At 27.5% G+C, this 126,963-nt stretch overlaps 6 protein-coding genes across 7 annotated transcripts; 4 read left to right on the plus strand and 2 right to left on the minus strand.

Annotated features, from left to right (window-relative positions):
• Positions 1-3,215: 3,215 nt before the first annotated feature.
• On the minus strand, positions 3,216-9,862 carry LOC136087534 (uncharacterized). Of its 2 annotated transcripts, none has more exons than XM_065810515.1 (7): positions 5,284-9,862; positions 4,731-4,828; positions 4,496-4,626; positions 4,291-4,387; positions 4,006-4,074; positions 3,550-3,702; positions 3,216-3,405 (listed from the first exon to the last, which is right to left on the minus strand). In XM_065810515.1, exon 1 carries the CDS (start codon positions 7,783-7,785, stop codon positions 6,538-6,540), a length of 1,248 nt encoding a protein of 415 aa, XP_065666587.1. In that variant the 5' UTR covers positions 7,786-9,862; the 3' UTR covers positions 3,216-3,405; positions 3,550-3,702; positions 4,006-4,074; positions 4,291-4,387; positions 4,496-4,626; positions 4,731-4,828; positions 5,284-6,537. The 2 variants fall into 2 exon arrangements, with proteins under 2 accessions (XP_065666587.1, XP_065666588.1); XM_065810516.1 differs by having other exon boundaries at positions 4,291-4,424.
• A 5,860-nt stretch (positions 9,863-15,722) lies between these two features.
• On the minus strand, positions 15,723-65,716 carry LOC101239796 (uncharacterized). Its single transcript, XM_065810517.1, has 22 exons — positions 65,641-65,716; positions 65,115-65,177; positions 64,968-65,020; positions 59,734-59,849; positions 59,572-59,645; positions 57,280-57,331; positions 53,591-53,695; positions 49,217-49,325; positions 48,780-48,871; positions 46,724-46,825; positions 46,518-46,566; positions 45,074-45,182; positions 44,675-44,827; positions 43,989-44,061; positions 34,583-34,659; positions 27,334-27,462; positions 27,191-27,248; positions 25,953-26,149; positions 17,453-17,484; positions 16,353-16,469; positions 16,208-16,273; positions 15,723-16,093 (listed from the first exon to the last, which is right to left on the minus strand). The coding sequence occupies exons 1-22, from the start codon at positions 65,678-65,680 to the stop codon at positions 16,055-16,057; spliced, it is 1,905 nt and encodes a 634-aa protein (XP_065666589.1). The 5' UTR covers positions 65,681-65,716; the 3' UTR covers positions 15,723-16,054.
• A 13,968-nt stretch (positions 65,717-79,684) lies between these two features.
• LOC136086937 (uncharacterized) lies at positions 79,685-80,194 on the plus strand. Its single transcript, XM_065809438.1, has one exon. It carries the CDS (start codon positions 79,685-79,687, stop codon positions 80,192-80,194), a length of 510 nt encoding a protein of 169 aa, XP_065665510.1.
• Positions 80,195-104,210: 24,016 nt separating this feature from the next.
• On the plus strand, positions 104,211-113,160 carry LOC100197787 (apoptosis inhibitor 5). Its single transcript, XM_065810518.1, has 2 exons — positions 104,211-104,791; positions 111,876-113,160. Exons 1-2 carry the CDS (start codon positions 104,302-104,304, stop codon positions 113,000-113,002), a joined length of 1,617 nt encoding a protein of 538 aa, XP_065666590.1. The 5' UTR covers positions 104,211-104,301; the 3' UTR covers positions 113,003-113,160.
• Positions 113,161-115,261: 2,101 nt separating this feature from the next.
• LOC101239883 (mitochondrial import inner membrane translocase subunit Tim29) lies at positions 115,262-115,876 on the plus strand. The gene has a single exon (XM_065810520.1). The coding sequence runs from the start codon at positions 115,262-115,264 to the stop codon at positions 115,823-115,825; it is 564 nt and encodes a 187-aa protein (XP_065666592.1). The 3' UTR covers positions 115,826-115,876.
• Positions 115,877-116,050: 174 nt separating this feature from the next.
• LOC100211334 (uncharacterized) lies at positions 116,051-117,092 on the plus strand. Its single transcript, XM_065810519.1, has one exon. The coding sequence runs from the start codon at positions 116,052-116,054 to the stop codon at positions 116,970-116,972; it is 921 nt and encodes a 306-aa protein (XP_065666591.1). The 5' UTR covers position 116,051; the 3' UTR covers positions 116,973-117,092.
• The last annotated feature ends 9,871 nt before the right edge of the window (positions 117,093-126,963 follow it).

The raw sequence follows: 126,963 nt of genomic DNA on the forward strand, positions 1-126,963 counted from the left end.
TCTTCTACGAGTTTTCCGTTTCTTTATTCTGCTATCTTTCTTTATTTTCTAACGATATATTTTATTGTACTTGATTCAAATTAACGTAAAGATAACTTTTTATTTTACTTAGATTGTATAAAGATTGTCGTAAATAGAAAAAACATATATATATATATAGCGTAATATATGTCTTGTTACTTAATGAAGTTACGTTGTTTTTGCAGGTTGTTACTTAATGAAGTTGCGTTATTTTTTTAGGGGCTTGGAGATAAGACTAAACTTCATTTCTTCTTGCTCCAGCCATGTGTTTATATATTTTTATATATGTGTTTATATATAAAATATATAAAATTGTCAAAAGTAAAATAAATATAAGATAATTTACAAAAAGATACTGCATGTTTAGATTAAATGAAACAAGAAATAAAACTGTAATATTTATACTTATTATATTTTTATTTATTTTGTTTTTTTTCCTTGTAAATTTCTCTTTTATTTATTTACTTCTTTTAATCTTGTTTGTACTGCAGTTTATTTTTTAATTACACTGACAATTTTTTTTTCTCATACAACAATAAGTGTATCTATATAAGCTTTTTACGCTGATTTCGAATCTGAAAACAGTTTTGCTTCATCGAGTTCCAAAAAAAACTGCTCTTAAACATTTTTTCAGCCTTTAACTGTAGTATATTCTATGCCATAACTTTATTGATCTTTGTTTTCATACTTTGTTTTCATAATAAATATTATAGACATACTCGAAAGCGTTTGAATTCTTCTGATTTGTTTTGCTACATTTATGGATTATGGACTATAAAAAAAAGACTTGGTTTATTAGGAATCGTATGGAACCCGGTCAAAAAAATATTTTGCATGAACCACCGGTTTTTAAAAAAGCCATCATACTACCACCTTTACATATTTAGTTGGGTCTGTTGAAAATTTTCGTAAAAGCTTTAGATAAGATGAGTGATGCCATCACATATCTTCGTTCCATGTTTCTACAAATAAGTGATGCTAAATTAAAGGAAGGAATTTTTGTGGGCCCTCAGATAAAAAAAGTAATATGTGATCAACATTTTCAAGATCTACTAAGTGGAAAAGATCTTGAGGCATGGCTAGCTTTTAAATCCGCTGTTGCTAACTTTTTGGGAAATAATAAATTTAGAAATTACATAAAAGTGGTTAAACAGTGCATAGATGCCTTCCAGAACACGGGATGAAAGATATCTCTTAAATTTATCTTCAAGATCAGTGATGAGCATGGAAAGCGTTTCCATCAGGAAATTGCTTTGATGAAATCACGATACCAAAGACGATGGAGTAGTGTCATGCTAGCAGACTATTGCTGGTTCTCCAACGGGATGCTCCAGAAGTAAAATACTATCGGAATCAATATGCAAGAAACATAAACGTACTCAATAAACTTGATATTTGTTTTGAATCAAATTGTTTATGAGCAATTACAAAACTCGATTTATTTCGTTTTTTTAACAAAATGATATATTTTAAATAATAAAAGTCTTAGTAGAATTTTTTTAAATATTCTCATTGATAATAATATGACATATCAGTATACTAATTTATTAAAGTGGTCAATATTTCAATTCAAGTTTTCTTAAAATTTTGATGCGATACACGCAAATAGATAATAGCAAATAGATAAATAAATATTTAAAATTGGTATGTTAAAATTAAAAAGAAAAACATCCATTCATTAAAGAAAGAAAAAAAAAAATTTTTTTGTATGTCAGTGTTATCTTATATCTTTTTAAAAAATTTTTCATTTCTTCATTAATCTTTTTTTTTTCTTTTTACCATTAAATTTCCAAAAAATCACGCTTGGAAATTTCAAAAACGTCATTTTTAAAAATTTTCGAAAATCGTATGTTTCGAAAATCGTATGTATTTATCTAATATTTTTAAAATAATAAAAAGCACGAAACAGAAAATGTGCGGAACAGAAAATTTTAGTCCTTGGTGTAGGCGTTTTTAAAATAATACAGCGTCTGTATGATATTTTGCTGACTACGATATATTTCCGTTAAATAATCATGTCTTTGAAATATAGTAAGACGAAAAAAATGGTCAATTTTTCCATAACATAAAATAGTAGCACAAAAACTCAGATCAAAGATTCTTTTTTTTTTTTTTATATTTTCTTAAGATCTCCGAATTTGAATAAGATTTTAAATAAATACGTTAAAGTAAAATAAACATGATAGTTTAATAATATCACCTGTTCTGATCGTTTATTGGCAATTTTTCTTAATTCCCGCTAAAAAATGAGGCGTTGATTTGATGTTGATTCAATGTTTCTCGTCAACATTGATTCCATATTGATTTTTTGTCCAAAATGTTAGCCACTTATCAACGTTGATTTGGTGTTTACAAAAAACGTTGATCGAATGTTGCTTTTCAACGTTTAATCAACAGTCATTTTTTCCTGGTGATTCAACACTGATTTTTATAATAGCCGACGGTATTTTGATATCGCTTTTTGATGCATATATCAAAAAAATATATATCAACAGTTTACGAAATATATATATATATATATATATATATATATATATATATATATATATATATATATATATATATATATATATATATATATATATATATATATATATATATATATATATATTAAACAACTTTAAAATGTATTCTACAAAATAGAGTGCTCAATGTTCTTAAAAGAACTGAGCAATTGTAAATTAGTAGAAAATCACTTAAGAAATTTTTTTTTCATTTAACACTGTATTTCATCGATAAAAAGACTCATCAGAAATGCTCTCATCAATAAAAAACTCAGTATTTCTAATGAGTCTTTTTATTTATAAAACACAGTGTTAAATGAAAAAAAACTTTGTTAAGTGATTTTCTACTGATTTATAATTTATATATATATATATATATATATACATATATATATATATATATATATATATATATATATATATATATATATATATATATATATATATATATATATATATATATATATATATGTTATGTATGTATATATAATGTATATATATATGTTATGTATGTATATATGTTATGTATGTATATATATAAAATATTTGTATATAAAATTTATACATATTGCTCAAATCTTAATTTGTTTTGTAAAAAACAGGCTGTAAATAAAGGATTTAGCAAAAAAGTTATTGATAGAGCAATTCAAAGCTAACTCAAAAGAATAATGAAAGAAAGTAGGCACTACATTAAGTAAGAAAGTTTTTTTATTGAATTTAACACAAAATTTACATTTTCAAACAATTTATTTAGCGTTTGCAGCATTGTTCATTTTCAAAACTTTTCGATTGAGTCGTGTTCCTGATTGACTTAAAAATTTCGAAATGCCTGAATAACATTCGCAAATTTTTGCATCATGATGCTGTCGTGTAATCGCATCTAAATCAAAAATTCAAATCAAATTTGAAAAAAATCAAACTGCAGAAATTATAGCAAATAGTTACATAAATGACTGACTAGGATAAACAAAATATATTTCCTGTGAAATAAAAAATCTAAAAAAATGCATAAAACCATTCTTACCCACTATCATATGATACAGGGTGTATGTTTTAAAATTTATCTTCAATGAACCACCCGAGACATTAAAACAGGCCCCAGCGTCCTCGCTCATCAACAACTTTCCAAAAGCAAAAGCCAATTTATATTACCTTCACAACGACTAAGAGAACTTATCTATTATTAAAAAAATAAAAATTACTTAAGGGTCAGAACACATATTATGTTTATTCTATATGAATGAAATTATCTTAATTTCAATAACATGGATCTTAATTTCAATAAATTGACTCTTGAATCACTTTTCTCTTTTATCTATTTTTGCCATCTAACTCAACGCAAATCTTTTTTGAAAATCTTTTTAAAAAAATGTAGTAAAATAAACAATATTATTATTATTTATGTAAAATATTTTGTAAAAAATTAACCATGAAAAAATACCTAAATGGGAAAAATAAATAGAACTTTTATTTAATTTACCCTGGCAAGACAAATGTCTTTCTTTGCTATCCTCTTTATCCGAAACACAATTTTTAGAGCAATTTCTACCTAGGTATAGATAAATTATACATACAAAAATTAAATAAAATTTTTAAACATTATATAGTGATTTTTATTTAAACTTGTCAACAAACATGTATTTATAAAATATTTGTCAACAAAATTATATTCTATAACATATAGTTCTGATTTCTATTAATTTTTTTACTGCACACGCACACAGATTTTAATTAGAACAAAAGCAACATTAGGACTTTTTTTTACCAATATATTTGAAGACAACATCATTTTCCCTTGAGATAGATTAGTTTCTTTCGAGAAGTCATTGTTATTTTCAGCAACTGAAAAGCTTGCTATTTCACTGTGTAAATGGGGAGTTAATATTGATTTAAAAACATCTATAATTCAGTAAAAAAATAAGCATTTTATTTTAACAAACCATTATTTTACTTTTACAAAAATAGTTAACCTGCTATATTTGGAATCACGTTAGATGTTCTTTAGCTATTTGAACTATCAAAATAGTATCTTCCGTATAGTTCTTCATCACCAATCACAATATCTTAATCACTTTCACAAAATGTCATTGCTGTCTTTCTCCTTTAATATAAACTTTACTTTATAAACAAAAAAAGTGCATGATTTGTGTAATTCTTTATTGCAAAATTTTTTATTTGTTAAAAACTAATTTTAGTAAAATTTACTTTTGCTTTGTCCCTTTTTTCTCTTCGATGTCAGTTTCAATATTTGAAGTATCTGCTGCTTTCTCTAAGTGTGACTGAGCTTCTTCATAAACACAAATCTATGTACATAAAATCATTTATCAATATCTAATGAAGATGTAATTGAAATTTTTGCGGCAAAAGCAGGCCCTATGAGAATGGAGTGCAATGGTGCACGCATAAAAATTAATGAATTTTAATGAAAAACCCATGAAAATTAATGAATTTTTTAGTTTTTAAAAAACACTAAAAGTTTAAAAAAAAAACTAAAAACATAGTTAAAAAAACTTTTTTTAATCGTTGGAAATCTTCTTTAAACATTCTAAAGACATTCAGAACATATAATTTAAACAAATGCCCATTGGAATATTGGATTTAAAATAAGTGATATTAAATGAGACTATAGTCATATTGTAAAGCAGGCCTAAAATAAATTTGCACCAGCACATGATTATCCTCTTCAGTGCCCTGGTCAAAACATACAGTTCAATATCTAATTCAATTATTTTACATTTTTTTATAGTAATATGCAAACCTGTAGTGTATAAAATCCTAGCAGGGTATATCTTCCAATCAGAGGTTGATGCCTGCAAGGTTGTGACAGCTTTACGAATCGCAGCGGAACTTTTAAATGGCAGCCAGAAGCATTTCCCATCATTTTTCATCCAACTTTTAGCAATCACTTCCACTTCTTTAATTTTTCCATTTAAAGTTCAACAATGGCAAATGAAATTTCAATATTCTGGTGCAATTTAATTCTAAACAATCTTATATAAGTTACAAAATAAAATTAAAAATACATTAGAGATTAAAAACAATGAACTTTGTAAAACGCTTTTTAGATTTATTAATGTAAAACACCAGTGTAAATATTTTATTATTTCTATAAACATACCAGGTATTTGTTTCACACAAAAAATTTATAAATTAAAATGCATTAAACTCACTTTAAATTTGTTCAATGAACTACATATTTGACAAATTTACAACAAATTTTACAAAATGACACATGCACAGACATTCTTTAAAAATTGATGGTCTGCAAGTATAATCAAAGTTTGTGTTTTTAATTCAAGAAATCAGTGATCATAAGCAATATCACAATGTCTAAGCACAAAAAAAGCATAACCACCTTTTTAAACAGGTATCATCAAGCCTTTCTTCAAAAGTTCTTTTTTTTTCGGAAAAATTGTTTTTAGGTTGGCTAATGAATTTACATAACAAACGTCTAAATAAGATGTTTCAAAACAATCAGGAAAAAAATTTCGAACTGAATGAGGATTTAGAGCCTTGCATTTTACAAGATCTACCAAAACCTCTTCTACTAAAATAAACCCTTTGTCTTGAATAAAATAAACTCTGTCTCATAGATTTGATGTGATCTTTTTATTTACCACTTGGGCAGAAATTTCTTTACCATTCCTTTCTCTAAGAAAAATATCCAACTTTTTTCTCTCATCTAATTGATTCACTATTTGGGCAACAGTCTGATGTGATTTTTGCACCATTTTTTTAATTCAACCCAAAAAGTTTTCAAAAGGAAAAGCTGATAGATGATCAAGACTCTCCCCAAAGTTAACACAATCATCAGCTAAATGAATCATGCTATGAACATTGTATGTTACCAAGATCTCCCCATACAAAATTTGTACTTCTCTGACAAACTATATAAGCAGCTGTTTAGCAAATGCCACTAACAATTCATTTTTGGCCATTTTATTAGAAAGCAGTATGTGCATAGCAATTGAAAGAGAAATAAATAAGTCATAGTTTTATTTATTTTTCCTTTTTAAAACAACAGGTCCAGCATAAAGCAGAATAATCGAAACTCTGTTGCTTTCCACTTCTCAAGTTCATTTAAAGAGCGTGGTCTATGTTGAAAATTGGATGGTGTATAACTTCGTAAATTTATGAGTTCATTTGAAATACTGTCTTTAACAGATTGACTTATTCTAATACATCGGGGACCTTTACACCAGTTTATTAGAAGTTTTTTAACTACCCCAAGACATATAAGGTGCATATAGTCTAATGGGAATTCAGTTACCATTGGGAAATTTAACTGAACAAGTGGAGAAAGACTCTCAAGCTGGTGACCTTCTTTATAAAAATTATTTTTAAAAGCCATGTCAGTACAAAGTAAAGTAGTCGTTTCCAATAATCTTACGCCATGTTTTTGTGTGCCAACTGCCATACATCTTTCACAGCTATGATAGCCACTATGCCCTATAATGCATTTAACAAATGCTCTTGCAGACGCATCACAAACAAAAGCTTTAATAGTCACCAGCAGCTGTTTATACCCATTAGTTTGCAATTTTTTCATTTCAAGAATAAAATCTTCAAAGCACTCATCCAAATTGTTTGGTTTTCCCTGACCATGCCAAATTGCAACAGCATAGGATCCTTTTCTGTTAATATTAACTAGTATAGGCCAAATGGAAGTCTTTTTACTATTGCACATAGGTGCACCATCAATACTTACAATTAGATCAAGCTTTTCCTTATTTCCAACTGTTGATATGTAATAATCAATTGCACTTTTAACTCCAAGATATATATAATCGCCTCCACTGACATATAAAACATTAACTTTTTGAAGAGATTTTTGTAATGTCTGCCAGCATTTTGGTATAGATGGAGTAAATTTATTTAAGTGAAATAAAAGTGCATTTAAAGCATCATCTTTTATACAGTATTTTAATAACCACTCATATAAAAAATCTTTTGTTGAAGTTAGAGTATCAATACTACTGTATAAACTATTTTTAAATGCAATGTCGTCAACATCACAATAATTAGATTCAACTTTACTTAAACAAAATTTATTTTCTGGCGAAGTGATTGAAAACATCAATATATCACTGTGCACATCTTCAGAAACTTCAAAAATCTTTTGAATGTCTAAATCTAGATGAACGCAATTTCCTCTACCAACAATGTTGCACTCTTCAAGAAGATATTTTATTCTTTTTTCAGTATTTCGTTTTTCTTTCATAAATTCTCTCATATATAGGCTTCTGTCATATTTAGGCATTATTATCTTTATTTTATTACATCACAAAAGAAAAAAAAATAAAGGCATTATTATTCTTATACAGAAAAAATCAATTTAAATTGCATTTTGTACTATATGATTTAAGTTTGCAGTCAGAATTTATCAGGCAAATACTTGCAGCCATTAATAATTTGCTATGATAATAGTAATGTTATTATAATAAGCATTAATAAGCCAAATTGCTGCTAAGTTGTGACTTTTTCATGTTAAATTGTTAAAATATTTATATTAAGATGTTCTATTATCCTCAAATAGTTAAAAAACTACCCTAATTTCATTAGGATAATCTTTATTCAAGAACTGAAAAAATAATTACTTAATAAAATATATGTTTTTCAATAAGTTTATACTCATTTTATACCGTATAATACAATTAAAATTTGAACAAACGTTTTATAACCACCAAAAATAACAAAAAAATCCCAGCAGAAAATGCTCAGCAAATTACTGTTAGTAAACGGCTCAATAAATTTGTTTTTTGTCAACAGTAAATCAACGAACGCTCAGTGTTTGTAAATAAACGTTGATTTGCTGTTGATAACATTGCTGTTGCTACAACATCCATTTATGGTTGATCGCCGTTGATCGCTAATATCAACGCAAAATCAACGTTGATCAACATCAAATCAACGCTTCATTTTTTAGAGGGTTATAAGCTCTTTCTTGGTTGGAATTCTAATATTTTTTGTGAAAATCGATAGAAATGTTGTGTTTTGACAATTATTTTCAAATAATATGTAATAGAACAGATTAGAACTAAGATCTATAGTAGACTAAAGCACTTTTTCAAAATATTTTAAATAAAATTAAGTTAACGCTGTTGAGCTGAATTGATTTAACGATTCAAAAATGGTGTTCTTTAGGTTCACATTTACAGGCAATAAAAAAGTTTTGAAAATTAAAAAAACATAATAAAAACCTAGGCAAAAAATGTTATAGTAACTAAAGCTCTAGTTTGGACATAATACGCTGACAACCATGCTAATTCCAAATAAAAGAATTCGAATTTTTTTGTAAATCGCCTTAACTACACCGAGCAGGTGATTATTATTATTTTAGGAAAAACTAAACAAAAATAACCAAGTTTAAAAATATACTCAAACAGACGAGTAACTGAACTTTACCATATTGCGAGTAACTGTAAATCTAATGTGTATTAGCTATTCTATGGTTTACTTCATGAGAAATTGACTTTTCTATCAAAACTATCAGTTACTCGTTGGAAAATTTGTGCAGCTGTTTATAACAAGGTGCGTTTTTTTTATAAATCCAATTAACAAGGAACATTTAAAATTTGAATAAGTAAAATTAAAAGCTTTAATTTATAATAAATAGAAAAGTTATTTTAGCTCATATTAGGATTTCTTAAATCAGGTATGTTTAATTTTGAATAAATTCTTGTACAGGTTTTACAGAACTACATGCAGCTGATGGAAGTTTGGTATTTTTTATGGTATTAATCTAGGTTTCACAATTTAATCAGTTACAGAAAAACTATTAAAAACAATCCAAGCAGAAAATATTTCAGTTATTAAAAGCCAAGAAGTAGCTCAACTGACCATCAATACGCTTGAATGAGATCAGAAAGTCAAGCTGATTCATTTTATGAAACAACGAAATTTAAAGCTGAAAAATATCACTTCGTTAAACTACTTTCTTTCTAAAGAAAAAATAATGCAAAACTACAAAACTTTGGAGCTGTATGTTAACAAATTGGTTATTAAAAGCTGAAACACATCATTAATCAAGGTAAGCACATCAATCCATACAGTAATTAAGGATTTTACCAACCTAGTTTTGAAGCTTATTTGACAAAATGGTCATTTTTGCTTAAAGCAATAGAAGGAAACTGGTTTAAAAAAGAAATAAAGTAAAATGTACGGGGACGATTACCTTGACATTGATTATAAGCATCTGAAGTAGAAATAAGGATAACAATTTTCAGTTAACTCGAAACCATTTTGTTTTAAAAACAAACTTAAAGAGATTCAGTCACTTTCGGGAAACAAAAAAAAAATGATTTTGAAATTTTTTTTTTAATTTTATTTAGGTGTCTCAAGAAGTCCTTACGGTCTTATCGCAGAGCACCGCGGATGAGCATTTAATTGGAAGTTCACGCCTACTTCCTAACCGATGTCACAATCTTGCTCAGAGAAGGGTTTGAACCACGGATTCTTTGTTTCTGAAGCAAGTGCGCTACCATTGCGCCACGGCTGCTCTTTATTGCTTATTTTATTGTTATTTGAGAGTTTTTCAGTCAATCCTGCGACTTCCTGTACAGTTGAACGATCTTTTTTCACGGCACGACGGATAAAAAACAAAGATTTAATATTCTGGCAATTTTAAATACTCATAAAAAATTTACTCACAAATTAGACTTATGTAAAATTTATTTTATTTTATTTTTTTTATTTTAGGTGCTCCATGAAGTCCTAACGGTCTTGTCACAGAGCACCGCGGAAGTGCATTTAACCAGGAAGTTCACGCCTCCTTCCTTACCGTGACGCGAAAATAGTTCAAGAGTTCGTTTCGAACCTGGATCTCCTGCCTATAAAGCAAGCGTTCTAACCACAATTTGTGTCCAAACACGACGAACGCATATATATATATATATATATGCATATATATATGTATATATATATATATATATATATATATATATATATATATATACATATATATATATATATATATACATATATATATATATATATATATATATATATATATATATATATATATATATATATATATATATATATATATATATATATATATATACATATATATATATATATATATATACATATATATATATATATATATATATATATATATATATATATATATATATATATATATATGCGTTAGTGGTGTAGTAGTAGGGCGCTCGCTTTATAAGCAATAGGTTCCGAGTTCGATTCCCACCACGTCCTTGGTAGCACTGCGCCCAACATTTATTTGATAAATATCAAGAGCCTTTATCTTTTAAATAAGGCATGGCCGTCAACACATTATAAAGGTGGAAAAGCCAATTTAAGTAACGTAAGGAAAGTTATAAAATGGTTGGGTCTGACTACCAAATCAAATCCTGGTTTTTCAAAACTTAGGTTGAATAAGATTAAACTTTCCTCAATAGATAAATCCTGTCTTAGTGCTATAAAAATGTCTGTAAATTTTAAACACTAATAGAAAATTAACTTACATAGACTTCACGGTCTCATATTAAACTAATAAACTTTTCCAAAACATTCTTTTATGTATTTTATTATTATTATTATTTTTTAATTTTTCTCACGTTTTTAACGTGAAAATAGTAAAAAAGAGCGGAATCTAATTGAGTGTCAACTTATATAAGTACGAACTCACATGATAATAAATAAACTTATTGAGCCTATAATAGAGATTCGTGACAGTAAAAATAAAAAAATAAAAAAAATTATTTTCTGACTTTAAAATCTATATATATATTTAGTTCAAATAAAGTATAAGTCATACGCGCAGCGTGCATATAAGTCATACGTGCAGCGCCATACTCTATATGTATTATTGATGAATATGAGCCTAATGAATAACATAAATATTTATAATTATTGTACATAGGGGTTGCGTGTGATTGATTTTTAGCGATCAGCTTCAAATGGTGCAATTTAGTTACACTGAAACACCAGAAGATATAAGCGATCGAGTCACTATTTAAACACCATTTTGTCATATTATTATTACGTTCAAGGAATAATAAACTATACGGTTTAAAACGTAACTTTTTAACATGGTTTTATTAATGGACAGTCAATGTTTTCTGTACTATTATAAGCGCCAAGATATGGTTTAAAAAATTTCAATAGTTTATATATTAGGGTGTATCGAAAAACAATTTTTTTTTAATTTGAAATTGTAATTAAGCGAAAAAGTTGCATAATGCTATAAAAAATAATTATGCCGAATTTTTTTGTATATTTTTTATATCTTCAGCTCGCGCTAAGGTTTTATTTCTCTTACAAAAACACGTTTTCTGACCTTTTTTACAAAATAAAAACAACAAATTCAATACATATACTAGAGTTGTAATAAAGTTTAAACATTACACAATAACTAAGTTAGAAATGGTTACAATTTTTTAAGAAAATATTTTATTTTCTTCAGTTGCTGCTAGAGGGGTGAGTTTTAAAGAAAAACAAACTTTTATTCAAAATAAAGTAATTTTAATTATGTTGTAAATGCTTTCACTTGTCGTCACTGTTACGATAATGGAATAAAAGTAATTAAAATGTAATAAACCAAACATTCTATGCCAATTGTTACAGCCAATTGAATTTTTTAATGACATTAAAGTATGTAAAGTGTCACTAACTACGTCATTTATTACCATCAGCATTATTTACCACAAATTATGTCTATAATCAAAACATTTGATAAATATTCAGACAAATAGCAAAAAGCAAAGGTTATAATTTATTAGTTCTGATTTACATCTGTTTATAATTAAAAAAAAAATTGAAATCAAACAAAATTTTAATGGCAAAAATGTCTTCTGCTGCAGTGACAACAAGAAAAATGTCTACTTGTCCTAACTTCGGTTCACCAGTAAACTTAAGTGAAAATGTCTTTCCAACATACAAACATGTCATGCTAAGTTTCTTCTCAATGCAGAAAATGAGAGTGGAAAGTGGTGGAAAACAACCTTCTTTGAAAGATATGTTGGAAAATTTGAAAATTTGACAAAAAATAGAAAATTTGTGAAATTTGAAAATTTGGCACAAAATAGAAAATTTGTGAAGAAAAGCATCGATACCTGATGTGTCTCATAAACGCATAGTAAAAATGTCTCTTAATTACAATCAAAAGTATAGAAATATTATGAAGTCCGTTAACAAAACGAAACATACAGACAAGTTGAAGTCCAAAATAATAACATTTCAAAAGCAAGCAGAAAATACTTTAATCAACGTTGCAGCATGCAAATGACTTGATTTTTCTAAATGCATCTGTGAAAAAGTAAAGAAGGTACCAGAAAAAGAACATAATTTTCTCAGCGATCAGAGTTTTATGAGGATTATGTTTATGGAAGGACTCGATATAAAAAGTATTTTAAGATTACAGCAAAAAGAAGCAAGAAAAAACAGAGTAAATAGTCCCTTACTGTCTAACCCATCAACACAGTCTTGAGCTATTACAGGTATTGAAACTCAAGCAAATCATCAAGCCGCATTCAGAATTCGAGTTTTTATTCTATATCTCAAGATTTTGACTCTGATGACACTGTGATTTGGAATACTGACTCAGAATCAGATGCTAATTATTTAGACTCAGCTGAAAGCCGCAAGTGAAAATGGAACAGAAAATATAAAACTGAACAAATGAGATCACCGTTACTATCTTTGACACAAGTCTACGATAGAGTAGGTGTTTCAAGCAGAGGTGCTGCATTCATAGCATGTGCTGTGCTGGAAGACATGACCATAATTTCAAAAGAAGACCAATCTAAAGTAATTGATAAAAACAAAATTCAAAGAAAGCGAAAGAAAAATAGACTTAAAATGCAACATTTAGACCATGAAAATATTCAAATGTTAGAAGGTTTGTATTTTGATGGAAGAAAAGATACAACATTAGTTATTGATAAAAACAAGGAGAAAAATATACAAAAACTATCAAAGAAGAACATATCTAGGACATGTAGAGACTGCATCAGGGCATGGATACAGAATTAAGACAAGTAAAACCTTTTTAACTCAAAACAACATTGATACATCTAAATTAGTTGCCATGGGTTGTGACAGAACAGCTGTCAATACCGGATTTCTTAATTGTGTTATTGCTTTCTTCAAGCTAGAACTAAAAAGACCTGTCCACTGGTTTATCTATCAAATACATGCTAATAAACTGCCTCTACGGCATCTAATTCAAAAACTAGATGGACCTACATCAGGACTTAACGGATGGTCTGGACCAATCGGAAGAGAAATTAAATTGTGTGATACCTTGCCAATAGTCAACAACATTCCTGTCAGTGTCACATTGCCAAAAATAGCCCAAAAACCTCTTAGTTCTAACCAAAAATACTTACCTGATATTTACAAAGCAACATCTTCAGGTTATTGTCCAAACGCTTCGGCTAACCGAAATCCTGGAAAACATAACATTGCCGGGTGGGTGACCACTGCAAACAGAATATTGAGGTATTATGTTGGATGTAGCGAACCGTCACACAGGCTGAGAGAAATAATTGAGTTTGTTATTATAGTTTACTGCCAAATGTGGTTCAATATAAGATGTAATCCCTCATGCACGGAAGGTGCTAGGCATTTATGGCTAACCATCATCTTATCCAGGTATGTCAGTAGTGAAATAAAATAATCGATCCAGTTATACAAAGGAATGATTTTTTTGCGCATCCAAAAAACATGCTTCTTGCTATAATATCTGATACTCGCTCAAATGTGAGAAAATTGGCATTACAACAAATAGTGAAAGCAAGATTGATGAAAACAAACAAAGTTCGAAAGTTCTTTATACCAGAAGATCTAATTGATTGGAAAAAATGTGAACTAAATAACCCTCTGATTACCACTCACATTTCAGATGAAAATCCAATCGAAATGTTAACAAATGTTTAACTTCAAGATGTGTAGCATTTTCCATGCCATACTCAAGGAGTTGAGAGGTGCATCAAACTTGTAACCGAAGCTTCAAATCAAGTTTGCGGTTTGGCTAATAGAGACGGCTTCATTCGTGCAAAACTTGCATCAAAAAAGAAAAAAATGATTGTCTTTATTCAACACAAAAAGACAGTTTGAGATATATCCAAACGGATCAGATAGATGAACTTAATTACAGCTAAACTTTGAACATTTTTCAAAAACATTTTCCACATAACTTTAGTTGTACATTATGGACTGCAGAGCTTGTTTGCCAGAAACTCATGAAACAGTGTTTTTTAGTAAAAACTCAGCCTTCTAGCAGAAACTGAAGACATTAAAATATTTTCTTCAAAATTGTAACCATTTCTAACCTGATGATTGTGTAATGTTTAAACTCTAATACAACTCTAGTATACGCATAGAATTTGTTGTTTTTATTTTGTAAAAAAGGTCAGAAAACGTGTTTTTGTAAGGAAAAAAAAAACAAACCTTGCGCAAACTGACGACAAAAAATATAAAAAAGAAATTGGCAAAATTACTTTTTATAGCATTATGCAACTTTTCCGCTCTATTACAATTTCAAATTAAAAAAAAGTTGTTTTTCGATTCACCTTATTATTTATAGGCGTTTATCAACTAAACTGGGGTTCTAGTTAAGGTCTATTATAAGGTTTTTTTTAAATCAATTTTGCATGAACGCGGAGCGAATATTTGGCATTTGATTAATTATTTTCGAATAAATCATTGGTCATAATATATATTATAAATAAAAAACTTTCTTAGTTTGTTTTTTCTGAAATTTCTAACGACTATATAGTTTCTAAAAACGTGTTAAAAATATCAAAATATGGCGGTTTTATTGCAAATTTTATGTCGTCTTAAAATGCATGCGCTACAAAAGCAAGCAAATATATTATAATAAGTTTAGCTTATATAGCTTATATAGCTTATATAGTGCATTAGCAAAAAAGCATCAGAAAACAAAGGTTTTTTTGTAATTAAAAAAAAATAAAAAATAAATAGAAACACCCTTATTCTTTTCATAAAATTGAAAAAAATACTCTTGGATTAACAGTTTTCAATATGGTATTTTGATCACTGTTAATTTCAAACCTTTTTTCACCCTTCACTAAAACTCAAAAAAAAAAAATATTTAGACCTCATATACCAAACTGTGACTAGTATTAGTACCACTCTTTAAGTAATTGTATTACATATTTATTTATATTTATAAGTGTTAGTTAAGACGTTGCTGGAGTAGTATTAGATAGACAATAGAAAAAATTAGGCGACATTTTTTTCATAAAAGACACGAGTTATAACTAAAAAATAGCAAAAAAGAATGTTTTACTTCTAACAAGGTTCTTGTTTAAATATGAAAAAAACAACAAAAAATCAATTTTAAATATTGATAAACATGTGTATCATTTGTATATATAGTATATGTGCGTGCGTGTGTTTATTGTGTACTATTCACGGTACTGACTTATTTGATATATTTATACAAGTAGTATAAAATCAGCGTTTCAATTCTCACATGATAGAGAGAAATTTATCGACGTTTAATCATATCATTGTTTACACAATGCGCCATTTTTTTTACATCATGTTTTGTCGTTTTTGCATCCTTCTCTAATTAATATCTAAAGAATAAATAAAAAAAAGGAAAAAAATCAAAAGAAAAATAAACACATATAACTATATAATTGTTAATGTATACAAAATTTAAAGAACAAATGAAAAATGTAATGGAAAACCTGATCAAGAAGATTTTTGGCAATTTGTTTCATTTGCTCATTTAGCCCTTTTGATGACTTTAAATTCTAAAAAAAAAAAAAAACAACTAGTAAAAACTTTATAAAATAAGACGAAGAGAAAAACTAAAATATAAAAATAATTTACCTTTACTTCGTTAAGCGTCTCCTGAAACAAAGTTTTACAACACAAAGTGTATTTTTTGTGATCTTTAGACATATGACCGTACTTTTGAACAACACCTTCCACAAGTATTTTCAAACGCTAAAGTAAAAATTAGATATTAATAACTTTTTGGTCAACCCGTAAGTAACAATTTTTTAAATTTTAGACATTCTGAGAAATTATTTTGAAATTCACATTAGATTTGTTAGGAGGGAAAGAATATTCTAAAAAACCTAACCAGAAAAACTTTCTATATGATAAGATAGATTGATATGAATGTAATAAAAGAAAGACATGTACTATATAATATTAAAGAAAATATAAGAAATTCTAATTAAAACATAAGTTATAATACAGAGTTTAAAATAATTTTTTTTAAATGTCCGCAAAAGCTTTTGGTTCGCATAATAGAAAGCAAAAATTGGAAACAAAAAATAGAAAGTAAATTAAATATTAAAATATTAAGATGATAAACAAAATAATTCAAAGATGATAAACAAAATAATTCAAAGCAAAAAATAAAAAAATAAAAAGTTGGAAACAATAAGTATGTTCAATAGTAAATTACCAATAATAATAGTAAATTATTAAATGTTGCAATGTTTGTATTTAAAATGAAATGTTGTAATATTTGTATTTAAAATGAAATGTTGTAATGATTGTATTTAAAATGAAATGTTGTAATGTTTAAAATGAAATGTTGTAATGTTTGTATTTAAAATGAATTTATATATTAATATATATATATATATATATATATACATATATATATATATATATATATATATATATATATATATATATATATATATATATATATATATATATATATATATATATACATATATACATATATATATATATATATATATATATATATATATATATATATATATATATATATATATAGACCTAACATAAATTTGTGCTATACTTGTATGAACAAAAGGCTTTCTTTGTTTTTAAACTTTATTATTAAGCATTCTGAGACTACGATTCACTCTGATTTCTAGATTTGAAATGGTTTGTTCACAGAAGTATTTAATATAAAATTTAAACTGTCAAGAAAAATAACTTCATACCCTTTTATGGCGCTGAGATCGAGTTTCTTTACCTAAACCAAAATAAACCAAAAAACAGTAATCAAAGTCAAAAACAGTCTTCTGGTATAAAGTCTTTAAAACAGCAGCACATAAACTAGTCAAATCATAACAGTTAAAATGGCTGCTATGTTTAGTCATTGTAGTATAAGCAAGTATATAAAGAGATTAACAATTAAATATAAGAGAGTAACAATTAAACTAGTGGTCATGAAAATGACATAAGCTTACAATATTAAAAATCTAGAAACTGTAACTTTTAAAAAATGAAAAAAACTGTTTTAGCAAAGAGTATATAGCTTAAGAAATTTGAATTATAAGTAATTTTAGTGATCTTGTGATCCATTAGATTAGTGGTCTTTTCAAATTAAAAGACATTTCCATAAAACCCACAATAACATTCTAAAGTCACTTTATAGAAATATGTAACTGATGACAAAACCACTGATTCAATTATTTTTTTACAAAAATATTTTTAAGTTGATTTTATCAACAAAAAAAACAAAAGACAACGAAACTGTTTCAAATAAATTCTAACATTGCCATATAGTTATAATATAACTAACAAAGTAAAACAAAAACTATTTAAAAATATTTTGGTAGAACTTATAAAGATCTCTTGTTAAACAAACAAAAAAAAATGTTTTAATGACAAAAATCGTAATAAATATTTTACTTTAAGTTCAACAATAAAATTGTTTTTGACTGTATATAATGTTTAGTTGAAGTTGTTAATGTATTTGACTGTATATAATGTTGTATTTGTTGTTGTTGTTTATTGTTGTTATTATTACTTTCCTGTGGTGCTGGATCAGCAAAAATTTACACTGTGGTAACAAAGAGTAAAAGTTTAAAAAATATGTCCATAATATAATAAATGTAAAAAATACTTAAAAAAATAAATATATAAAAAATGTAGACAAAAGTTTGAATAACATCAATTTTTGCTCTCAAACACTACTTTTCTTCTCTTTTACTTTTAAACAGTTTCTTTTTCTATTTTTCATTTCAATTAGCACGAATCCTAAAAATTCCAACCTAGCTGACCTAAGAACACCACTTATATGGGGTGATAGTGCACACATCAAGGTACTCTGTGATGCAAATTTTGAAATCGTTTAACTTTGTCTGAGGAAATGAAATTTTGAATTTATAGTGCTACAATAAAAAAACGTGTAAAATTAGAACCACTTGATATAATTTGATAAAATTGGTGCAAAATTAACATATGGCCGTACCAAACTCTGGATAAAATTTCAGTCGGATTGGTTTACTGGTTAAGGATTTATGGCAGTTTTATTTTATATTTTATTAGTTTTTTGCTACTTATACCTTAAAAAGTGACCGATTACTGTGATATTCAGTCATTATTTTCAAAACCAAGGTTACATAAGTGTTCTACTGTGTAATACCATCAATTTTTGTTATAATTGTTTTAATTAATTGCTACAACTACCGTTTTCATTTTTCAGACCAAAATATTGATTTGCTATTTAAAGTGTGGTTCTACTTGGCTTCTGCATTGTGTAAAAATATCAGCATTTTTCAAGTTACAAACTACTGTCAAAATGCATAAAAATGTTTAAAATGGTTGAAAAGCTTTTATAAAGATACCTACATAAATTTTTTTTCATAAAAACAAAATAATTGACAAATAAAAAGTTTGGAGGGCCAGAGGGGCGGTCAGAGGAAAAACTTATGAAGGGGAGAATAGTCCTTTGAAGAGCATTAAAAATCTTTTATAGGAATGTGTCATCAAATAAAATCTCTTCTAAATTGTCAATAAAAATGACAAGTGTCATTAATTTAAACAACTAATTCCTTTAAATGAAAGAATTATGTAAGGATTATTTCCCAGTAATTTCAGTAATAATTTCTTTGATTTTAATTGTTTGTAAATAATGACATTTGTAGATATGTTATTGGATTGTTATCCAATATAAATTCAGGTTAAATTTTGTAAAAGGGATAGTTTGATTTAGTAAAGTTGGATTTAGTGAACTGCCACAATGCCAAATCATTATACTCCCTCCTTTGTTTAATTTCAATTCAATACAAGTGAAACCTGAAACAAGAGACATGATGTGTTATTGCCTAATCTGCCAAATTGTTCGCTCAAACCTGCAAGAAAAACATCCTCTTGAAGAGCAAATCATCATTGAGAAAAAACCAAATGTACATTGCAATACATGCTTCTGCCCTTTTCTTTAGACTTACCCCACCAATGCTCTCAAATAAAGTTCAGGGAAAACCTTTAATATTTAGCAGCATTAGATGCCAGAGCAACAAACAAATTGTATCTTGAGTTATTTACAATAAAGAACTATCCCCTGAAGGAACTATTTGGCTTGCTAAAGCATCTGGCGGGCCTCCACCTACAATTACCACAGGTGAATATTTATACTTAAATAATTTTTACATATATATTCAAAAAAAATCTTTGAATGTATATTTAATTTTTTAACAAGTTTCTAATCACTTAAAAAAAAATAACTTGAAAGTTTTAAACAAACTTTCTGAACAAAGCTTAATATAAAGATAAAATATATATGTTTTGGTTTCAGGTCAAAGTAGTGCCCAGCCAATACCAACCGCTCCAAAATTGACCTCTATAGCCCTTATAAATGCACAATTAAATACGGGACTATAAAGAACGAATTAAAGGATTTGGTCAGAAACATCAAGCAGCAAGATGATAGAGCCAATTTTTTATAAGAATTTCTTAAAAGCAGGTCAACATTTAAGTGATTTCTTTACCTGAAGTGACTTAAAAATTACCGAAGGAAAAGTCGATTCTGGTACAGTTCGAGTTGTTGCTCACTGCAATGATTTATCAAATTCTTGTTGCAGGATCAGAAGATTTGCCAGAAACTCACTCCAACATTGAACAAATCTGGTCACTGATTAATGCAAAAAGAGTTATATTGATTTTGGCATGCGATATGAAAGTTGCAAATACAATTTGTGGTCTTGAAACCCATTCAAGTATTCACCCTTGTACATGGTGTGACGTCAAATGTAAGGGTCTTGCCAAATCTAGAAACTTGAAAACACTGGGCTTAATCAAATCTAGCCTCAAGTCTTTTCAGGAATCTAGCGGGGTTGTTGCTTGTGCAAAGTTGTTTGGCAAGGTCATTCGAAAGTTATCATCAGTGGGCCTGCAATGTTCTCACTTTGGAAATAATCCCACAGATGGAATTGCATCTCCTTATAGGAGTTGTCAAGCATCTTTTCAAGATACATAAAACTGCTTGGGTAGAAGCTGTTAAGTGGCCAGTTGCCCTCCACATTCAACTGAGCCCGTACCATGGGGTCCAGTTTGAGGGAAATGAATGCGGGAAGCTTCTTAAAAGTGTGGATGTGCTCCAGCAACTTGCTGATACAAACTTGAGTGCCAACATTTTTTACTTAATAAAGCAATCGAAAGTTTCAATTTAGTTGTAAAGTTTGCTTTAGATTTATCCTTCAGCTAGATTTTGCTGAAATAATTGAAAATTTAAAAAAGTGATACTTAATGATAACTCGTGCAAATGTAACACCCAAAACTCACACCATCTTCTACCACATCAGAGATTTCACCAAAGGATCTCAAAGGATCCCCCTTAGGGCACTATAGTAAACGAACTGTCAAAACTGCTCATCAAGACTTTTATAAACATTAGTCAAGGTATAAACAAAACAATAATCATTCAGAGTAAAAAGAAAGATTGTTATGTTGCATAACTGATCTGATTCGATTTATTAGATTAGGCAGCAGAAAATCATAGCTTTTGGTTTATAATGAACATATTAACCATTTTGATCCTTGACTGCTGTTAGTATTTATGAATTTTAATATTTCATGTAAAAATATTTAAGAGTTTTGAATTTGGTCAACTTTAAATTGAGATTTCTCTAAAACCACAAATTCTTTTTATTTCTTTTATTTTTTTAATAAACATTCCTTATCTTTAATTGTGTTAAACTTTTTTTTAATAAACATTAATTCCTTATCTTTAATTGTGTTAAACTTTTTTTTAATAAACATTAATTCCTTATCTTTAATTGTGTTAAACTTTTGTTTAATAAACATTATTTCCTTATCTTTAATTGTGTTAAACTTTTGTTTAATAAACATTAATTCCTTATCTTTAATTGTGTTAAACTTTTGTTTAATAAACATTATTTCCTTATCTTTAATTGTGTTAAACTTTTGTTCACAAATCTTTTGATTTATCAGAATCCATACTAACCGATAAGAATAAAATAACCATAGAATCCGTGTAAAACAATTTAAATCAATTTGTTTTAATTAGTTTAATATACTATTTTAGCTTTGTATACTAAAAACAAATTCAATAATATCAATGTAGATAATATAAAGGATAGAGTTAACACCAGATTTATTGGTAGGTTGAATTTAGTTTTAATGGTTGTGGATGTGAGGACATTGTGGGTAAAGTAATTAGAGCAATAGGTGCAGTTAGCAGATATAAGCATAGGTTGAGACCATTCACCATATATTTGGAAAGATATTAGGCAAATAATAGGGAGATATCCCAAAAATATTGGAGAAATTCCAAAGGAGATATTTGCTTGGGGCAATTTTCAAAAATATTGGAGTTATCCCAAAAGAGATATTTGTTTGGGGCAATCAAGTCAGGTCAGATTATCCTGCTACTGGTAACATGTAACCCAGTTAAACCTGCTTCATGTCATGCTGCCTTGTAGGATACGCTTTTTTAGGCAACTCCGACTTAAAACACTCTGGCAGCCTTGGGGCTCTTGGTTGAGTAAAGGCTCGAGATGGAGTCTCATGGTAGTCAGCTTTCTTAAACTCTATGGTAGCTCTCAGGAGGCTGATTCCATCAACAGCTGAAAAATATCAGAATACTAACAGTACCATGTTGCACATGGATGGTGTCCCTGTTTGTACTTTTGGTATGCATTGTTGAGGCCACATTTGGAGCCCTTTGTTACGGCTTAGGGTTTATTAATAGTAATGAGGCAAGTACTTGGGCTATTAAATAGTTTACTGAGTACTACATGTGCTTAGAATCAAGTTCTTTAACCAATTTTAAAAAACTTAAGTATCAAAAACTTTACTCATTTTTTAAACTGTCGGAAAACTAGATTTGAATCCACTATTCTTTAATGTACTTTTGTTTAGCACCACTTCCCTTTATTACCTTTCTGATTGTTCTATATTGCTCTCCTTCATCTCAAGACTGCACTCTTTTCGATGTTATCTCAGATCAAATTGACCAAGCCCTCTCTTTATCCATCAGCCAATATCATTGTTGTTGGTGACTTTAATGCTCATCACACTGAACGGCTTGGCTCTAGTGTCAGTGACTCTGCAGGCGTTAAGGCCCACAACTTTTGCCTTTCTCAATCTCTAACTTAAATAGTCAACTTTCCAACTTGCTTTCCAAACAACCTGAATCATTTACCTCCTCTACTCGACTTATGTCTTGTTTCTGATCCTAGTCAGTGTTCAGTTTCTCCACATTTACCCTTAGGTGCTTCTGATAACGGTTTGATCTCTCTAAAATAATTATCTCATTCTTCTTCATCATCAGAAACCCATTCAGAATCATCATACCTCATACAACTACCTTAAAGCTGATTGGGACTCTTTTTGTGATTTTCTTCATAATGGCCCTAGGGTATAAATCTTTCTTCTTCCTGCTGACAAATGTTCTTATACAACGTCTTGGATTCAGGCTGGCATGGAATCTTTTATTCCCTCTCAACAATTCCAAGTTAAGCCTCACTCTTCTCCATAGTTTTCCTCACATTGTGCTGCTGCAATTTCTAATCAAAACCATTACTTCCATATCTATCAGCAAAACAGACATCTCCAGAAAACAGATATCTATTTACTATAGCTAGAAGCCATTGTAAAAAGGTTTTGTCTAACGCCAAAGCCTACTATTCTCAGGCCATGAAATCTCATATTTCATCTAAAAAAATAGGCTCTCGTGACTTATGGAGAATCTTTAATAGTATCAATAAGGGCAAATCTGTTATTCCACCTCTCTTGTATGGTTCAGACTTTGTCACATTTCCTAAAGACAAAGCTGAATTGTTTGCTATGAACTTTTCATCAATATCTCTTAATTCCACTAGTTGCGTTCTACCTGATATAGCCGACAAACAGGTTGATCCATTGCTTGACATTCGTATCACTTCAGCTTCTGTATCTAACGTAATTTCCTGCCTTGACTCTTCTACAGCTTGTAGCCCGAACAACATATCTGTTATAGTCTTGCAGAAGTGTTCTCTGGAGCCGTCGTCTTTACTTTAAAAACTATTTATCAAGTGCTTACCAGGATCTTATTTTCCAGCCTGCTGGGAAGCGGCGTCTGTTATCCCTATTTTCAAAAATTCTGCAGAGATCTTACTCGTCTAACTACCGTCCCATTAGTTTTCTACCTATCATAAGCAAGGTTTTTGAGTCTTTAATTGACAAACACTTAATCTCTCATATTGAATCTAATAATTTACTTTCTGATCATCAATATGGATTTCAATCTTCTTGTTCTACAGCTGATTTGCTAACAGTAATAACCTATAAGTTTTATCATGCATTAAATAAAGGTGGAGAAGTTAAGGCTATTGCTCTTGATATTTCTAAAACTTTTGATAAAGCTTAGCACGCTGGTCTTCTCCACAAGCTTTCTTCTTACGGTGTATCAGGTAAAATTATTAAGATTATTGACTCCTTCCTTACTAATCATAGTATAAAAGTTGTCCTCGATGGACAGCACTCTTCTTCATATCCTGTAACTTCAGGGGTTCTTCAAGGTTCTATCCTTGGCCCTATACTCTTTTTTAACAATTCTCCGGATATTCTCACATCTAAGGTGGCATTGTTCGCTTATGATACTACCATCTATTCTTGTCTTAACATGAAGCCAACACTCTCTGATTGCTTGGAGAGGCATTTGAGCTTGAAAATGATCTCAGTTCTGCTACAGCATGGGGCTCACAGTGACTGGAGAACTTTAATTTAGATAAAACCCAACTTTTTTCAGCTAATCGATATTGCAATATTATTTATTTATGAACAGTAATGTACTTGAGTCATCTACCCTTTATCTTATTGGATTAACTCTTACTTCTGATCTTTTTTGTTGCTTGTAGAAAAGAGAAAGAGAACCAACCTGTTGCTTCTCTTTATCTTTTCTACAAATACTATAATGGAAACTGCTCTAAAGAGCTAGCGTCTCTAGGTACAATCTACTAAAATTCATCAGGGTTAGGGTTAGGGTCTCTAGGGAGTAAAAGGGTAACCCTGACAAATAAAGAAACAAACTTTATTCAAAAACAATGTGATAATTTTTTTTAAACCAATAATTATGCAAGATGCATAATTAAATGGCATTTTTAGCCAACTACAAATGGTAAAAACCATCGCTATATAATTCAACATTTAACTATTTTAAAATGGCTTAACATTAAGTTTTTTGGCAATTTATTGTAAAACATTACTATATTGATGGAAACAACCCTATGAAATAATAATCATGAATTAAAATAATATCTTAAAACAAGATCATTCTCAGCCACTTTGATCAGCTTCACCAATTCCGCAGTAAAAATGTTATCATTTGTAGAATATGTTAATTTTTCTTTCCTAATAGAGATTTTGTTTGTTTTGATGTAAAAATGGTGCATCGTGTTACAAAATCTGAAATCTAAAACTGATTTATGTTTATGTTTTATATATAAAGAAATCTATTAAACTTTAAATCATTTAAACATAGTTTAAAGGTTGAACAATCTTCTTTTTCTAAGCCCATAATTTTATTTTTACTAGACTTTCTTCATGCTTTTCCAGATCGTTCCATTTAGCCATTATATTTTAGAGTTATTTATTGAATAATATAAAAATGAATAAAAGATGTTAGTACCTATGTTAATAGTGACATTTATATGTCACATGACACATTGTTATGATTTTTATTTTTATTATATTATAATAAAAACTTTTATATTAAAGCATACACAACAGAAGCAAAGAACCTTTTACTACATTAAAAGCACTTGGCATGATTATAATAAAAAAATCACCTGAATTTAAGATTTATTTTATTGTTGCTATTCAATTTTTCTTTTTATTTTGTTACAAAGACTCCAAAACATGTATCTTAACAAACAAGACCACTGCACAAGAAAACGAGTTGAGTCTACAATGGCTTTTGTTTAAACTTGTACCATTTACTTATTTACCAAGTTCATCGATGACTGAAATGCTACTTTGTTAAATTTGTTAAATTAAACTTTATAATCGTAAAATTGTAGCTTTATATAGCGAACAAATCATTAGTATTGATTAACATGGGCTTACAAGATTTCAAGTGTTTTTCTTTTTGGCTTCAGGGTTCATGTGCCTTTATGTAAGGTTTTATGGTGAATACAAATGACATGAGTTTTAACGTCAGACTATTTAATTTAAGATAACATAAGATGACATAAGATAAATAACATAAGATACCTTTTTCATTGCAAAAATTTGTTACAGTCTTTAAACTAGTAAATTGCTCATCTTTGTCAACTATTTTATCCGATGATGACGATAACTTTGTTGGAATAAAAGAACTCAAATTAATAGTATCATCAGGTACATATCGTTTCTGTACTTTAGTCAGTCTGCTATCGAGACGTATTGAACTAAATGTGTCTAAACAATACCTATAAAAAAAAAAAAAAAATAAAGCAATATTATTATCACAAAAATATTTACACAAAATTAATTAATCATTTTTTACCCCCAATGTGTGTCTGTGCGAATTTGCAAATGCATATTATTATATACAATTTATTAATTTAATAAAATAATTTAATAACCCTCTAAACATTCATTAGGCTAACCAATCATTAAATTATTATTGCAACCAACCAATAAAGTTTTACAAATGCTTAAAATAACTAGAAATCCCCAAATAACTATAATTTCATTTATAGATATTAAGTTGAAATAATGAATAATTTAAAACAAATTTTACTTGTGGAATTTTTATATTCAATGTGAACTAAAATACTTTATAATTTAAAAACACTTAAAAAAACAAAAACAAAAAACTCGGTTTTTAATTTCTATAAATCATCAACTTTTATTGGTTCCTTTATACCAATATATCTGTAGTAGAAAATATTCTTTCAATTTCATAAGTTTTATCTGTCAAAGAAGGCTGTTGGTTTCTTAAATATCTTTATAAGATAGTAAGCTGGAGAATGGAGGATGTCAAATATGTAGCACATAAACATAGCACTGTAAAATATTTTTATTTTATTATAAAAAAGTATAAAAAAAAGTTCATGATTTTATTACCAAAAAAATAAAAGAATAAAAAAATGTATAATAAAAATAGATTATTTTGTTTCCGAAAAAAATATTCATTTTAATACTTTAAGTCAATGGCAGAACCACAGATGCAATTAAAACAACTTTGTTAGAAGTATTTTTAAAATTGCACAATTGTAGCTAATGTTTATTTAATGTTAATTTATAAGTAAAAGAATGTTATTTCTATCATTATCTCAAAAAATCTCTTATCTCCATTTAAAGCAGTGAAAAACCTCTTATCTCCATTTAAAGCAGTTATATCTGTTTAAAGCAGTTATAGTTCCTCAATTTTTTGAAAAAATACAAATACACAAATGAATAAGTATAACTAAAAAAAAGAAAGTTGAATTATAAAGTTTAAAATTAAATTTAAAAGTAAAAAATACTCTATTCCATGTGCAATTAAATGTTTTGCTTCATCGAAAGGAAGTCCTTTTACATAGTCTAAAAAATAAAATAAAAAACACTGTTAAAGAAAGCAAATAAAAGAGTAAGAAACTTAAAGACTCAAATCTTAAATATGCAATACCTTCTGATTTTATATTTTTTAACAAACAATCTGAAATTACAGGTATAGACTGCAGTTTACATGATTTCTTTAAATTTCCATTTTCATCAAACATGTCTAGTAGTTCAACAACAGCATTTCTTTTTACTCCTATTAAAAAATAAATATTTTAACATCAGTGATGTCATAGAGCTGGAACGATTCGGAACGCTGTTCTGGTAATTTTTTTTTACTGTATATACTGCATATACTTTTTTTACTATATATATATATATATATATATATTTATATATATATATATATATTTATATATATATATATATATATATATATATATACACATATATATATATATATATATATGTACATATATATATATATGAATATATATATGTATATATACATGTATATATATATATATACATATATATATATATATATATATATATATATGTATATATATATATATATGTATATATATGTATATGTATATATATATGTATATATATGTATATATGTATATATATATGTGTATATATATATATATATATATATATATATATATATATATATATATATATATATATAATATATATATATATGTATATATATGTATATATATAAATGTTAAACAGTGGTGTGATGTAGAAAATAAGTGTCAGAACGGTCTAATAATTTATTTTGAAATTATTTTTAAATTGTATATTAATAAAACCTAATTTTGCTAGAGCAACTTATTAATATTTAAGTAAATACCTTGGATTTCATCAATTTCATCTATATGCAGATTCATCACAAGAAGTAATTTAATTCATTTAAGCAGAAGTACTTTAATTAATAGTAAAATTAAATACTTTGCAACTCTGGCTTCTAAAAAATCTATAAGAGCAAGACTTAAAGATACAGATTTTTATGAAAATGAGTCCATAAAAATATATATATAAATGAAATAAATACTTATTTCAACACATAAAAAAATTATAAAATATAAAATTACTTTAAGTGCTTGCTGCACTCAGAAGAAAGTTTTTTTTATTAGTATTTAAATATTTCTTTACTAATTTTTAATTATGCGTTTTGTTCACTACAACAAATAAATTGTTGTTTTTTGGCAGTAACTTATAATGAGTAGCCTGAACTCTCTCCTTGTTAAAGCGTTAAATGAAGAGTGCTTCTTTTTAGTCTTATTAAATTTGGTTAAGAAATAGAAAAAGTTTTAAACAACTAAACCAAGAGCTTCTATCTTTATAAAGCAAAGTATATGCCATAGAAGTTATTTGTAATTGTCATGTAAAAATATATTTGTTGAGGTACAAGAATGAACAACGTAGATATTGTTGTAATCATTTAAAGAAGCATGCAAAAAAAGTAAAAAATTATTATAATATTTAAATTCATATCTTTGGTAATAAATTCTAAATAATGCTATTTTTTAACAATGTTATCTTTATTTTTCATAGATTTTCTTAGGGATATAAGTTTTTGGTTTTCTATAGCATTTGGTTTAATTCCTGGTCAAAAAGTCTGCACTAGTAGCATAAAAACATTGAATTGAAAACAAAATTTATGTTGAAAGTTTTACATTAGAAAAAATCTCAATTTAGGTTTACATTACATCTCAATTTAGGTTTTAAAGTTTTACATTAGAAAAAATCTCAATTTAGGTTTACAAGTTTTGGATGCTTACCTTGCTTGTTTCAAAAAAATATCAAATTGCATATGGAAAACATAAAGTTGATAACATAAGAGCTGTTACACAAAAAGCTGTTCCCAATATATAATTTAAATGAAGTAAAACCACTTTAACCAAACATTTTAAAAAAGAAAACTTTTTGCACTCACTTTAGAGAGTTGGACAGTAGAAAAGCAATATTTGTCAACTTAAAAAGATCTGTAACAAAAGCAAGAGTATTAGAAAAAACAAAATGAAACACTATTGAAACCTTTTTAAAAATGGGTTAGATCTGTAAAGAAATAGTTAATTACAGAGGTTCTTGAATTCTATCAATGTGTTAAATATTCAAGAGTTTGTCCTTGAAAGAAAGAACTTGTGTCAGTTAAAGAAAATGACATAAAGTAACATTAAAAAATGACTTCTTTTAGTCAATATCAAAGAACTCCATATTTAATTTAAAAAAACATGGTTATCTTTAAGAATTTTAAGTGGTGCATACATGTGGGTGGTGTTTCTTGTTTGCATGCAGATTGTGTTTATCAGTACCATCAAAATGTATTTAAAGCTCAAACCTTTTGGTTAAATTTGCTAAAAGTTTACTACTAGTAAACTACTTTTTACCACTTCTACATTAATTTACTACATTAGTATACTCCTACGTTAATTCCGCTACATTAATTTACTACATAAGTGTACTTCTACATTAATTCCACTACATTAATTTACTACATTAGTTTACTTCTACATTAATTATTTACATTACCAGTTTATACACACCATTACATTAAATTGAATAAGAACATTTATGGAAATAAATATCTTAGGTTATAGATGCTTTGCATCAGGGATGAATTTTAAAAATGTTCTTGATCTGGCTCACTTTGATGGCTTATAATTTGAGAATGTAGCTCTTTAACCAATTGAACTTTTATAAAATGTTGATTCATCACAAATATTTCAACATCCAATTTAATTTGTAGCTATTTTTAATATTAATTTTTTAAGAAAAACATCTTTAAAATCGCAAAAATTTTAATTCAAAAATAAAATATCAACTTTAGCTCGCCATTATGGAAAAAGACTTATTAAATAGTTATTAAATATCAATCAAGGACTTTATTAAATATTGATCTGAAATTTTCAAATATGCTTTTCTTATATATATGTACACAGTCAAAAAGTTTTCTTAAAATCAGGGATGCTCCATAAGGGACAAAATATAAAACTTAGTTCATTTGGTATAGAATAAACCCACTTCAAACTAAACTAATTGCTCCTAACTGGGAAAAGATTAAATGGGTGTTAAATAAGTAGAGTACCCTAAAAAATAATGACCAAGCTGTTACTCCCATTCATTTAGTAGCAACAATTATAAATAAATATTTTGGTCCGATTTAGCTTTATTAACCTATGCAAAATCAGTCACAGATTGGTAACAAGCACAAAACATAAATCTAGCAAAAGATTTTTAAATAATTTTTAAACAAGAGGCATGAATTTTTAGTCAGGTCAGGTTATCCTGCTACTGGTAACATGTAACCCAGTACAATCTGCTTCATGTCCTGCTGCCTTGTAGGAAACGCCTTTTTAGGCAAAGGCTAGGAGATGCCAACTCCGACATAAAACACCCCCTGCCTTGGGGCTCTTGGTTGAGTAAAGGCTAGAGATGGTGTCTCGATAAAAATACTCATCTTGGGCAGATGTTAAATGCACCCGGCTACTGTCTTGTAGAAGGCCTCTTAGGCAAAGACTTAAAGGGTAAGCAGATTCTATCTGTTGACCAGCCTAGCACCCCTTCTTCATCTATTAGGCTGGCACAGATGTATTTTTAATTCATTGTTTCCAGTTTAGGATGTTGAATGCTGGATCTTCTTGACTCAATGCATGGGTTTTGCTTGTGTCTCTGTTTTTATGACTAGGCAACTCATTCTATTATCTCCTAATGAGGATACAGCTCTAAAACTCAGTTTTATGGTTCTGAGGCCGACTGGTAGTCAGGTTTCCCGAACTCTGTGGTAGCTCTCAGAGAGGCTGATTTCATCAACAGCTGAAAAATATCAAAGTATTAACAGTGCCATGTTGCGCACGGATGGTGTCCCTGTTTGTACTTTTAGTGTGCATTGCGGAGGCCACATTTGGAGCCCTTTGTTATGGCTTAGGGTTTATTAGTAGTAATGAGGCAAATTAATTAAACAGTGTTCTGAGTACTATCTATGCTTTGAGTCAAGTTCTTTAATCTAATTTAAAAATGAATAAAGTATCAAAAACTATAAAACACAAAAAACCATCATCATCACCAAGTTCTCTAAACTTGTCATTTACTAATATTTGTGGTCTTCGAAGTAACTTTTCTTCTGTTGAGTCTTATCTCTTGCAAAGTTTACCAGACCTACTTGCTCTTTGTGAGACTAATTTGAGTTCAGCTGTCTCATCTTGTGATCTTAGTGTTGATGGTTATCTTCCTTTAATTCGTAAAGACTCCAATAGTCACATGCTTGGCCTGTGGCTGTATTCTCATCTCTCCGTTAAGCTTAACGGAGCGTTAGTTTATTTTAAATTACATTAATAAAAAATTTATTTAAAATTATAATTTTTTAAACATAAATGTTTTATTTTGGTATAAGTTTTATTTTAATGAAGTTATATAAATTTTCGTCATTTCTTTACTTAGAAATATTGTAATGAAATTTCAGACAAAAGCTCCGTTAAGCTTAACGGAGAGATGAGAATACAGCCCCCAGGCATTTACATTCGTAAGAATTCACCCATTTGTCGTGAAACTAGGTTTGAATCCACAGACTATTCCTTCATGTGCTTTCGTTTAGCACCACTTCACTCTATTGCCTTTCTCTTTATTATATATTGCTCTCCTTCATCTCAAGACTGCACTCTTTTTGATATTATTTCTGATCATATTGACCAAGCCCTCTCTCTTTATTCATCAACTAATATAGTTGTTGTTGGTAACTTTAATGCTCACCACTCTGAATGGCTTGGCTCTAGTGTCAGCGATTCTGCAGGCATTAAAGCCTACAACTTTTGTCTTTCTCAATCCCTAACTTAAATAGTCAACTTTCCAACTCGCTTTCCTGTCAACCCGAATCATTTACCTTCTCTACTCGACTTATGTCTTGTTTCTGATCCTAGTCAGTGCTCAGTTTCTCCACATTCACCCTTAGGTGCTTCTGATCACAGTTTGATCTCTCTAAAACTAATATCTAATTCTTCTTCATCACCTGAATCCCCCTATTATCAAACCTCTTACAACTACAGTAAAGCTGACTGGGATTCTTTCCGTGATTTTCTTCGTGATGGCCCTTGGGTAGAAATTTTTTGTCTTTTTGTCGACAAATGTGCTTCTTACATAACTTCGTGGATTCAGGCTGGCATGGAATCTTTTGTTCCCTCTCGACGATTCCAGGTCAAGCCTCATTCTGCAATTGCCAATCGAAACCATTACTTCTATATTTATCAGCAAAACAATTCTCCAGAAAACAGATGTCTGTTTATTACTGCTTGAAACAATTGTAAAAAGGTTTTGTCTAACGCCAAAGCCCGCTATTCTCAGGTCATATAATCTCGTACCTCATCTCAAAAATTAGGCTCTGGAGAATCTTTAATAGTATTAATAATAAGGGCAAATCTTTAATTCCACCTCTCTTGTATCGTTCAGACTTTGTCACCTCACCTAAAGACAAAGCTGAATTGTTTGCTAAAAACTTTTCATCAATATCATCTCTTGATTCCACTAGTTGCGTTCTACCTGATATTGCCAACAAATAGGTTGATCCATTGCTTGACATTCGTATCACTCCAGCTTCTGTATTTAAAGTGATTTCCTGCCTAGACTCTTCTACAGCTTGTGGCCCGGACAACATACCTGTTATTGTCTTGCAGAAGTGTTCTCCGGAGCTGTCGTCTATACTCTCAAAACTATTCAACAAGTACTTATCAGAGTCTTGCTTTCCAGCCTGCTGGAAAGCGGCATCTGTTATCCCTATCTGAATCTAATAACTTACTTTCTGACCATCATTATGGATTTCGATCTTCTCGTTCTACAGCTAATTTGCTAACAGTAATAACTGATAGGTTTTATCGTGCATTAGATAAAGGTGGAGAGGTTAAGGCCATCGCCCTTCACATTTCAAAAGCTTTTGATAAAGTTTGGCATGCTGGTCTTCTCCATAAGCTTTCTTCTTATGATGTATCTGGCAACATCTTTAAGATTATTGAATCCTTCCTTTCCAATCGTAGTATAAAAGTCGTCCTCGATGGACAGCACTCTTCTTCTTATTCTGTAACTTCAGTGGTTCCTCAAGGTTCTATCCTTGGCCCTATACTCTTTTTAATTTACATTAACGATCTTCCAGATATTCTCACATCTAAGGTGGCATTGTTTGCTGATGATACTACCATTTATTCTTGTTGTGATAAGAAACCAACACTCTCTGATTGCTTGGAGGGGGCGTTTGAGCTTGAAAAGGATCCCACTTCTGCTACAGCATGGGGCTCACAGTGGCTGGTGAACTTCAATACAGATAAAACTCAATTTTTTTCAGCCAATCGTTATCGCTATAATTTAGATCTTCCTATATTTATGAACGGTGATGTACTCGATGAGTCATCTACTCTTCATCTTCTAGGATTAACTCTTACTTCCAATCTTTCTTGGAAACCATATATCAAATCAGTTGCAAAATTAACATCTGCTAAGGTTGCATCTCTTTATCAAGCTCGCCATATTCTTACTTCAGATTCTATTCTCTATCTCTATAAATCCAAAATCCAGACTTGTATGGAATACTGTTGCCATATCTGGGGCGGTTCTTCTAATGATGCCCTTTCTCTTTTAGACAGGGTGCAAAAACGCATTGTAAACATAGTTGGACCTGCTCTTGCAGCCAACCTCCAACCATTATCACATCGTTGTAATGTTGCTTCTCTTTCTCTTTTCTACAAATACTATAATGGTCACTGCTCTAAAGAGCTAGTGTCTCTTGTGCCATCTACTAAAATTCATTCTCGCGTTACTCGTCATTCAGTTAAGTCTCATCCTTTTTCTGTGACTGTTCCTAAATGCTCCAAAAACGCTTACTCGTCTAGTTTTTTTCCTCAAACATCAGCTCTTTGGAATTCGCTTCCTTCATCTGGCTTTCCTGATTCATATAATTTGCGATCCTTTAAGTCATCTGTCAATCGATATCTTGCTCTACAATCTTGATCTTTTCTCTTTCAGTAATTTCCAACTTTAATTAGTGACTGCTTGCAGCATTGTTGGAAGCGAAGATGTTTAAAAAAATAAATAAGAATGGCTAGACTTATGATTTTAACAATCTAGAAACCAGGATCAGATACAGTCTTAGAAAAATAGAAGTCAAGATGATACAAAAGTTCTGCAACACATACAAGTTTTGTATTAGACACCAGTATTGACATTATTGACAACATGAATCATACTCAATATCTGTACTTTTTAAATAATAGAAGATGAAAAAATGTTTTAACTAGTATAAAAAAATAAAAATAAAAATAAATAAATATAATAATTAAAAATATAAAAAAATGTTATGTAAAATATGCTAGTAGGAAACCAACCTTGCTTTAATGTATCAGGTATAGATATTGCAACTCCATTCATAAAGAAGTCATCAGATTTACAACGAGAAATTGATCTAAACAAATAAATGTAAATCTATATACATATATAACTATTTCCTTAATTATTTGAGTTTAAACTACATTGTGTGTGTGTGTGATATATGTATATATATATGTATATATATGTATATATATGTGTATATATATATAATATATATATATATATATATATATATATATATATATATATATATATATATATATATATAAATAAGTTTAATTTTGCTGTGAGCATATATTCAGCAAGAGTGCTCGATGAATGATATCAGAGCTATATAATTGATTTTTTGACGAGATTAAATAAAAATAACTACATGATTTTTACTACTAAAAGTTTCATGCGTTTAGCAATCATCAGGTAAAAAATACATTGTTTTTTTCGTTAAAAAAAATACTTAATAAACATCGTGGCGTTCAAAAACAATTATAAAACTATAACTATTTGCGAGCGTGGTTTGGTTTTTTAATCTTTGGGCTCGTGGTTGTCAAGCAAGAACTTGTTTTCGTGACGGCACTTAGAAATAATTTCTGTTTTTTTATTTAATAATTTTTGCGTACCTTTGTATGATATTATGCAAAGTTTTTCATGAAGGCAAAGCAAGCATTTTTTTGTTACGTTGCTGTAGGCGGGGACTTGTTTAATTATCGACCAAGTTAATTTTGGTGTTATTTTTAATAATATATATATACATATATATATATATATATATATATATATATATATATATATATATATATATAGCGCACAAAATAAATAATTGAATATATTTTTATAAATTGAATTATTTTTAATAATATAGATTGAATTGTTATAATAAATTGAATTATTTTTAATAATATATATGCGGTAATAATATTATGCGGTAGTGGTGTAGTGGTAAGAGCGCTCGCTTTGTAAGCGAGAGGTTCGGAGTTCGACTCCCACCACGTCCCTGGAAGTACCGCGCTCAACTTAGTTTCTCCGCGCAGCGGCCTTGCTCGGCAAGGTTCGTGTTTCGGAGTTAAAGAGTTGAGAGAGGGTTGCACCACGAATAATGACTAAAAAAATAAAAAATAAAATATTAAAAAAAAAAAAAACAAAAAAAAAAAAAAAAACAAAAAAAAAAAAAAAAAAAAATGAGTATCCTCCTCGACTGTAGTGGCCCCCCTCGGGCCTTGGGGAGGTGAATAATCTAAAAAAAAGAAAATATAAAAAAGAAAATATATATATATATATAAAAATATATATATATATATATATATATATATATATATATGTATATATATATACATATATATATATATATATATATATATATATATATATATATATATATATATATATATATATATATATATATATATATAGCGCACAAAATAAAAAATTGAATATACTATATTCATTCACTACGGCATATTTAAGTCAGCATAGTACTGATATATTTTGCAAGCTTAAATCTAGACATTTAAAAGAATAAAAATAGAATTTTTTTTTCTTTTTTATGAGTAGTAAAAATCATGTAGTTATTTTTATTTAATCTCGTCAAAAAATCAATTATATATATATATATATATATATATATATATATATATATATATATATATATATATATATATATATATATATATATATATATATATATTTATATAATATCATTTAGAGTTTAAACTTCATTGTTCCACACTTGTATATTTTAAACAGGTTTCCATGTCATTTTTCTTATTTACTTTATGGGAGAGCACTGTTTTTTTGCAGAGGTTTTCAGTTGAAGTTATTTTTATTTCAGGTTTATTAGGCCACTCATTTCAGTATATTGACTCGAATTAAAAACCATTAAAAAAAAATGGTAAACCGCATATTTTTATTTTTTGACCTTTTGCTAAAAATCTAAAATACTTTAAAAACAAGGGTGTTCTAAACTTTTTATGACCAAATATTTTGACTAAAACTTTTTATGACTGTATCTTTTGACCACCAAAAATATTAGCATTAATAATAGTAGTTTCCTCTCAACAAAAATTTGAAATTCAGAAAAATGTTTAGCGCCTACTGACAAATAAAAAATTCAGACAAATGATATGCTGCTAATGTATTTTAATTATTCAAATTTGTTACAAATAAGATATTGTATTTCTTCAATATAAATATATCTTTGAAAATCTTCTTACAATATCATTGAACTGTAAATATCACAACAATGGACATTTTTATTTAATACTAGAAACCTTTTCTGTGTCTTCTTTACATTTCTATGCACTGCTTCGGATGTTTGTTCTGACATAACACTGCATCCGATCTTCTACCTATCAAGATACTAAATGAAATGGAACCTAATGAAACTTCCATCCAACCTGATTATATGAAACTTCCATCCAAGGGCAAATTTATCATGTACATATAGTTTTAAGAAGATCAACATGTTTATGTTTATGTTGTTCATAAATATGGTGGAATTAAGTTGAGAATTTCCTTCTTGGAAAAATGGATTAATAAAATTTTTGTAATACTGCATCTGTATTTGAGGTTTGCTATCAAATTGATACTTTTTGAATTCACTTGCTAGTGATCTGAAAGTCTTGAACTCTTTTCTCATTCATTGGCCTATCACAATAGCAACATGAGTATTTTTTACCATGATTCTATATTTTAGAAAAACATCTAGGTATTGCTTATTCAAAACTTACATTGCATTCTAATTCAAGATAATGAAACAAGGTATGGACAGACAATCCAAGGATGATAGTAAACTTTAATTAAGTTGAAGAAGTTGTAACCTAATTTGTTTGGTTGGAACTGGTTTTCAGATATTGGTAGTTTTCCTCTACATTTCAAACTATGCAAAGTATGATCACTTTTTTGATCCTCCTGTTCTTATGGCTCCTGGTTGAAAACGTGATGCCGATGGTTCCTGGTTGAAAACAAGATACTGATGGTTCAACATCTGCATAAATAGGTTTTTTTTATTTCTAAATTTGCAACGCTCTATTTTCTTATGATTGTTTCATAGAAAAATTCATGTTTCTGATTTTTTTGCATAAAATGGTTTTTTATATTAAAGTTAAAAATTAAGTTTTTTATAAAACAATTTTTTTTGAGATTTTTATACAATTTCGCTTCTTTTGAAGTTGACCAACTTTTAAAGAACTTTTTCTCAAAACAATTTAGCAAAGGGCAAAAAAATGGCAGCTACATAGCATATTGAATAAGCGATTGACCTACTTGAGAAGTTTTTAAAAACTCAGTTGGTTATCCCATGCAAATTATGAATGATAATGATTAAGTATTTTCTTAAAAATACCCTATAATTCAAAGGAGATCACATTAAATGCTAACATTTGTATTGCAACTATTTGAACCTTATTGCTTTAACAACTTCATTTTCAACAATCCTGTAAGCAACAACTATTTAAGTTGGGTGTTAACATTATTTAAGTTAAGTGTTAACATTATTTACATTGGGTGTTAACAGTAAACAAAAATGAAAATTATAGAGTATGGCTAAAATGGCCATCCTAAATGTGGTTGAACTTGCTTATGCTTGGAAGTTGCACCAGATCCAGCTAAATTTACAATTTTTTTGGTCTTCTCTAAAAGAGAAAGAGCATCATTAAAAGGACAAATATAATAACAGTATTCTATACATATATAAAAAGATTTATAAAATAAAAGATTTCGATTAAAAATGGGGATCTATCAGAAAAAGAAAATGGCAGATCACATTTAAGATCAGATACCTGTTCAAAGCAATCAGAAAGTAATGACTTTTTGTCAAGATTAGAGTATATAGTTGTTTATATCTACCTATCTATCTATCTATCTATCTATCTATCTATCTATCTATATATATATATATATATATATATATATATATATATATATATATATATATATATATATATATATATATATATATATTTATATATATATATATATGTATATATATATATATATGTATATATACAGGTCTTGTTACGAGATTTCGCTGCGTAGCGAAAACGCGTAACGCATTTTTAAGTAACTCAACTCAGCAAATATATTTTGCATCGTTAGAAGTTATATTGCGTCATTAGCGTCTTTACAAGTACCGCATTGTAATAAAAGTTATTTTATTAACGCGTTAAAAATCATACAAAAAGTTTTTTTTTCTCACTATAACAAAAGTTACAAATAAAATCAAAGTTTTTATTAAAAAAATCATTTTTATTATTTTTTTCAAATATAAACTAAATTTTATTTTGAAAAAAATATTTTTTTCATGAAACGTAAAATATTTGTTTATTTTCTTATGATTTTACATTTGGTTTTTGGTTATTTTATCAATTGTTAATAAATTTTTTCTTATTTAATTTGCGAACTCTTTTTAATAATGTTTTTAAACAATAGAGTTTTTTTTTTGTTATTTATCAGTTACCGATAACATATTCGTGATCATAATTTATTTTCATAAATTAAATGAACGTCATTAAAACTTTACGTTATTGAATTAACAATAAACAAAATATGTTATTAATAAAATTTTTACATCAAAATAAATCGTGTATTTTTTAAACTATTATGACTAAAAATAATTTTTATATTTAAAAGGAATTTATATATTTAATTCCTTAAGATAAAACTTAAACACTTTATTTTTTTTAACTAATTTTTAATAAAAAAAAAAAAAAAAATGAAACAAACTGTTTCTTTAACAAAAAAATCTATTAGTTTACAATTGCGGTTAAATGCTTTTACTTACGACTTTGTTTCTTCTGAATAAACGTCACGTTAACGATAATCAAAAGATAATTTAAATATTCTAAAAGATATAAGTTTTTGCGTAGCGCAAAACTGCTGAGCGCGTAGGCTTTTCGCAAGCAATCGCCTTTTCGCAAGCAAATCGCCTTTTCGCAAGCAAAATGCGAGCTGCGTAACGCTTCTTAACAAGGCACAGTGGGCCAGTAGGTGGACAAAATGGGAAAAATTTTAGTTGTCTAATCTTGAAAACCTATTTAATTTTAGTATCTACATATATTAGGAGAAATCTATTGATAATTTATTTATATTAAATCCCTTAGTTACCAGGACTCTAAGCATTTGAATATTGAGATAAAATAAAAAAAAATAAAAAATTATGAATAAGTAATTAACGGTGACATCAACGTTGTGTTATATTTCAATTACATCTACGTTTTTGAAACAAAAAATTAGTACATGTTATTCTAGAGTATTTAGAGATAAGAAAAACCAATGTGTGAAATAAATTTGTCATAGCATGTTATCTCAGTTATACTTTGAAAATCACAGATTAAAAAAAAAAATTTCTTAAGAAACTTATTTTTTGCCGCACAATAACTAATAATTACCACAATTTGCCATGTGTTGTCTTATATTTATTCGAGCTATATGATGCTTCAATCGAGTTTTAATTGATTGCTCGTCCCCTTAAATCCCCGTTCAGATTTTATGTATGTTTTAACTTGGTTGCTATGGTACTAAATTTTGCATAGCAACAACTCATTTTTACATTAACGTTGTTTTAACAGTATTTTACTTGCGCTAAATACACAATATTGGGGGTATGTATTAAAATGAGATTCAGAATTCTTATGAGGTTAACTTTTTTTGGTTACTATGGATACCTTACTTTGCATAACATAGCAACAACATATTTTCGGTAGTTGTTAGTAATTTAATTACTAACACTGACAGTAATTTAATTACTTTTAATTTTAATTACTAACACTTGTAGTAACTTAATTACTAACAAGTATTAGTAGTCCAGGCGGCATATATATTATAACATTTTACTTTTAAATACAAAATACTTGTTACAATAATTATTTAGATATGGTTTTGTTAAACTTAGACATTCATAATTTTCTCCAAAAAAACAATCTTAGTATTTCAAAACAAAATATTACTGAAGATATATTAAAATTTATTCAGCCAAAATTTGCTGATTTTAAAGACGTTGATTTTAGACATGCTGTTCAACGATTTGTTTACTTGTATAAAAAAAAGTGGAAATCTGCAAACTATACTGTGAAAAATTTTGAAAAGAAGTTTGTGAACTGGCTTAATGAATATTTAATTGTCAGAAAAAAAGACAATAAACCAACTGCAAGTAGACGTGGTCGAAAACCAGTTGCATTTGATAATAGTTCTAATAAAACTAAAAAACGGCGTGTATCTTGTTTAATTGAATCATTCATTCATCCAATGAATTATTTTTTGCTGCTAATAAAAAATTTAGAGATGAATCTGTTGTTATTGCTGCCAAGAATGTTTTAAATATATCAAATACAGATAAAGCAACTAAATATTCAGCAGACGAAGCACTGGCTTTAATAATTGATGCAAGTCTGACAAAAGCTTCCTATCAATTGATTAGAAGCGGAGCCTTGGAGAAAGAATATAACATCTACCCCGCTTACAATGATGTCAGAGATGCAAAATTGAAATGTTATCCTGCAAACATAACAGTGGAGGACTATTCAGCTTCAGTTCCTTTAAAAGATTTAATGACTCATACTTTGCAAAGAATCTGTGCAGTTCAGGAACCTGTGCTAAGGCACTTGATATTGAACGACAAAGCAATAAAAACAATGACACTAATGTGTAAAGCTAGTTTTGATGGTGCTACTGGCCAAAGCATTTATAAACAAGTTTTATCAGAACTCGACATTAACAGAGATTTAAAGTGTGAAGAATCATTATTTATTTCTTGTCTTGTCCCATTGGATTTGACTGGATTTAACAACAGCAACGAAAAGGTGCCTATTTGGAGAAATCAAAAGTCGTCCTCCACAGCCTATTGTAGACCCATAAGATTTGCATACAAAATGGAATCCAAGGAATCTGTGATTGAAGAAGATCAGTACATTAAAAGTGAGATAGAAAGCTTGGGTATGATTTTATTAGAGGTTTGCGGATCTTCTATTGAAGTGAATTGTATTATTGAACTTACAATGATTGATGGGAAGGTTCAAACAATATTATCTGAAAAAAATAACTCATACCAATGCTGTTCAGTGTGTGGTGTCTCTCCAAAAAATATGAATAGTCTTGATATCCTTAATATAGATTATACTAACAGAGAGTTCAAATATGGTCTTTCCAGTCTTCATGCATGGATTCGATTTTTTGAGATGTTATTGCACATTGCATATAAAAAAGAAACAAGAAAGTGGCAAGCAAGATCTAAAGAACACAAAGAAAAGGCATCTGTAGCTAAACAAAAGATTCAGACTGATTTTATGAACAAAATGGGACTTGTTGTTGATTTCCCTAAAAGTGGTGGTTCTGGAACAAGTAATGATGGCAATACCTCAAAGCGTGCTTTTGCAGCATATGAACAAGCAGCTGAAATTCTGGGTATTGACCAAAACCTTATATTCAGATTTTACATTATCTTGGTAACGCTCTCTTCAGGATATGAAATAGACTGCTTAAAGTTCAATGATTATTGTTTTGACACTTTTAGACTATATGTGTCCCTTTATCCATGGTATTACATGGCTCAATCAGTTCACAAAGTATTGATACATGGACATGACATAATTAAAAGCCTTACATTACCCATCGGACTTATGTCAGAGGAAGCTCAAGAGGCTAGAAATAAAGACTTTAAATCTTATCGCAAAAATTTCAGCCGAAAAACATCCAGAAAAGCAACAAATACTGATCTTATCAATAGACTCCTAGTTTCCAGTGATCCTCTTATTTCATCATTGCGTAAATCAACATCACACCAAACAAATCATAAAGCATTTCCTTCAGATGTTTTACAATTACTTAAACAATCTTCAAACGATATTATTGATTTATAATTTTTTGATGTAATTTAAAATTGATAACGTTTTCTTGCACTATTTTTTGCTTTTATTATTCCTAAAACATTATTTACCTAAATACTCAATTTTTATTCAATATAGGTGGGTCAAAAATCCGATAAGATATTCAAATATCAATTTACCACTTTGTAACTAAGGAAAGTATCCGGTAACTAAGCAATATAAGTATCCATAACAACTAAATTTAAAAAATTATTACTTTTGTAAGAAGTGTGATCTCATATTGGTACTCATGCCAAATTTAGTGAATATAGCACTTATAAAATATCTGCAGATAACAAAAGTAGGTTGTTGCTAAGCAAAATAAAGGTATCCATAGCAACGAAATAAAAAAATATTACCTTCATAAAAAGCGCAGACATCATATTAGTACTCATACTAATTTTAGTGAATATAGCTCTAATATTAAATTAGTTATGAATTTTGTCCAGTAAAAGTGCATTCTGGCCCACTGTGCAAGGCCTGTATATATATATATATATATATATATATATATATATATATATATATATATATATATATATATATATATATATATATATATATATATATATGTATATATATATATATATATATATATATATATATATATATATATATATATATATATATATATATAGCGCAGAAAATAAAAAATTGAATATACTATATTCATTCACTACGGCATATTTAAGTCAGCTTTTAGAACTAACTCTAAAACAAAAGTCTAGATAACCATGTCTGCTTTATTAAAGGAAAATGTTAAGCACTGCATTAACACAGATTTAGTGAGGTAATCACTGAACTTACTCCCACAGAAATCTATGGTGAAAAGTGTACCACCACCATCATATTTATTTACTAGCAGGAAAACTTGTTATTAGTATGTATCTTTTAAACAGAACAACACAAATCATATTTTATAAAATTGATATATTAAAAACTTCAAACAACATCAATTCTCAGACAAATCTGTTCAGAAGTTTTTATACTTATAATTACTAATTACATAACTTATCTATAATTACTAATAATAAAGCCTATCCATAATTACTAAAAATATAGTCTATTTATAATTACTAATAATGTAACTTATCTATAATTACTAATGTCATAGTCTCTCTATAATTACTAATGTCATAGTACATTAGTAATTACTAATGTGGTCAAATATATTTGATCAAATACAAATACGAATAGGTTAATTCTAGAATTCCAAATACAAATTCGAATACAAATATATGCAATCTTCATTTTCCAAGTACAAATAGAAGTACAAATAATTGTATTTTCCAAGTACAAATACAAATATTTGTATTCTCCAAGTACAAATACAAATATTTGTATTCTCCAAGTACAAATACTAATATTTGTATTTTCCAAGTACAAAATACAATATAGACATACATGTATAGACATTATATTTCATATATATGGTATAAACCAATCTGTTCAAAAACTTTTCTAGATTTTAAAATCAAATCAAAACAAATTTGTTGTGGCTTATCTATATATCTATATCAAATAATTTTTATAAATTTGATTTTTCTACCTTGATACTTTGGAAATGTTTTCTTCAGCATCCCATGAAAGTTTTTCGCACCATTCATCTGCATTATTGAAACCTTAAGCAAACTTTTTCATATTCATCCATTTTTTCCTTTTTAATTAAAATTAAATTAATCAAAAAAGTAATTCTAATAAATTATTTTTTACTTTATTATAACTTTTTTTAAACTATATTAAATATAACTTTAAAAAACAAACAATCAACAAATTAAAATTTTCTGTTAAAAATTTTAAAAACCTTTTTTCAAAAATCAAAGAAAGTATAACATATGTCAAATAAAAATTAACACAAAAATAAAACCTTATGACCAACCACTAAACAAACCTCATTTATTTAATTTCTTTTTAACAATTAGCACTTCATTATACTGAGTATTTCATTATTTTATATTGAATATTAATATTCCTTTTTCTGGGAAATCCACAATGAATAAAGAAAACAAAATTTAAAACTATAGCTGTATTAATAAGGTAAATTGTTTGTACAAAACAATTTACGTTTTAAAAAAGACTTCATTAAATACACTAGTTAATTGACTTGATTTAATTACACATTTTTTACAAAAATATTTTTATTTTGAATAAATATTTTTTGAAATAAAATTATATTAAAAAGTCAGATTTACTAATTTTTATTTGACATTTATAATATTAATAAATATGACTCACTAAATGGGATATTTTCTTGGCTCATATTAAGTAGCTCTAAATATCCTTCAGAGTTGATAGCATGTTTTTGATGCAAGAAGTATAAAATTGAACTGTTCGATTCGTGAGTTATCAATACTACTGCATGCTTGGAAAGTTTCATAGGTTCGCACGCTATAAAATATATTGCAAATGTTTTTAATTAAAATTGATACTTTAAATTATATTTGCATTACAATATGGCTAATATTCTTAATGAAAGAAAATTTCTTGTTTTTAAGTTTTTTGATATCATATTATAGTAGTAAATTTGCAGACCTACAGATTTGTTTAAATTTGCAGACCTACAGGTTTGTTTCCAGACTTACAGGTTTGTTTCCAGACCTAAAGGTTTGTTTCAAATAAAAAACCAACAAATACCTAGATACTGAGTGAAATCTTGAAGCAAAAACTGTTCCCAGTCATGTGTTGTTTTGACTTTGTTTTTTCCAACATAATCGTATTTCAGTATTCCTATCCACCAACATCCCTTTAATTTAAAACATAAAAATTAAAGTCATTGATATAAAACAAGTAACTTTTATTAGAAGTAACTATTGATTATAAAATTAATTTATTAATGTAAAAAGTGACACCCACTGCTGCATGTAGTGAGCAATACATTTAGACACCTGTTTGGTGTTTTAGACGGGAATTGGTTTTTCCAACCGCTATTTTTTTCTGTTCTTTCCGAATGCTGCATATCTTAAGCTTCCTACATAGCTTAACTGTATTGCTATATTATAATAAATGGACACATGCTGTACATTTAATTAACACCCAAAGCAATTAAACGGTCACATTCTTCTTTCTTCATTCTGATTTTGGATTATTCAAGTTTGTTCTGATTAATCCAAAACCAAAATAATGCTGATTTTTGTTAATAGAAAATGTCATTGGTATTATTGTTACTTGCTTGTTATTATTCATATTTTATATAACTTTACATTTATTCATTTATTTATTTGATATGATTATATAAATTTTTTATATACTTATATTATGTTATTTATATTATGTTAATAAATAAATGTAGTAAAAAATTAAATAAATGTTTAACAAAATTAAGGATGTTATCTTAATGGGATTTGTTATATAATATATATTTATAATATTAACTTTGTAATAAAATAGTTTGTGGTGAGGTTAACTCTTATTGAAATAACATATATATATAAAAAAGTGATCAAAGTATTGATACATTTTTTCAATTAATCAATGAAAAGATCAATAAATTTTTGACTCATTTTTTAATCATTTTGTTGCTTTTTTTGACATAAATTCCATACCTTAAATGGAATGAAACTTTGTAAATGTTTGTAAAAGGCTGCAGGGGCCACAATCATGGCTCCAAGGGCCACAATCATCGAGAAGACTACTTTTTTTTTTTAAAGTGTTATTATAACTTTCTTTCAACCCTTTACGAACCTTGACATGTATGGCTGCTGTATGGAAAAACAAGTTTGGCGCAGTACTACAAGGGACTTGGTGGGGATTTAACTTTAAACACCTCATTTAAAAAGTTAGTGCTCTAACACTACACCACTATCGCATTTACTGCACCACCACCACATTTAAATTTCAACCGTGTAAAACAATTTATACTGACTTCAAATTTATTGAATTTTAACTTTATGAAATAATTATTGTTTACTTTTACTTTATTGAATTTAATTTTAATGTTGTGCAACAATTAATACTGACTTCAACTTTAATGAACTTTTATGTAGTGAAATAATTCTGTAACAATTAAAAACAATTATGATTGAATCAAATCACTCAATCATTTAAAAAAAATCACTTTTAAATATTTTAGGAAACTAACCTTTGGTGTAAGCAAATCAATGGGATCTTTTGTAGAATCAAGATTGCATCTTTTAAAAGTTAAGAAAATGATATTTATTATTATTATTATAATTGACAATTAAAAAACTAGCATAGTAACATTTTATTTAACAAAAATATCAAAATATTAAAAAAACTAAATATAAAAAAAAATTAATTTAAAAAATGCTAAAACTGAAAGGATACAAATGAAATTTTTCAGGTATCACATAATGAAATGGAATATCACATTGTTCAATCAACATAACCAGATGTAAGCATGTATCAAGAAGCAGTTGCTGGTCTTCCCTTGAAAAGTATTTTATTAAAAAATATTATCATTAAAAATTTTTTAAACATCTTCACTTCCAACAAGGCTGCAAGCAACCACTATTAGAGTTGGAAGTTATATTTGAATTTATATTGTATTATATTTTAGACAACATCAAGTAGAATTGCTATTATTGATTTAACTACTAATAATCCATACTACAGGTTGTTTACCATTAAGAAAGTTACCAGTTGCTTACAGCTAAAAAAAAAAAAAAAATTGAAGTTGTTATGTTTTCTTTTAATTGTAAACTTTTGTTAATTTGATAAAAAGATGTACTTTTTTTTACTTTTGTTTTATTAATTGTTTATTAATTGTTATAAAAATATATATTTTGTTCATTTTATTGGATACTCTCTTATGTTATGCATAATAATTTGTTATACTTATCTAGGGGATCTCCATAAAAGGGAAGTTCAAAAGTTTAAAGAAGAACTTAAATTTTTAAAAATATGTAAACAAGGTAGAAATAAATACACAAGGAGAAAATTGTAATTTTACTAGATTAATTTTTACTAATCATTTGTCAATTATCGAGGTACTTATGTTATTAACACGTTTATCTAATTAATTAGTTTAGTCTACATTTGCAACACTTTTGAAGAAAGAAAAAATTAACTTTAGTGAAAAAAAATACTTAAACTAAATTTTTAGTAAACAAACTAAAACTCCTTGAACTAACTAGTTACCATGAAGCCAATATGTAGTATTAATATTTTCCACAGTTTACTAAAACCTTTTGAAATAGACTATAAATAACAAGTATATAAATGGTAGGTTTGAAACAGAACTAAATTTTTTATCATTTTTTTAAATTTTTAATCTAATTCACTCCCAACAAGGCTGCAGGTAACCACTATTAAATTGGGAGTTACTAGAAAACAAAGAATAAAAAGAGGTCTGTTGACAGAAGACGTGAAAAGTTGAAGGTTGTATGAGTTCGAAAACAGGTGGGAGAGAATCCAAAGCACAGTTTACTAAAAGTTATTGAAATGATCAAACTATAAATAATAAATATAGAAATGGTAGGTGTTGAACAGACTTAATATCTAGTCTAGACATCTGGACATCTAGTCTATAATAATTAGATATATTATTAATAATTTTATATTTAGTTTCATACCTTACTACAGTTATAAACAAAATTTTATCACTAAACGTCAAGAAAAGCCAAAATTTGCACCGCAAAGATTGCATCGGATTGCATCAGCCAGTTGTCTTAATTGCATCATATCAACTGTTTAAATTTTAATTGTTCTTTTGAAAGGTTCTTTGGCTGCTGTCAAAATCTCACTTTGATTTTTAACCAAATTTTTGAAATTTGGAAATACAGGTTGAAAAAAGTTCCTGACAGCTGTTTAGAGAGCCCAAATTGTAGCCCTACACAGTCAAAAGTTGACAAAATACAGTATTGCAAAGAAAATGTGTTAGCAAATCAGTTGCGCATAAAAGAATTATCAAATATATTCGGTGTTACATCATAATTATTACTAGTTGCTCAGAAAAAATGTAATGAGGAGGGAAAGAGATTGCTTATGAGGTCATGTGTATAAATATTTCTTAAATTCTGCAAATAAAAAACAATTAAACTTTAAAATATAAAAATAAAATAAAATATAAGTAGAATAAAAAAAATAGAATTCAAATATAAGAATTTAATTTTAAAATTGATAAAACAATTTCATTTTACAGTCAAAAGCATATATGAAAGGAAAACTTGTTTTTTAATTTACAGTTGTTTTTTTGGCTTCTCAAATAATGAGGTATTAAAGGCTTTTGGCTTTTCAAAGATTGAAGATAGAAGGTTTATAATACAATTAATTAAATGACAGTCATCGCTTGATCCTGAATGTAAGTATGGTACCGGTATGAGAAAAAGAAAAATCTTTAGTCACAAGTAAATTATTTATGAGTGTTTAGTTATATTCTTACTGAGAATTGTCCATAAAGATGTTTTCGTTCTTGAATTTAGTATCCTCCAATCCTTTTATGTAATAATACCCCATTTCAACATGCATAGTATTCTGAAATAAAAACAAACTAATTAATAGAAAATCAAAAAAATAATAACTTAAATATAAAAATAAAATATTAAATATAATATAAAAATGTAAATATAATATAAATATAATATAAATAATAAAAAATCAAAACTTTATTATACAACTTTATTATATTACTTATTTCTGCTATAATTTATTAATTTAATTATATTTAAACAATTTGATTATATTTAATTAATGTAATTTTACTTTACTAAGCGAGAATGGTAATAATAAGGATTTCTGTATAATCATAAATATGTATTTCTATTTATTTAATGCTTTAAAATTAAATTAAGCTATTTTATCATAAATTTTTGAACGTACCTGTTTTAATTTAACACTAATGTTTCCTTGCCATACTAGGTGCCTCAAATGAATAGAGATCATTTCAGCTTCATTAATATAATGAAAATCAATGTGATCAAGCCAATGCCTTTAATGAAAAAGATACAATTCTTATTTTAATTTATTCACCTCAACAAAACCAAGTAGATCACTAAAGTTGAAGGAGGCTACTTTGTTTTTTAAGGAAGTTACTAAAAGTTGAAGGAAGCTACTCTCTTTATATAAAGGTAGATAAGTAATAAAAACAAAGAAAAACGAGTAGATTTCAGAATAAACATAGATTTATTCTGAACATCTGTTTGTTTAAAAGCTAAGCTTTATATATATTTTTATCGTTAAAGTATACCTAAAACAATACAGAACACATAAGTAATCTTCATTAAATACAAAGTTTAACTTACTTTAAAAGAAATATACATATGCATAGATATATCAATATTTAAAATGAATAAATATAAAATGATAGGATGTATATGATAAAGAAAAAATATTATTGCTTTTGTACAATTTGGTGTACAATCAATTTTGTGCAATGGTGGTAATTTTGAAGAGGCTCAGCATGAAAATCTAGTTTATCTTCATTACCATTTATACTTTACTAGCAATTTATGCCTGCTTTAACTGCAGTAAAAAAGGTCTTCACTACAAGCAGCCAAAACCCTAAATTCACCTAAATTTGTAAAGCACTAATATTTTTGAAGAAATAATATGGATAGTGAGAGATGTGAATTCATTACCAAATACTATAACAAATTTAAAAAATAAATATGTATACTCTTTTTTTTTAAGGGGTCACTAAAGTTAAAGTATATATATATATATATATATATATATATATATATATATATATATATATATATATATATATATATATATATATATATATATATATATATATATATATATATATATATATATATATATTGACTAAAAGTTCACAAAATTCTTTTATTGATAAAAATTTGGGTTTCACTAGGAAATAAATTCTTGTTACCGTTTCTCTGTTGCAACAAGATTAGAACCTCCTGATTACTAACTGTTTGTTGCCTTTCTTTGTTTTTTCTACTTTGCACTTGTTTTTTTATAACTATAAATAATATAACTGAATTTTTATTAGTTTTTAATTATTTATTTTTTATTTCATTCAACTCCCCAATGCCATGAAGGCTACTTCAGTTGAGGAGGCTACTTTTAATTGTGATTACAATCATCTCTCAACTTTATAACTTTAAAACACAAACCTTGACGAAAGGCTGCTGCACGGAGAAACAAGTTGAGCACAGTACCAAGTTTGATCCCCACCAGACATGGTGGGGATCAAACTTGGAAATTCTCTCAAAGCGAGCGCTCTACTACTATACCACTACTGCATATAATTTCTAAAATGCAAGTATAAGCAAATTGTATAATTTCATATTTTTAAACATTAGTACAACATAATGTAAACTTAAGAATAAAAGAAGCCAAGTATTTTTGTCAACATACCCATAAGTCATCTTAAGTGTAGTATAACTATTTCAATATCAAGCTGATGAAGACTAGCATGTCAGACATTATTGAAAGCCTTTGATATGTCAAGAATAAAAGATTTTGTATCACCACTAATTACAGTAGTAAAATAATCAGTAGTAGATCAAATGAATCGAAATCTCTATTGATTTTAAGATAGTAAGATGGAATCGAGATGATATTTTTGTTAATGCTAATCATAGATAGATGGATAATTGGACAAGTGATGAGAGTTCTGGAGAACACTTCTAAGACTGACTGGAATGTCGCAGCATTAAAGAAAAAGACTTCACTTATTATTCCAATTTATTATCACAATTCAATTTTCAAATACACTTTATATTTAAATAATATTTTTCATATTTAATTTCAATTTACAATTCCAATTTATAATAACTTATCCCTTAGCCAATATTATTGTTTATAGTGATTATTCACTGGATGGCTTGGTATCAATACCACTGACCTTGCTGGTTCTCAAGCTCAAAATGTTTTCATTCTTAATCTCTTACTTTGATAGTTAACTTTGTGACTTGTTTTATTTGTTCCAAGGATAAGACAAAACTATTTGCAAAGAATTTTTTTCCTAATTCACCTCTTGCATCTAATGAACACACTCTTTAAGTCATCCCAAAGAAACAAGTTTATCCACTGTTAGAGATCTAAATCACTTCTGCTTCTGTTGTTATAGTTACATGACTTACTAAGTTTTTTTGTTTTTTTTTACTGAGTTTTCAAATTTCATTTTGTCAAAAATCTATAATTGAAATGAAATACTTGATGAAATGTGAAAAAAAATTTATAAAAGGAATATCAAATCTTATTGCATAAAGTAAATATGCGGTAGCAGTGTAGTAGTAGAGTACTTGTCTAATAAGTAAGAAGTAAATAACCCCAAAAAATAATCATTTAAAAAAACTGTTGTAAGCGCATACATTTATTATTCAAACTAGATATTTTTATATCATAAAAAAAAACATGCATGTTTTTGATTCATGAAGGTAATATTAACCTCTCAGTACATTCTAATTAAAATCTCCTTAATTTGAAAACCATTATAATTTGATTAAATGCTGAGTCACCATGAAATGTCACCGTAACTAATTAACTTTCTATAATTCAAAAATCCCTTTAATCTGAACTTTCATTTTCCTCTATAAAATTTGCATTAGAGAGATTTCTCAATCTCAATAATTTTCTAATCTTTATTTAAAAAATTAACATACCTTGTTTTGGCATTTGGGAATCCCTTTAAGTGTTATAACAAAATGATGACTCAACAATATACTCCAATACTGACAAAAAGTTGTCACAGCATAGGACTTGCAGTGGCAGGTGAATTTTAAAACAAAAATAAACTAATTACTGCTAACAACTATTGCAGTATTGCTGATATTCGCATACTGTGACGCCACTTCATACTATGATGCCACTTCATACCATGACATCACTTATTAATAAACTTTGGGTACACAATAAGCAACATGAAAAATTACAATTTGTCCATTAGTATTTAATTCAATAATTTCTTTTATAATGTATTTATTTTCAGTGTATATTATTTTTTTAGCATAAGTAACTTTGATACATGATCTTTTTCAAGATCTATATATATAGAAAGGTTTAACTCGAATACATTTGATTTTTTCTTTTTTATTCTTGATTTTATCTTGATGATAACTATAATTTTACTTAAGAAAAAATATTTCATTACTATACCTTACAAAAAATAATGTTACGAATAATATGAGTAATAATAATATGACATAAATAATAAAAAAATACAAATAATACAATAACTGCTCATTTGACTATTTTGATAAATTAATAACTTTTTGTGTAAATGATTTTACGGATTTACAAAATACACGTATATAACACATTAGGAGCGTTTGAAGTTTGTTATTAACATTAACAATATAAAAATAAATTTTATTTTAATATATATATAAATAAATTTTATTTATATATATATTATATATATTTTTTTTATTTAACAATATATATTTAAATAAATTTTATTTTAGTTTTTTGTTTTGCTTTGTTTTAAGTTAGAAACATAGTGATATGTATTAGAGTGATTCAAAAAACTTTTTAGTGAAGATTTTACACCAACTTGTCAGCAAAATTAAATTCTACTGACAATTTTTATGAAAAGGAATAAAGAAATTTTGAAAGTGAAAGTGTCACCAATTTAGTCATAGCAGACATGTGGCACAAGAAAATAACCGCAATGACCTATGCAATGCTCATTAAAGAAAATGCAATAACAAATTTAAAAATGTATATATTTTTAGATGATTTTTTTTTAAACTTTATTGCGGTCTAACTAGCTTTGTAGCAAACCTCTATCTAAACTTTATTGTGGCCTAACTAACTTTGTAGCAAATCTCTTGCTAAAGTGTTGGATATTTAATGACTAATTGTGACAAACTTTTAATAGGATTGATGTCGAGAACCTGGTGATAAATATTTACTTTTTCTATCTCACTCTTGAAAAGTCTCCAAAAAAAAAATACTAAAACCCTAACCCAAAGACTAGCTTTATACCCTAAAAAAATTACAATTTTCCAAAAAAACTTAGCTTTAGTTGAAATTGTTTCAGCTAATTATTACAAATGGTTGAAAGCTACTAATTGACCTTTCAGAATCTGAGTCTTAAAACATGACTCAGAAAGTATTTTAAAAAAAACTGACTTGATGATGGAGTTCATTGTTTGACTAAATAAAAGTAAAATAATTTTCATAAAGGGTAAAACTTATATTGGGCAATGTACTACTTATTTTATTAAAATTTTAATGTTTTAGGCTTTTAAAAGGAGGACATTTTAAAAGGAGTTTCACCTGAATCTTTCCTCTTCTTTCTGTTGGAGATTTGATAAAATATAGAAACATGCATGATTCCAAATTTCTAACCGCTTCAAAGATGATAAAACATATAATGGAAAACTAAAGAAAATTATTTTTGAGTAGTTACATCTATAATAGAAAATGTGTATATATATATATATATATATATATATATATATATATATATATATATATATATACATATGTAATATACACATGGTAGTAAAAGGAACATGACTCCCAGTTCCACGCCTATGGTGATCATCAGATATTACAAATAATCTTAACAACACAAAAATTTAATTACAAAAGTACTATGCAGTGTCTGCTTTGATGATTTTAAAGTTGTTTATAAAAAATTTGTTTTCATGGCGACATTTTGATACCAACTCATTTCTTTTGTTTAACAATTTCCTTTTTGATGTTATTATATGATACTTTTCAGTTAGGCAAAGGTTGCATGATTTTCTTCTGGATTTAAATTGTTGCGCTTTGTTGATGATTTTCCATGTAATAATAGGATTTGTATATCCTTTTTTTTTAATTTCCCACGTAAACTTGGAAAGCTCTGTTGAATTTACTTTGCTTTTGTATTGGAATGAGTTTTTAAAAGTATTCTGTTAGTCCAATATAATTGAATCCGATATCATGTGGTGAAGTTTTTACGTTACAGCAGTATGCTATATTTTTTTGGCGGCATTTTCCTTCCATAGGGTATTGCGAAGTTTGTTGGCAGTTGCATTGTTGGTTGGTTGAAATGTTAATACCAGATAAAAAAATTTATTGCGAGCAATGATAATATTTTTGATGTTAGGAAAACAGCTGTAGCTTACTTTTAAGTTGTTTTTGTTGAAGAGTTTATAAAATTTATGAGATTTCGGAAAGTGCATTTTAACTAAATTTAAGAATAATTCTTGCAACATTTGTTCTTACGTTAAACGCAAAAGGAGGGTTTAACCATGCAATGAAAAAAATGCCTACTGCAACCTCCTGAACTTGTAAGTTTGAAAACGATTTATTTAAAATGATAAAAAATGTTAATTTTAGTGCAACCAGAAGCCATTTCCAAAATCAATTGCATAGTGATATTAGCAACATCAAATGCAGATAATTCGAATAATATTTATGAACTTGAAATCTTATAATAAACTTTACAACGAAAATGTAACAAAAACATATAAATAATTTGATAGAAAGCAATATAATACCATTAATATTGAAGCAAAAACAATCACAAAAGATTTAGGCATCAATGACAGAATAAAGAGCTTTGCCATTAGTTCAGCATTTATAACCATTAAAGACCACAAGGAAGAATTAGCTAATAACACAAAGTGTCAATTGATCAACCTATTTAAAACGGAACTTGGAAAAGTGAGTAAAATTTATTTTGAAAATATTAATAATGTAGTGAGAAAAGCCACGTTTGTAAACCAGTGGCATAACTTAGAAAAGGTGATTTAGCGATTTTAGAAAAGGAATTGCGGGCGATTATTTACGATTGCGGTATTTAGTTAGATAATTGAGAAGCGATTCTTTTCAATTACCATTAGCCGCTAACTAATCAAAATGCAACTTTTTCTGATTTACAAGCACAAAAATCGCAGCGATTACAATTAAATTGCATTTTTATTGTTATTCTCGCAATATACCGCAATTATATCAAAAAATCACTATTTTATAGTACTGCTTTGGCACATTTTCAGTTCGCTGGAGCACTGTACACGTTTCATAAAAATCTTTTCTACTATTGGTACCTTCAATTGATTGAAGATTTTTTGTGAAGTGTTGAAAGATTAGGTTCACCATTTTGAATTTTCATAATTTATTAGAGATAACTTAACAAATATATTTTAACTAAGTTTCTTAGTGTATCCTTCTTTTATATCTTTAAAACTAATAAAAATTTAACAATTGCGTATTGGTTTTACCAAATTCAATTTAATTATAGCAAATATGAATAACTCTTCCCATTAACTATCAATTATCTGCATTACAGCAGACTAATTGCTATTACGAAAACTATTTGTCATAAATCCAACAAATTGCAAAAATAGCAAAAAAAATTTTTATAAAATCGCTGATGCAATAATTCGCAATAAATTGCGAAGCGCTTTTTATAGAGCAAATTGCTGGGCGATATATTGCGCGTTGATTCTAAAAATTGCGTGCAATTTAATGCAATTTTTTATTGCTTTTTATCGCATAATCCAAAAAATTTGCTTTTGTGCTAACCGCCAATGCGGTAATGCCAGCGCTTAGGCATAACACAGATGGCAAGATAAAACAGTTTAATAACATTCACGACAAAAAAATTGTACTTTTATCCAGTTTGATATTAACGAGTTTTATCCATCAATCTCAGAAAAACTACTTCATGACGTCACTATGGGAAGAGAGCTGTGCAAGCTTGTCGGTCTTTATATTCTGCATACTATAAGCAACATATATGGATTGCAGTCTAATGGATTGTATAGAGATGATAGTTTATTCTGTTTTCATAAGGTCAGTGGACCAGAATCAGAAAAAATAAAGAAAAATTTTGTCAACCTTTTTAAGGATAAACTAAATCTAGAATTAACAATAAAATCAAACTTAAAGATTGTAAACTTTTTAGATGTTACGTTTAGTTTATCGGATTGTTCCTTTCGACCACACAGAAAACCAGGTGATCACCCACTGTACATTAACATTAACTCTAACCACCATCTTAATATCATCAAATCCACACCAAAGATGTTATCCAAACGAATTAGCAATATTTCATCCAGCAAAGATATTTTTGACAAAGCAGCACCTTTTTATGATAACGCCTTGGCATCTAATGGATATAAAGAAACAATCTGTTATAAAGCAAATCATACCACAACAAAATCAAAATCAAGATCACGTAACATTTTATGGTTAAACCCTGCTTCTGCGCTTAACGTAAGAACAAATGTTGTAAGAATTATTCTTAAATTAAGTTGAAAAACACTTTCCGAAATCTCATAAATTTTATAAACTCTTCAACAAAAACAACTTAAAAGTAAGCTACAGCTGTTTTCTTTTTTTTTTTGCAATACCCTTTGGAAGGAAAATGCCTCCAAAAAAATATAGTATACTGCTGTAACGTAAAAACCTCACTACAAGATAGTGAATTCAATTACATTGGACTAACAGAGAATACTTTTAAAGACCACTGGTACAAACACAAAAACTCATTGCAATACAAAAGCCAAGCAAATTCAACAGAGCTTTCCAAGTTTACGTGGGAAATTTAAAAAAAAGGATATTCAAATCCTATTATTACATGGAAAATCATCGACAAAGCGCAACAGTTTAAACCCAAAGGAAAATCATGCAACCTTTGCCTAACTGAAAAGAATTATATATATATATATATTATATATAATTGATTTTTTGACAAGATTAAATAAAAATAACTACATGATTTTTACTACTAAAAGTTTCATGTGTTTAGCAATCATCAGGTAAAAAATACATACTTTCTTATATATATATATATATATATATATATATATATATATATATATATATATATATATATATATATATATATATATATATATATATATATATAATAGAATATATGATTATACCATTAAACAAAAAATTTAGTAAAAAAATTAAAGATCAAATAAAAAAAATTAAAAGTTATAAGTATTAAAGATAAACAATACCTTTCATTATTAAGTTTACTTGTTATTAAATAAAGCTCTACAAAACAGCTGCCTAAAATGACATTTAAACTACATTATTAAAAAAATATTCTAATGAGTTGTGGCTGGCAAAACTTAACTATAAAACCTATTTTTTTATTTAGTAGCATTAAAATGATGGTGACAGAATATTTCTTTCAAATGCAAAAAAATAAATATAAAATTTGTAATGTTATTTCAAAGTAAATATAATTTTATATAGGTTTGTTTTATACTTATTGAGTAATTTAAAAAAACCTATAAAATTTGCCAAAATATTTTTTCGTTTTTCACTGTATTTGCTTCCTCAAGGCTGAGCAAGCCACTACAGTCAAGGAGGCTCCTCACTTTTTTTTAATTGAAGTTACAACCCTCACTCAACCCTCTAAACAGATAGGAGATAAAATAAGAAAGGAGCCTCAGCTAACAAGGCCAGTGCACTGGTAAACAAGTTGAGCAAAGTACTACCAGGGATATAGTAGGAAATCAAACTTGAAATTTCTCACTTACAAAGCGAACCATTACTACTATTACTATATTATAACCACATTTTGTAAGGTTCGAAACATTTACTGAATTAACAAGCAACTATAAATAATAAAGTAGTCAAGAATCAAAGCTGTTTAAACTTATATATAGAATATAGAATAAAATATTTTACTAAATATCATATACCTCTTTTAGTGACACTATTGTTCATCCACATTTAAAGTAATTTTTTTAGACAAACTGTCCACTACAGTTCGCATCTTTTAACTTTTAAAGCATTACAACAATTTGCAGAAAAAAGCTAAACTTATCTACTAAGAAGAAAAAATAATAATCCTAAAAAAACAAAACAAAATTGTAACAAAATATCAAGTTTAATTAAATAACTAGAAAATTTAATTAAATAAAATATATTTAAAAAAAAAATTTTCTCATAAAATTTTTATACAACTTTTGTATTCTTTTTTTTAGAATCATTGTTAAAAAAAACATCTTTTATAACAATTTAACAACAACTGAAAGTTTTGATATGCAATTTATTCTCGATTTTTATCAGTCCTTATAATTAAGAAACTAATTTGCTATGTACGCTAGAACTATAAGATATTTTGTTAATTTTTTTCTTGTTTGTTTGTTTATTACGTTTTTCCTTTTTACGTCTTCTCACTTTTAAAAATATTTTTGCTATATTTGACATTTTTCTCAATACTTGTATAATAGATAATAAGAAAATAAATTGTTATTTATTTGTAAAAAATATTATTTGACTAATAAATTTTGTAATAACAGAATAATTTAAATATAAGAATAACATAGTTTCTTTAATAAATGTTTTTACTGCATTTGATGCATGTCTGAAATTGATCCTTTTATATTGCCCAATTTCCAATGTTAATACAAATTACTAGAAATAATGAACATAGCAATTGCTCTGTTTAATGAATTTAAAAACTTAAAAAAAACTTTTAAATAGGCTTCTAAAAATTTGGTTAAAAATGTTCAGTAAATTAACAATACACTGGCCCACAAGATTTTGGAGCATCGCTTCATTATTTTACATGAAAAACTTGTTAAAAAAATAAATAGTTTTTTACAAATAATTAGCATTTAGTTTTCTTGCTTTCCTGTGCATTGATAAAAACAGTAAAGTTTAGCAAAGACATTTGAAAAACAATTTCAAAAATAGTCCGTGTTTCTAGCGCAAATAATAGAGTATTTCCTTAATATACTGACTGAAAAAAGTCACAAAAAAATGTTGTATATCAAAAAATATTTTTATTTTCGTTATACTCTTATCTTATTATTTTTTTTAGCTTATTTTATTTAGATTCTCTATTTCATATAGTCTTTGGTTCTTTTCTTCGAGTATTGCTATTTTATTCTCTAGTTTCTTATAGCTTTATTTTGCCGCAAATTCTTAAAAGATTTACTATATAAAAACGTGGTCAAGTTGTCTAAAAAAATTACTTTCAGCGTGGACAAACAAGGTGTGCAACCGCACGTGCTTCCCAGGAAGACTTGCTAGACCAAATAAAAAAACTGGTTTTATTTTTTAAAAATTTCATTCTATTTTCATGATTTTTAATATATGCATGTAAAAATGGAAAAGTTACTAAGTTGCTAAGTTAGTCTTCTTGTACCTTTATTAAAGCATTCATATATGAATACACTTTAATCCATTAAAGTACTAAAACTTGATGTAGTCAGTAAGAAAAGATAAGTTTTTAAAATATTTTTTCCAAGGATTCTTTACCAGAAATGAACAATTTATATACACAATCTTACCAGGAAATGGAATTTGATCAGCTAGATGGTTTATACAATCACCAATGAACTCATCAGAGTCTTCAGATATGGAACTTTAAAACCAAAAACAATACAATAAAAATATTAAAAAACGAATAAAATACTAAAAGAAATAAATAAAAAATTCATCATAACACATACTCAGGCGATCCAACTGACATGAGTTGAGTCAGGTTTTGTGCAACAGATAAAATTTCCTTATCATTGACCCAAACAAAAAAATCACTTGGAATGTTAATTTCGCCTATGTCATTTTGCTAAAATTTCAACAATATGAACACACATACCATGATTAATAAAATAATATTAATAAAGTTTTATTCTAATTAAATAAAATAAACTATATTAAAAGCAGTATAACGAACATTTTATTTAATTTTTAAATACAAACATTTTATTCAAATTGTAAAAAATCTTTAAAATAAAAAAAGAATGTCATATTTATTTTTCTAAACAAAATAGTTAAAACACGCAAACAAACTTTTTTCAATTCCGAATAAAATAATTAAAATAAAACACCAAAAAGAACTTTAGATTTAAATTCCAAATACATTTATTTAAATATTAAAATTAAAATGGGAAAGCGTACATTTTATTCATAATAATTAAAACAAATTCAGCAAAACTTTCATTTTTTAAATTTGTATACAAACACCAACATTTAAAAGGAAAGTTGATGAACTCACCATTTGTTTTTTAATAAATTTTTTTCTAAACATTTGTGCATTTGTTAATTTATTGAACCCTGTTTCAAAACTTTTTGCCGACCTGATGCCGACCTAAAAATGCTTTATTTTTCCTAGTTCCGAAGACTGCATATTATAAAACAAACTATACGCATAGTCTTGTGCACATATTACAGTTTAAAAAAGTGAAATCAAGGGCTCTTTTAGATAATGGTCACCATATTTAGACACATAACTTTGAACAATGTTCAAGGATAAAAAAATATATGTAGCTTTATATAAGAAATATATGAAATTAAATGTATTCAGCTCTGAATAGCAAAAATTTATTTTTGTGTGAATTGTTGTTTTGAGGTTGAAAAACCTTTCAGAGAATGTTTCGCTGCATGAATAATCCACTAGTCGATTTATACAGTCCATATTCATTTGTTTTTTCATGTTCAATTTTTAAACAACAAATTTCAACTTAAATCTTCATCGTGCAGAGTTTGTATTTTTATTTTATTGACACTAAAAACAACCTTAAGTAATTTTTATTTATTGGCGATTTTGGTAAGGTTGCCAATAAAAAAAAACGAATAATTAGTATTTACAAAATTTAATTTTTCTTTAAAAAGGATACTTAACTAAAAAAATCAAAACAACTGTAAACTCTATTAGTAAGGAAAACATGAAGACCGGACATCTAAAGTACATAAAAGTCTTTTAAACACAGTGAAACAGTTACAGTAAACGGATGCGACTTTGTTAAATGATGTGTCACATGAGATTGAATTTAGGTAGCACAAGTATTTTGTGTTGGAACAATTTTAGCTTTTGGGATTGAACAAGAGATCTGTGAGAGATGTACATTACTTAAGCAGTGACCATGGTAGTAGTTATAGATAATAGAAAAAGATGCTAAAGCAGGTCCTACTACATTTACAATGTGTTTTGGCATTACATCTAAAAGAAAATGAGCATAATTAGAAGAATCAGCCCTTATATGACAACAGTAATTCATACATGGATGAATTACAGATTTATAGAGTTATAGAATAGAATGAGGAGTAAGAAAACAGGAGCACCTTGCTGTTTTAGAGAGATTACATTCAAGATCGGCTGCTTTTTCTCAGCAATTAAAATCTTATAACTTTTTTTTACCACCTTTTTTGTTTGTCTCATCTAGCAAATTGAGCCACTTAAGAAGTAAGATTATTGGAAAGATCATTATTATAGATGAGAAACAACTGAGGAGTGAAGATGATCATCCAAAGCAGGAAACAGTTCATTACCCAAGGGCAAGAAACAATATAACGCAGGTTTAAATCTATGCCATCCTATTGATGAAAAAACAGTGCAAACCTGGCCTATAAAAACTTTCTGCGCACCCCAAAAATTTATGTCCAAAAAGTTTTCTATAAGGTAGTAGCCAGATGTTAACATCTCCCCAAGACAAATATTTTTATCAGGACACTATTTCTAGCCTAAACTTAACCAACAACCCTAAAGCATGGTGTATTTTGAGCTGACCAAGAGTTTTACGATATAGATTATCAATCACATCATCTTAATATCATTTATTATGCATTATAAATGTTTTGCTCTCAGAGAGGCTGATTCCATAAAATATCAGAGTACTAGCAGTGCCATGTTGCACGTCTATGACCATACTTTTAGTGTGCATTGTCTAGGGCACATTTGGAGCCCTTTGTTATGGCTTAGGGTTTATTATTAGTAATGAAGTAAATGCTTGGACTATTAAATAGTGTACAGAGTATTCATTAACAAATTTAAAAATGACTAAAGTACCAAAAACTATAAAACACAAAAAACCATCGTCATCATCAAGTTTTCTAAATCTATCATTCACTAATATTTGTGGTCTTCGAAATAACTTTTCTTTTCTGAGTCTTATCTCTTGCAAAGTTCACCAGACCTATTTGCTCTTTATGAGACTAATTTGAGTTCAGCTGTCTCATCTTGTGATCTTAGTGTTGATGGTTATCTTTCTTTAATTTGTAAATACTCTATCAATATCAAGAAACAAAAGACTCTATCAAGCATGTGACAATATTCAAATGCTTGGCCTGGGCATTTACATTTGTAAGAACTCGACCATTTGTTGGCAAACTAGGTTTGAATCTACAGACTATTCTTTCATGTGTTTTCATTTAGCACCACTTCACTCTATTGTCTTTCTCTTTCTTTTTCAGGACCACAACTTTTGCCTTTCTCAATCTGTAATACAAATAGTGCTCAGTTTCTCCACATTCACCCTTAGGTGTTTCTGATCATGGTTTGATCTCTCTAAAATAATTATTTCATTCTTCTTCATGATCAGAATCCCCCTATCATCATACCTCTTACAACTACCTTAAAGCTGACTGATTTTCTTCACGATGGCCCTTGGGTAGAAATCTTTCATCTGCCTGCTGACAAATGTAATTCTAAGGTAACTTCTTGGATTCAGGCTGGCATGGAATCCATTATTCCCTCTTGACCTCACTTCTTCTCCATGGTTTTCCTTTCTATTTATATCTATCAGCAAAATAATTCTCCAGAAAAAAAAAGTCTTACTTCTGCTAGAAACCGTTGTAAAAAGGTTTTGTCTAATGCCAAAGCCCGCTATTCTCAGGTCACAAAATCTTGTATTTCATCTCAAAAATTAGGCTCTCAGACTTCTGGAGAATCTTTAACATTATCTATAAAAAGGCAAATCTGTTATTTCATCTCTCTTGTATGGTTCAGATTTTGTTACCTCACCTAAAGACAAAGCTGAACTGTTTGCCAAGAACTTTTCATTGATGTCATCTCTTGATTTCATTAGTAGCGTTCTACCTGATAAAGCTGACAAACAGGTTAATCCATTGGCTGACCTTCGTATTACTCCATCTTCTGTATCTAAAGTGATTTCCTGCTTAGACTCTTCTACAGCTTGTGGTTCAAATGATATACCTGTTATAGTCTTGCAGAAGTGTTCTCTGGAGCAGTTGCCTATACTTTCAAAACTATTTAACAAGTGCTTATCAGAGTCTTATTTTCCAGCCTGCTGGAAAGCAGCACTTGTTATCCCTATTTTCAAAAATTCTGAAGAGCGATCTGACTCATCTAACTACTGTTTTATTAACAAACACTTTGTCTCTCATTTTGAATCTAATAACTTAATTTCTGATCATCAAAATGGATTTTGATCTTCTCGTTCTACAGCTGATTCACTAACAGTAATAACAATAGGTTTTATCGTGCATTAGATAGATATGAAGAGCATGCCAAACTTTATCCAAAACTTTTGATAAAGTTTGGCATGCTGATGTTCTCCATATGCACTCTTCTTATAGTGTATCAGGCAACATCTTTAAGATTATTGAATCCTTCCTTCCTTGGCCCTATACTTCTCTTTATTTACATTAACTAATCTAAGGTGGCATTGTTCACTGATGATACTACCATTTATTTTTGTCTTGATAAGCCAACACTTTCTGATTACTTGGAGGGGGCATTTGAGCATAAAAAGGATCTCACCACTGCTACAGCATGGGGCTCTCAATGACTGGTGAACTTTAACTCAGATAAAACTCAATTTTTTTCAGTTTATCATTATCGCAATAACCTAGATCTTCCTATATTTATGAACAGTAATGTACTCAATGAGTCATCTACCCTTCATCTTTTAGGATAAAATCTTACTTCCAATCTTTCTTGGAAACCATATATTAAATTGATTGTAAAATTTCCATCTCTTTATCGTACTTGCCATTTTCTTATCCAGGATTCTATTCTTTATCTCTATAAATCTCAAATCCATCCTTGTATGGAACACTGTTGTCAAATCTGTGGCAGATCTTTGAATGATGTCCTTTTTCTTTTAAACTAAGTGCAAAAATGCATTATAAACATAATTAAACCCGCTCCTGCAGCCAATCTCCAACCATTATCACATGATCGTAACATGGCTTCTCTTTCTCTTTTCTATAATACTATAATAGGCATTGTTGTAAAAGAGCTAGTTTCTTTTATGCCATCTAATAAAATTCATTCTCCTGTTACTTTTCATTCATTAAGCCTCATCCTTTTACTGTGAATATTCCTTAGTGCTCCAAAAATTCTTATTTGCCTGGTTTTTCCTGAAATATAAGTTCTTTGGAATTCGCTTCCTTCATCTTGTTTTCCCGATTCATATAATTTGCAACCTTTTAAATGGTCTGTTAATCGTTAAAATAAAAAAAAATAAAAAGTTTATGTAAGACCACCCAAATTATTTTACTAAGTTGGTGTCTTTCATATAAATACAAAAAAAAAATATACCTTTATTTAGTTGATATTTTTTTAACAAAATATCTATTGCTAAACTAAATAAAAGTCTGTTTAAAATATTTAAATTTAAAAATAACATTTTTAGTTTTCAAAATTTATGATCTGGTATAGTTTACACACACACACACACACACACACACACACACACACACACACACACACACACACACACACACACACACACACACACACACACACACACACACAAAGTTAGAGGATGGTCTTTACTTTAAAACATGTTAATTTTTTTTGAACTTTTATTTAAAAAAAAATTTTTTTACAGTTTACTTAAAAATGATATTTATAAGTTATTATAAATATTATAAAATACTAGAGGATATACTCAGAGAAAATTAATTCATTTATAGAGGAAAAATTCAATTAAAACTATACCTTTAAAAAAGATGGTGAGAAAACAACTGCAGTATGTCTGATTTGGATATTACCTTGAGACATTCAATCAATCAAATTTAATATATACTCCTTTTTTTAATTAATTTAAGTATCAACAAAACTTACTAAAACATAAAAAATATTTACCGTAATTTGTGTTTTTTGTCTTGTTATGAACTGCATTAATAAAATTTATTAGTTCTTGTAATCCTAACAGAACAAAAAAATTTGAAAATATTTATAAAACCTAATTTCTTATTAATGTCTTGAGCAATAACTTTTTGTGAATATCAAAAATATTACTTAATAATGTAAAGATTTATGTAACTTTCTTTTCTAAATGAAAAAGCAGTTAAGGTTTACAAAATATTGTGGGTAAAAAAGTCATTTGGAAAAATTAGCAAATTAGTCATCCCCTTAAAATTTTGACACTTGTTACAAGCCTAAATTACATTGTTTAAAATGTAAATATTAAAACCGAAGATTTTCTGAAATTTTAATAACTTAGTTTTAATTTTCAAAAATTGATATGCTTTACTTATAAATAGTTTTAAATGATGTATATACCAGTGTAGATCTCCTTTATATAGTTATATGTAAAGGAGATCTACACAACTGTTTCAAATAGTTTCACAAACAAAGATGAAAGAACTAAGAATTAAAAATTAAAAACCTTTTAAATCCAAAACCAGGTATATTGTCCAGATATCCATTTTGGACAAAAAAATTCTTTTTGATTTTTCTAAAACAAACTTTACATTGAACAAATAAATATTTATAAAAAATGATATATCTCCTGCACATAAATTAAATTTTAATATAAAATCATTATTAACATTTCAAACTTGAAAACATTTTTATTTTTAATAAAATTATCTTATTAACAAATATTTGACTTATCATAGCCAAGATACATATAAAAGAATTAAAATGTTATCATTTTTATACTGATTTTACTATCTAAATCATTTTAGTACTTACAAAAAAGTTTTAAAATGCACAAAATAGTTTAAAATATGACAATCCCTAGTGTATTTATACATGCACATAAACACTAATAAAATATATTTTTTAGAAGATGTAAATGTGATACAAAGTACGAAAATATTTCAAAATCCCCTTCCCCCTGCCTTCACCAAAAATTCCTGAATCTGCCACTAATCGTGATCATGATCATGGTCTGGAATTAAAGCATGATGTGTGACATTTATCTTTGGAAAACTGTTGATAATCTGAAAATTACTAAAAGATTCTACTATTCTCCTTTAGATAATTTATTCCTGTTAATAAAAAATTCAGACTAAACATTTATGGAATTAAAAATAGTTTAAATGTAACTTTTTAACAGAAAATTAAATTTGTAGAACATGGAGTAAAATTAGACATTTGGACAATCTAACTAGTTTTATTCTCTATCAATAACAGCTTTATTATCAAATCAAATTTAATTTATATTGAAAATATATGTTTAATTTAAATTTAAAAATTTTAAATGTACATAACTGTATATATATATATATAAATATATATATATATATATATATATATATATATATATATATATATATATATATATATATATATATATATATATATATATATATATATATATATATATATATATATATATATATATTGCTATATAGTATTGCTACAACAAATGTGCTAAAATGTTTTTCGGATACAACAAATTTGATATATCTTTCATGCTTTTAGAGCTCAGATTACCATCTTTTCAAACAATTATTTTAAACTATAGATATGCTTTTCGTAAACAGTTGATGGCTTGTACCTTAGTGAATCACTCTATGCATTCACTTAATCAAAGTTTAAAATATTACTTTTCTTTTAAAAATTATAGACCTGGCACCTAATTTGTACATGCCTGTTGTCTGAAATATATATTTTTTATTTATTTTATCTATATATATAACTGTGCAGGACATTTACAAACAGTTATAAACTGATGACATGTAAAGACATATGATGGTATAAATTATAGCATAATATTTATAATAAAAATAATAACAATATGATAATAATATAACAACAATAATAATGTTAACAATAATAAAAACAGTAACAATAATATTAAATACAGATATATAAAATAGTATAACCTATATTTATTTTTACTACTATATTCACAATAAAACGTTTGTAGCAAATAGTAATTATCATTAAAAATAATGCAAATTAAAAAAAATAAAAATTATAATAATATCAATAACAAAATAATACAACAGATAAAAAGAGATAAAGAAAATTGAGAGAAGTTAATGACTTGGAAAGAAGAGTTGAAAAAGTAGAAGTCCTAGGAGAGTTTTGTTATGTAATAGAAATTTTTAAGCATAATATTTTAGAAGTAAATATAAATATATGCATTCAGATAAAACTAAAAATAAAAATTAGTTATTGAGAATAACTAAGCGGGGAGATTGCATAGAAAATAGTTTATTATTTTTTATATATCACATGTTACATAGTTTAATAACAATGCCACAAACTTTACAGACATAAACTTTACAGGATGATGAAAATGAGGGTATTTGATTGAGACTAAATAAATATTTATATATTTTTTTGTTTTATTTTCAGAGTTTCATACTTTTATTTTATGAGTTTTTTATTTTTATTTCTATTTTATGGGTTTTTTATTTTTATTTGGTTACCTATTGATAATAGTATAATTAGTTGAAACTATAAAGTCTTATTATTTGTGCAATCCTGGAAAATTTGAGCGGCAAACAATTGAAAAATGTTTGTTGTTTTTTTTTCGAAAAAAAGCTAGCTTTAGGTTTTTCCAGGATTTCGCTATTCTGCGATTTCAACAGGCTTAGTGTAGTCGAGTCGGTAAAGTCACGGCGAGTCAGTAAAATTTATATCCAAAACTTCAACAAAATTCCATAACTTGACAAACCGTGTTATTATGTGACAATTATGTGTTAAAATGAAATTAAATAAATAAAGCTTGTTAAAAAAAATCGTTTAGTTAAAAAAAATTATCAAAAAAGTTTTTGTTTACTCGGTGTAGTTAAGGCAATTTATAAGTTGTTCGAATTTTTTTATTCGGAATTGGCATGATTTTGTCAGCGTATTATGTCCAAACAAGAGCTTTAGCTGCTATAATTTTTATTGCATCAAGTTTTTATGTTTAAAGACAATTTTCTCTTTCTTATATAATTTTCCAAACATTTTTATTACATCAAATTGCGAATCTAAAGAACACCATTTTTTTTTAGGTCTTTAAGATCAATTCCGCTCAACAGCGTTAACTTAATTTTAGTTGAAAATTTTTGAAAAAGTGCCTTAATCTACTATAGATTCTAGCTCTAATTGGTTCTAGCACATAATAATTTAATATAATTGTCAAAACACAATACTTCTATCAATTTTCACAAAAAACATTCGAATTCCGACCAAGAATGCTCTAATAAATTAAAAAAATTGCTAATAAACTATCAGAACATATCATATTATAAAATTATGCTGTTCATTTCTCCTAAAAAGCGTATTTTTTAAAACAATTTTAAAATTTGAACAAGTGATCGTGGTTTTAAGAAGATTTAAAAAAAAAAAAAAGAATCATCGGTCTGGGTTATTTCGCTACAAACGTTTTTATTTTATGTTACGGAAAAATTTATCATTTTAATTATTTTCATCTTTCATTTTTCATGATTCACAGATCATTAATCATTTAATGGAAATATGTTGTAGTCAGCATAATATTATACAGACGCTTTAATTAATTAATTCCTTAACTACTCCGAGTGTACAGAATTTAAAGTTATCATCAAGTTGGTGGCCTATAACTTTACATAATTTTGAAATTTCGTAAACCATAGATTATGACGTTTTTGATTTTCAATATATTAAACTATAAGTTATTTTTTAGTTCTTTTAATAAACTTTATTTTTGTTTGTGATGTTGTCATCGTTTTATATTTATATTTGTAGTTTATAATAATAATATTGTTACCTATTATTATTATTATTATTATTAATATAACTATTAATTGTTATTATTATAATAACAATAACAAATAATTATTATTATTTTCTTTTAATTAATATTTATTACTATTTTATTATTATCGCATTTCTAATGATGTTTTTATAAACAAAACAATCACCAAATATACGATTCTTTGAAATCATCGTCAAGATATTATCTAAATAAGCTACCTCAATAAGGTAGCTTATTTAGATAACTTATATTGACAAATTGTTATTTATTTATTTAGGTTGTTTTTGGGCGCACTTTGTCATGGTGTCTGCTGCAATAATTTTTTTTATTATTATTATTATTATATTTTATTACATTATTTTTTAATTTTCTTTTTAGATTTTTAAATTATTATTATTGTTATTATTATTATTATTATTACTATTATTATTATTATTATTATTATTATTATTAACTTACACCTAATTTTTTTTTAATCTTTATTCCTATTATTTTACTTTTACAAAAATATTACAATGCTGTAAAAATGTAAAACTGTAAACTTTATATCAAAATTATAATGACAATTAAGTTTATATATAGTTATAATATATAATTCAATTTATATTGAATGGAATGGGCAATTCAAATTATATTAAATGGAATGAAAAATGTCTATTAACTTGTTTTTCATGTCATAAAGTAGAACAAAATAATACATCATAATAGATATAAAAAATATAAAAATGATATGATGATACTTTTATACTGTCATATAAAATTGATTATATCATCATAAGTTAACTAATTTGTTTATCATCATATCATCATAAGTTAACTAATTTGAAAATGGTTGAAAAGCTTTTATAAAGATACCTACATAAAAAATATAAAAATTTAGATAAAATAACTAAAATAATTAACAAATAAAAAGTTTGGAGGACCAAATTAATTTTTTATAATTTTGAAAATATCTTTATAAATGCTTTTCAACCATTTTCTAACATTTTCATAGCTTTTGACAGTAGTTTATACCTTAGAAAATGCTAATATTTTCGTGCAATGCATAAACCAAGTCAAACCATGCTTTAAATAGAAAATTAATATTTTGGTATAAAAAATGCTACACAAATATTTGAAAATTACTGAACTTTTGAAAAAATGACTTAATTAAATTAAAAAAAAAGTGATTTCTGCCAATATTTGCAACAAATGAGTGCAAATTGTTAAAAAAAGTTATATAAAATGGTAATAAGCCACTTAGATAGCTGTTGCTAATGAAACTAAAAGCGAGTTGCACGATTGAAAGACGAGGAAAATAAACTTAATTGTGTTCAGAATTCCAGAATTCAATTCAAACAGATCTGTCAATTAGAAGAAATAAAAATGAAAAAAATGATAACAGATGTTCTTAATTTCATCAGCTAACCAGATTTTTAATATATAAAATATATTAGTTTAATAATAATAGATAATAAATAAAATAAATAATATGATACCGAACATGTTTTGTAAATTTAAATATATATATATATATATATATATATATATATATATATATATATATATATATATATATATATATATATATATATATATATATATATATATATATATATATATATATATATATATATATATATATGTATATATGTATATATCTATACATATATACATATATATATATATATATATATATATATATATATATATATATATATATATATATATATATTTATAACCTACTAAATCGTTGACCTGCTGTATTTTTGACCTACTAAATTTTCAACCTACTGTGTACTTTCAGTTTTATAACTACACCTTTCCGGTATGTATTTTGTTGTTGAATACGAGCCAAATTTGATCAGCCTTTGCGCAGCGGTTGATGCGCTTTCTTCAGAATTGGTTTGATAAAAGCATAGAAAACTTATTGATTGTTAATTAAAAAAAAAATTGTAGTCTAAAAAATACAATGTTAAAAAACCCAGATAATTGGTTGAAAATTATTTCTCAAATTGGTTCGAAAACAAAAATCTACAAAATAGGTCAAAAAATAAACCGGTCGAAAACGAAAACGTCATAAATCGGTCGAAAATAAAAAATGCTATAACCAGTTGAAAACAATTTAGGCCTCAGTAGTTTCTCTGAAAATTAGTTTTTAGTAGATGATCTTTTTGTAGAACAACTTAATAGGTTGAAATTGTTGTAGGTCTAACTATCTGACACGATAAAGTCAACATTTGAAATTTTTTGCCATTTTGCCAAATCATTTTGCTTTAAAATATCTTAAAGTAAATAAGAAAATATTTATAAATATCTCTTTTTTTTACTCAAAATTTTAATACTTTTTACTTATAAGTAAAATAATCCTAAGGATTGCCCTCCCTCCCTTCCTTCTTAAATATTTTTAAAACTTTTTTTTGTAAATTTGTATTTTTAACTAAGCAATTGTTTGAAAACGAAAGTAAATTAGGGAGGCTGTTTAACTGTGGTTACAAATTTTAATAAATATGTGTTGTGCAAAACAAAATCTCAACCTATTAAGTTGTTAATGGGATATCGATATATAACGTAGTTTCATAGTTACATAGATTGAAACAGTGAAAATCTCGTCCCTTCCTAAAGCCAAGATAATCAGGGCGCCAAGATAATCAGGGCGCCAAAAGACAAAACAAATTTATAATGAGTTTTTATTAACAAAAAAGCAAAAAAATTGTTTTTATTGGTAAGGTATAAAATAAATTTACTTGGTGATGTGTTTAAGTAAAATAAACAGCTTGGGTTGGTAATCGAATGCTTAGTTATCTCATGAAGTCATTTCGTTTTCAGAGATCTCTAGCAATGGAAAAAGCAATGCGATATAAACTATAAAATGTATAAAGAGTTTTGTATTTTTAAATTTCTCTACTTTTAGGTGTCTAACAACGCGAAATATTGTTAATTAAACATTTTAGTTTATTCAAGCCGATCAAAAACTATTCGGCTTGACTACACTCGAAGAACGCAGTGACCTTATACTGCAATACAAAACCGCTTATCGTTTATAATTAAAATTTAGACTGTGAAAACTGTTTCTCTAAGTTTCTCATTCTTTTTTTGAAAGATTAAGAACCGGTAAAAATTAAAGCTTGTGATATAGAAAACAACTTTATGGAAGACATTTCGTATCTTAATAGTTTATAGAAGTCCTAATTTTTCATTCGTAGAAACACTTTAGGCTTTCTTGACAAAATATACTCAAAGGGTCTATAGCCTATTTACCCATCTATATGCATTCTAATTCGAATTGTTTTCAATATTAGTTTAATAGAATCTGTTTGTTAATCCTAATCAGCGAATCTGTTGCATAAGTGTTGTTAAGTCAGATTCGGTTCTTGATATTAATTAACAGTTATTAAAAAACAGATATTAATTAACAGTATTAGAAATAAATAAAAAAAGTTACTAACTTGTATAATTGAACATGCTTTTAATTTAAAAGTATGCATGCTTATGGGGAAGCCTAATTGCTGCTATACCCCGGGCGCCATGAAAACTCTCGGCGGCCCTGGTTGTAAGAAATAGAACTTAACCAGGCGTGAACTTGCTGGTTAATTTCTATTCCGTGGTTTAATTCAATGTTTTATTCTATTGCGCTGTTTATTATCTAGTTTAATTCTCTATTCTTTAATTCCGGCTTTGAACAACGGACGAGTTCTGAAGCAAAACTCTAACCGTTATATCATGGCTGCTAAACAGTTAACGTTAAGTAAAATTAGAAGTAAAAATAATCAATTTATTTACACTTCCTCTATTGTTGTTACTCATTACTAATTACCAATCTGGTCACGTGCTCTTTGGTTTGTTTTCCATGTTTTGAATTTTTTTTCTAACAAAAGATTAAATGATTCGATGACGTAAGTGTTAAACTCTTACGTCAACGCATAGTAGTTTCAATAAATCAAAAAGTGTCATCACAGAGCTTAATGTAAAATATTTTATAAAATTAAATTTCATGCCGTAAAAATGCAGAGAAAGATAACTTTTTAGACAAGGAAATAATAGCATATTTAAATGTGACTTTTATTAAATTCTGTATAATTTTTGTAAGAAACTGAATACGTATGAATAAGCTTCGACCCTTCTTCTTTTAATCCAATATAGGTTTTGATGCCTACCAGACCCGCCCAAGAACAACTATTTTCAATTTTAAAATGTTTCTACTTAAATTGTTTTTTTTGTTTTTTTTTTACATAAAACATAACAGTCGTTTTTAGTCAGTGCTAAAAATTACGCTCCAATTTTATTTTTAAATTTATTCCTTAACATACATAAAATAAAACTATTAAATAATAATTCCATAATGGAAAATAATAAATTAACTGAAAAAGAATTATTAAATGCTGCCTCTAATTTAAAACCAAACAAAGGTCGAGGCGTTGACGATGTTTGCAGTAATGTAATAATAAAATCAATTTCTTATTTAAAATCTCCGCTCATGCATATTTTTACTTTGTCTCTTGAACAAGAAATCTTTCCAGATAAACTTAAACTTGCAAGGGTGGTACCAGTCTTTAAATCTGGAGATGATACCAGCATTTCCAATTACAGACCAATCTCAATACTACCATGCCTTTCAAAACTATTAGAATACATTATGTATTATAGACTATTTACCTTTCTAGAAAATAACAATATTCTTTATAACAAACAATTTGGATTTTAAAAAAATCACTCCACAGATCAAGCAATTATTCATCTCGTTCAAAATATTTTTCAGGCATTTGATGAAAATAAATATACGCTAGGTGTATTTATTGATCTTAGCAAAGCGTTTGACACTGTTGATTATTATATTCTATCAAATAAACTAGAAATTTACGGGATTAAGCACTCAAAATTTAAATGGTTTCAAAGCTATTTGTCAAATAGGAAACAACATATTTCATTTAGCTGCGGAAAAACTAATAATATGAATATAAAATGTGGTGTTCCACAAGGGTCAATTTTAGGACCACTCTTATTTTTAATTTATATTAATGATTTAAGCAAATCTTGTAAGTTACTAGACACTATTTTGTTTGCGGATGATACAAATTTGGTTCACGCTTGTCACGATATTAAAATGTTGTTTACTTCAGTTAACATGGAACTCATAAAACTCACATAATGGCTTAATGCAAATAAATTATCAATTAATTTAGATAAAACAAAGTATTCTTTTTTCCATCGCTTTCATGAACGCGATAAAATCCCTTTAAAACTTCCAAAACTTTATATTGGCAGTCAATTTCATGAGCAGCCGTGGCGCAGTGGTAGCGCACTTGTCTCAGAAACAAAGTATCTGTGGTTCAAACCCACCTCTGGGCAAGTTTTGCGACATCGGTTAGGGAAGGAGGCGTGAACTTCCAATTAAATGCTCATCCGCGGTGCTCTGTGATAAGACCGTAAGGCCTTCTTGGGGCACCTAAATAAAAGGACTTCTTGGGGCACCCTTTTATGGTTTTGGTTGAAGCATGCTTAAATACATATAAATATATATTTATATATATATATATATATATATATATATATATATATATATATATATATATATATATATATATATATATATATATATATATATATATATATATATATATATATATATATATATATATATATATATATATATTATGATTGAAAAGGTTTATTTTCTTCTCAATTCTGTGTTTTATTACTAATTTTAGTATTTAATCTTAATTAATAAAAAAAAAAAAAAAAAAAGTTGTTAAAATCATTTTTTTATTTTTTTTATTTTATTGCAAGTTTTACTTTGAGCAAATTTATATTAATCTTTATATAAATATTTATTTAATATTTATTTCTAAGAATTTGTTATTTTACTTTTTATTGATTATTTTATTACTTTAAAAGAAGTTTTTTTTTTTTTAAAAAAAAACAAAAAAAAAACATTCTTTATGACCCTGTAACTTTTTGTTTTTGTTTTATCTTTTTAAAATAAAGTCTAATTTTACATATATTGGTAACATTTATATACTCTATACGAAATTATTTATTTTTTACGGAATCAATCTCGGGGCTTGGCGATAAGACAAATTGTGTCTTCTTCTTGCCCCGGCCATCTGTATATTGGAAATATTGGTTGTATTTATATTTTTATACGGCAAAAAATGGAGAGGAAAAAAAAGATAATAAAAATAAAATCTAAAAAATTTATTTTTTTTAATACAAAAGAGGTTTTCCCCATCTTGCGGAATAAGAAAAAAACATGCAAAATAGAAGCACTGGTATCATTTTATAATACAAGTTTTGAACTATTTTAACTTAAATCAAATTTCATATATTGCTGTCCGATAGAATAATCCGAAGAAAGTAAAAGCAAATAATTAATTATTGCAAATATTTGCTTCGGATAAATTGCTATCGACTTTTATATCGACGCAATCTAATTGTCGATAAACATCAATTAGTTTAGATAAAATCTCTTCGTTGACATTCTTACTTCTTATAGAATTTTCAATCAGTAAAAGTTGCAACACTTATGGTTATACTGAATTACATACAGACTTCAAACGTCTTTTTAAAATAAACATCGACAAAAAACATCAGTTAAGTTGGTAACTCTTGAGGTTTTTCTTGCATGAACCAAACGATCTTTTCTGTGACATTTGTGAAGACTTTTTCCTGCATTTTCGCCAAAAATTCCAACTGACAAAATTATATCAACGCGAACCTGATTTGAGCTCCACGAGAAAAAACTTTATGTGCACAAGTAGGAGTTTTATACCATTAATATTTCTCATTGATGATTAAAACCGTTTGTAGACAAATAATTTTCAAATTTGATTAGATAAAATAGATTTTGAGAAGATAATAATAATGTTTTTAAATAAACAATAAGATTTATATCTATATCCAAAATTTCTGATAACAATTTTGGATAAAAAAAAACGTTTAGCATGCAGTATTGCCATTATTAGATAAACCAGTGTCACCTAGATAAAGTTTGTTTACGTGTAAATTTAATTTTTCCTAAAATCTTTTTTGTATAAGACTTTTTTGAGCTTTTACGAAATCTATATTTATTTTTCCTTTTGCCTGCCATTGTCTAATATCCAATTTATACGACAAAAGAAGGAGATATTCTATAAATATCTCCTTCATTTGTCGTATAAATGAGATATCTCAGTGTTAAATAGCTTGTTTATGTAGTTTTCAACGTGACTCGTTTTAATAAGTGTTGTTTTACAAAGCCGACATTATTGTTTAAACGGTGTTTTAGCGGTTTTCGCTAAAACTTTTTTTATTGATGGCTGTTAAAAATGAAGAGCTTTAGAAATTAGATATAACATTTGATAGCTGCCTTATAATATGAGGAAGTTCATTAATTTGTTGTTCAACAAAAAATTTTGTTTCCAGAATAAGTTCTATACTTTCTTTAGCCTACTTTAAGATCATTAGTCTGCAAATTTTAACAGAAATAGGAGTTGGGTTTGCCCAAAACACATCCCAATCATATGTTTGAAATCTTAAGGGTACATTTGTAACAAAAAAAAGCAAATCGTCTGATGAACTTTTAGATAACTTACCGAACGTTTAGTTGAATTGGGAAAAATTACTGGCTCCATCAAATCCCCAACTTACAACAAAAATCAACTCAATTGAGTCCTTTTCTTTATTAGTAATTTTAGATTGGCACATTGGATAAGTATCTGCACCACTCTCTTTACTTTCCAATCTTATAGCTATGTACTAAGATTATGTAAAACCATAACTTAATAGAAAAGCAAGTCCTTCTTCTAGAGACATTTTTTTAATTTCTTTGTCAATGTTTTTATTGATATCATATACAAATTGTTGATCTTGAATAACTTCATCATTTTTTTCAAGTTCTTATTACCTATTTATTTGTCTGTGTATCTTGCTGTTTTGAGTATACACTTTTTATCATATTCAGCTTTTTCAGACAGATTTGAAATTTCGTTTCTTTTAGCTCGTTTTCCTTTGTCTTTAAAAAAGCAAAGTATGCTGCCCTCTCTTTAAATCCGGCGTTTCTGATAAGTTTGAGAGTTTCCAGATAAGTTCTTTAAATTCAAATTTAAATTCATTTTCAGGGAATTTATATTTATATTTATATTATATTTGTATTTTTCTGGTTTGTAATGTTAATATTCGTTTTTATGCTATTAAACTCTTTCTCTGCATTTTTACGGCATGAAATGTAATTTTATAAAATATTGAAAAATGTCTATAGGGATGGGGGTGCAAATCATGTTAAGCCTAAAACAAAGCTGGCGACAGCAATCAACATCAATATGCTTAGCAAATAATAAGGATAAAAAAGTTTTTAAATATTTTTAAAACAAGATATTATAGTTGCTACTTAAAGTTGTAATAAGAAAACACAACCAAGTACCCAAAAGCGTTTTTCAAAGGGGGCTTTCAAAAATTTTTATAATCTATTTCATAATATTTTACCATAAAATTGTCCATAATAACTGCCTAAATAAGACATTAAATTTTACCAAATAGGTCGGGTGAATAAAAATGAGCTATGCTTTTACTCAATAGTTGGTCAGCTTTACTTGAATAAAAATTTGAACATAACTTCTAAAGTTTTGATTCATGTAAAGCTGACCAATTACTGAATAAAAGCAATTTCTTATTTTTATTCACCCGGCCTAATATGTTAAAAATGACAGTAATAATTTAATAATTTTAAGGAAGCGTGTTAAAGGTGACAGTAATAATTTAATAATTGTAAAAGAGCATGTTGAAAGTAATATTTATTATTTAATTATTGTAAGTGGGTGTTGTTAAATGTGGCATTTGTAACCTAATTATTGTTATTATTGTTAATGGATAATTTATTGGTGCATGCTCTCCACAGACCTCTTTTTTATTATATATTCTGTTGGTGGAGCAGCATAGACACTCTTATATTTTGTACTAGTTTTTAATACATAGTCTCTCCAAAGAAACAGTTTTCAACCCTCGAGATTTTACATGGTGCCCGATAAGGGATTATGAAGAGATACCGAATCAAAAGATTAAAGAAAGAAGTAAGAGTTAAGAAAAGTTTGAGTTATTGAACGTTGAAGTTGAGTTTTTCATTTGTGATTTTGTTCGGGAAGTTTTGATAGAATTAGAATTTAATTGTTGAAGGTGTTGATTGTGACGAAAATTCGATTTTTTTTCTGAGTTGTTGTACATATTCATTTAAAAATGACAGCCGCGTTAGGAAGGAAAGTAGCGAGAAGGAGAGCGTTAAAAGTGAGTTTTGGGAATTTATTGAGCGAAATAAGAGAGGAATTAGAAAGTGAGGAGTTTAACCATAACAAATTAGTAGATTTAAAAGATAATTTAAGCGAGAGTTACGAGAGATTAAACAATATTGATGAGGAAATATTAAATAACTTAGATCAAGAGGCAATTGAAAATGACGTTTGTGAGAGTGCAAGAGTAGTTGAGTTTTATCATGTGTTGATGGCTGGAGTGACACTAATATTAAAAAGTATGAAAATAAATGAATCGGATAAAGATTCTGTTAAAAGTTTAAATCAAACTAAGTGTGCTTTACCTAAGTTAGAATTGCCAGTTTTTAATGGGAATCCCGTAGATTGCAGGATTTTTGGGACCAATTTAATTTATCAATTCATAGACATGATGGTTCCAGTGATATAGATTGATTTAGCTATTTAAAAAAAATATTTGTCTGGCCAAGCATTGGCTACTATCTCAGGACTTTCACTTAGTTCAGAAAATTATAAAGAGGCTATTGATAAACAGATACGGGAATACACAAGTTTTAGTTTCAGCACATATGGATTCTTTGTTAAAAATAAAGAAAATTAAAGATTTCAATTATCTAGAAGAACTAAGAAAACTTTATAATGATATAGAGATCTGTGTACGTAATGTTAGATCCCTAAAAATAGAAACAACAACTTACCGCTGTTTGTAAATTCCTATCCTTAAGGAGAAACTGCCAGATGAACTTTTAATTTTAATTTCTAGAAAATTTCTAGGAGAGTTATGGACTTTAGATAGACTTAAAATCTTACAATGAAGAATTACAAGCTAAGGAGTGTTGTGCCATATATCTTTTAAAATCAAGTTATGAAAAAAATAAACACAAAAATTTGAAATATGATTCTTTAAACAAATATGCACAGCAAAATTATTCTCATAATTATTGAAACAAAAATAACTTTACAGCATCAGGTTTTCATACAGAAATTAAAAGAGCACCAGAACAAAAAATTTTGCAATGCGTATATTGTTTAGAAAACCATGAGCCTTTTCACTGTTTAAAGGTAATAAATTTAGGTTCAAGTATTGAAATTTTAAAACAGCAAAAGAGATGTTTCATCTGTTTAAAATTAGGTCATATCTCAAAATTTTGAAATCAAAGACAATAAGGGAAGAAGCTATAACAATTAAAACATTTAGTCAATTTAACAATTTCAAAAAGCTTGATGTTGATCAACTTAAGGAAAAACATAGAAATGCTAATTTGTATGTATATTTTGAGACGCTGTGTGTGCCAGTTATTTGTAGCCCTTTGGAGAGGCAAGAGATATCTCGAGCGTGTAAAAATTACCCACATGTTTCAAAATTAATTCTTGCTGATTACGATGGTGGTTCTAAAGATTTTCCTATTGACTTATTGGTTGAGTGTGATTTTTAACATAAATTTATGACAGGTATAGTTATTAGAGGGATTGAAGGCTGTCCTGTAGCTTTTTCCTCTGTTCTAGGATAGGTATTAAGTTGCCTTCTGTAATAAATGTTTTCTGTAATAAATGATAATGAGAAAATAATCCTGAATTTACGCATTGATGCTAATTTAATAGGGAGTGTGGAAGATGTGCGCAGTGAGATAGATGAACTAAGAAGTGATTTACAAAAATTTTGGAGTGTGGAGAAAATGGAATCTACTGATGAGTGTGTGGTACAATTCGAAAATGATATTATGCATAACGGTGAGAGATATGTTGCTAAGCTTTCTTTTAAGCGAGATCATGATTGTTTACCAGATAACTATAAAATTTGTGAGATTAAGCTGAATAGGTTAAAGAGGCAATTGGGTCATAAGAACTTGTTAAGTGATTATGACGCCATTTTTAAAGAATACGAAATAAATAAAATTATTGAAAGAGTTCCTGACAATGAAATCGCTAAGGAATCAGGAAAAACACACTACCTAGCACACCGGCCAGTTGTAAGAAAAGATATGAAAACCACTAAGATAGGAGCAGTATTGATGTTTTCTGCTCTAACAATGGATTGTCCTTGAATGATTGTCTTTATTCAGGGCCAATTCTATTATTCAAAATATTTGATGTGCTACTGCGATTCCGATTAAATTATATTGCCATATTAGCAGGTATTAAACAAGCTTTCTTAAATGTAGACATTTCTAGTGAGCATAAAGATTATTTAAGATTACTCTGGTATGAAAGTGTTGAAGCAGAACAGGACTCAGAACTGATTGTTTATAGGTTTTTGAGAGTAGTATTTGGTCTGACTAGTGCCCCCTTTTTATTAAATGGAACTTTAAGACATCATCTCAAAAAATATGAAAAATGTAATGGTAAGTTGATAAAAATATTCGTTGAAGATTTATATGTTGATGATGTCACATCTGGAACTGAAAGTGTAAACAATTATGTCTGAAGGTGGTTTCAATTTAAGGAAATCGAAAACAAGCAGTCAAGAATTACAAAACTATTTTAATGAGAAAATAAAAAGAAATAAGGGAATAAAAAATTCAATAAGCAATCTTGATGACAGTACTTACTTAGAAAGAGAGTTGGGTAAAAGTGACCATGAGTATAAAAGAGTTTTAGGAATTGAATGAAATTCGAAAAATGATGAGTTTATAAAAATGTTACGTGAGCTTAAAAAGACAAAAAGAAATATCATAAAAATTTCGGCAGCAATTTACGATCAAATAGGCATTGTTTCGTCTATAACAGCCAGACTAAAAACAATTTTTCAAATTTTGTGTAAAGATGAAATGGAGTGGGATGCGATTGAGTTTAAGTGGAAAGAACTGTTGAGAAATGTTGAGGAACTGAGTGTTTTAAGAGTAAAGAGATTTACGTTTGTTAGAGTAGAGGAGATATTATTTTCGGCAGAGTTACATGGATTTTGTGATAGGTCAAAAGAGATATATTGTGCAGTTATTTATCTTAGATTTAAGACGAGTGCTGCTGTGAGAGTATTTTTTTTGGCAGCCAAAATAAAGGTAGCGCCATTGAAAGAGCTGTCTGTTCCTAGGTTAGAACTATTGGATTGTTTGCTGTTGAGCAAATTAGTTGGAGAAGTGAAACGAGTAATAAAAAATCGAGTAATTATTAGTAATGTTAGTTGTTGGACAGATTCTAAAACGGCTTTACATTGGATTAAATGGAAGAAGAAAACCTTCGGAGGAACCTTCGGAGAAAAATCGTGTAGTTATGATTAGAAAAGAGGTTGAGAGAAAGAAATGGAGGCACGTCGGAGGATTGGAGAATCCAGCAGATATTCCAACTCGTATGTTTTGTTTTAAGCAATCGAATGACGGTTGGTTATCTGGACTAAATTTTTATGTAAGGAGGAGGTTGAAGTAGGATTGTTTGATAGTGCGAATAATTTGAATATGGATGAAGTTCTGATTGAGTCGGAAGGTATAGATAGGATAAATGAGAGTAGTGTAAATATGGTTGAGGCTGCGAGTAGTGGTAATATTGGTGTTCTGATTGACATTAAACAGTATAGTACATCAAACAGACCTATAATGGTAACTGGGTATGTGAATAGATTTGCAAGTAATTTGATAAAAACAATTAAGAAAAACAATGGATTAATTAAAGAAAACATGTTAAGACTTGATGAGTATAATGAGGCATTTAATTTATGGTTATTAATAGAACAGTTTTATTTACGAAATCAAGATAACTACGAGAAGCTAAGTTCATCCCTGAAGTTGTTCACTGACAAACAAAATGTACTGCGATTAAAAGGACGGTTTGTAAATTCGATACTGAGTTATAATAAAAAATATTCGATAATTTTACGTGATGGTCAACATAGTTATTTTACGGCGTTAATCGTTTGTGACGCCCATGAACGTGTCATGCATCATGGCATTGAAATGACTTTAAGTCAAGTTAGAGCAAGGTTTTGGATTATTAAAGGAAGAAAAACTGTCAAGAACGTTCTGCTTAAGTGTGTTATTTGCAAGAAGATTAGTGGAAGAACAATGCTACTTCTCCCAACTCCTGATTTACCTAATTATCGTGTAAATGTTTCTATGTTTTCGTTTCAAGCCGTTGGTGTAGATTTTGCTGGACCTTCATATGTAAAAAATTACTTAAAAATTGATTGTGTATCTAAAGTTTACGTTTTGATTTTGATCTGTGCATCTAGTCGTGCTGCTCATCTGGAATTAACTCCTGACATGAAGATCCCTGCTTTCATCCGAGCACTCAAACGTTTTATTGCACGCAGGGGTATACCTGATAGCATTACTAGTGACAATTTAAAACATTTAAATCGATTGAAGTAAAGAAGTTTTTATCAGATAATAAGATTAATCAAAAATTCATCCTACCTGCTTCCCCTTTGGTGGGGAGGATTTTATGAAAGATTGGTACGATCAATTAAGGTGGCTCATATAGAAAAAATACTCAATTTAAAAAAACTTTTTTTTAATATTTGATGCAAAATTTATAATTCTTTCAGAAAATATATACATTTTGCATAAAGTACTTACTAATATTACCTTACTTAAACTTTTTTATTGATCAGTTTCACTTTTTTGCTAATAATTTCTATTTATCGGAAAACTTTGGTCATTGTTTTCATAACTTTTTAATTTTATTCTTACTTTGCAACTTCAAAACATTCTCGAGATTAAGAAAAGTTCATTAATCATTAAGACTTCAGATGTAGATGTAGATGTTCTCGAGATTAAGAAAAGTTCATTAATCATTAAGACTTCAGATGTAGATGTAGATGTTCTCAAGATTAAGAAAAGCTTTTTGGCTGAAATTTTTAGTGTATGTTACTTAATCATTAAGATTTTAGATGTACTAAAATAATTAACTAAGAATAGTTTTATCAATTTTTATAACACAGCACCTGTTATTTCTTATGAATAAATTTGTGATTTTTGTAAGCATTGTGTCCCGTTTTTAATATTTTAATTATTTTTTCATTCTTTTAGTAGAAATGAATGAAAATAATGTAATGAAGCTATAACCAAAAAGTTATTGAGTTTAAACCAAAATTAATCAAGAAAAATTGTTTTGATTTTTTTTAAATTTACCCTTTTTACCTAATTTTGTAGAATGTTTCAGTAAGGTTTATCTGAATGAATTAAAACAGCAACATTTATGTAATTAGTTTAATGATAAAAACTAAAAGTAAATGATGTTATGTTAATTAATGACAAAGATTTGGCACCCCGAAGTCAGTGGAGAATAGCAAGAGTTGTGGAAGTTATAGAAGGAAAAGACAAAGCAATTCTTGGAACAAAATTAAAGGTTAAGTCGAATAAAGGAACACCCAAGATATGTTTCCCACTTGTCCAAAAATTAATTCCTCAGGAGATCGATGTTGATCAAGATAACAAAGATAAAGATGATAATTTGAAAAGAAATATCTGCGCAATTGAAACCAAGATTAGGCGGAATGATGCGGCGCTCAGGTCAATTAATAAACGTCCAACCCGACAGGCAGCTTTTGATGGACATTATCTAAGACAATTAAAAGACAAATATTGTTGACAAATCAACAGGGGGGGGGGGGGGGGGGCGTGTTAAAGATGACAGTAATAATTTAATAATTGTAAAGGAGCATGTTGAAAGTGATATTTATTATTTAATTATTGTAATTGGGTGTTGTTAAATGTGACATTTGTAACCTAGTTATTGTTATTATTGTTAATGGATAATTTTTTTTTTATTTTTTTATTTTTTGTTCTTTATTACAATACAGTGCTGGCAAAAAGTCTTGCAACAAAGCACAGTTTTACACAAATCAATGTTTGCAATGTATACACAAATGCAAAAAGTCTTGCAACATCATAATTACTTTTCATAATTACTTCCAAAAACAATAATACTTCCAAAAATATTATATTTTCACCAAAAACAAGTTCAATTATTTTTATTACATTGTATAATCATTTTAAACAGATGTACTATTAATATTTGGTAGGATATCCTTTGTTTTTTAACACAGCACTAATTCGTTTGGGGCATGGATTTGGCAAGATTTTCACATAGTCCTGATGTAATTTCTGTACACCATACATGACGAATAGCATTTTTTAAACCATCTAATAAACTGCAGTTCTTAGCAGATACACCCTTCTTGATTAACATCCATAGATTTTCCATTGGGTTGAGATCTGGAGAATTTCCAGGCCAATCAAGCAACTGTATATTTTTTGATCCAAGCCACTGCTTCACAGACTTCGCAGTGTGGTATGGTGCTGAATCATGTTGAAAAATTGTGCACTGATGAATAATCATGAAATTGATTAGAGATTCATCCAAAACGTTGAGGTACTTTTTTGCATTCATAGTTTCTCCTTTGGGCAAAAAGTATAAATCTCCGAGGCCATGAGCAGAAAAACAACCCCACACCATTACAGAAGGTGAATGCTTCACAATTTTGCATGTGTATTTAGGATTGGTAGGATTAGAACTAGTAGGTCGACGAACAAAAAGCTTAACATCAGAGAACTGACGAAACATGGACTCATCAGTGAACATCACCTGTGTCCACTGCTCTTCTGTCCAATCTTGATGCTTCTTGTAGAACTCAATGCGCTTTTTTCTCATCTTTTCAGTTACTAATGGCTTCTTAAATGGCCTTCGTGCAGGTAAGTTTAATTCCGCAGAAAGTCTGTGACGGATTGTGCGCTTTGAGACATTAGAAAGTGTTGGTATGCTGTTCTGTAGGTCACTTTTTGCCAGCACTGTATCTATAATACAGATACAAAAATATATTTAAAAAAAAAGAAAAGTTAACCAGTCAAGATATCGTTAAGAAATAAATAATAAAAATAAATATAAAGAATGGGGATACTCAAAGAAGACCATCAGGTCTTGTCACAGAAAAACCGCTATTGAAAAAATTAGAACATTTTTTATTTATTTTTTTATTTTTTACTGGTTATTTCCTTTTGTTATGATGTTTACGGTTTGCATCAATCAAATTACTATGTCTTCCGAACAGCTGACTCATCCGAACAGTGATGTCAATAATTTACTAGATAAATCACTTGCGCACACTAAATCTAATTTGTCGAAAATAATTACTGAATCTTATTTATCGCTATATATTATTCATTATATATCACTGAATATAATCAATATAGTTTCATTTCCAGACTGAATATAATGCATTTCCAGATTGTTCAAAAAGTTGTTCAAAAGAACCTAGATAGCCATACGATGGATATCGCTGTGTGTTAAGCTAAATTACCAAAAAACACCAAGCCACTGCCAAATATATAATTTAACGTGTACGCTTCTGAAGAAAAAAACGCCAAGCCACTACCAAAGAATGGCTCACCTCCAAACGTAGCCAACATACATATATTGGCAGATACGCATACATTCATTATTTTTTATTTTATTTTTCTTATATATATATATATATATATATACATATATATATATATATATATATATATATATATATATATATATATATATATATATATATATATATATATATATATATATATATATATATATATATATATATATATATATATATATTAATATATATATATATATATATATATATTTTTTTTTCAATGTTTTTATTCTTGTACTTATTTATTTTTGTTCAATTTTTTTATTACAAAATTAAATTTAATATTAAAAGTGTATTAAGTTCGTAATATAATATTATAATTTAAAATAAAAATAAACATACAATATTACAATAGAAAAGTTCTAAAACTTAAAAACTAAAACATGTTAAATAATTCACTAAAACTAAGCATGTTAAATGATTGCTTGTTGATAAAAAAACAAACTAAAAAATAAATTAAAAAAAATATACATTAAATATATGCATATACTAATATAGATAAGGGATTTTCAAAAATTTAGATTAGTATATTTTCATTTGAAAAAATTTTTCTTAAGATTTTGTTTAAAAGAATCAAAATTATATTCTTGAGAAAAATCTTTAGAAGTATTTAGAACTATACTTCCCCATAAAAATGGTCCGCGAAATGAAATAAAAAATTTTCCAAAATTAGTTTGAGAAAATGGTTGTCGAATTAAATTATCGTTCCTTAAAATATATTTATTTCTAAAATGTATTTGTAAATGCAAGTTACGAAAAGAAACGGGTGATAGGTGGGTCTTGCATTTATTCATAAAACAAAGAAAATTAAAAACATTTAACTCATATATATTGAGTGCTTTCATACCAAATAAAAGAGGCTTGTGGTGAGCAAAACGGTCCTTGAAATTTATAAGGCGTGCTACATGCTTCTGTTGCCGATAGAGAGGTTTAAGTTTACATTTATAAGTGCTACCCCTAGCAATGTTTGCATAGTTAATATGGCAATGAATTAGCGAATAATATAATTGAATTAAGGTATGTTTATCAAAAACGTTTCTTATTTTGTATAAAATGCCTATACTCTTTGAAATTTTATTGCACAAGTTAGAAATGTGGCTTTTCCAATTAAGATTTTCATCGATATATACACCTAATAGTTATCGATAAAAAGAAAGAGTAAGTTGCTAGGCAGCTGGTGCTTTTTACCATAAGGATGAAAAAAAATCTATTTAGTTTTATCAATGTTTAATGATAGTATGTTTAATGTAAACCATTCTGAAATTTTGGCTAGTTCAATGTTCATATAAGTTATAAGAAATAAGTTAGAATTATCAGCAAACATAATTGTCATTAAGTTAGAAGCTTTTGGTAGATCATTAATATATATTAGAAATAGGTCCTAATATAGATCCTTGAGGAACTCCACATGAAATATTTAATTTATTGGTGCATGCTCTCCACAGACCTCATTTTTATTATATATTATGTTGGTGGAGCAGCATAGACACTCTTGTATTTTGTACTTGTTTAAATACATAATCTCTCCAAAGGAACAGTTTTCAATCCTCGAGATTTTACACTATAATTATAAAATAACTTATCTTTTTTTCCCCGAGTTCCCCTACAAAAAAATATAAATAATCTACATATATAATAGATATAACGCATCTTGTATTTATAGCGGAATATTTTAGGTTTCTTACTTCGTTAACTTATTATTTACATTGTAAATACCTTATGAATTTTAACTCGAACATTACTTAGCGGTACTCGACGACAAGACCGTATGGTCTTCTATAGAGTTCGGCCTGTTGTAATTGTAATGAAAACAGTAGCAGAAACAATAACTATTGTTATTGTTTTATTTTTTTTAGAAACAATAACAATGCCCGTGATTTACAATTTTTGTAATACTGTAACACAATAACAATAAATATTGTATTGCAATTCATCTTCACAATACAATGACAATATCTGAAAAAAAAGTATTGTAATGACCCACTACAATAACAATAAATATTGTATTGTAATTGATCTTTATAATACAATAACAATTTATTGATATTGTAATGAAAAAAATTATTGTAATGTCAAACTTAGTCATGTGACCAGAAATAGAATAAACATTCATATATTATTATAAACATTCATATATTATTCATAGATTATTGATTCTATTTCTATTTTGTTTTTTGAATTTCACTTATCCTAGTTGCAAACTTTATATAGCTCAATAAAAGTGAGTTTTATTAGACCAATTTTTCTTTTACTGCTGGGGATAGATATGTATACATAATCAATTCCTATAATTTCTTCCACTTAGTTTTTTGCTTTTACAACAGACACCAAATGTTTCGATAACACTTACTCTAGTCTGATAGGTGAGGAGTAATCTGAAAATGTAGAAAAAATTGTTGCAAAATAAAAGTTCACATGTTTAGACGATATAATATATAATTACCCAGGTTAATGGTTCCCTGATTCCATAATGCTGTAATATATTACTCTGAGCGGTTATTTATAATAATAAAAATAAACTATTTTCGTGCGCTTTATCTAGTTAATCAATTAGTTTAGACGTCATCATCCGGTGATTTGAAACATTATCCGGTGATTTGAAACATCATCCGGTGAGACATTTTAATATCAGTTAGGAAAAAAAAAAATAATAATAAAAAGTTTCACTTCACATAGTAAATAATTATCTAATTAAAAACAAATAATAAATTATATATTTGTATGACTTTGAATGAGTATTATTAATGTTAATTCTAAATAAATTATTCTTTAAACATTTATATTATTGAACTCAAAATAATTTTAAAAAATTATATGTAAATGGTTGCTAAAACAGGTGCCACGAGCGCCCCTGAATTTAATATTTGTTAAGTACACGTAGAATATATACTTCTTTGACTAAAAAAAAAATAAAATTATATATGTAAATGACTGCTAAAAACGATTTTCTTGTGCCCTCTGAATTTTCTAAAGTGAATCTAAATACTTTAAAATACAATAGCTATTGGACTTTGAAATAGTAATACAATACACCACAATATTTATTGTAACTGTTTTTCATCAAAACAATACATTAGTTATTGTAATTGTTTTACAACAATGAGTAATGTTTTAATTACAACTCTGGCATTACAATACAATATATTTGTATTGTAATGCGTTTATTGTATTTAATTTTTACTATTATAATTACAACAGTCCGAACCCTAGTCTTCTACGAGTCCCCACGTTCTTTTATTTTTTAATAACGATCATAATGTATATATTTTTTATTATTATATATTTGTATTTTAAATATTGTAACGAAATACTTATTTAAAATGTAATAAAAAGAACAAAACAAAACAAAAACAAAACAAAAAAATTTAAAGATACTAAAGAGTTAAAAATTAAGTAAAAAAAATGAGTTTATCAAGGCTTGTTGGAAACGTGAAAGTTATGTTCGGAAATTTTTTATTTACAATAAAAAAACCAACGCATCCACATGCCTAGTTATTCTTATATACGCCTTTATTATTCTTATCCTCAGGACAAGAATAATAAGGGCGCATGTGGCTTAACTCTTGCCGGTAAAATTCCAGTAACTTGGTAACGCATATTCAGAGAATAGATAAAGAGACTCTAAAAAATTTATATTGAAGAAAAGGAAAAAACAAAATGCAAAAACCAATTCTTAAAGCGTAAAATTGACGATAATGATTCTACATCTTCCCGAAATAGTGAAAATAACAAAGATCTAGACAATAGGGTAGTGCTTTGAACGCCAAATAACCAAGTGTCCAACGGAATCAAGTGAACATCGACTGCGTTAGGATAGTGTGTTTAAAATGATTATAAATATTAGCAAACCACTGGCATTGCTAGGTCAGCCGTCATTTTAAAAGATGATAAAAATGTTTGAGCCAAAATTTAAATTGCCAGGTAATTAAAAACTATATTTGTAAAATATTGTACTTTAAACTCAATAATGCTTAACAGTTTAAATGTTATAAACTAGCCTTCAAGAGTGCATAGAAATTTCCAGGAGACAAATATGTGATATTTTATGGTTAGCCAAGTTTAAATTTTATATAGTGCAGTGGATTGCCTAAAATAAATATATTATAATCGGAGCGTCAAAAGGACGAAATAATCCTAGAAACCCAAAATAAAAGAAATAATGCAACAATTAAATGTAGCCAATATTAGTCCCCAAAATTATATATCCATTATTACCAATAACCAATATTAGTAACCAAAAATAATCATGAAGTTATTATTTCACGGTTATTTTAAATTACTTTAGGTTAACCATGGTTTACGTAAAATTACCGAAACTTCTGAAAAAATACCGAAATTTAAAGCATAGTTATGTTAAATTCCAGCAAGTTTACATTAACAGTAATTTAACAAAAATTACATATTTATTTTAAATTTAATTCACACTTATAGTTGAAATGAATATGTAATTAAGAGCACGCAGCCATAAAATCTGACGAGTCTGAATCTGCAGAGTCTGAACATGAAAAAATGAGGAAGATACCCATTCTCATTTTGACTCCACTGATTTATCCCTGCCAGAACATATTTCATATCGTCGAATGCTCTTTATGGCTCACACGCTTCAGCTTCTTATAAAATCAATTTACAAACATTATAGTGCAACTCTCAGAAACCAGACAAGTTGTAACAAAAATTATAAGATCAAGTGTGGCAAATGAGAAACTCATTAACAGGTGTGGGAAATCTGTGATCACTGACAGTACCACAAGATGGAACAGCACATATCAGATGATCAACTGGCAGTTGAAAATAAAGTAACCGGTGAATGAAGTTCTCACAGAAATAGGTACATATTATTATTTATGTTATTAGCGCATACAAACTATTTTTGGGATTTTAAAATTCACAAAATTGAATAGAGGAGATAGTTCTGATAGAATTGATAAGTTTATAAAAAAGTTTATGAAATAGTATAAGATAATAAAAGCTAAATGTTATAACTGAAAAAATATAATAAGAAATATTTATATAAAAATATTAATAACGATTAAACAATTAAAAAAAAGTTTGCTTATTTTTCAATATTTTCAAAACTTATTTAAGTTAAGAAAATAAAAGTAGAAATAAATTGAAAGAAGTTTTTTAGTTTTTTATCATTGAAAAACAAGTCAGGATAAATAGTAAAGGCTATATCCTGTCTTTTAAATCATACCACAAAAGTATGGGAAAAGGGACATGGAAAAAACGATTATAATTATCAGTTATTATAATTGTTATTAGTAAACTTTATGATTAGTAAAAATTAGGAATTGACACATTCAAAGCAAGTGAATGGTTTTGGGTTCGAAACATTTTCTCACTTTTAGAACTCTTTGCAGTACAAACGGATATACTTCAGGCAGATGCCCAACCCCTTTCACAGGTTTTACCATCTATACTTAACTTGGAATGCCATCTGCAAGAACATTCTACGAACAAGACTTCGACAGCGAATCTTCTTGGAGATCTATGTTGAAGGTTTAAATCAATTCTGGAGCCTTACTCGGCTACGTTTAATCCACTTCCATCTGCTGCATATTTTTTAGATCTAACCGTTGCTGTCTTTGCTCTTACCCCGGAAATGGGCACCTTACTTCATGCAGCAAAGATGTGTATAACAAGTGTTTGTGGAGTTGAGCCAGACTTACAAGCAGCTGCCGAGTCAAATGGATCAGAATGTTAACCTGCTGCTTTGAAGTGTCGAATAAAATCCTTTCAAATAAAGGACTGTTTTAGGTCAATTGTCGAGATATTTTCCAGACATAAAGACACGGCTTGCTCTTTTGGAAACAAAACAAAAGCAAATATAGTAAGAATGCGATCGTTGGCTGAAGGTTTGCTGACCGCCCCAGCATCACAGGCGTTTATGGAGAGGATTTTTTCATTTTCTAGAATTTTAACTGTTGGGCGCCGTAATCGAATAAAAACATCATTAAAGACGAAAGTTTTTATGAAACTAAACAAGAATACGTGATTGAAATCCAAGCATATATTTTTTAACAACTTCAAAAAAAATCTCATATCAATTCAATTGAATTGTTAAATGGTTGTTTTACAATTATTGTTGACTTATTTATATTGTATTATATTATATTAAGAAATTGCTTTAACATTGTTGTCTTGAAACGTTGATAATGGTACTTAATAGTATCATTATCATACTTAAAGTATCATAATCAACGTTTCAAGACAACAATGTTAAAGTTTTTTTGAAAATTTTTAACAGAATATTATAAATAAGTAAATAAATAACTTTTAACAGGATATTATAAATAAGTAAATAAGTAAAAAAAAATAACTTATAAATAAGTTGATACCCTGTTAAAAAATTCCAAAAAAACTTGATAGAAGTGAAATATTAAGCGAGTTAGGAATTGAAATAAGAAGCAGAATTGTTGAAATCATAAGAACTTAACTGCAATCAATTTTAAGAAAGCTAATTTAAAACTGTAATAGGAATTATTTTATAAGTAAAACTAGAATTAGAAATTAAATAAACGCTACAAGAACTGAATAGAAACTGAAATAGGAATTATTTTTCGAACTTAAATATCGCTATATAAACTAAAGGTATTTTATAGTAAACAATAAGCTGAGGTACTGACTGTTATTTTATTTTATCTTATTTACGAATTTTTTTTTTTTAATATCTTTGTAATAGGTGAATTATTTTCAATGTTAAGCAAAGTACACATTTTTTAATTGAAAATATATGCGAAATAAATTTCGCATCGTAATAACAAGTTTGAAGCTTTTTTTAAAATGTCAAGTACTGTTTTGAAGCATTTGGGTAGTGATGCGAAACAGAATTTTTGTAAATAAATTTGTCGCCCCTAAAAAAGTGCAGCCCGCCACCTTGGCACCTACCTCGCTTCGCCACTGCTTTAGCACAGGTTTATTAAAAATAGCGTTTTATAATCTATAAATATATGTATTTTATTTATTTGCATTTAAAGAAAAACTTAAAATGGTAATAATACAAGTACTATTAAAACTGCACTTATGTAATACCGAGAAAAACAAGTTAATATAGTAGGCATGTACGCTTTGGTGTTCGATAATGAATTTTTTATTAATTATAATTTAAAATTGATGACAAAGACAAAAAAGATGAGTAGGTGATGTGTTCAGATAACCAGTTTAATATTCAATAATTCTTTTGTAGAAGAAAAATCTTCGTGTATCATTACTTTGATTTACATTTGGTAATACATCGACAAACATCTTTTAAAGGATTTAAGAGAGAGGGATTTCACACTAAGGGGCAAGATTCTGAAACAGACCAAACAAAAACTTTGGAGACTTCTACCAAAAGTTTAAAATCTTTACAGAAATTTTTTTTTTTAAATTAAGTAGACATGACAATTAACTTTGTCATTAATATATGAATAGCTTTAAATTTAGTGTTTTACCATTTATTTAGCCCTAGATTTACCTTTTCAGTCCTATTTTTTCCTCAACTGAATCAATTATCCGATAGAATTTCCACTTAGTTTGCTCAACATTAAACAAAAGTTTAGTTTGCTCAACATTAAACAAAAAATGTTTTTCATTTGTTGCAAGATCTTATTAAATCTGATACACGTGCAATAAAACAATTGATATATTACCGTAAAAGGTTTTAACTGCTTTAGTCAATATCATTTTATCCTTCTACTTCTATTTTTAACATTTTTAAGATGTTAAAAAACTTAAAAAATAGAAATTTTCCAGTGCATTCATTCTTTGCGTGTTAAAGTTACGCAACATTATGTTGTAAAACTTGTGCAATTTAAATTTTGATTGGATTAATTTGAATTAAAACGAATAAAGTTGCGTTTAAACAAAAATAGGTTTCATCTAGTCTAAATATTTGCTTTTGTTTTATTTTGCTAGAAAATACTTTGCTATTAATTTGGTAAACTAAATTTAGATAACGATTAAAATGAAAAATAATAAAACAGTAAGTAACAAACTATTTTTAAATCAAAGTTAATAAACCTCTATAGAAATAACCCAGTAGTTGACAAATTTTATCTTACTAAGTTGCCTTTACTCAGGGTTGTTTTTGTACTTGTCTTTAATGAAGTCAACAATAACTTATCTTTTGAAAATTTTAATTAAATAAGATTGCTGCTCAGTAGTCGTAGAAGCAGTTTGTAAATATGCATCAAAAAATATAGATGATTTTATCATTCTTGCAAATATAGTTTTGTAAAATATTTTATCTTTTCAACAGAAAAGATACAATGATGGAATAACTGATAAGTATTACGTTTTTAGTCAAGTTTTTGGAGTTGATAAATTACAAATAATATTGAACTCAAACGTTAGTCGGGCACTCATTGCAAACGGCTTTAGAAATACCGTCAATTTCAACAGTTCCTCATGGTAATATATTTAGGGGAAACTCCCCCGGCGGCGAGTAACTCCGGACACTTGATGTACAGCTTAAACTAAAGAAGCTATGTGATTTTAAATATCATAAAAATATTATTTGAGTGAAAATATATCATATGCAAAATATCTATCATAATATGCCGAAGCAATTGACTGGGAGTGCAAGATATTGTTTCCTACCACCAGAAGACCGATGTATCATCATGATTAATTCAAATATTCATATACCTAATTTTTATGTAAACTAATAACTTTTATTGATTAAAGATCAATAAAGGTTATTAGTTTACATAAAAATTTTTATCATCAAGATCATTTTTATTTACAATAACTATTAAAAAAAATAATTTTTTAATACTTTAATTCACTGGTTTTAAAACTTGTATTTAAGAATGAGGTATGATCGGGTGGTATCGGACAAATGCAGTGCTGGATTAAGGAGGGGGTTTAAGGGTCTTTAGCCCCGGGCCCCGCAATTTTAGGGAACCCCAAAATAGTTTTAAGGACTTTTTTTATTCATTTTTAAAAAAAGTCCTTTTTAAAAAGTATAAACATTTTTAAAAAATTTAAAAATGTAAAATACAGTTAAAATCAGCGACAGAAACAACTGAGACAAAGCGGGTTAGCTAAAAAAGAACTGTAAGCTTTACATCAGGCGTCCAAGAGAAATTATATTTTAGCTTGTTTAAAATTACAAGACAGCTTATTTATTTTTGAATCAGATGCTAACAAATATACTGAAAAAAAGAAATATCTGTTAAATATTGAGCACCCGTGGTGCTCTGTGATGAGACCGTAAGCACTTCTGGGAGCACCTAAAATAACTATAAAAAAATACCAAAAGCGATTGAAGAATGAGATTATTTATTTTAGGGATAAAAGTACTTTTTTTTTTTTTTTTTTTTTTTTTTTGTTTATATTTTTTAATATAATATAATATTTTAAAAATTAGTAAAATAAAAATTAAAAAAATAAAATAAGTAAAACAGATAGGGGCTCAAAGAAGATGAGGATGACAGTACGTTATCACAATCTTTTCATAGAGCCCCTATAACAAGATTTCAAAAAAATATCGTAATATGTTACAATATGCGTAATAAGATTTCAATAAAATATCGTAATAAAACGCGTAATTCGCTAATAAAATTGATAAGCAACCAACAAAAGTAGAAATAAAACAAAAAAATATCGTAATATGTTACAATATGCGTAATAAGATTTCAATAAAATATCGTAATAAAACGCGTAATTCGCTAATAAAATTGATAAGCAACCAACAAAAGTAGAAATAAAACAAAAACAGATTTATGAGAAATTATTCAAAGTATCATTAACCAAAAACGTTTCTTATATTTTAAAAATTTCTTTTTTTGTTAAAAACTTGAATGAACTTAACGAATTTACCGTACCTTTGAATCCTTTTTGAAAAGTACTCCATACTTTTGGACCTCGATATAGAATGCTGTACTCTGAATATTTGTTTATTATCCGAGGCAGTTTATATGTGTTGGACATATTCGCTCTAAGATTATAGCTATCATTTTTATTTATTTTAAACTTGTTATTAAAGCTTATAGGAGAGATATTGTGATTATAACGATACATGAAAATTAAATGCTGGTAGATATTTATTTCAAACACATTCATCATTTTCATATCTTTCATTAAGGGCTTAGCGTGTTCACGCCTATTTTTTGAGTAAATGATTCTGCAGGCATGTTTTTGAAGACTATAAATTTTTTTAAACTTTGCCGCTTGAATACTTGCCCATGAAATGTTTGCATAGCTGATGAGGCTATGAATTAGCCCAAAGTAGATTAATTTAAGACTATTTTTATTGACGTAGGAGCGAACTCGATACATCAAACCTATTATTTTGGTGATTTTTGACTGGATATATATTATATGTGGAAGCCAGGATAATTTTTCATCAACAATGATTCCTAAGAATCTTATATTGGATTGCTTATTTACTAGTTTATCATTTAGAGATAGGTTAGGCAACTTGAGAGGAAGATTTTCTTCTTGTGTTTTTTTGTGAAATAGTATATACTTTGTTTTCTCAGCGTTAAGTGAGAGTTTGTTTGCCTTAAACCAGTTGTTTACTTTACACAATTCAATATTCATGTCTGCATATAATTTCTTGATATCATTGTTGGTGAGAAATAAGTTTGTGTCATCTGCAAACATGACCGAGTTCATTTTTAAAGATGCATTACAAAAGTCATTTATATATATTAGAAAAAGAAGTGGACCAAGAATCGATCCTTGCGGGACTCCACATATGACATTTAATACTCCAGATTGGACATTATTTACATATTGTTTTCTGTTAGTAAGATAGCTTTTAATCCAATAATTAGTTTTATTTATTATTCCGTAATGCCTTAATTTATCTAATAGAATGCAATGGTCCACTGTGTCGAATGCTTTTGATAAATCAAGAAACACTCCTAAAGTAAATTTATTATTTTCAAAACCATTAGTTATTTGATTTACTATTTCAATGATTGCATGTTCTGTAGAGAGATTTTTTTGAAAGCCAAACTGATTTGGGTAAAAAAAATTGTTTTTAATGAAGTAATCATAGATTCTATTATAAACTACACGTTCGAAGAGTTTTGAAAATACAGAAAGTATTGATATAGGCCTGTAGTTTGAAATGTCAGAATGATCATTACATTTGTATAATGGAATTACTTTTGCCAATTTAAGTACATCCGGAAATATCCCAGAATTTAATGAGAGCTTAAGTATATGAATCAGGGGTCTATTAAGACTGTGTTTGTTTGCAATAACTATATCACTAGATATCTCATCAAATCCTGGAGCCTTTTTTTTTTTTAAGGAGGCAAAGGCTGCCTCTAATTCTTCATAGCCTAATTCATAATCAAGCATGGTAACGTTATTCGTGGTTTTAAGATAGGTTTTAAATGATACAGATGTTGGTACAATTTTATTTACAAGATTAGGACCAATATTTGTAAAATATTTATTGAATTCTTCTGAAATTAGTTTTTGACAAAATATATCGTTATTTTCAATAACAATTCGTTTAGGAAGAGAAGGTGAACTTAGTTTTTCTCTTCCCATTATGAGATTAATGATGGACCATGTTTTTTTGCTATCAAATTTGCATTTGTTAATTTGATTACTGTAATATTTTTTTTTTTGCATTTTTAATGAGATCTTGATAAAAAAATTTATAATTTTTGTAATTTTTTTCATTATCATTGTTTCTATTTTTCAAAAATTTATTGTAAAGTTTTTGTTTTTTTTTTGAGCACTTTAATAACGATTTATCCATCCACGGATTAGTAATTGCTTTTGACTTAGTTATTATTATCTCTTTTGGACAGGTTTCATTAAAGTACTCCAAAAATGTACTTAAAAAGGCATTGTAAGCTTCATTAGTATCTTTACATTTATATACGTTGTTCCATGTTTCTTGTTTTAGTCTACTTGTTAATTTATTAGTGTTACTCAATTTTAAATTTCGTTTTATTAAATGTATAATTTTTGAATGACAATCAGACATAGATTTAAAGTTTTTTATTTTTATGAATATCGGGAAATGATCGCTAATATCTGTCAAAAATATACCGGTTTCAAATGTCGTTTCTAAATAATTATTGATAAAAATATTGTCTATTGCTGTTGCAGAGGTTTTTGTTACTCGCGTTGGTTTATTAATAGTTGACAAGACATTAAATTTAAAAAGCATATCAAAAAAAGATTTTATTTTTGGAAATTTTGTGTTAGAAAGAGCACCAAGATTTATGTCACCAGTTATATATAAAGTCTTATTTTCTTTATTTATTTTCATAATCGTATTTTTGATAAAGGTTTCGAAATTTTTTATTTTTCCACTCGGTGGACGATAAACACATCCAACTTAAATTTTTTTGGTATTTTTTATTAATAATTTCAATGAAAAGGCTTTCATAGTTATCATTTGAAAAGTATAGTATATTTTTTATCTTGAAAGCATACTTTTCTAAGACATAAATTCCTAATCCTCCTCCTTTTTTCCCATTTCCTCTTGATTGACTTATTAGTTTATAAAATGGTAATATATAATTAGAATTTAATTCAAGAGAACTTTCTGTATCATGCCAAGTCTCTGAAATAGATATGATGTCGAACGTGTAGTTTAAAATATTTAAAAATTCTTTAAGTTTATCAAAATTTTGCTGCATGCTTCTAATGTTTATGTGTAATACAGAAAATGAGCCATCATCTGCTATTACTTTAAATTCAAAAGGATCAATATACGGTGTGTTAATTAAGTTCATTTGAGTTTCTTGAAAAATATTTATATTTTCTTCTGATATGTTATTTATAAAGTTGTCCTCAAAAAAGTCTAAATTTAAATTGTGAAAATCTAATTTCTGTGGAAAAAGCGCTGCCATTTTTTAAAAATGTATAATTTAAAAATATTTAATATAATTAAAAACTAAAATACTCAAAACGCTTACTCGTTTACGCATGTCGGAATAACATCTGTGTTGCGGGTGTTTTCTCGAAATTCGTGAACAATTAGTTTGTTGTAAACAACTTTTGCAAAATAGCCATTTTGACGATGTATCTTCGCCTGATCAAAAAGTTCTTTTTGAATTTTTCGCGTGGTAAAACTAAAATCTTCATTTAGAAAGATATTAGTTCCTTTTAATTTTGTTGCTCTTTCCAAAATTGTTTTTTTGTCCTCGTAATCCCGGAGCTTCAAGACAATAGTTCGTTCTCGTTTATCATTAGCTACTCCCACTCGATGAGCCCGATCAATTATAATATCTTTTTCAATACCAAGGTTATCTTTAAATAGTTGCTTTACCTTTTTCTTTGTGATTTCCCAATTCTTTTCTTCGCTATTTTCAACGACCCCGTCAATTCTTAAATTGTTTCTTCTGTTACGGTCTTCAATATCAACGCTTTTTAATTTTAACTCAATATTGTCAGAAGATATTTTACCCTGCATTTTTCGTACATTTGATAAATCATCGTGAACTTTATTAATTTTTTCCTCAACTGCTCTAGCTTTATCGTTGAATACATCGCCAACAAAATTTAATCCAGATTTCATTTCGTCGAGTTCTCGCCGAACTTCTTTAAAACTAGATTGAAAGTTATCAAACCTCTCATTTATGTTCGATAATGTACTCTATTTTTTTTTTTTTTTTTTTGCCATATAAATTTATTAAAGTCGTAAACCATACTATAAATACAAATCATTGGCAAGAAGAAGACATAACTGGTCTTATCACTATGCCCCTTAGTCTATACCGTAAATTTCGACATGCATTTTACTTTTCCCATTTTCAAATATAAACTAAAAAATTAAATTATCTTAAAGGATGATGTAGTCAGTTTTTTTAATTGTAATTTTATATTTTCTTAAGAACTTTTATTGTTAATTACGTTTTATTTTGTTAATTATATTTTGATGTCGTTTATATACACACGCTTGTAAAAGGTTTTGATGATAAGACCAGTACGATCTACCTTCAGAAACCTTGTTTTTGTTTGTGAAAGTAATTTATTTACTACGACAACAAATGTAAACTAAAACAAAAAAATAAAAAAATATATACATATATAAAAAACAACAAAAATTAAAAAAGGTAACACTATATAATATAAAACGTTTTTCTAAAGACTTAATAAAATAAAAATCATCGGTCCTAAAGTCCTACTTTAACTTCTTGTTTTGTATTGGTTAAGAAAAATTAAAAAAAAAAGAAAAAAAAAGTAATTAGTACAAAGAAGTATATTACTAAAAAGTATGCAAGCAAATACACATAATCCTGAAGCCTTCCTTTTACACCAGCATATACCTTGAAATATGTGAATAATTCTTATAAACCATAATTTTTTATATTTATTTTTTATAAAAAAAAATAAAAAGAGTTGGAGCAATAACAAGTGGCACAATCCTTTTCTAAGATCGTCAAGCCGGTAATGACAAACCTCTAATTGTTAGGCAAGTTTAACATCATTAAATTAGTAATCATTAAAACTTCAGAGAAAGCTATTTAAAATCATAATTGTTGATAAAAATTCAAAACACGCTGTCTTATTTTTACAGAAGAATAAACTAATAATTTAAAGACTCTATTTGGAAAGTCCTCACAACAATCCACAATCACCTGCATTTTTTTTTTGAGTTGTTAAGGGGCTCCACGAGGAACTAAGGGCATTATCAGAAAGCACCGCAGAGTAGTTTAAACAGGAAGTTCACGCCTCCTTTCTTACCAATCTTGCTTATCGCCCAGAACTGACACTTAAATCTCAGATCTCCTGATTCTCCTGAGCAAGAATTCCAACGGCTGCACCACGGATGCGATAAAGTAATTTCGCATTTTGACTAGTATCGATAAAAATTGTTCTTTTTATGGACTAATTTTGTGTAAAACCTTAACTTTTTGTTGTATTTATAAACACAAAAAATGATTTTACTTTAATAATAATAACAATAATTTTGTTTAATTTAACAATAGATTATTTTTTCGAAATAATCACTTTTATTGAAATTAAAGTAAAAGACTATATTTATAATAATAAAGAAAAAGTATTAAGTAACTCGAAATCAGTATGAAAAATTAAGAAAAAGTGGTTAAACTAATTTTAATACCCTCCCCCCCCCTCCTTCCTTAGATTTTAACTACTTTAAAGGTATTTAAAGTTAAAGTATCGGGTGGATACGAAAAATCCGGTCAACTTTAAACTGAGATTTCTCTAAAACCCCAAATGTTTTTTATTTCTTTTATCTTTTTAATTAAACGTTACTTCATTATATTTAATTTTGTTGATAAACCTTTGTTTACAAATTAATGATTTGCAAAATGTTTCGGAAACAAATTGAGGTGCGTAAAAAAGTTGTGAGTTTTTTTGGCAAAAATCCATCAATTTAATATCGCTTGATTGCTAAATGCACAAATGTCCCAAAATCTAAAGTCATAGGTATTTTAAATAAGTTCAAGACTACTCAAAGCTTCGAAAGAAAAACTGGAAGTGGAAGAAAGAAAACTTTCCATAAATCCAAAAAGGTAAAGTCAATTTTACGTTGAATAACCAGAAATCCAAATCTATTAAATATATAAGCAGTGGTGTTCCTCAGGGTTCTATACTTGGGCTTCTTCTCTTTCTCATTTACATCAATGATTTACATAAAGCTTCGAACTTGATTGCTGTCATGTTTGCAGATGACACTAACCTCTTTTTATCTGATAACAATATTACAACATTATTTCAAAATATGAATACCGAATTAACAAAAACTTCTGATTGGTTTAAAATAAATAAGCTTTTACTTAATGTTGAAAAAACTCATTGGATACTTTTTCATCCAGCTTCTAAAAAAACTTTTGCCTTGCGATTTAACATTACTTTTTATTGACAAAATTCTAATAAAAAGAGTAACAAACTTTTTTTTTCTAAATCAATGAAAACCTTAACTGGATCACATAGAATTGTGTAATAAAGTATATCCAGTGTAATAAAGTTGCTAAAAGTATAGGAATATTGTATAAAGCTAGAAGTGCTTTAAATAAACATAATTTAACTCAATTATATTACTCCTTTATCCATTGTCATTAAAACTATGTAAATATTGCTTGTTGTAGTGCTAATAAATCCAAACTTAGGCCTCTTTATCTTCAACAAAATCATGTTGCTCGTCTTACTAATTTTAAAGATAGATTGACTCATGCCAAGCCTCTCTTATTAGAAATGAAAATTTTAATATATATCAGCTAAAATGTTTTTAATATTCTTTGTTTTATGTACAAATGTAAAACTAACTCCAACCCAGTTTCTTTCCATAATTCATATACCTTTAAGGATAAAAATGAATACAACTTAAGAAATGATAATTTAATTCGTAAGCCATTTTTTCAAACTAATTTTAGAAAATCAAGCATTTCATTTCGTAGAGCTTCTCTTTGAAATAAAATAGTTTTAAAAGATTTTTATTTATTTTTGGAATGGAGTTACCACTCAATCAAAAAAAAGCTTAAGGAAATCATTTTGTCTATTGATGATATATTCTTTTATTTTTAAACATTGAATAGTTTACTTTTTTTTTATGCAGTGATGTAACTGAATATGTATATGAATGCACTTAAATTTTTCTTGTGCTTTATACACTTGACCATGTATGTATGCATTTGATTTTTATGAGATTTTTAAATTTACGAGCGGTTCTCGATGAAGACCTGATGGTCTTCTGCAAGTGTCCGCTTTCTTTTTATTTATTAAATCAAATGCTTTTATATTTTTTGTTTATTTATATTTTCTAGTTGTAAAAGGGTTTTTTAATCTTATCGATTTAATTTATTTGTATAACGACTTTTATACTTTGTATAAATTTCAAGTTCTTCATTAGCGGTTCTCTGTGATAAGACGTAATGGTCTTCTTTGAGTATCCGCGTTCTTTATCTATTTTTTATTTATTTATTTATTTTTACGATATCTTCACTTGTAATTTTTCTCTTGTATAATTGTATTTGTATCTTAACAAAAAATAAAAAGGACTTCCAAAAAAAGCGGATTAATACCACCAATAAGGTAAAAAGAAAAAATCTGCGAAATGATGGCATCAACCCGCTATAAAATTCGATCTATTGCCAAACAGCCCATCAACCCCCTTAAAATTAGGTTGAAACCCTAATTGATGTAAACATATTTAATAATAAAAATTGAAATAAAAAAGCATTTATGGTTATTGAGAAATCTCAATTTAAAGTTGATCAGATTTTTCCGTGTCCACCCGATAAATTTATGCTGCATGTTATAAAGCTGTTATAGAGCTTTATTAGATAACATGCAACATAAATGTATAACTTCATTACATAACTAACGCAGATATTTTACTATTTTATATTATTATTCTAAGACAGGTATTACAGGTATAGCTGTCTTGTGCGCAACGTGTGCAAATAAATCAATAAACAATTAGCCAATAAACAAGAAGCAATAGCTGAATTTATATTTGTATAGTTGGTTGAGATAATTTTGTTGTGTTTTGTGGTATAAATTTCATTGTAAAAACACGTAGCAAGAAAATAAACAAATGGTTGCAATGAACAAAAATTTATATCGATTACTTTAAAACGAATATTAGAAATGGACACCAAGACTTTTTTGTAAACCAGGAAAATTTAGAATTTACAATAACTATGTAGTCAAAAATAAATTTTTGAAAAAAGAGAGTTTTCAATTTTAATTACTGTACTACCACTTTATATTGTTTATTACTTTTATTGCAAATATTGTAAAACTTTTAACTTTAAAATGAAAAAGTTCCTAGTTCAAAACAATTTTGAAATAAGATGATTTTAATTTTCATTAACTTAAATTTTACTTTAATTATTAAAGTTGCAGTTAATTGCCGAATGTGTTTTGGAGTGTGTTTTGGAGTTTGTCGGCTAATTCAATGCGGGAAAATGATGTTTATTTCCAAAAGTTTAGTCAAAATTACATGCTACAAATTTTTCAAAACGATTGTTTCAGGTTTCGGATAAAATTTCCTATAATTTTATTGTAACTTTTTCTTGCGTAAATTTAATGTTAAAAGTATACTAACTAAACTATTGAAAAATTAATATCTTGAAGTTAAAAGAATCGATAAAATTTAACATAAAACTTCTTTTTGTTTAAAAGCTTTCAATCGCGTAGTGTTTATTCCCAACCCCATTAATTGGACCTGTCATTTTGAAAAGGACGCAAGTTCATTTAAATCTCTTTAAACCTTTTCAAAATCAATCTCTAATCTTTTCAAAAATCAACAAAAATTTTATATATATATATTTAAAAAGTCTATGGGGCTAAAGAAAATAAACATAAATAAATAAATAAAAAACATATATAATTTTTCTGAGTTTTATTAATAATTAAGAAAAAATATTTTCAAAGTTATTAAATAAGTTCTATCAATGAATCTTTATCTAGTTAATAATTTTACAAAATTTTATTTAAAAACCAATTGCTAATAGATATAGGTTTGGAAAAAAGCAAGAATTGTGGTGTAATTCATTCAGAGACTTTAATCACTCTCTTTTTTAATCAAATAAAACTTTAAATATAACGGGTCTTTTTTCGGGGTAAACTTGTTGCACGTGTAACTTTTTTTTTCTTTTTTCTTGCTGAAGAATTTAAGCTGGTCCGAACAAATAATACTCAAATACTTTAGATACAGAAACTCAAACGCAAAGAACTTTGCCGGCCATTTATTAAAAAACGGTCGGCAACATGGTAATAAATATGATTAAATTCAGCGCGCTTATTAGTATTTTGCATTAATGACATTATATTAATAATACAAAATGTGCATGTGTATATGTGTAATTTTTCTAAAGAGTTTGTAATTACGTTAATTTTTTTTTTTTAATTCAGTTGTTAATATTATAAATGGATAACGTTGAAGAGTTGTATAAAAATTATGGAATTCTTGCCGATGCTGGGGAAAAGGCATCAGAACATTTAAGTTGTTATCAATTTATTCTCAAAGCAACTAAAGGGACCACTGCAGAAAAAAGGCTTGCCTGCCAATTTATACCCCGTTTTTTTAAGTATTTCCCTGAACTTTCTGAACAAGCTATTGATGCTCAGCTTGATTTATGTGAGGATGAGGAAACTCCGATCAGGCGTCTTGCAATCAAGTCATTACCAGATTTTTGTAAAACTGCTCCAGAGCATATCCTTAAAATAAGTGATATTCTTACTCAACTTTTGCAGCAAGAAGATGCAACAGAAGTTACAATAGTGCAAGATGGTCTTAAAATATTAATTTCAAAGGATTCTCAAGCTGCTATAGAAGGAATTTTTTCTCAGATATCTGTTGGAGATGATTTAGTAAGAGAAAAAGCTTTGCGTTTTTTAACATCTATTGCATCCTCAGGTAATTTATTATTTATATTAAAATGTAATTATCATTTTCAAAATGTGTTGTGTGTAATTTTTTTATACACAAGTTTTCTAAAGCAATGTTTCCTCTAGGCAGGAAAAAAAGAAATGCTTTTTTGATGATGTCAAAATTTTTTGTTTTTCAATAAGTTTTTTTTTTTTTTTTTTAATTTGAAAAAAAATAAATAGAGAATTGCATTTTTTTGGTATTTGAGGCAGTGTATGATCCTAATAAATGTAACCACAGGTTTTTACAAGTCTAAATAAGTTATTAAATATTTGGTAGTCTTTTGGTGCTTTACAAGGTCAAGGTCTTTTAGTCACTTTAAAAGTAGGTGAAGGTAAACTTTGATATAAAACTTCCAATTTAATTGTGGTAAAACTAGGAGGAGCTTGTAAACCTTGGGTAGTAATCTTCATAATATTTCAATAAAAATACTCAATCTTAATCTGTAAAACATGTTAACACCAGAAAAAGCGTTCTGTTATAGTAATTGTTTCAACTCTTCTATAATGGCATATATAAATAAGAAATTGATACAATAGAAACTCAAAAATGTGGAAACATCAACATTAAACTATTAAAAAAAGAAAAAGTCAATTTCTGAACATTAAGAAGTTAAAAAAAGTTTTAAATTTGCTGATGAACATTTAATTGGTCAGGGTAATAACATCAGTTTTTGCTATGTCTAATAACATAAAAAAAGGAAAATTTTTTTTTTTTCTAAAAAGCTATAATATGCACTTCTCAATTAAAGTAAAATTAATAAAAGAAAAACACTTAAAATGTCCATGTTTTCATTTATATTTGATTTGTATAGCCTCTATATTAGTTTTGTTTTTAAACTAAAATAGATATAAGTTAAACTTTTAAAGAGTTACTTATTGATCATGTTGTTTTTTTTTTTGTTTTTTTTTTGGATATTATTTTTATTTCATTTATTATCTGCTTATTATATATATATATATATATATATATATATATATATATATATATATATATATATATATATATATATATATATATATATATATATATATATTGTTGTTTTGATTATGTAATAATAATCAATTTTTTCGATTTGAGAGTGATCAATATAAAGTGAAATAATCACAAAATAGATCAATAAATAATTAATTAAAAAAGTAAGATGAAAAAAAACAACTTTTTTACGGTACTTAAAGTTTCATGCCGTTTGCGGCACTCATCAGCCATATATTTATAAAAATGGAAATAAATATTAAAAATCTAGAAAAAATTATCACAAGCAAACTAGAAGAACAAAAAAAAAGTATACTAGCAGAAACGGAGAGATTACTCAAAGATCATGAAAAAAACTTCACTACAATAATAAGTTCGAATTTCAAAATAATAACAGCAAGGTTAGACAAAATGGACGCTGAAATAAATAATAACAAGTTAAATATCAGAAGAGTTGAAAATGAAGTTGACGAAATAAAAGTCAGCTTAAATTTCCAAGAAGAAAAAGCTAAGGATGAACTTATTCATATAAAAACAAAATATGATAATGAAATTTTGATGTTGAAAAAAAAATCTATTGACTTAGAGAATCGCTCGAGACGTAATAACTTACGTACCGATGGCATAAAAGAAAACCCTGCAGAAAACTGGAGTGATTGTGAGAAGGCTGTAAAAGACATCTTTAAAACAAAGCATTTTAAGTGAAGTAGTTGTGGAAAGAGCGCACCAAACAATAGTTGTAAAATTAAAACTTATAAAAGAAAAATCAACAAATTTGCTATTCAACAATTTAAAGACTCATTGTCGGTAGAAGATTGGGATAAGGTATACCATGAATACAATCTTGGGCACACTAACTCTGCTTATAATAACTTCGAAAAAATTTTCCTAAAAAGCTATAGTATGCACTTCTCAATTAAAGTAAAATTAATAAAAGAAAAACACTTAAAATGTCCATGGATCACCAAAGGTATTAAAAAATCCTTTATATTAAATACTTAAAAAATAGAAATGAGGCAAACCTAAATGCTTACAAACAGTATAAAAACTTGTTTGAAAAAATTAAAAAAAATTCAAAGAAAAACTATTACTCAAATGAAATAAAAAACACAAATGGTGATATTAAGAAAACTTGGGATATCATGAAAGAAATAATTGGGATAAAAACCTGCAAAATAAATAGTTTACCTGCTCAAATTGTCATAGATAATAAAGAGTATGACAATAATAATGCAATTTCAGAAAAATTTAATAGTTTTTTTTTGTCAACATAGGCCCAAATCTAGCTTCAAAAGTCAATTGTCAATATATATATATATATATATATATATATATATATATATATATATATATATATATATATATATACATATACATATATATATATATATATATACAACCCTTAGATGTTGTCCGAAAGTTTTTTCGATATTTTGTTGACAAAAAGTAAAAATTAAAATGCAAGACCGGAATTTTTTTTTTTTAATAATGATAGACTGCCTGCCCTAACCAAACCCTCAGTCGATGTAGCAGCACTCCCTTGCGGGTCAGGCTATTTGTCAGTCGATGTAGCAGCACTCCCTTGCGAGTCAGGCTATTTGTCAGTCGATGTAGCAGCACTCCCTTGCGAGTCAGGCTATTTGTCAGTCGATGTAGCAGCACTCCCTTGCGAGTCAGGCTATAAGATAGTCGATGTAGCAACACTCCGCGCATGATTTTCAGTAAAAAAAATAAAAATAAAAACATTTTATTAAAAAAAATAAAAATAAAAACATTTTATTAAAAAAAATAAAATAAAAACATTGTTTATATTGTTAAAAACATTCACAATGTTTTTAAAACATTCTGGTCAATTAAATTTGCGTTTTTGTGGTTTTTTTAAAAAACGATTAATTTGTAATTAAATTAATGGTTTTTACTTTCGTCCAACACGGAAATGTTGGACGAAAGTTAAAAGTAATTAAAAGTGACGTATATGTTGGCGTAAGAATCACTTTTTTCCTTCCGCTCTTCCCAAAGCCAACAAACTATAGATCTATATATATATATATATATATATATATATATATATATATATATATATATATATATATATATATATATATATATATATATATATATATATATATAATGCCATTCTTCATTGGTTGGTCACTTTGATCTATTATTTCTTATCTTATTTTTATTTAAAGGTGAATTTCATTTTAATTTTGTCTACTCTATCAATTTCTTGGACGTTTTTTTTCTTCCTCTAAAATAACATTTATTAATAATTAATTTCCATAAAATATAGTATAAATTAGGATATTTGATGAATTGTTAAATTTTTATAAAATATTGATAGTTATGTTGATTTAATCTATCTACTTGGTAAATTTAAAAACATTTGCAAACTTATTTTAAATTGAGTTTGATTAAAATTATTAAAATGTTGTTCACTTATTGCTTAAAATAATGTTAATATAATCCTTATACAAATTGTTATATAAGTATTAAATAAAATCATTAATATAATTGTTATATAATAATAAAATGTTATTCAAAACAAATGATTTAAAATTGATTAAGTTTATTGATTTAAATTAATAAATAGTTTAGATAAAGGTTGCATTTTATCTAAACTATTTATTAATTTAAATCGATTATCTTTTTCTGGATATTTGTAGAATTCCGGATGTTTTTCTCAATTTTTAGTTTTTCTGGATATACATAACGATTACCATAAATACAAGTTTAGGTATATATTTTTGTTAAGAAATATACTATTATTTTTTCACTCAGCACTCATACAAAATTAAGAAAAGTGCAGAACTAAAGCTGTCAGGATGATTCAACCAACATGCATTAAAGTTAGTATCAAGTGCCACTAAATACTCTCCCATCACCATGTGGTCACTCAAAATACTTTTACTACTTTTTATATACTTTAACAACTCTTAAAAATTTAGCATTGGTTGTGTGAATTGCTTCAGTAAGGTGTTCCATCACATCCTTTAAAGTTTTATTTTTTATTTAATTAATTTAAAATCGGTAAGAGTTAGAGTGGGGCGACTGAATAAGTGCGAATTTCATAACTGCGAATCTGCATAAGTGCGACTGGCATAAGTGCGAGCTGGCATAAGTGCGAACTGGCACAAGCGCGAACTGGCATAAGTGCGAATCACTTGCAAAAACTGGCATAAGTGCGAACTAGCACAAGCGCGAACTGGCATAAGTGCGCCAAAAGAATTTGCAAACACTGGCATAAGTGCGAACTGGCATAAGTGCGAAACAATTTCAAAAACTGGCATAAGTGCGAACTGGCACAAGCGCGAACTGGCATAAGTGCGCCAAAAGAATTAGCAAACATTGGCATAAGTGCGAACCAACTGCAAAAACTGGCATAAGTGCGAACTGGCACAAGCGCGAATTAGCATAAGTGCGCCGAAAGAATTTGCAAACATTGGCATAAGTGCAAATTGGCATAAGTGGCGAATTGGCAAGTTCGCACTTATGCCAATGTTTGCAAATTCTTTCGGCGCACTTATGCCAGTTCGCGCTTGTGCCAGTTCGCACTTATGCCAGTTTTTGCAATTAATTCGCACATATGCCAGTTCGCACTTATGCCAATGTTTGCAAATTCTTTCGGCGCACTTATGCCAGTTCGCGCTTGTGCCAATTCGCACTTATGCCAGTCTTTGCAACTGCTTCGCACTTATGCAGATTCGCAGTTATGAAGTTCGCACTTATTCAGCCTCCTCGTTAGAGTTTATATCTAACCAATCTCATTCTTCCGCTTCTTTTTGTGTTATGCTCTCATTTTATAAAACACTTACATCCATCCCATTTATGTATATTTTGGAATGGTGCAGAATAGATTAAAATTTTTCATATATTATTTGGGTATTTTTTTAGATGTTTTAATGCTCCAACAGATATTTTTGACTATAGATCGCACCCAATAAATAAACTGCCAACCATTTTGAGACAATTTTTGACAATTTATTAATTTTTTTACAAATGGATTTAGCTATGTGCCACAGATCGAATTGATGGTTTATATCTTTAAATTGAGAATCAACTTTTTATAATTTTTAAATTTGGTGTTGATGTTTAGTTAATATAAAATAAATAATAATTTTTGTTTTGTAATTTTATTAGCAATTTTATCTTCATATAGCCTTTTTTCTATACCATAAGAATTCGGATTATGTTAGATCATACTGAAACAGCCATCTGCGTGTATGCACCAATGCTCCATTAGTAAATACAATGACTGAGTGTTAAGGTTTGGGTTTGTATAATGTAAATATAAAAAACTTATATTACAGGAAAAAACATTTTTGTTTTTCATTATTCTTTGCTTTTTTACTTTTCCTGAAAAAAACTGTTTAATTTAAAGTTAGTACTCGAAGAGTGCAAAATATATAAGAACAGTGCATATCTTCCCCATAATGTATTAGAACAATGTGCCATGTCTGTCCCATATATATTTATAAACACAGATACACTTACATATATACATGTATAAGCAAGAAAAGTTCATTAGTCTGAGGTGAAGGCAACTTATATAAGAAGGCCTTGATATGAGATATCGCTGTGTTACGAAAATGCTTAACGCTAAATGTAACTTTAGCCCAGCTTTGATATTTACATTGATAAAAGTTACATTGCATCATTAGCGTAATTTAAAGTGCCACATTATAATCAAACTTGATTTTCAACTGTGCTAAAAAATCATTTAAAGGGATCCCAAACCTCTGAGACATGTTGTGTTTATATTAAAGAGAATGATAAAAAAAAAATGTTTGGACCAAATTTTTTTATTAAAACAAAAGAATGCATACCAAAAAATTAACTGTTATTTTAGTTGAAGCTCACCTTCTCTGTTTTGTTAAAGACCATAAAGTCTGCATATTATACACTGCAATCTACAGACTTGATAATTTATTCAAGCTCATTTTATTCATAAGAGTTTCAGTACATGATATCACTGATTTTTTCGTTTGTGTAAAAAAAATCAATGATGTCATGTACTAAGACTCTTAGTAATAAAACGCGCTTGAATAAATTATAAAGTCTGAAGATTGCGGCTTATATTATGCTAACATTTTGACCTTCAACAAAACAGAGAAGATGAGCTTTGACTAAAATGAAAACATTAGTTTTTTGGTATGCATTTATTCTTTTGTTTTAATCAGAAAAATTTAGCCCAAACATTTTTTTTATTGTTCTCTTTAATATAAACACAACATGTCTCGGAGGTTTGGGATCCCTTTAAACAAATATAACAAAAGTTACTGATAAAATCTAAATTCTGTATTTAAAAAAGATTATATTTCCTTATAATTTATTCCTTATTTTAAATCCATTTCCAAAAAGAATTCTCTTTAACAAAAACACTTCTCCCTTTTTAAAAGAAAAAGAAAGTTTTTTATTTGCTTTCACACATTTTAATCTAAGATGGAGAGACTTTTACCTAATAAGTTAGTTAGTAAGTGTCTTGCATAACAAATTAGTTAGCAGATGTAAAGAAAAAAACTTCTTTGATAAATATTGCAAAGCTATTTTACATTCCTTTCAAACTAAATTTAACATTATGTTTTACTAACATTTTACATTTTTTTGAAACTAAATTTAAATTTGTAATTTTCAAAATCATATTTAGTTTGAAATCTTTTAATCAAAAATATATTTATATATTAAATATCAGTTTCTTTAACATTTAGTTATATAACATCAGTTTCTTTAACTTTTTTTAACAACTTAATATTTTCTGGATAAACGTCATATAAATGATATCAAAGGATAATTTTAAGATATCAAAATAAAAAAGTTTTCATTTAATGTAAAATTAGTGAATGTGTACGCAAATTGCCATTTCATGCATAAAATGGAAGCTGCTTATCACTTCCTAACAAAACCTGCCTAAAATAAGTTATCACAATAAAGATACTCAGTCTTGATCTGCAAAGCAGGTTGCTGCTAGGAAGGGCATCCAGTCGTACAAAAATACTTCAAGTTTTTATGTAAAATTCTGAAACTTATTTAAATGCTTTTTTTATTATTATTTAGATTTAAATTCATAATTGTTAGTTTGTAAAAGTGTATTATTTAGGTATTATTGGAAAAGATGAAAAATCAGGTCAAATAATTCTTCAAGAAGTGAAGAAAATTTTGAGCGATGTTACTGGTGATGAGTTTACGTCTATTATTTCCATGCTTACTAAAGTGAAGTCAATTGCTAATAAGCCTCAATATCTTGCAGATCTTATTACAGAGCAGGCTGAATTAGATAAAGATTTTCAGCCTAACGAGCCTGAAAGTCTTGATCGCCTAATAACCTGCACTCGTCAGGCATCACCATTTTTTATTAAAGGAGCTTCTTCTGCTAAATATCTGGATTATTTATTCAAAAAAGTTTTGCCAGTTCTTGATAATATAACAGTAGAAGCTAGTGATTATAAATATGAAGTGATGAAGCTTTTAGTAGAGCTGAGTGAATACGCAACTGAAGAGAACGCCAAAGAGCACATCGATGGTATTTTTCAGAGTTTGATTAACCTCATGCCTCTTCAAGTTGCAACTACTGAGGAGGAGATAGAAGAAAACGTTGTTGCAAAATTAAATTTTTTGTTTGTTGAATGTTGGATGTATGCATTTCATAAGTTAGGTGCAAAACATCCTTTATTTTTAGCAAGTGATGCATCAGCAATTAAGTTAAAAGACTTTAGGTCACGTTTGCAGTATTTTGGTAGAATGGTCCAAATCTATACACGACAATCCAAATTGTTTTTGAAGAACAAAACAAAACTTGAGTTAGCAGAAGAAGAAAATAAGTTAAAATTGCTTAAATTAGCTGCATGTAATAATATAAATATTTTAATTAAAGATCTTCTCCACAACCCTCCTTCATACAAAAGTGTTGTAATTGCATCATGGAAATCAAAGTCGAGTCCGATTCAAACAGTAGATGAAAGTGTTGAGGAAAAGCGAAAGCGTGCTGGAATTACACCCATTACTTTAGATAACCTGTCACCAAAAGGATCTAGAGATGCTAAGAAAGTTTATTCTTTGCCTGAAAAGCGGAAAGGTGTTCAAATGAGTGAAACATATTTAGGAAGAAATAAACAAGGTTATAACCGTGGCAATAATCGTGGACGGTGGCAAGGAAATCGTGGTCGAAGAGGACGAGGTGGAAACAATAGCAATCAAGAGTCATATGAAAGTTTTCTCTTTCGATAAAACAGTTTTTATTTCCAACAATGCTTTTCTAGTGTTAAACTCTTGAATGACTGTTTCAAAAAACATTTTCAGATGTACATTATACATTCGGCATTGTATTTTCTAGTTATAAAAATGAATATTTGAAAAGAAAGCAACGAATTGCATTTTTCCATGAAGATTTTCTTTTTCTTCAAAAAGACCACGCAGATATTATTTATAATATTTTAAGATATTTTTTATTAATGTTAAAATGATTATAGTGACAGATATCCTTAAGATTTTTTTTTTTTTTTCGAAAATATTTTAGTTATAAAATGATATTTAAAATGGAATTTCGCTTTACCTGCTTGATATCTTTTATAATGAATTGTCTGTACTTAGTTGTACATTTGTTATAATTTTTTCTTAACCTTTTTTTGTGTTTTTTCTTTGTATTTTAAACTTGTTACTATATTTAGTTAGCAGTGCATCAAAATAGAAAAATATTTCTAATTTTATTAATGCTTATTTTAAAAGTTTTTATATTTTTAAAATAACTATTAAATATTAATTAATATGAAATATACAATAGCTTTCATTAATTTTCTTCATTTTGAAATAATTATAATAATAATAATAAGTAATATAAGTTTTTATTACTTCATTTTTTTACTTCATACAAATTCTTTTTGTTACAGTATATATAAGCCGTTGCTACAGGCGTGTTCTCATTATTGTTGCATCGTATATAATAAGTAAGTAATATGGTTTAGTTATGGGAGAAGTTGAAGAATCTAGTGACAAATATGATGAACTGCAACAGAGTATCGAAGAGTTTATTGAATCTTCTAGGCAAATAGGAATCATGGTCAGTGACTTTCAGCCAGGTTGTCAAGATTTTTTAAATTCTAAAATCAACTCTCTAATTGAGAGTATGCAGAGTATTGAAAAGAGCAAAAAAATGGTGGCTGATGTTGAAGTTCCTTTAGATATTTTTCAATACATAGATCAAGGCAGAAACCCACTTTTATATACCAAAGATTGCTTGAAAAAAACTTTAATTAAAAACGAAGAAGTAAATGCAAAAGTAGAAGCGTACAAAAATTTTCAAACAATACTTGAAACTGAACTTAAGCAAGAGCTGCCTCAAACTATGGAAAGACACAGTCAATTTTTAAAACAAAGGCACAAATAGTCAGTGATCATATAAAAATCACAAATATGCATTTTTAAATTTTTAATACTTAGATATGGTCATTAATGAAACATCTTTTTTGATGGATTTACGAATAGTGTGGTCAGAAAAGGAACATTTTAAAAATATGCTGGCGTACCAATTTTTTCATTCTTTTATTTTAAATTTATAGCTGAATATAATATAGTTGCATTAAACTTGTAATTATTAAATTTCTTTTTTATTTCTAATTATTAAATGATAAAATATTGTTTATTGTATAGTTTCTATTATTTACTGTGGTAAGAAAATAGTAGCGTTATAATAGCCCAGGCAATTAGCTATGCAATAGCCCATGCAATAGGCTATTGTAGTTTAACTAGGATTAAAAACTTTTAAACGTTTTTTTTTTCGATATGTAAAGTTTTTGTGTTGGTTAACCAATATCAACTATTTGAAGTTTTTGCTGTAATGTTTAAAAAAAAAAAAAATTTTAATTCTTAAAAATTTTTTTTTTTTTTAGAATTTTATTTATTTTTAGAAAGTATTTCTTTCTTTAAATCTTTTATATTGCTTTGAAATTTTACATTTCATAGGATTTGTAGCCTTGAGATACCTATCCTATAAGATAACTATTATGTTAAGTGGTAGAGTCTTAACTTAACTTAACATTAATATAATTACTTACCACTTAACATAATAGTTGCTCTTTTGCATTTAATACAAAAAACATTACGATAGCATTGTTCAAAACTAATTTGAAACATTTTTTTCTTTCTTTGGTTCATTATAAGTTAATATATATTTATTTATTCTAAGTTATTTTTGTTATTGCTATTATTATGATGCTTTTCCATGTTATATTTAAATACTGCAGGAAAATTTGTAGAACCGAGTTTTTTGCTTAATAAACAAAATTAAAATTTTTTTTAACTAAAAACGATGTCATTTTATTAATTATTTTATATGCATTATTTCACTCATCGCACATTTATAATTTTTATGGTAAAATAATGTTATGGTATTCTTTTATAATGTTATGGTATTCTTTATTGTTAATTTATGATTCAATTATTCTATTTATTTAGCAAGTTATTTCGCATAGTGTAAAATATGTTACATAAATGACTATTTTGGGCAGAGTTCGGAAAATCAATTATGCTTTGTTTCCTCAGTTTGAGAGTTTAAAACAAGGGCGTCTTGCTAAAGTCTTTGTTTTGTTTCATGACTACAAACAAGCATTTTTTGACACTTACAAGTACGTACGTACAAAGTCTATTCGTTCCAGTTGTTACTTGACAGTTTTAGGATTTTCTTTCTATGCATATAAAAATAACCCAAATTTTCAAAGTTACAGAGACACTCTACTAGAAGCATCCAATCAACATTCTTGTATAAGCGATTTAATTCGAAATAAAAAATCAAACGCTGAAATTAAAAGACTTATGAAGCTTTATTCTGAAGAAAGATTAAGGATATGGAATTTCGGAATTTTTTCTTTAATAATGATAAATCCTTATTCAGAAGTTTTTGATGCTTTTGAAAAACACTGCTCTACTATAGAAAATCGTTGGAACCGCGTGGACACCTGGAAAAAGCGAATAGTTGATATAGGATTTATAAATCGCTGGATTTTGATGGAAAAAATTATGTTAGACTTTGATATAAACGATGATGAATTTTCATAATGTTTTCATGAGTTGTTTTAGTTATATAAATATTATATTTTTATATACATATATATATTTTCTAATCTCTATTTAATTGTTTGTAACAGTATTTAATATTCTTCAATTCTAAGGAACGTTTGGAATGTTATAAATAATGTTATATTAATTTCATTAGTTTTTTTTTGAATATTTTTATAGAGAAAAACTAAAATAGAAATAGTTATATATTCTTTTTTCAAGAAAAATGCCGAATGAAGCACAAGCAATGTTTCTTTCTATAGTAAACTCGTTGAAAGATCCCTTAGAAAAAGCTTCGTTTTTTAATTGGCTAAGTGAATATTTGACCAATCAAAATGAAATCAGTTGTAACCATAAAAAGATAGCAAAGAGTGGTGAAGTTCTTCTTTCTTGTATTAAAAGTGCTATCAAGGAAAAGGTTCCTTTTGATGCCATAATGGATAGTGAAAAAATTTTTTTTCCAACAGTTGGAGAAGATTCTCATCTTCATTCCAAAAACAGTATACACGTCGATGCGTTTTTGTACGACGATGATGATGTCGAAGATTTGGTTGAAGAAGGAAAACTTACCAGGTATTTTTGTAAATCGTGTGGATCAGCTGATGTTGACAAAATTACTTTCATTACTCATTCGACATCTAAGGAACGCCTTCAATACATTTTTCTGGATGCACTTCCTTCATTAAAAGGAAAAACTATAATCGACATAGGATCACGATTGGGATCAGTTCTTTACGGCGCTTATGTTTATTCAGAAGCTGAAAGTATTATTGGCATCGAAATGAATTCAGACTTGTGTAAATTGCAGAATGAAATTATTACAAGGTTCAAACTCACTAATCGAATTAAAATTGTAGAAGGTAATATGATTGATAAGAGTGATATCATAAGATCCGCCGATGTTGTTGTTTTAAATAATGTCTTTGAATGGTTTGTTTCTGTAGAAGAACAAAATGAGTTGTGGCGATTTTTGCATAAAACATTACCCAAGGATTGTATAATTGTAGCCACACCTGAATTAGACAAATCATTAGATTTACTTAGCACTGGTATAGTTCTCGATCTTTGGTTAAAAGAAATATTTGTTCCTAAAAGTGATCTCGAGTTTGTTGAACTGAGTTGCATAAAATTTTACTCAGTATTATAATAATACTTTTTTATCAAATTAATGTAAGAAAATAAGCTAGTACACTATTGTTGTTATACCATGATTAATTGTATGATATCGTGTAATTTTGGTCGTTTCAGAATAAATTGCAAAACAAAATGATTAAGTGATACTTAGTGATTTCGCGCGTATATTTAATAAAAATGATAATTTGCAATTTTATTGAAGTAATTTATTTATATATTATATAAAATAAGAAGTTCCATATCATACTAAATGTCGAATTTAAAAACAAGTAAAAAGTATTGAGTAAAAAGATTAAATTTAACACTAATAACACCCTATAAATAAAATTTCGAACAAATTTTAATTGCATTTACTATGTAATTTATTTCATGCACGCAAAAAACCTTTATACTTATTTGAAAGAAGATTTATAATCTATTTAAGTTTAAAATGTTATTTAAATATTGAAAATAAGATGGTCAAAGTAAAGGATCTCGAAAAATTTATGGGAATTTTTTTCCAAAAAAATCGAGAAAAAGGTAAAGCGTTTGTTGCTAAGCTGTTTATGGAATGGAGTTTACCCAGATCAACTGCTTACGATAAAATCGTAAAACTAGAGAATAGATCTCTAAAAAGAAAAGTTGGAAGTGGTCGAATCGCTAAGGTAGCTGCTAAAGAAAATATTCCAAAGATTGTTACATTTTTTGAAAATAAGTCAGGGTGCTCCCAAAAGCAAAAATCAAAGTTGTACCCAAAGATATAAACCCAGCTAACGTTCCGGAAGCAAGACCAATTGAAAACTTTTGGGGTGACTTAAAACGGCTAGTGTACGAGAATAATTGGAGAGCTGAGAATTTAGAAGAGCTTAAAGCAAGAATTAGATATTGTTATTCAAAGATAAATAAAGAAATTTTCCTTACTCAAACAGAAGATCTTTCAAAAAAACTTTATAATATTGCTAAATATGGTATTTGAAATAATTATTTTAATATATTTATAAACTACGTATACTAACATATTAACAGTTGAAATATTAAATAATAAAACTTATTAGTTCTTAAAACATTAAATTTTAAATTTGTCCAAAATTTTATTTATGAGGTGTTTGTTGGAAAAAGTTACGAAAGAAATTGATTTATGTTTTAAAATTATTTGCAACATTTTACAAAACTTTGAATAGTAAACAAGGGTTTACCGACTCAATGAAGGATAAGAAAGTAATATTTAATTAAGCTATTATGGCTTCATTTAAAAAAGTTATTTTGCTGAAAATCCTCAAATTTTCTTGCTTTGAGAAAACCTTCAAAAGACTAAGAAAAGCAAGCAACAAGCATGAGTTTTTCAATTTTAATTCTTTGTATTCCTTTTTATAAATTGTTATATATATATATATATATATATATATATATATATATATATATATATATATATATATATATATAACAATTTATAAAATTTGTTATATATATATATATATATAATATATATATATATATATATATATATATATATATATATATATATATACATATACATATTTCTTTCTGTGCAAACCCTTGGCGCGGTGTAAGCTCACCCGTGAATTAGTATATCGAAACGTAAGAATTATCTTATTCGATTTCGACTTTTTTGAGTTTAAGGTTTATATTTAAAAAATAAAACTTTAGGAGATAGCATTGAACATTTTTTTTATAACTTAAGTTTTTCCCCAACTTTTTTACTGATAACTAAGGTTTAAATAAATTAGAAAAATATAATTATGAGGTAAAGTGCAAGATAATTCTAACGTCGCAATATTTGTGTTCTGTTTGAATCTTCGGTGAAGTGTTAGCTCAGTCACCAACTAGTGTTTGCAACTATATAGTATTTGTAATTTTAATATTCGATATTCTTTTAGGTATGTTTTTTTAAATGCATTTCTTAAAAAAAATATTCTCTTGTTTAATGTTTTAAAGTACTGCTTACAGAAGTAACTTCTTATAAGTCAGGTTCAGGATCTTCACAATCACATGTTCTGTTGTCTTGTAGGATTCGCTTTCCTAGATCAAGGCTGAGGAGAAATAAACTCTGACTTATATTTGCTGATGATTCAACTTTATACTCCGTCTTGACAAAAAGTTTTTTAACGTTTTCTTGAACTATTTTTCACTACCGACCTCTCATGAAAACCATTTATATACAATCAATTGCTAAGTTAGCATCTGCCAAGGTTGCTTCTCATCTTTAGTTCCATCAACCAAAATTCATTCTTGCTTGACTCATCATTCAGCCAAGTCTCATTATTTTACGGTATCTGTCCCTGCAGGCTCTAAAAACTTGACTACAACCTACAACATTTTAAGTCTTCTGTCAATCATTTTCTTGTTCTTTAACTCTATTCTTTGTTTTCTAGTCACTCCCAACTTAAAAGTGGTTGTTTTCAGCCTAGTTGGGAGTGAATCGAAAAATAATTAAAAAACTGTACACCTTGTTGTTTGGGGTTTCATGTTCTGTTTACGGTTGAGTCACGTTCAGGTGATACTAATGCTTTAATTAAAAAATTAAATAATCAATTTTTTTAAACTAAAATATACAACTTTTACAATAATTTGAATCAATTTTTTTTTCCTTGACTACCCAAGTCTTAAAACACAAAACACAAAAAAAGAAAAATACACAGAATACAATGTCTTAAGTTAAGGTAATTGATTTGTTTCAAAACTTTGTAATTAACGGGTGTCAACTAAAAAACGAGACTGGATTTAAAGACATATTTCTTTTTTAAAGTATAAAGTAAAAAAAGAAAAAATGTTTCAGAAAGTACTTTTTATTCTAGTTTTTATCTATATAGTCAGTTATTTTCAATTAAACCATGCCCTCTGATTTTATCAATTAGGTATGATATAGACTGACATAAACTCCGTATGAGCTAAATATCAACTTTATTAAGGCAATATTTGATTCTAGAGCGTAATTTTTCAATAGAATGATATTCTGGTAAGCTTGTTGGGTAAACCGCTTTCTCAACAAATTTCACGTTTTTCTTGCTTAGGTATGTTATTACTGTTTTTGCATAGTGAGATGATGCCAAATCGGGGCATATTCATATGCAGCATTTGAATAATACTTATCAATGTATGGAATACGTCTCTTCTTAATGCATTTGTTTAAGTAGATTTCTTGGTTTACAGCCAGCCCACTAGGCACTAACTAGGGCTGAGAAATACTATTTTCAGAAAAAGCTATTCATAAAAGTAATTTTTTTTGAAACTTCTGTTTTATTTGGTATTTAACTGTATTTTGATAAAGTAGATTTTTGTCCTCTAATATGTTATTATAGGATAAAAAGGCAAATTTTTTATTTTGACGAACCTTTTGGTTTTCTCGTTTAAAAGACGTCTTTTTTATATGCCCGTGCCCAGCTTCATTATTCTAAGTTTACTAAATCTAGTATCTTATATTATAAGTTAGCAAGGCTTTTGGAAAATCTTCAACGAATCTTTAATGTTAGTCGAACATTCCATCTCTAATTCATGGGTTTGATCTTATTAACTTTTCCAAGGGGAAGGCAAAACTACTTGCAAAGAGTTTTTCCTTTAATTCAACTTTTAAATCATAATGGCCATATACTTCATGTTATTCTAGAGAAACTGGTTACTTCATTGTTAGACATCCAAATCACTCAGTCAGTTGCTATAGTGATTTTTTTTTATTCTTTATCTCTGCAAATCTTTTATTTGTCTCTGTATGGAATCCTGTTGTCATATTTGGACTGCTTCTTCTAAAGGTAGCCATTCTCTTTTTGACAAAGTCGAGTTGAACCTGCCTGTCTTATCTATCAAGCTTGAGCCACTGTTCCATCATCATAAGATTGTATCATATCAATTTTTGAATTGACTAAGTACAATGTAAAAAACGAGTTGAGTCACATTATTGTCGAATTATTTCCTTTAAACAATACTTTAATGGATTTTTGAATTATATTCAATGTATTGCACTCAATTATATTGAGTACAATGTATTGTACAATACAATACAATACAATTACAATACATGCTACCAATATTACATTATTGAAAAAACTAATGAAGTACAAATTCAAAAGTATAACTAGCATCTTGCATTCAAGAACAAAATAAAGTTAGAAAAAAATACAATACAATTACTACCCATAGTTTGTATCACCCACAAAGAAGTATTATTTTGGTTTGATTTATGAGCTCACAGAACAGAAACAGTCATGTTTCAGCTGCTTTACGTAACTATTTTTATCGATCATCTAGATATGTATTTTTTTTATCGATCATCTATCTGAGAAGCCGTGGCGCAGTGAAAAAAAGGATCCGTGGTTCAAACCCCATCTCTGAGCAAGTTTTGCAACATCTGTTTCAAAGGAGGCGTTTACTCCCAATTAAATGCTCATTCACGGTGCTCTGTGATAAGACCGTAAGGACTTCTTGAGGCACCTAAAAAAAAAAAGATATAGAAACTAATATGCAAAACTATTGCAAGCCAAGGCATAGTTCCATTCAGAAATGTGATTATATTGTCAGACTGAGAAGTTATAACATTCACCAGAAACATTCACCCCTCTTTTTTTTCCTTTTTCCCAACTTTGATATCAACTCACTTGCTATAAATAACAATTGCTTTTTCTTTTTTTTTACTTAAAGTTTATATTTCACAAACCATAAATTTTTGTATAATTTGTTGGTTTTGTTTGTTTGGTTTTTAATTATTTGTCATTTTATCTACGAGGACTTATTTAAATATATTACTATTACTATTACTCTTTTGTTGGGGGCAAGCCCCCAACAAAAGAGTTAGGGGCAAACAATGTTTTAAATATAATTACAAAGAGGTACATTTATATAAGTAATAAATTACTCAAGCATCAGGCAGTAATATTGAACAACTATAAATTTAAGTAAGGCCTTGTTTTTGTAATTGAGATCAACACCCTTGTTGATAAACCCTTTAAATGTTTGTCAAAAAATATCTTTTTTGTCAATTAAAATATCTTAAACTCAAGACTTTTTCGAAACATTTTAACAGTTGTTTGAATACAGTTTAGTTTTTCTTTAATTAGTTTAAAGTACTTAGATATAATTTCTAATGATAGTAGTACCTTGTCAGTTTCTTCATTTTAAACAATTACATTTTCTGATATTACCTTTAATTACAAAACTTCTTGAGCCCAAAATTTCTCTTCCATTTTAACTTTAGTTTCTTTCTTACTAACTAATATGTTATAAATATTTATGTAAAAATTTATTTACTATCAATTTGGTTTAAGATTTTTTTTTCATACAAATACGCAATAAAAGATAATCACGTTTGCTGATTGGAAAATCTAAAAAATCAATGTTCAATATTTTTTAGAGATGGTAATATATATTTAACACAGTTATCTAAGTGTGATTGCTTATTTTCGAACTAGCGTATCTGCAAGCACACTGCTAAAAGCAAACTAGCACTTAGCATGCTGAAAAATTTTTGAAAACTGACCTAAGAGCAAATCTGCGTATGAGAAAACTATTTCCAGAACCTTGCCTAAGCGTAAACCATTATTTATCTTGAACTATTGTTAATTTATTTTATTTATAAAAAGTTTATATTTTTAAGAGATTATTTTTTATCCTCTTTTTGAATCTGGTTTAAAAAAAATATCTGGAATTAAAATTTTTGAATAGTATTAATTTCAGTAAAATGACTTTTGTGGGGCGTATCGGGACAATAAGCTATTTATATAATTGACTATATTATTACCATATCGTGATGCTGTTTACAGTTAGATAATTTAATTTTAAAAGGAACTTAGAACTAGAAAAACTGCTGATACATATGGCATATTTAAGTTTGCTCTACATTGGCACATTGTTAATAAATAAACAAGCTCATCAAAAATGTTGCCAAATAGTTTCAGGATATTTTTTGTGTGATTTATGTGATTCATATTATTTTTTTTTTAATTTTGAATATTGTTTTAAAATTGAATATTATTAAAATTTTGAAGTAGTAGTTACCAATTCAATAATATATAGGTTAGAGCAGAGCTGGGGTATTTTATAATAAAACACGATTTTTTTATTTTGGGTGTATGAGCGTGTAGTTTCTATGGGTATTTTACTTTTTTTCAGCGTTTAATGTCTGAACATGTTTAAACGTAAGGTAGCCTTTTTTTTATCATTTTAAAAGTTTTACTATCAACGAATAACTGCTGCTTTTTAACTGTTCCGTTTTGCCCCACCCGCTTTGAATATGTAAAAATTTTGTTAGTCTAGAGTTTCGTTACTTTGGTTTTCGTAGCTTATTTTTAGATTTTTTTTTTATTTTTTCATTTTCTTATATCAATAAATTTTTCGGAAATTTATAAAAAACAATGTTAACTACGATTATTTTATCCGCAACTAGCATTTGTTGCTTAAGTGTCCCTATATGCTCCGCTCTACCCTAATTTTTATAACGCTAAGCAAAATTTTTTTTTGAATTTAAGATTTAGCAACATTTTAAGCTTAGTTTGTAACGGTTTAAAATTTAAAATACTAAACAAAACAAAAAAATCTAAATTCTAGCAATCATCATCTGCATCATATAAAAATTTTGATTTTGAATTAAAAGGTCATATTCCTAATAACTTATAAAAATATATATTTAGCCTTTAAGTTATAAAGACATTTTAATATTAAATAATAATTCAATATTAAAAAGTTCTCTCACATTAACTTAAAATTTACATTGCTTTAGGGTTAAAATCCAAAAAGTCTTAAAACGAAAGTTAGAAAAGAAACTAAGATTTTGTTTATCATTTATATTTTTACAAATTTCTAATAAAACTAATTTCAAAATTTTTTTACAAAAAATACTTCGTAAAAAATTTCTTTAAATTTATTATTATTTTTTTACATTAGGCTTTATATCTTTTGCTTTAGGGTGATTTTTTTATAAAATGTTATTTAATAATGCTTGCAAGCTGACAACTACCCGTATGCCAGAATAATCTATTAAGATTGGTGAGTTCGGCGTGTAAACGTTCATCATAAACATCTATTCCTAATCTCTATTTATCACCATAAACACCTGTATCTAATCTCGATTTTTTAATGAACTAATCTACATGATTTTCAAGTAAATGCATTTTTGGTGTCACAGAAGCATCTTGTCATGTGAATCTAGAAAATTCGATAAATTGCTTGATTGGTAAATCTAAAAATTGTTAAGATTTTCCATTATACAATACACGATGACAAAATAATTCTCAATAATATCAAATTATAAAAACAAGTAGTTTACTGATGCACAGAGCACTGCAAGAGTAAAATCAAAAAATTAGTGAAATATTTACCAAGTTCCTGAATATCATTATCTTAGAAATAGTATGAACTATTTATGATATTATGACACTTACAATGATATGAAAAAAACTTTATAAATTTCTGGTTCACATTGACAAGTGATGACCAGTATCTATAAATTCAAGGTCTATAGGAATCAAATTGCATAATCCGAGCAATTATTGATGCCATAAATAAATTTTAAAATATCAAAATATGTCAAATCAATTCATAAATCCAGGCATTGTAAAAATTGGGCTTTAAATGTGATATTATATACGTAATAAAATGTTTTTTCTAATACTTGGTTAAACACTTTTTTGTATATATATACAAACACATATACAGCGGAGAAAATAGAATTAGCCTCACCTTTATTTCTCATTCTAATTAAACAAAAATGGCAGTGAAACCATTATTAAATCTACTTTACTTTTTATTATCTTCTACTACAATGAAAAAGTTTATAAATTGGAATGTTTAATTAATTACAAATGGAAAAAAAATTAAAAGTATTCAATTTGTGGAGAAAATTGAATTAACCTCATTTACGTTATATACAAGAAAATACAGAAAATATTTTGTTTTTATGCTCATTTGATATTTAGTATTGCTTCCTGAATTTTTAATGACTTCAAATATGCGACTTGACATGCTGGTCACAAGATTTTGAATAGTTTCTATAGATATTTTATTCCAAGCTTCTCTGATACGAGATTTCTGCTCCAAGGTGGATTCAAATTGCTTACCATTTTCATAAACTTTTCTGGAAAGTATTCCCCATAGATTTTCAATGGGGTTAAGATCTGGACTACATGCAGGCCATTCCATTATGTGAATAATTTTTTCTCTAAACCAAGCTTTTGTAAGCTTTGAATTATGGACAAAACTCAAAGCTTACAAACATTACCTTGTTGAAACATTACATTATCTATAACAGCATTATCTTGTTGAAAAGTGAAATTTTCACCCATCAGTTCTTCACCATGTTCAAGCAAACTTATTTCTAATAAGTCAATGTAGTCCTGTGAATTCATTTTTGTTAAAATCCATGCCAGTGGGAGTTTTCCAGCAAAGGAAAAAGCCCCCCAAACCATAACAGTTCCACCACCAAAGTTATGACTCATCATCCAAGTTTCTTTCTCTTTTCGAAGATCGTGCCTGTAATATAGATAGCCATCAGGACCATCTACATTGAACTTTTTTTCATCACTAAAGAGAACTTGATGCCACTCTTCTTGCCAAGACATGTGTTCTTTTGCAAATTGTAATCTAACTTCTTTATGACAAGCAGTAAGTTTTGGTTTTGGTTAACGCTTTTTCCAAACTGTGTTTGGATCTTAATGTAAGATTTGTCTCACACGTTGAACAGGTACAAGTAATTGTAAATAAGCACGAATTTGAGATGCAGTCATGTGCTGAGCTGCAGCACGTCGTACAATAACTTATTTAGTACGAATATAAATTTTACGTTTGCCACAACTTCCCTTATAAGCTCCATAATTAACCCCATTCGAGAAGTAATTATTAACCACTTTTGTAGATCTTTTAATTTTGTTTGTAATTTTCCGATTAGATAAGCCTGTATCTTTGTATGCTTTGATTATAGCTAATTCTTCTTCGTTAAATGCTTACCACGTCCCATATCAAATTAAGGTATCAAAAACCAAATGTTAAAAACTTTATGAGCACTGATTTCACAGTCTTTGTTTAACTTACAAATAATAATAAAAAACTAAGTACAAATGCGCATCACCAGATCAAAATATGCAAGTAAACTGAAAATAATTATTGATGAGGCTAATTCTATTTATTACCGCAAATATCAAGTATTATACACTTTATGGTTTTATCAAATGTACCGCAATTTAATTATGCTATATTATAATCTAAAAAGTTGTTGTTTCTAACAATAATTATATGTGTGTGGATACAAAAGATGTACCGCACAAACTTGTTTACAGATTTACAAAATATTGGATCAGTACATGGTGAGGCTAATTCTATTTTCTCCACTGTATATACATTTACATACAAATTTATTCATAACTTAAAAAACAAAAACTTCATCCTCTTTATTAAACTTTATCATCCTATTTTGTACAAAATTTAAAATCAAGTTTTATCTTTTAATTTTAATTACAAAAACTTTATCCTCTTCATTAAGTTTAATAAAGACTTAATTACAAGTAAACTTAATGAATAATATTTTTATTTCAATACTATACTTTCTTTTTTTTCTCAATTTATAATAAAGTATTCTTGGTTTATATACTTTCAAAACATTTTCTGCACTTTCTGCCTCACACAAAACTTTCAACTGTATCTTGCAAAAGTGCAATTTTTCAAGATCTGTAATAATGCTATTCAAAAAAACATGATTGGACATGCTTGAAAATGCATTTGTCAAATTCTGCTCTAACAATAGTTTTACTTTTGAATGCAAGTTCTCCAGCAAGTTTTATATTAATTAAATGACAATCATCTTCTAACATAATAAAAAATTCAAGTAGATTTGCATTCGATTTTTAGACATTTTTTCTAGATAAATACACTGAAAATCTTTGGTATATTTATTCCATATATTTATATATTTGATCAATTTTACTGTCACTTTTTAAGCCGTCTATTCCTAAAAGATTTCCACATATTCTTCATGCTCTTGATAACTTTTGGGCGGAGGTGTAAAATAAATCATCGTTTTATTCACG

The sequence above is a fragment of the Hydra vulgaris genome, chromosome 11 (assembly GCF_038396675.1).
Source record: "Hydra vulgaris chromosome 11, alternate assembly HydraT2T_AEP".
Taxonomy (NCBI): domain Eukaryota; kingdom Metazoa; phylum Cnidaria; class Hydrozoa; order Anthoathecata; family Hydridae; genus Hydra; species Hydra vulgaris.

Excerpts from the sequence above, each read along its gene's own strand:
- LOC136087534 (XM_065810515.1), bottom strand. The coding sequence starts at position 7,785 with ATGCCTAAATATGACAGAAGCCTATATATGAGAGAATTTATGAAAGAA.
- LOC101239883 (XM_065810520.1), top strand. The coding sequence starts at position 115,262 with ATGACTATTTTGGGCAGAGTTCGGAAAATCAATTATGCTTTGTTTCCT.
- LOC101239796 (XM_065810517.1), bottom strand. The coding sequence starts at position 65,680 with ATGGATATCTGGACAATATACCTGGTTTTGGATTTAAAAG. Across the intron at positions 57,332-59,571 it reads TGATCAAATTCCATTTCCTG|GCAGCTGTTTTGTAGAGCTT; the intron begins GTAAGATTGTGT and ends ATGTCATTTTAG. Across the intron at positions 16,274-16,352 it reads AGACGCTTAACGAAGTAAAG|AATTTAAAGTCATCAAAAGG; the intron begins GTAAATTATTTT and ends TTTTTTTTTTAG.
- LOC136086937 (XM_065809438.1), top strand. The coding sequence starts at position 79,685 with ATGTTTTCTGTAATAAATGATAATGAGAAAATAATCCTGAATTTACGC.
- LOC100211334 (XM_065810519.1), top strand. The coding sequence starts at position 116,052 with ATGCCGAATGAAGCACAAGCAATGTTTCTTTCTATAGTAAACTCGTTG.
- LOC100197787 (XM_065810518.1), top strand. The coding sequence starts at position 104,302 with ATGGATAACGTTGAAGAGTTGTATAAAAATTATGGAATTCTTGCCGAT. Across the intron at positions 104,792-111,875 it reads AACATCTATTGCATCCTCAG|GTATTATTGGAAAAGATGAA; the intron begins GTAATTTATTAT and ends TGTATTATTTAG.